General features: G+C 46.4%; 5 protein-coding genes and 1 long non-coding RNA gene across 7 annotated transcripts; all 6 read right to left on the bottom strand.

Moving 5' to 3' along the window:
* Positions 1-16,135: 16,135 nt before the first annotated feature.
* LOC132322259 (uncharacterized) lies at positions 16,136-20,267 on the bottom strand. The gene is made up of 5 exons (XM_059836624.1): positions 19,779-20,267; positions 18,078-18,158; positions 17,310-17,435; positions 16,831-16,978; positions 16,136-16,683 (listed from the first exon to the last, which is right to left on the bottom strand). Exons 3-5 carry the CDS (start codon positions 17,398-17,400, stop codon positions 16,320-16,322), a joined length of 603 nt encoding a protein of 200 aa, XP_059692607.1. The 5' UTR covers positions 17,401-17,435; positions 18,078-18,158; positions 19,779-20,267; the 3' UTR covers positions 16,136-16,319.
* A 1,390-nt stretch (positions 20,268-21,657) lies between these two features.
* On the bottom strand, positions 21,658-25,788 carry LOC132322272 (uncharacterized). The gene is made up of 5 exons (XM_059836634.1): positions 25,301-25,788; positions 23,600-23,680; positions 22,832-22,957; positions 22,353-22,500; positions 21,658-22,205 (listed from the first exon to the last, which is right to left on the bottom strand). The coding sequence occupies exons 3-5, from the start codon at positions 22,920-22,922 to the stop codon at positions 21,842-21,844; spliced, it is 603 nt and encodes a 200-aa protein (XP_059692617.1). The 5' UTR covers positions 22,923-22,957; positions 23,600-23,680; positions 25,301-25,788; the 3' UTR covers positions 21,658-21,841.
* A 1,399-nt stretch (positions 25,789-27,187) lies between these two features.
* LOC132322277 (uncharacterized) lies at positions 27,188-31,318 on the bottom strand. The gene is made up of 5 exons (XM_059836636.1): positions 30,831-31,318; positions 29,130-29,210; positions 28,362-28,487; positions 27,883-28,030; positions 27,188-27,735 (listed from the first exon to the last, which is right to left on the bottom strand). The coding sequence occupies exons 3-5, from the start codon at positions 28,450-28,452 to the stop codon at positions 27,372-27,374; spliced, it is 603 nt and encodes a 200-aa protein (XP_059692619.1). The 5' UTR covers positions 28,453-28,487; positions 29,130-29,210; positions 30,831-31,318; the 3' UTR covers positions 27,188-27,371.
* Positions 31,319-32,715: 1,397 nt separating this feature from the next.
* LOC132322293 (uncharacterized) lies at positions 32,716-87,904 on the bottom strand. Of its 2 annotated transcripts, XM_059836655.1 has the most exons (4): positions 34,658-34,970; positions 33,890-34,015; positions 33,411-33,558; positions 32,716-33,263 (listed from the first exon to the last, which is right to left on the bottom strand). In XM_059836655.1, the coding sequence occupies exons 1-4, from the start codon at positions 34,815-34,817 to the stop codon at positions 32,900-32,902; spliced, it is 798 nt and encodes a 265-aa protein (XP_059692638.1). In that variant the 5' UTR covers positions 34,818-34,970; the 3' UTR covers positions 32,716-32,899. The 2 variants fall into 2 exon arrangements, 1 of the variants encoding a protein (XP_059692638.1); XR_009485078.1 differs by lacking the exons at positions 32,716-33,263; positions 33,411-33,558; positions 34,658-34,970 and adding exons at positions 85,783-85,875; positions 87,500-87,904 and having other exon boundaries at positions 33,567-34,015.
* Positions 87,905-89,385: 1,481 nt separating this feature from the next.
* LOC132322356 (uncharacterized) lies at positions 89,386-91,398 on the bottom strand. Its single transcript, XR_009485106.1, has 3 exons — positions 91,328-91,398; positions 90,560-90,685; positions 89,386-90,228 (listed from the first exon to the last, which is right to left on the bottom strand). It is a non-coding gene; the product is annotated as an uncharacterized LOC132322356 (long non-coding RNA).
* Positions 91,399-94,984: 3,586 nt separating this feature from the next.
* LOC132322341 (uncharacterized) lies at positions 94,985-97,225 on the bottom strand. Its single transcript, XM_059836711.1, has 4 exons — positions 96,927-97,225; positions 96,159-96,284; positions 95,680-95,827; positions 94,985-95,532 (listed from the first exon to the last, which is right to left on the bottom strand). The coding sequence occupies exons 1-4, from the start codon at positions 97,096-97,098 to the stop codon at positions 95,169-95,171; spliced, it is 810 nt and encodes a 269-aa protein (XP_059692694.1). The 5' UTR covers positions 97,099-97,225; the 3' UTR covers positions 94,985-95,168.
* Positions 97,226-141,835: the final 44,610 nt, after the last annotated feature.

The following is a 141,835-nucleotide window of genomic DNA, read 5'->3' as shown; positions in this document are numbered from 1 at the left end:
CTACTCAAGGATACTTAAGTAGGATGTTGTTGAGAGTATCTAGAGACCCAAAGTCCCTATGTAGAGTCAAAGAGAGAGATCACCAGAGAGTGTTTTGGAGATTCTGTGCTACTTTAGCATGTTGTAACACCACTGCTCCTAAGATTTTGGTTTATAATATTTAGTTTTAACTCTTTGAGACTGACTGAAAGTCTTGTGTAAAAAAAGTGCTCAGTTTATACTCCTAGCTTATTCTCTGCCTTTGTCTGGATACTGGCAATATTCTATTCTGCTTGTTGTTATCAATGACACACAGAGATCATAGTGCTGTTCCCTTGGCAAATTGCCCCACAGTCTGGAGAATAACAAGAGATTCCTGTACAGACGGTTTATTTTAAAGTTTAGAAAACCGCTAAATTAGCACACACTGACCAAGCGCTTACAGCGTGACACCCAATCAGCAAGTAACATGTACAGGTGACTGCAGTCACTTAGCCAATGAGTATTGAGCAGCTGTTGTGTGAAACAGTGTATAGAAGCATAAATATGACAAGCTTGCTCAATAAAAGTTGAACAACATGTAGCCGTACTGGTGTGATTGTCGTTACTCAGCTGACTCTCCGCATGACCCTCTTCAGAGGAACAGCAAACAACAGCCTGGAGATGGCACCGAAGACTCCTACAGCAAAGATTAAACCATTCTATCACCAAGTCACAGAACAGACCAAGTGCCGCACCATCCCATAACAAGGCTGCTACTTCAACAACAAATACTAAGCAGAACTCTGAATGCTCCCTTTCCTCTACCTTTCTCCCTTCCTCTGCCCCAAAAGCCCCATCTCCCCCACCTGTACATCCCAGGCCGTTCCTCTCTCCTTTGTCATGAGGGACATTTAGGGAAGTGATGCAAAGCTTCCAGCCACTAGAAAGCTGGACACGTCTCTGTGAAAAACACATGTTAAAGACAAAAGAAACCTGAAAACATCCTCTTTTTCCTTCCAGCCTGAGAACAAGCAACAAGGCTGGCCCGGCCTCTGTCACAGCTGGGCAGGCCAGGCAGGCTGCGCCACTGGGCAGGGCCCCTCTCAGGAAGCCCACCGGGCCCTGTCCCAGCCAGGCCGAGCCCCAGCAGCTGCCAGGCAGGGGGCAGGGAGGCTGCGGGGGCCCTGGCCTGTTGTGGTGTGCTTTTCCTTAATGGTTTGATCCTGTTCCCCCAATGTTGTTGGTTTTACCTAAGTTGTGCCCTCCTACCCAGTTATCTATCATATCCTACGATCTGCTCCTTGTTCAAGAATGTTCCTTGTGTCTCCTCCTACCACTTGTCAATCCTCCCTTGTCCCAACCCTCTGCCTGGAAGTCCCCTTTGGAAATCCCCTAACCTTGCATGCCCCATTGGTCCATGTGACCTGTTCTCCTCCCTTTGTTTTCCTCATTGGTCTGTGAATTGGAAACCCCACCTTGGGTTCCTCCCCAGCTCTCCTGTTCTTGGTCCCCAGCCCTAAACTCCAACCTCATTCTGTCCCTTAAAACCCATTACCCAGCCTGTCTTCTGGGTCCTTGCCTCTAGTCAGCATTTGAGTTAACAAATCCTCAGATTTCCAAGCAAGGCCCGTCTCGTCTGTCATCCACATTGATCTGCAGTAACTAGTTGGGGATTCAAGGGCCCCAGGGGAGTGTCGCCCCTTGTTAATGTGTGCATAATAGTGTGCCATGTGATGCTGGCTGAAGCAGGGCTGGTCCACAGCTGTTAACATCTTGTTGCCAAGTCCCCTCCCCACAGCGTGGCAGTGCAAAAGGATGCATGTGCCTGAGGCCAGAGGCAGCCCTGCAGCCCACGGAGAGTGGCCCTGTGGCTGGAATTGAATGCAGAGAAACCAAAGACCAGCCACACAGCCAATCCTGACACAGCCCCAGTAGCATTTCTCACTGCAAGCACCAGTGACCATCTGCAGGCCCCGGGCGAGATGTTAACTCTTTCAGCGCTTCAGTGAAAGAAAGGAACAAGATGCAAGCATGTAAAGTAGCAACATGAAAGCAGTGAAGTCAGTGAAGAAGAAGTCAAGTCCCAGATGGGAGCAATGAGGAGATGCCTTGATCTTTCAGCTGAAATCCTCTTGCAGAGCTGTGGAGAAAAGACTCTGTTTCCCTGTAACACATGAAAGTCATAGGGAGATAAAGGGGTCAATTTGATTTCGAGCAAAGGCCTCCATGCCAACGTAAGCAGATGTTAAAGTAGCTGTGATCCTATGAGAAGTTTGAACAGAGAAAGAAAGTAGTCCTGTGCCCCTAGGAGAAAAAGAAGACCTCTGTTCCCAAAGATGAAGATGATTTAGAGCTAGATAATGAGAACATTTGCCTTTGAACAGCTCATCTTTCAAACTAAGTTGGCATGGCCCATAAACACAGCTGTGGGAAAAGCTTGTGGAAAATAGGAGGGAAATCATGGTTGCAGATTTCCCTGGGCGGCTGCTATTTGTGAGAGAGCCATAAGAGAACGGGTTCTTTCTTGTGTAGAAATCTCCATAACATTAACAAGAGGGACTTCTCTCCCTAAGTGAACTGAAGAAGGCTACTCTAGAGATGGTAAACTGACTGAAATTTAAGGTTTTGTTTCTTTACATTGCCAGTAGAAAAGAAAAGGTTGTGAGGGGAGGGGAAGTATTCTCAAAGTTTTGTTCTAATTCTTATTACTCTTTAGTTACTGTTGATAATTTTTTCTTTATACCCTTTTAAAGTTTTGAGCCTGCTTTGCCTTTCTCCTAATCCTATCTCACAGCAGGAAGTGAGTGCATTAGTAATTAGCCAGCACTGATCCCCCCACACTCTTTGATGTGTTGGTTGGAAAATCTCAAAATTGGTGGAATCTTAAATTGGCGAACAAAAACCTATTCTTAACAACTTAACATCCGCTGTGCTAAGTGATCTCCTGTTGGATGAGGAGACTATCAGGCATGCCGCACTCCAAAACTGAGCTGCCATTGACTTTCTACTGCTTACCCATGGACAAGCTGTGAAGAGCTTGAAGGGCTGGGCTTTTTCAACTTAAGCACCCACAGCAAAGGCATCCACACTCACATCCAGAGGATCCAAAAGAACTAAAATGTGAAAAGGAACCCAAGTGGTTTGAAGACCTTTTTGGACACTGGGAACTTAAGGGATAGGCTGCCTCCCATCTGAAAAATATTCTTTAGATCCTTTTAGTTGGTTTTTTGTGTGTGCATGTTAGTTGTTTTAAGGCTTTACTCATAAGGTCTCTGGGGAAAGCCTTTTTATTAAATAAAGAAGGGGGAGTTGTGAGGAATGGAAAACCAGCCAGGGAAAGGCTTGCCACACTCCCCTGGAGAGCCAATCCCTAAGCCAAAACCCTTTTGGTTGTGGCAAGTAGAATGATCACCCCCAGAATCCTTTACAATATTATGTTAATCCCTTGTATCTCACTGGCTTGCCCTCTTTGCTCCATCCCCACCCCTTACCCCACTGGCTCTAGTGTTTTGTCCCACCCCTCACTTTCCCTATATAAACCCATTTTCCCTGGATCCTCAGAGTTCTTGTCCCTGGTCTCCTTCTCAGAGTGCCCTGCTCTTAATAAATCACAGAATCACAGAATAATGAGGTTGGAAGAGACCTCTAAGATCATCGAGTCCAACCTATGCCCTAACACCTCAACTAGACTATAGCACCAAGTCCCATGTCCAGTCTTTTTTAAAACACATCCAGAGACCGTGATTTTACCACCTCCCTAGGAAGAGCATTCCAGTACTTTATTATTCTTTTGGTGAAAAACTTTTTCCTAATATCCAACCTAAATCTTCCCTGACGTAGCTTGATACTGTCTCCTCTTGTTCTGTCAGCTCCTGCCTGGTGGAAGAGATGGACGCCCACCTGTCCACAACCTCCCTTCAGGAAGTTGTAGAGAGTAATAAGGTCACCTCTAGGCCTCCTCTTCTCCAGGCTAAACAAACCCAGTTCCCTCAAACATTCCTCACAGGACTTGTGTTCCAAGCTCCTCACCCGCCTTGTTGCCCTCCTCTAGACACACTCAAGCATCTCAACGTCCTTCCCAAACTGAGGGGCCAGAACTGGACACAGCACTCAAGGAGCAGCCTCACCAGCACAGAGTACAGTGCAAGAATGACCTCCCTGCTCCTGCTGGCCACGCAGTTCCTAATGCAAGCCAGGATGCCATTGGCCTTCTTGGTCATCAAGGCACATTGCTGGCTCATATTCAACTGGCTGTCGACCAGCACCCCCAGGTCCCTTTCTGCCTGGGCACTGTCCAGCCACACTGTCCCCAGCTTGTAACGTTGTAGGGGACTTTTGTGGTAAAAATGTAGAACTTGGCACTTAGACTTATTAAACTTCACAAAGGCTAGTTCTCTGTGGAATGCCATACAATCTCCCGTCTCTCCTTTTCCACATGGCCCAGAATAAGCTAAAGCAGAGAATCGCTCACCGGGCTGAGAGAAGGATGTGCCTGTGCCCCTGAGCCATCCCTTTTAGGACACTTCCTCAGGAAGTTTGCAGCACCATTACCGTCTATCCGCTGTGGCAGGCAACACCTACCCCGGCAAAGTCCTTCTGCTTGTCCTGATCTTCTGGATGACAGTAAGCAACACTGGCACCGGATGAGTGGTTAGTAGCACAGCCCAAGAACATCATCTAGGTCACCCTTGCAAAAACTCTTCAGCAAGACAACATTTGCCTGTCCATGGGCAGTGCCAGCAACCCGCTGGCCTCATGCCTGGTAGGGATTCCGTTAAAGGCCAACGAATACCCTTTCACAGGGAAGGAACCAGACCTGGTGGACACCTGGTATGAGTGGACAAAGATTTTGCCCCATGCACCAGAGGAACCCAAGAATTGGAGCTTTTGGGATCCTCTGAGGCTACCTATTGTGTTAGATTCTACTACAGGCCTTCAGGCAAACCATGGCCTGAGTCTGAATATAAAAAATCAATCTACCACAAAGATGTTTCACCTAATAACAAAATGTATAATTCAGTTAATTGGTGCAATTACACAAGCAACACAGTATCTGTGTCCTCCTGTTACCCCAGAGTGCTTCTCCAGGGAGTGTTTCCAATCTGTGGGGACAGGTTGTGGGCAGGAATGCCCTCCCATCTGCAGGGAAGTCCTTGCACCCTTGGCCAGCTTACCATCCTCACCTCAAACTCTACATTAATCTACGACTGGCAAAAGAGAAGTTAATTGGCCTGCCAAAAAACAGAGCTCACTAAATTCGATGAAAATTGTAATAGTGAAATTCTTGACTGGCCTCATAAGACGAGGGTGGTGATGTCCCTTTTTCTACTCTGGGTTGCCACTGCTAAAGCCCTCGGTGAGCTTTCTAACCTGTAGTGTTGGCTTAGTAAGCAGGCTAACCTAACATCTGCAATGCTAAGTGACCTTCTGTCAGATGAGGAATCTATCAGGCAGGCCCTCTCCAAGACTGAGCAGCCTCTTAGAGAGAACTGAATTGATTTCCTGCTGCTGGGCATGGCTACAAGGAGTTCAACAGACTTTGCTGCTTCAACCTCACTTCCCACAGCAAAAGCATCCATACCCACATCCAGAAGATCCAGAACTTTGTAAAAAGAACTCAAAGAAGAACAGGACCCAAAGTGGTTCAAAGACCTTTTCAGACACTGGGGACTCAAGCGATGGGCTGCCTCTCTTTTGAAGAACATCCTTTGGATCCTTTTAGGTTTTTTTTATTTTTCTGTGTATGTTTAATTGCTTTAAAACTATGCTTGGAAGATCTCTGGGGGAAGCCTTTTTATTAAATAAAGAAGGGGTGTGGGAATCCACAAAATCAGATAGTTTTGGGAAAGCTGCAAAAGGCAGGCCTCAGAGACAACAGAACTGTGATTAGAGCTAAGCAGTAGCCATGAGATAGGTCAACAGAAAAATTATTTAAAAAGAAAAGCAAGGACAAATAGAACAATGGTCTGTGTATTAACGCTTGTCTAGGATTACTCCCTAAGTTGTAGAAAAGTTTATATACAAGATGTTAGGAAGTATGAAGCTTAATAATGGAACTCTGTGCATTGTGTTTTAAGGCTTACAAGCAGGCATTGTATTCGAAATAAGCAAACATTGTTTTAACCAAAGGTACGTGTGCTTATAGTGGTTGGACGGAACCACTGTCAATATGCTTTTGCTTTGTGTGACTGGTCAAAAAGCTTATAAAGTAAGTTGTAACATTAAGATCTTGGTCTGCTGCCTGGGATGTGAGCTGATGGCATCTTCCCATTGTCATAACCATGTAATGAGACTGATGCTGAAAAATAAAACAGCTCAAGGCATGTTCCACAGCACTCCTGTCCTGTTTGTGATTTGTATATAAACCCCTGGCCAGCGATAAAGGGGGAGTTGTGGAGGCCAAAGAACTGGCCAGAGAACGACTTGCTGCACACCCCTGGAGAACCAACCCCTAAGGCACTACCCTCTTACTACGGGTAACCAGAAAGAATGCCCCTAGAGGCCTTTGCTGCAGTACGTTGATTTCTCCCACCCTATTGGGGCCTCCCCCTTGCTCCACCCTTGCACCCTTACCCCAGTGGCCTGTGTGTTTTGTCCCGCCCCCTGCCTTTCCTATATAAACACATTTTCCTTGCTTCCCCACAATTTAGTCCCTGGCACCCTTCCCAGAGGGTCCCGTTCTAATAAAGGCTTGGTCTCTGTGGAACACCACAGGGCTCTCATCTCTCATTCCTCTGAGTCACCTTGAAGCTAGACCATTGGAGAAAGCGTGGATGTGCCTGCATGCCCAGGACGTCCTTATCAGGACTCTTCTTAGGGTAAGGTGTGGCACTCTGACCACCACCTCTGCTGCACATTCGGACACTCTCAAGGGTCACCAGCCAGACATTCACAGGCCTAAAGTTCTTTCTCTCTAACAGAATTATACATATAATCCTCACTATTTCTCTCTTTATGACAATAAGGGAGACTGTCACTGCTGCCTCATTAGTTCTCTGCCTGCTCCAGAAATGACAGTGAATGTATATGTCACTGAAAAAGAGAAAGCACTGAACTAAAGAACTGCTGCTGTAGTGACACAAAGCCATAAAATCACAGAAAGTCTGGAGTTGGAAGCTGGTTCAACCTGCTTTTGAAAAGGGGATACTAATAAGCCTGAACAGTACACACTGAAGTATTAGTATTTCACATTGTACTGCAAAAAACCAGTCCCAGCACTTAAGGATCAATAGTATGATAAGAGGTAATTCCATACTATGTCTACAATGCTCCCATCAATTATTGTCACCTGTTTGCCTAAGTGTTTACCTAAAACCAAAATGCAACTTGAAAAGTTTAAAACTGGTATGCCTTCTACTAAATGTAAAAATGGCAGAATGCAGCAATGCTGGGAACATTTGGCAGTTTTTTATTTAAGTACAGTTGCTCTTTCATGACTAGCACAACATGCCACTAGAAGAATTTGCCAAAAGAAGACATTTAACTACTTTATGAATTCTTAACTATTTCATGTTGATTACTAGTGGTTTAAGCCATGAGTTGCATGTGTTCCACCAGACTGAGTATTAGAGCTTTGAATTAGCTGTGAGGAAAACTTACTAACAGCACTGCAAACAAATAAAGACAAAAAGAGTTTTTACTGCTTTTTATTCCCACACAGAGATATCTTACACAGTATGTTCACTCGGATTAGTTTAATATTATTTGCAATTTGATAAGGATATGAATAAGATGAACTAGAAGACAGAAGGGAGAAAATAATTAGTCAGTCCTTCTCATAAGGGAGGAAGAACTAAAGGAATATCCTACCTACAGCAGGATGATTGTTTTGCGTTTCGTTATTCTGCTATTTTGTTCTAACCTTTTAGGCACAGAGGTGCCCTATGACACTATTACCAGTAAAGAAAATGTATGCAGATATCAGACAAGAGGCCTGGTGCATTTCTGCCCTCTCAAGTGGACCCTTCTTGTTTTATGTCTTTGGGTCTGTAAAGAAACTCATGACATGAATGTCAAAAGTCAGTGTACCAGCCATCCACTTTTGTTTAGTATCGTAATTGACGATGTGGACAGAGGGATCAAGTGCACCCTCAGCACATGGATGACACCATGTGCTGGGTGGGAGCACTGATGGAGGGCAGGAAGGCTCTGCAGAGGGATCTGAACAGGCTGCATCAATGGGCTACGGCCAGTGGTAAGAGAGTCCAAAAGGTGAAGTTCCAGCTCCTTGGGTAACAACAACCCTGGGCAGCACCACAGCCTGGAGGCAGAGGGATTGGAAAGATGCCCAGCAGAAAAGGACTTGGCAGTGCTGGTCAACAGCAGCTGAACATGAGTCAGTGTGTGCCCAGATAACCAAGAAGGGCAATGGTACCTGCCCTGGAGTAGCAACAGTCTGGCCAGAAGGACCAAGGCAATGATCATCCATCCCTCTGTGATGTCAGAGTTCAGAAACTTCAAGGTTCCCTTTCCCTTTCTGGAGCCTTCAGAAATTCTGAAATAAAACTAGAAGAATAGCTGATTTTCTGTAAGGAAAAGAATTTCAATTTAAAAAGGGAAAGTAGATATAAATTACAGAAGGAAGTGATATTGTGAAGCAAAGGACCACTGCCTTTGTGAGTGCTTGATACAAAAAGGAAGTATCAAGTAAAAGGAAGGGCAGAAGGCTCTTGTGAACCATAGTGGAGAACGGCTTTATGTTCTGGATGTACTTACAGATAAACCAGTTTCCAGAACTTACCCTGTCATTTTCCAGAACTTAGTCTGTATCCCCTGAGATCCCATTGGTTCACTCAAACTATTCTCCTCCCCTGTTACTTCCTATTGGTCTGGACATTGTATTCCCCACCTTGCACTCCTCCCCAGGTTCCTTGCAATTGGCTGAGGTTTGTACCATCCCCTTGTAAACTCCCCCACATTTAAATTGATGTAAAGCCTGTGTTCAGTGCCTTTTCATCCCTTCTGGGATGTGGTTTTTCTGTTACAAGTTCATTCATAATGGTTCATTCTAGTTACCCCCACATATATTTGGTTTATCCCAGAGTTGTACCTCCCCATTTCCCTGCCCATCTTCCCAGAGACCAACCCCTATTCTGGATTCTTCCCTGCCAGTTAGTATGATCCTGCCCTCCTCCCTTGTCTGTCATTGTAGCTCCGCCTTTATTCCTAGAATCTTCCATGTCAAGCCTGTATCCCATGAGATCCCACTGGTCCGTTCAAGCCATTCTCCTCCCCTGTTGCCCCTCATTGTATTCCCCGCCTTGTTCTCCCGCCAGGTTTCCTGCAATTGGCTAAAGTTTGAGTCCTCCCCTTGTACCCTCCCTCATATATAAGTTGTTGCAAACCTGTGTTCTTGTTATTTGCCTCTGGCTCCTCTCAGGATTAAATCTCTTGGGAACCCATGCAAGTGACCCCTCTCATTCCTTCACCTTGAATCCTAGATGTGGTTTGGAAATAACAGCTGCAGAGAGCAGCCTTGCTGCTTCTGGGTGCCAAGTAGCCCTGCTCACAGCGGTACCCAGACCAGCCTTTGGGAAGATAGGGAGCGTCCACTCTTGGCGCGCACCAGGAAATAGGGCTAGCCAGAGGGCATCTCCTAACGGTCAACTGCATCAGTCCCTGACTCTTTCTGGGAATAAGCTTCCTTGGGAAACTATACAAAAGGACGCTGTTCTTTACCCCGATCCTAGATGCGGATACAGCCAGCGCTGTGGAGAGCAGCCTCGCTGCTGTGGCATTGAGCAGCCCTGCTCTACCAGCACCTGAACTGATACAGGTCAGAGTGGCCAATCTCAGCGCAGTCTGGGAAAAGGATAGCTGGAAATTCACCCAGCACTAGTGTGAAGGAAGGACTGTATCCATTCATCCTCCTTCTACTGTCAGCAATCAGAGAAGATTTGCAAGAACACTGTCCTCAGGAAGAAATCTCCAATACTGTGAAACTCCTGAAACAATGAAAGGATTTTTGAATCAGGCATCAGAGCCTTCCCAGAAGAGGGAAGTCAGACCTCATGGTCTCTCGTAGTTACTTTTTTAAACGATGTAAACATTTTCTGTCTTTTCACACATTGATGAAATGAAGATTTAAGACGATCAAGGCAATCTAAAAGGCACCAGAGGATTTTGATTTTCTAATTACAAAGTGCATCTTCTTACAGAGTGTAGCTTCTCAGGTCTCACTTGAAGACCTGGGTGGGGGCCAGAGATCTGGCAAAAGAAAAACTTGCTGCACTCCCCTGGAGGCCCAACCCCTAAGCTACCAATTTTTTAGTTAGGGCGAGCAAATACAATCACCTGGAGGCCTTTGCATTTCTATGTTAATCCCTTGTTACCCATTGGTCCTTCCCCTTGTGCCCAGCCCCTGAGCCCTTACCCCATTGGTTACCAGTTTTGTCCCACCCCTTGCCTTCCCTATATAAACCCCTGTTTTTCACAAGTTTGTGGACCTGGCTCTCTTTGAAGAGGGCCTGCTCTTAATAGAGGCTACTACTCTGTGGAATGCCATACAAAGCTCCAGTCCCCTTACTCCACATTGCCTGAAGAAGGAAGCCTAAGCTTAACATCACTTGCCCGGCTGGGAGAAGGACGTGCCTGTGCCTCTGAGCTGTCCAATCTCAGGACAGTCTTCAGAAAGGTTGCAGCACTCTTACCACCCCCTTGCCACCGTGACAGATTTGTGCCAGGCAATCCCATCCAGAGCCCAGAGAGAAACAAAAGAGTGCCTGTGTGTGTCTTTTCCCTCTTTTCCAAGGGACCCTATACATTACCCCATCCATGAACCCAGGGCAAAACACATAGGGGTTCCATTATGTGGGTTTTTGGGTCTTAAAATCACAGTGACACAGACTGCACGTATTTACATACAGGAAATTTAATAAACACATAAATATATCTATATAAACCAACTAGGTCACCTAGAACACCTGTAAAAAGCACCATCAGACAAATGGTACCTGCAAGAGGCAGGCAGAGGTGGGGGGGTCTGCATCTGTGATCTTGTGCAGTTGGGCAAGCTTTACACAGGGAGATCTCTGGTGACAGGCAGCAACTGTTGTTGAACTTGCTGACTTGGGCTCTCTTGAACCCTCCTCAGAATTCTACTCATTCTGCTTCGTCTTTAATTTTGCTATAATCTTTGCTGTCCCAAGAAGAGTAACTATTGGATTCTGTTGATGCTTCTTTGTCTCCCTGAATCCTCCTGTAAAAACAGATTTCCGAGAAGACTCATCAGGTATGAGATAAGAGCACAGTTAAAGGACTGCATGGCGGAGGTTTCTGCCGAGCAGTGCCAGGAGCTGCCTTGGCACTCCAGTACAATGAAAACACTTCATTACCCAAACCAGAAATAAATAACTCAAGGGAAAGGCCAACTCACATGTTTCTCTTCAGCACCTGATACATGACTATGTACCCAACCACTACTGCAAGCAGCAGTAGAGTCGAGACTCCAATAGATGCTAGGAGGTACTTCTTGCTGAATTCCCACTGTCCAGGAGTCTCAACTATTTGCCCAGCAGCTGACCCTGACAGGAGAAAAGACAATGCAAGAGACAATGTTTGTACTCTGCACTAGGGATAGTCCCACAGTGTGCTTCAGATGCCCAAGGATTATTGTCTTCAGAGATGAGTTCCTCTGGCTCTGGTGTCTCAGCATCAGGGACCAAGAGGGATCCCACAAAGTTCTCATGGGGAAGAGCCCAGTGTGTGCCAGGGAACAGCACTGCCCCAGTCTTTTCTTCCAAGCTGCAGGCCTGGGCTGTGTGCCGGGCAGCTGCAATTCATCCATGGAGAGCACTGCAGAGATACAGCAGAAATGCTGCTCTTCTTCCAAAACAGCGTCTCCCAAGCACTCACTTCCTGAATGTTTCTCATGCTGAGCAGGTGCTCTGGTATCCATGACTCCTTCTGTTTCTTCATCTGGTCCTGGCGCACTGCTACTTTCTCCCATAGGATACATCTTCTTCTCCACAATCTTGTTTCCGGTCTCTTTAGAAAGAACATGGGACATAAACAGAAGTCACTGTCCATTACCATGAGCAAAATACCATGGCATGGGCACTTTGAGAAGTGGCAGTGAGGAGCCCGCTGTCTCCAAAGACAAAATGAATCCAAAGATGGATTTTCTGTAATAGAACAAGAAATGCAGACCCAAACCACCCAAGACTTAATCAACCAACAGAAGGAATCCCTTCAACTAAAGCATCATGCTTGAGGTGCAGCTTCAACCCATCCCTGACTCATAGGTCTGCCTCCATGCTGTGCTGAGTGTGAGGCAAACACAAATTCAGCACAGGCCTTTTCCCAACATCTGGATGCCAATGTCTGCACACAGCAGCTCTGGCCAGTAATGGTACATCTGCAGCAGCAGCTGGAGATGCCCCTGGCAATCATCTGGAATCATAGCTGTGAGCAGATGCTGTGCTGGACCATCTCTATGGCTCACTCCAGGAGGTGTGAAATGGAGTGTCCCTGCAGCAAGACTCTGACTGAGCGCTTCTGCCTGTCCAGGATACAGCACATCCCTACAGCAACCAAAAGCTCAGATTCCCAGATCCCAGGGTTAACAGAAAGGGATATACTAACCAGATGCATCTTTCACCAATGCTCTTAGAAGCCCCTTTGGAACCACAGGTATCTTCTGATAATCCTTCCCTATGTTAAATTTATAAAAGAACAATTACATATGAAGGTAAATTGCTCATGAATACCACAAAGAAAAGTAGTGTTAATCAATGAAGTCAAATACAGATTGACTACTCACGCTTGAGATACCAGCTTGGAATCAGCATAGAATCGGCTTGAGGAGCTGGAGGAGAACCCTCTCTGGCCTGACCTACAACCAACCACCAAAAGAATACATTATCACATGCACTGCCCTCGTGGTCACACCTCAAGGCCTGCATGGGGAAGGTACTGACAGGGCACACACAGGTGGTTCTGTACTCTCACAGCTGCAGGGGGGTCTGGCTCCCTTGGGACACTGAGCTGCTCTCACATGAAGTGAAAAGCCATGGCGTGCCCACATGACCAATAGGTAGGTCACCCCTGGGGCCAGGCTGGTAGGCTGGATAACCAGAGGTGAGTGATAACCAGAGCGGAGTGATGGATTACCAGTGCTGAGGTTCTGGACATGAACTGCCCCTTCCCACCTCCTTGCCCCTTAGGAACCTCTCTCCATGCTGCACGGTAAAGCAGCTGCAGCCCCTCACACCACCCCTGGTGTGTCTGCCCCACTGCCCACACCGTGGTGGCCTCCTGGCTCAGCCAGCCCTAGTCCTGGCCCCGCTGCTGCCAGCCAGGGCTGTGTGCTGGCCCCTGCCTGCCTACCTGCTCCCTGCCCAGGTGCTGGAGCACTCTGGGCATTCTGGGCTTGCAGGGCCAGGAGAAAGAGGAGCAGGAGGAAGTGGCTCCGGACCATGATCCCCCCTGCTCGCAACGTTCTGCTGCTGCTGCTGCTGCTGCTGCTGCTGCTGCTGCTGCTGCAGTGTTGCCCAGAGCGAGCACTGAACAACACAGTGGGGCTGTGGAACCTCACATCAAACCGAGCTCTGTGACCTCATGACAAAGTGGTGTCTGTGAACTTCCCAATGTACACCCATGTTGCCTATGAATCCCTGGTCCTCCCTTCTCTTGAATTTCCTTATTCTGCAGAGGAATGGAAGGAGCAAAATGGAGAAGGGTTGATGTATTCGGGGAAGCAGCACTTTGAATGGGAATGCAGAGGCACTCACGTCTTATTCTTCAGAAATCCCCTATCTGAAGCCCTGTATTGAATGCAGCTGTAAAAAAACCAAACAAAAATGTCTTTCCATGGTAGTATTTTTGTCTGACAGCATTCTGACAAGAAACCTGCTTTTCCCATTACTTCTGCTACAGTTTCATCACCTCTGATGGCAGCACTGCTTCCATCCTCCACTGTCACACAAACATGGGTGTGCAGTGCTCACACTTCTCCCAAGTGAGCCTGGTGTATTCTATTCCCTTTCCACTTCCAATCCTACTTCAAGCTCTCTTAAGAAGCTCCACTAACTCCTGAGCCAAGATCCTTTTTCCCTTTGAAGCAGACATAGCCCATGTGCCACCATCAGGCCTGGTGTCCTGTAGGGTAACCCACGGTCAAAGCCCCACACTCCTGCTGGGAACACCAGGGTGCCAGATATTCACCTCTAGAACCTTCCTTGTGCCTGGGTCACTGCAAGCGGCAGAAGTGAATACCACATACGCCCCAGATCCCTCAAGCAATCTTCCAGAGGCTCCTGTGACCAATATGACATTCCTTCCCCTCTGTACCTCACACAGCCCAGCTCCAGCTTTCTGCTCCTTGATCCTCTTTGAGCGCTTTGGGGAAGGACTGTCACTTCCCCCATGATCTAAGTCAGCATCTCAGGTCTCCTTGATGTGCTCAGCATTGGACACCCATCCTTCCCAGAACATCCTTCCCTCTCTGCCGAGGCCTTCCTGATTCAGGGCAGCATCCCAAATGAGCTCGTAGAGAAGTTTTTGCATGTCACTCAAGAGCGTGTCCTTGTTCTGGTGCAGGCAAGCCTTTTTAATGTCCATTGCTGGGAAAGTAGGCTGAGGCTGGCACAAACACGTCCTGCACTGGCAGTGCAAGTTTCTCAGCACTCCTGTCACAGCCTCAGCCCTGCTCCCAGCTCTGTGCATTCTACCCCAACAGAAACAGCCGCAACAGGTGTCCTGGTTTGAGAGGAAGTGAATTTTTGCCCTGCTGTGGTCAAACCAATAAGTGCTCAGATTTGAATATTGGCACCTGGCGTGGGCACTGAGGACATGCATACACATCTGAGAACCCAGGTGGGTTAAAAGCAGAGAAGTCTGAGGGCGAAGCTCTCTTGGGTTCCGTCCCTGAAAGAGGTCAGACCTCCCCCGCCTGGCTCTGGGCTGGGGGGCGGGGGAGGGGAAGCCACGAGGCCTGAGTGAGGTAGGCCAAGGCCTTGGACAGAGAAGGGAGGTGAAGACCTCTGCAAGATGGAAGGGTGGAAGAACTCTGAGAGACATCAGGGAGCCCCCCAAAGAGAGAGAAAGAAAGAGAGAGAGAGAGAGAGCGCGAGAGAGAGAGAGAGAGAGAGAGAGCTTGTGCCACTTTGAAATTTGATCTCATGTGCTGGCAGCATGGCCGGCAGGGAAGGAGAAGGGGGGTGATGAGAAGGTGCCTGCTGGCAGGGCAGCGTGGGAGTACTGGACAGGCAGAGCCTCATATTTAAACCCTTTTCTTAGATGATGGAAACCTTACAAATTCTGATCTTCCTGGAGCTGAATGAAGAGAGCGATAGAGATGGAATAGCAGGAAATGGGCAAGTGTGATGCAAGATTGTGTAAGTGAAAGATATCTGAGAGAAGTTGCGAAGAATCTTAGGTGAGAGGAGATGATGGAGTGGCCTTTGGCTAGACTTTTCTTGTATAGCCATGGACAGAACCATTTTTCCTGTGACACAGAGACTGCGTTTCATGGGATGCAATGGCTCGGAGCCAAGAAAGTGCAGTGAGATGTGATGTGAAAGAGTGCGTGAACAGAGATGATGGGTGAGAAGGGTGGTGGTGCCCTCAATCTTTGGTGAAGGAGAAGACCTCTGTTCTTGAGACACTTCAGCCCCAGGGGGTGACAAGTGTCCCAAAAGTAAGAGACTGTGCTCTTTCAGAACGGGGCAAAGCACCCTTAAAAGGAAAACCCTAGGAGCAGCTCTGGTCCCTGCGCAGTGGTGAGAGCACTGAACATAGAAGGAAGAGGGCACAATAACAAATGTTCTCCAGGCGGTGCCACGTGTGACATAGAAATGGTGCAAGAGGGACTCCTCTCTTCTTGATGAACTGAGAACTGATTATCTGAAGAGTGGTGATAGACTGAGAGTTAGTGATCGAGGGTTGGTAACTGAATTGAGAATCCAAGGTATGGTGGTACTGTCATGTATTAGGAATTTGGTGGGAGGAGGAGAAGGAATGTTTTTAGAAAGTTTCCATTCTGAGTTCTTTGTGTGTTTCTTTTTATAAATATAGTTGTAAGTTAATAAAGTTTTTTTTCCCCTTTATTCCTAAGTTGGAGCTTGCTTTGTTCTATTTCCGGTCACATCTCACAGTAGACACCAGAGAGAATGTATTTTAATGGGAGCACTGGCATTGCGCCAGAGTCAAACCATGACAACAGGCAAGAACTTACTACTTTTGGAAATAGATTTATTTTCAAAATCACAAAAACAATCATCATCCGCTAATAGAAAGTATTGCTATCATTATCAATAAAAGAATCAGTATCACTATCACTAAAATAATCACCGTGCTTTAATATCGAGTATTACTGTCATTAAAAGAATCACTATCACTATTTATGATTGTCACTGTCACTAATCTTCATCGTCCAACATAAAGTATTCCTCCTGGTACTGGCAGCAGGGGCACCAGGATGCCGTGGGCTGAGGTGAGTCCAGGGTAATCCAGTAGTCCCGTGAAGTGGCACCATCAGCCAGAGCACAGAAGGGACACGTGGACAGAGGTGATGGGTCTGCGCGCTTGTTCTTGTACAGCTGGGCAAGCTCTGCTGCAAAGATCTCAGGAAACAGAGGGCAGCTGTCCCCGACCCTCTTGGCTTGGGGTCTCTCGCCACTTCCTGATCCTTCTGCTGACTCTGTTTCAACTCTAGGCAGGCCACAGCTTTCCCAGGAAGAGTCCCAGTCTTGTCCTGTTGCCTCTTTGTCTTCCTGGGCCCTACTGCAGAAAAAGATTTCCAAGACTCCTCATAGATACGAATTTGGAGTACAGCTAATACATTGCAATGCAGCAGTTTCCACAGAGCTGCCTGGGCACTCCAGCAGGGAGCAAAAACTTCATTGCCAATGGCAGCAATGAATAACTCACATGTCTCTCTTCAGCAGCTGATACATGACTATGTACCCAACCACTGCTACAAGAAGCAGCACAGACGAGACTGCAATAGACGCTAGGAGGTACTTCTTGCTGAAATCCCACTGTTCAGGAGTCTCGGCTTTTTGCCGAGCAGCTGATTCTGACAGGAGAAAAGACAATGCAAGAGATAATGTTAGTACTCTGCACTAGGGATAGTCCCACAGCACGCTTCAGACGCCCAAGGATTATTATCTTCAGAGATGGGTTCCTCTGGCTCCGGTGTCTCAGCAACAGGGACCAAGAGGGATCCTACAAAGTTCTCATGGGGAAGAGCCCAGTGTGTGCCAGGGAACAGCACTGCCCCAGTCTTTTCTTCCAAGCTACAGGACAGGGCTGTGTGCCGGGCAGCTGCAATTCATCCATGGTGAGCACTGCAGGGATACAGCAGAAATGCTCCTCTTCTTCCAAGACAGCATTGCCCAAGCACTCACCTGAATATTCCTGAGGCTTAGCAACTGTGCTGGTGTCCTGTATTGCTTCTCTTTCTTCATCTGGGCCTGGCACACTGTCATTTTCTTCCATAGGGAAGGTCTCTGGCAAAGTCTCAGAATCTGTCTCTACACAAAAAACATTGGACACTTTAACCAGAAGCCACTGCCCCTTACCACAAGCATGGTACCAAGGCCTGGAAGTAGCAATTAGCAGTGAGGAGCCCGCTGTCCCCAAAGACAAGAGGAATCGACAGCTGGATTTTTTGCAATGCAACAAGAAATGCAGACCCAAACCACCCAAGACTTAATTGACCAAATGACCCACAGAAGGAATACCTTCAGGTCCACCCTCGCACTTGGGGTCCAGCTTCAACCCATCCCTGAGCCTGAGGTTTGGCAGGGGCAGCCAAGACTTCATGGGATAATATTTCTGCCTCCATGCCGCGCTGAATGTGAGGCAAACACAAATTCAGCACAGGCCTTTTCCCAACATCTGGATGCCAATGTCTGCACACAGCAGCTCTGGCCAGTAATGGTACATCTGCAGCAGCAGCTGGAGATGCCCCTGGCAATCATCTGGAATCACAGCTGTGAGCAGACGCTGTGCTGGACCATCTCTATGGCTCACTCCAGGAGGTGTGAAATGGAGTGTCCCTGCAGCAAGACTCTGACTGAGCGCTTCTGGCTGTCCAGGATACAGCACATTCCTACAGCAACCAAAAGCTCAGCTTCCCAGATCCCAGGGTTAACAGAATGGGATAAACTAACCAGATGGGTCTTCATCCAAGGCTGTCAGGAGCTCCTCTGCAACATCAGGGAATCCTTCAGGAACCGCATCATAATTCTTCCCTATGTCAGATTTAGAAAAGGATGTTGTACCTATGAAGGTGTATTTCTCATGAATACCACAGGGAAAAGGAGTGCTCATTCTTGTGAAGGCAGTAGAGACTGACTACTCACGCCTGAGGTACCAGCTCGGAATCAGCATGGTGTCTGACTCTAGCTCAGCAGTTGGAAGAGCATTGTCTGTGTCCACAACTACAATCAACCACCAAAAGAATACATTATCACATGCACTGCCCTCGTGGTCACACCTCAAGGCCTGCATGGGGAAGGTACTGACAGGGCACACACAGGTGGTTCTGTATTCTCACAGCTGCAGGGGGGTCTGGTTCCCTTGGGACACTGAGCTGCTCTCACATGAAGTGAAAAGCCACATGTCCAATGGGTTGATCAGGCCTGGAGCCATGCCGGGAGGCTGGATAACCAGAGGTGAGTGATAACCAGAGCGGAGTGATGGATTACCAGTGCTGAGGTTCTGGACATGAACTGCCCCTTCCCACCTCCTTGCCCCTTAGGAACCTCTCTCCATGCTGCACGGTAAAGCAGCTGCAGCCCCTCACACCACCCCTGGTGTGTCTGCCCCACTGCCCACACCGTGGTGGCCTCCTGGCTCAGCCAGCCCTAGTCCTGGCCCCGCTGCTGCCAGCCAGGGCTGTGTGCTGGCCCCTGCCTGCCTACCTGCTCCCTGCCCAGGTGCTGGAGCACTCTGGGCATTCTGGGCTTGCAGGGCCAGGAGAAAGAGGAGCAGGAGGAAGTGGCTCCGGACCATGATCCCCCCTGCTCGCAACGTTCTGCTGCTGCTGCTGCTGCTGCTGCTGCAGTGTTGCCCAGAGCGAGCACTGAACAACACAGTGGGGCTGTGGAACCTCACATCAAACCGAGCTCTGTGACCTCATGACAAAGTGGTGTCTGTGAACTTCCCAATGTACACCCATGTTGCCTATGAATCCCTGGTCCTCCCTTCTCTTGAATTTCCTTATTCTGCAGAGGAATGGAAGGAGCAAAATGGAGAAGGGTTGATGTATTCGGGGAAGCAGCACTTTGAATGGGAATGCAGAGGCACTCACGTCTTATTCTTCAGAAATCCCCTATCTGAAGCCCTGTATTGAATGCAGCTGTAAAAAAACCAAACAAAAATGTCTTTCCATGGTAGTATTTTTGTCTGACAGCATTCTGACAAGAAACCTGCTTTTCCCATTACTTCTGCTACAGTTTCATCACCTCTGATGGCAGCACTGCTTCCATCCTCCACTGTCACACAAACATGGGTGTGCAGTGCTCACACTTCTCCCAAGTGAGCCTGGTGTATTCTATTCCCTTTCCACTTCCAATCCTACTTCAAGCTCTCTTAAGAAGCTCCACTAACTCCTGAGCCAAGATCCTTTTTCCCTTTGAAGCAGACATAGCCCATGTGCCACCATCAGGCCTGGTGTCCTGTAGGGTAACCCACGGTCAAAGCCCCACACTCCTGCTGGGACCACCAGGGTGCCAGATATTCACCTCTAGAACCTTCCTTGTGCCTGGGTCACTGCAAGCGGCAGAAGTGAATACCACATACGCCCCAGATCCCTCAAGCAATCTTCCAGAGGCTCCTGTGACCAATATGACATTCCTTCCCCTCTGTACCTCACACAGCCCAGCTCCAGCTTTCTGCTCCTTGATCCTCTTTGAGCGCTTTGGGGAAGGACTGTCACTTCCCCCATGATCTAAGTCAGCATCTCAGGTCTCCTTGATGTGCTCAGCATTGGACACCCATCCTTCCCAGAACATCCTTCCCTCTCTGCCGAGGCCTTCCTGATTCAGGGCAGCATCCCAAATGAGCTCGTAGAGAAGTTTTTGCATGTCACTCAACAGCGTGTCCTTGTTCTGGTGCAGGCAAGCCTTTTTAATGTCCATTGCTGGGAAAGTAGGCTGAGGCTGGCACAAACACGTCCTGCACTGGCAGTGCAAGTTTCTCAGCACTCCTGTCACAGCCTCAGCCCTGCTCCCAGCTCTGTGCATTCTACCCCAACAGAAACAGCCGCAACAGGTGTCCTGGTTTGAGAGGAAGTGAATTTTTGCCCTGCTGTGGTCAAACCAATAAGTGCTCAGATTTGAATATTGGCACCTGGCGTGGGCACTGAGGACATGCATACACATCTGAGAACCCAGGTGGGTTAAAAGCAGAGAAGTCTGAGGGCGAAGCTCTCTTGGGTTCCGTCCCTGAAAGAGGTCAGACCTCCCCCGCCTGGCTCTGGGCTGGGGGGCGGGGGAGGGGAAGCCACGAGGCCTGAGTGAGGTAGGCCAAGGCCTTGGACAGAGAAGGGAGGTGAAGACCTCTGCAAGATGGAAGGGTGGAAGAACTCTGAGAGACATCAGGGAGCCCCCCAAAGAGAGAGAAAGAAAGAGAGAGAGAGAGAGAGCGCGAGAGAGAGAGAGAGAGAGCTTGTGCCACTTTGAAATTTGATCTCATGTGCTGGCAGCATGGCCGGCAGGGAAGGAGAAGGGGGGTGATGAGAAGGTGCCTGCTGGCAGGGCAGCGTGGGAGTACTGGACAGGCAGAGCCTCATATTTAAACCCTTTTCTTAGATGATGGAAACCTTACAAATTCTGATCTTCCTGGAGCTGAATGAAGAGAGCGATAGAGATGGAATAGCAGGAAATGGGCAAGTGTGATGCAAGATTGTGTAAGTGAAAGATATCTGAGAGAAGTTGCGAAGAATCTTAGGTGAGAGGAGATGATGGAGTGGCCTTTGGCTAGACTTTTCTTGTATAGCCATGGACAGAACCATTTTTCCTGTGACACAGAGACTGCGTTTCATGGGATGCAATGGCTCGGAGCCAAGAAAGTGCAGTGAGATGTGATGTGAAAGAGTGCGTGAACAGAGATGATGGGTGAGAAGGGTGGTGGTGCCCTCAATCTTTGGTGAAGGAGAAGACCTCTGTTCTTGAGACACTTCAGCCCCAGGGGGTGACAAGTGTCCCAAAAGTAAGAGACTGTGCTCTTTCAGAACGGGGCAAAGCACCCTTAAAAGGAAAACCCTAGGAGCAGCTCTGGTCCCTGCGCAGTGGTGAGAGCACTGAACATAGAAGGAAGAGGGCACAATAACAAATGTTCTCCAGGCGGTGCCACGTGTGACATAGAAATGGTGCAAGAGGGACTCCTCTCTTCTTGATGAACTGAGAACTGATTATCTGAAGAGTGGTGATAGACTGAGAGTTAGTGATCGAGGGTTGGTAACTGAATTGAGAATCCAAGGTATGGTGGTACTGTCATGTATTAGGAATTTGGTGGGAGGAGGAGAAGGAATGTTTTTAGAAAGTTTCCATTCTGAGTTCTTTGTGTGTTTCTTTTTATAAATATAGTTGTAAGTTAATAAAGTTTTTTTTCCCCTTTATTCCTAAGTTGGAGCTTGCTTTGTTCTATTTCCGGTCACATCTCACAGTAGACACCAGAGAGAATGTATTTTAATGGGAGCACTGGCATTGCGCCAGAGTCAAACCATGACAACAGGCAAGAACTTACTACTTTTGGAAATAGATTTATTTTCAAAATCACAAAAACAATCATCATCCGCTAATAGAAAGTATTGCTATCATTATCAATAAAAGAATCAGTATCACTATCACTAAAATAATCACCGTGCTTTAATATCGAGTATTACTGTCATTAAAAGAATCACTATCACTATTTATGATTGTCACTGTCACTAATCTTCATCGTCCAACATAAAGTATTCCTCCTGGTACTGGCAGCAGGGGCACCAGGATGCCGTGGGCTGAGGTGAGTCCAGGGTAATCCAGTAGTCCCGTGAAGTGGCACCATCAGCCAGAGCACAGAAGGGACACGTGGACAGAGGTGATGGGTCTGCGCGCTTGTTCTTGTACAGCTGGGCAAGCTCTGCTGCAAAGATCTCAGGAAACAGAGGGCAGCTGTCCCCGACCCTCTTGGCTTGGGGTCTCTCGCCACTTCCTGATCCTTCTGCTGACTCTGTTTCAACTCTAGGCAGGCCACAGCTTTCCCAGGAAGAGTCCCAGTCTTGTCCTGTTGCCTCTTTGTCTTCCTGGGCCCTACTGCAGAAAAAGATTTCCAAGACTCCTCATAGATACGAATTTGGAGTACAGCTAATACATTGCAATGCAGCAGTTTCCACAGAGCTGCCTGGGCACTCCAGCAGGGAGCAAAAACTTCATTGCCAATGGCAGCAATGAATAACTCACATGTCTCTCTTCAGCAGCTGATACATGACTATGTACCCAACCACTGCTACAAGAAGCAGCACAGACGAGACTGCAATAGACGCTAGGAGGTACTTCTTGCTGAAATCCCACTGTTCAGGAGTCTCGGCTTTTTGCCGAGCAGCTGATTCTGACAGGAGAAAAGACAATGCAAGAGGCAATGTTAGTACTCTGCACTAGGGATAGTCCCACAGCACGCTTCAGACGCCCAAGGATTATTATCTTCAGAGATGGGTTCCTCTGGCTCCGGTGTCTCAGCAACAGGGACCAAGAGGGATCCTACAAAGTTCTCATGGGGAAGAGCCCAGTGTGTGCCAGGGAACAGCACTGCCCCAGTCTTTTCTTCCAAGCTACAGGACAGGGCTGTGTGCCGGGCAGCTGCAATTCATCCATGGTGAGCACTGCAGGGATACAGCAGAAATGCTCCTCTTCTTCCAAGACAGCATTGCCCAAGCACTCACCTGAATATTCCTGAGGCTTAGCAACTGTGCTGGTGTCCTGTATTGCTTCTCTTTCTTCATCTGGGCCTGGCACACTGTCATTTTCTTCCATAGGGAAGGTCTCTGGCAAAGTCTCAGAATCTGTCTCTACACAAAAAACATTGGACACTTTAACCAGAAGCCACTGCCCCTTACCACAAGCATGGTACCAAGGCCTGGAAGTAGCAATTAGCAGTGAGGAGCCCGCTGTCCCCAAAGACAAGAGGAATCGACAGCTGGATTTTTTGCAATGCAACAAGAAATGCAGACCCAAACCACCCAAGACTTAATTGACCAAATGACCCACAGAAGGAATACCTTCAGGTCCACCCTCGCACTTGGGGTCCAGCTTCAACCCATCCCTGAGCCTGAGGTTTGGCAGGGGCAGCCAAGACTTCATGGGATAATATTTCTGCCTCCATGCCGCGCTGAATGTGAGGCAAACACAAATTCAGCACAGGCCTTTTCCCAACATCTGGATGCCAATGTCTGCACACAGCAGCTCTGGCCAGTAATGGTACATCTGCAGCAGCAGCTGGAGATGCCCCTGGCAATCATCTGGAATCACAGCTGTGAGCAGACGCTGTGCTGGACCATCTCTATGGCTCACTCCAGGAGGTGTGAAATGGAGTGTCCCTGCAGCAAGACTCTGACTGAGCGCTTCTGGCTGTCCAGGATACAGCACATTCCTACAGCAACCAAAAGCTCAGCTTCCCAGATCCCAGGGTTAACAGAATGGGATAAACTAACCAGATGGGTCTTCATCCAAGGCTGTCAGGAGCTCCTCTGCAACATCAGGGAATCCTTCAGGAACCGCATCATAATTCTTCCCTATGTCAGATTTAGAAAAGGATGTTGTACCTATGAAGGTGTATTTCTCATGAATACCACAGGGAAAAGGAGTGCTCATTCTTGTGAAGGCAGTAGAGACTGACTACTCACGCCTGAGGTACCAGCTCGGAATCAGCATGGTGTCTGACTCTAGCTCAGCAGTTGGAAGAGCATTGTCTGTGTCCACAACTACAATCAACCACCAAAAGAATACATTATCACATGCACTGCCCTCGTGGTCACACCTCAAGGCCTGCATGGGGAAGGTACTGACAGGGCACACACAGGTGGTTCTGTATTCTCACAGCTGCAGGGGGGTCTGGTTCCCTTGGGACACTGAGCTGCTCTCACATGAAGTGAAAAGCCACATGTCCAATGGGTTGATCAGGCCTGGAGCCATGCCGGGAGGCTGGATAACCAGAGGTGAGTGATAACCAGAGCGGAGTGATGGATTACCAGTGCTGAGGTTCTGGACATGAACTGCCCCTTCCCACCTCCTTGCCCCTTAGGAACCTCTCTCCATGCTGCACGGTAAAGCAGCTGCAGCCCCTCACACCACCCCTGGTGTGTCTGCCCCACTGCCCACACCGTGGTGGCCTCCTGGCTCAGCCAGCCCTAGTCCTGGCCCCGCTGCTGCCAGCCAGGGCTGTGTGCTGGCCCCTGCCTGCCTACCTGCTCCCTGCCCAGGTGCTGGAGCACTCTGGGCATTCTGGGCTTGCAGGGCCAGGAGAAAGAGGAGCAGGAGGAAGTGGCTCCGGACCATGATCCCCCCTGCTCGCAACGTTCTGCTGCTGCTGCTGCTGCTGCTGCTGCAGTGTTGCCCAGAGCGAGCACTGAACAACACAGTGGGGCTGTGGAACCTCACATCAAACCGAGCTCTGTGACCTCATGACAAAGTGGTGTCTGTGAACTTCCCAATGTACACCCATGTTGCCTATGAATCCCTGGTCCTCCCTTCTCTTGAATTTCCTTATTCTGCAGAGGAATGGAAGGAGCAAAATGGAGAAGGGTTGATGTATTCGGGGAAGCAGCACTTTGAATGGGAATGCAGAGGCACTCACGTCTTATTCTTCAGAAATCCCCTATCTGAAGCCCTGTATTGAATGCAGCTGTAAAAAAACCAAACAAAAATGTCTTTCCATGGTAGTATTTTTGTCTGACAGCATTCTGACAAGAAACCTGCTTTTCCCATTACTTCTGCTACAGTTTCATCACCTCTGATGGCAGCACTGCTTCCATCCTCCACTGTCACACAAACATGGGTGTGCAGTGCTCACACTTCTCCCAAGTGAGCCTGGTGTATTCTATTCCCTTTCCACTTCCAATCCTACTTCAAGCTCTCTTAAGAAGCTCCACTAACTCCTGAGCCAAGATCCTTTTTCCCTTTGAAGCAGACATAGCCCATGTGCCACCATCAGGCCTGGTGTCCTGTAGGGTAACCCACGGTCAAAGCCCCACACTCCTGCTGGGACCACCAGGGTGCCAGATATTCACCTCTAGAACCTTCCTTGTGCCTGGGTCACTGCAAGCGGCAGAAGTGAATACCACATACGCCCCAGATCCCTCAAGCAATCTTCCAGAGGCTCCTGTGACCAATATGACATTCCTTCCCCTCTGTACCTCACACAGCCCAGCTCCAGCTTTCTGCTCCTTGATCCTCTTTGAGCGCTTTGGGGAAGGACTGTCACTTCCCCCATGATCTAAGTCAGCATCTCAGGTCTCCTTGATGTGCTCAGCATTGGACACCCATCCTTCCCAGAACATCCTTCCCTCTCTGCCGAGGCCTTCCTGATTCAGGGCAGCATCCCAAATGAGCTCGTAGAGAAGTTTTTGCATGTCACTCAACAGCGTGTCCTTGTTCTGGTGCAGGCAAGCCTTTTTAATGTCCATTGCTGGGAAAGTAGGCTGAGGCTGGCACAAACACGTCCTGCACTGGCAGTGCAAGTTTCTCAGCACTCCTGTCACAGCCTCAGCCCTGCTCCCAGCTCTGTGCATTCTACCCCAACAGAAACAGCCGCAACAGGTGTCCTGGTTTGAGAGGAAGTGAATTTTTGCCCTGCTGTGGTCAAACCAATAAGTGCTCAGATTTGAATATTGGCACCTGGCGTGGGCACTGAGGACATGCATACACATCTGAGAACCCAGGTGGGTTAAAAGCAGAGAAGTCTGAGGGCGAAGCTCTCTTGGGTTCCGTCCCTGAAAGAGGTCAGACCTCCCCCGCCTGGCTCTGGGCTGGGGGGCGGGGGAGGGGAAGCCACGAGGCCTGAGTGAGGTAGGCCAAGGCCTTGGACAGAGAAGGGAGGTGAAGACCTCTGCAAGATGGAAGGGTGGAAGAACTCTGAGAGACATCAGGGAGCCCCCCAAAGAGAGAGAAAGAAAGAGAGAGAGAGAGAGAGCGCGAGAGAGAGAGAGAGAGAGAGAGAGAGCTTGTGCCACTTTGAAATTTGATCTCATGTGCTGGCAGCATGGCCGGCAGGGAAGGAGAAGGGGGGTGATGAGAAGGTGCCTGCTGGCAGGGCAGCGTGGGAGTACTGGACAGGCAGAGCCTCATATTTAAACCCTTTTCTTAGATGATGGAAACCTTACAAATTCTGATCTTCCTGGAGCTGAATGAAGAGAGCGATAGAGATGGAATAGCAGGAAATGGGCAAGTGTGATGCAAGATTGTGTAAGTGAAAGATATCTGAGAGAAGTTGCGAAGAATCTTAGGTGAGAGGAGATGATGGAGTGGCCTTTGGCTAGACTTTTCTTGTATAGCCATGGACAGAACCATTTTTCCTGTGACACAGAGACTGCGTTTCATGGGATGCAATGGCTCGGAGCCAAGAAAGTGCAGTGAGATGTGATGTGAAAGAGTGCGTGAACAGAGATGATGGGTGAGAAGGGTGGTGGTGCCCTCAATCTTTGGTGAAGGAGAAGACCTCTGTTCTTGAGACACTTCAGCCCCAGGGGGTGACAAGTGTCCCAAAAGTAAGAGACTGTGCTCTTTCAGAACGGGGCAAAGCACCCTTAAAAGGAAAACCCTAGGAGCAGCTCTGGTCCCTGCGCAGTGGTGAGAGCACTGAACATAGAAGGAAGAGGGCACAATAACAAATGTTCTCCAGGCGGTGCCACGTGTGACATAGAAATGGTGCAAGAGGGACTCCTCTCTTCTTGATGAACTGAGAACTGATTATCTGAAGAGTGGTGATAGACTGAGAGTTAGTGATCGAGGGTTGGTAACTGAATTGAGAATCCAAGGTATGGTGGTACTGTCATGTATTAGGAATTTGGTGGGAGGAGGAGAAGGAATGTTTTTAGAAAGTTTCCATTCTGAGTTCTTTGTGTGTTTCTTTTTATAAATATAGTTGTAAGTTAATAAAGTTTTTTTTCCCCTTTATTCCTAAGTTGGAGCTTGCTTTGTTCTATTTCCGGTCACATCTCACAGTAGACACCAGAGAGAATGTATTTTAATGGGAGCACTGGCATTGCGCCAGAGTCAAACCATGACAACAGGCAAGAACTTACTACTTTTGGAAATAGATTTATTTTCAAAATCACAAAAACAATCATCATCCGCTAATAGAAAGTATTGCTATCATTATCAATAAAAGAATCAGTATCACTATCACTAAAATAATCACCGTGCTTTAATATCGAGTATTACTGTCATTAAAAGAATCACTATCACTATTTATGATTGTCACTGTCACTAATCTTCATCGTCCAACATAAAGTATTCCTCCTGGTACTGGCAGCAGGGGCACCAGGATGCCGTGGGCTGAGGTGAGTCCAGGGTAATCCAGTAGTCCCGTGAAGTGGCACCATCAGCCAGAGCACAGAAGGGACACGTGGACAGAGGTGATGGGTCTGCGCGCTTGTTCTTGTACAGCTGGGCAAGCTCTGCTGCAAAGATCTCAGGAAACAGAGGGCAGCTGTCCCCGACCCTCTTGGCTTGGGGTCTCTCGCCACTTCCTGATCCTTCTGCTGACTCTGTTTCAACTCTAGGCAGGCCACAGCTTTCCCAGGAAGAGTCCCAGTCTTGTCCTGTTGCCTCTTTGTCTTCCTGGGCCCTACTGCAGAAAAAGATTTCCAAGACTCCTCATAGATACGAATTTGGAGTACAGCTAATACATTGCAATGCAGCAGTTTCCACAGAGCTGCCTGGGCACTCCAGCAGGGAGCAAAAACTTCATTGCCAATGGCAGCAATGAATAACTCACATGTCTCTCTTCAGCAGCTGATACATGACTATGTACCCAACCACTGCTACAAGAAGCAGCACAGACGAGACTGCAATAGACGCTAGGAGGTACTTCTTGCTGAAATCCCACTGTTCAGGAGTCTCGGCTTTTTGCCGAGCAGCTGATTCTGACAGGAGAAAAGACAATGCAAGAGATAATGTTAGTACTCTGCACTAGGGATAGTCCCACAGCACGCTTCAGACGCCCAAGGATTATTATCTTCAGAGATGGGTTCCTCTGGCTCCGGTGTCTCAGCAACAGGGACCAAGAGGGATCCTACAAAGTTCTCATGGGGAAGAGCCCAGTGTGTGCCAGGGAACAGCACTGCCCCAGTCTTTTCTTCCAAGCTACAGGACAGGGCTGTGTGCCGGGCAGCTGCAATTCATCCATGGTGAGCACTGCAGGGATACAGCAGAAATGCTCCTCTTCTTCCAAGACAGCATTGCCCAAGCACTCACCTGAATATTCCTGAGGCTTAGCAACTGTGCTGGTGTCCTGTATTGCTTCTCTTTCTTCATCTGGGCCTGGCACACTGTCATTTTCTTCCATAGGGAAGGTCTCTGGCAAAGTCTCAGAATCTGTCTCTACACAAAAAACATTGGACACTTTAACCAGAAGCCACTGCCCCTTACCACAAGCATGGTACCAAGGCCTGGAAGTAGCAATTAGCAGTGAGGAGCCCGCTGTCCCCAAAGACAAGAGGAATCGACAGCTGGATTTTTTGCAATGCAACAAGAAATGCAGACCCAAACCACCCAAGACTTAATTGACCAAATGACCCACAGAAGGAATACCTTCAGGTCCACCCTCGCACTTGGGGTCCAGCTTCAACCCATCCCTGAGCCTGAGGTTTGGCAGGGGCAGCCAAGACTTCATGGGATAATATTTCTGCCTCCATGCCGCGCTGAATGTGAGGCAAACACAAATTCAGCACAGGCCTTTTCCCAACATCTGGATGCCAATGTCTGCACACAGCAGCTCTGGCCAGTAATGGTACATCTGCAGCAGCAGCTGGAGATGCCCCTGGCAATCATCTGGAATCACAGCTGTGAGCAGACGCTGTGCTGGACCATCTCTATGGCTCACTCCAGGAGGTGTGAAATGGAGTGTCCCTGCAGCAAGACTCTGACTGAGCGCTTCTGGCTGTCCAGGATACAGCACATTCCTACAGCAACCAAAAGCTCAGCTTCCCAGATCCCAGGGTTAACAGAATGGGATAAACTAACCAGATGGGTCTTCATCCAAGGCTGTCAGGAGCTCCTCTGCAACATCAGGGAATCCTTCAGGAACCGCATCATAATTCTTCCCTATGTCAGATTTAGAAAAGGATGTTGTACCTATGAAGGTGTATTTCTCATGAATACCACAGGGAAAAGGAGTGCTCATTCTTGTGAAGGCAGTAGAGACTGACTACTCACGCCTGAGGTACCAGCTCGGAATCAGCATGGTGTCTGACTCTAGCTCAGCAGTTGGAAGAGCATTGTCTGTGTCCACAACTACAATCAACCACCAAAAGAATACATTATCACATGCACTGCCCTCGTGGTCACACCTCAAGGCCTGCATGGGGAAGGTACTGACAGGGCACACACAGGTGGTTCTGTATTCTCACAGCTGCAGGGGGGTCTGGTTCCCTTGGGACACTGAGCTGCTCTCACATGAAGTGAAAAGCCACATGTCCAATGGGTTGATCAGGCCTGGAGCCATGCCGGGAGGCTGGATAACCAGAGGTGAGTGATAACCAGAGCGGAGTGATGGATTACCAGTGCTGAGGTTCTGGACATGAACTGCCCCTTCCCACCTCCTTGCCCCTTAGGAACCTCTCTCCATGCTGCACGGTAAAGCAGCTGCAGCCCCTCACACCACCCCTGGTGTGTCTGCCCCACTGCCCACACCGTGGTGGCCTCCTGGCTCAGCCAGCCCTAGTCCTGGCCCCGCTGCTGCCAGCCAGGGCTGTGTGCTGGCCCCTGCCTGCCTACCTGCTCCCTGCCCAGGTGCTGGAGCACTCTGGGCATTCTGGGCTTGCAGGGCCAGGAGAAAGAGGAGCAGGAGGAAGTGGCTCCGGACCATGATCCCCCCTGCTCGCAACGTTCTGCTGCTGCTGCTGCTGCTGCTGCTGCAGTGTTGCCCAGAGCGAGCACTGAACAACACAGTGGGGCTGTGGAACCTCACATCAAACCGAGCTCTGTGACCTCATGACAAAGTGGTGTCTGTGAACTTCCCAATGTACACCCATGTTGCCTATGAATCCCTGGTCCTCCCTTCTCTTGAATTTCCTTATTCTGCAGAGGAATGGAAGGAGCAAAATGGAGAAGGGTTGATGTATTCGGGGAAGCAGCACTTTGAATGGGAATGCAGAGGCACTCACGTCTTATTCTTCAGAAATCCCCTATCTGAAGCCCTGTACTGAATGCAGCTGTAAAAAAACCAAACAAAAATGTCTTTCCATGGTAGTATTTTTGTCTGACAGCATTCTGACAAGAAACCTGCTTTTCCCATTACTTCTGCTACAGTTTCATCACCTCTGATGGCAGCACTGCTTCCATCCTCCACTGTCACACAAACATGGGTGTGCAGTGCTCACACTTCTCCCAAGTGAGCCTGGTGTATTCTATTCCCTTTCCACTTCCAATCCTACTTCAAGCTCTCTTAAGAAGCTCCACTAACTCCTGAGCCAAGATCCTTTTTCCCTTTGAAGCAGACATAGCCCATGTGCCACCATCAGGCCTGGTGTCCTGTAGGGTAACCCACGGTCAAAGCCCCACACTCCTGCTGGGACCACCAGGGTGCCAGATATTCACCTCTAGAACCTTCCTTGTGCCTGGGTCACTGCAAGCGGCAGAAGTGAATACCACATACGCCCCAGATCCCTCAAGCAATCTTCCAGAGGCTCCTGTGACCAATATGACATTCCTTCCCCTCTGTACCTCACACAGCCCAGCTCCAGCTTTCTGCTCCTTGATCCTCTTTGAGCGCTTTGGGGAAGGACTGTCACTTCCCCCATGATCTAAGTCAGCATCTCAGGTCTCCTTGATGTGCTCAGCATTGGACACCCATCCTTCCCAGAACATCCTTCCCTCTCTGCCGAGGCCTTCCTGATTCAGGGCAGCATCCCAAATGAGCTCGTAGAGAAGTTTTTGCATGTCACTCAACAGCGTGTCCTTGTTCTGGTGCAGGCAAGCCTTTTTAATGTCCATTGCTGGGAAAGTAGGCTGAGGCTGGCACAAACACGTCCTGCACTGGCAGTGCAAGTTTCTCAGCACTCCTGTCACAGCCTCAGCCCTGCTCCCAGCTCTGTGCATTCTACCCCAACAGAAACAGCCGCAACAGGTGTCCTGGTTTGAGAGGAAGTGAATTTTTGCCCTGCTGTGGTCAAACCAATAAGTGCTCAGATTTGAATATTGGCACCTGGCGTGGGCACTGAGGACATGCATACACATCTGAGAACCCAGGTGGGTTAAAAGCAGAGAAGTCTGAGGGCGAAGCTCTCTTGGGTTCCGTCCCTGAAAGAGGTCAGACCTCCCCCGCCTGGCTCTGGGCTGGGGGGCGGGGGAGGGGAAGCCACGAGGCCTGAGTGAGGTAGGCCAAGGCCTTGGACAGAGAAGGGAGGTGAAGACCTCTGCAAGATGGAAGGGTGGAAGAACTCTGAGAGACATCAGGGAGCCCCCCAAAGAGAGAGAAAGAAAGAGAGAGAGAGAGAGAGAGCGCGAGAGAGAGAGAGAGAGAGAGAGCTTGTGCCACTTTGAAATTTGATCTCATGTGCTGGCAGCATGGCCGGCAGGGAAGGAGAAGGGGGGTGATGAGAAGGTGCCTGCTGGCAGGGCAGCGTGGGAGTACTGGACAGGCAGAGCCTCATATTTAAACCCTTTTCTTAGATGATGGAAACCTTACAAATTCTGATCTTCCTGGAGCTGAATGAAGAGAGCGATAGAGATGGAATAGCAGGAAATGGGCAAGTGTGATGCAAGATTGTGTAAGTGAAAGATATCTGAGAGAAGTTGCGAAGAATCTTAGGTGAGAGGAGATGATGGAGTGGCCTTTGGCTAGACTTTTCTTGTATAGCCATGGACAGAACCATTTTTCCTGTGACACAGAGACTGCGTTTCATGGGATGCAATGGCTCGGAGCCAAGAAAGTGCAGTGAGATGTGATGTGAAAGAGTGCGTGAACAGAGATGATGGGTGAGAAGGGTGGTGGTGCCCTCAATCTTTGGTGAAGGAGAAGACCTCTGTTCTTGAGACACTTCAGCCCCAGGGGGTGACAAGTGTCCCAAAAGTAAGAGACTGTGCTCTTTCAGAACGGGGCAAAGCACCCTTAAAAGGAAAACCCTAGGAGCAGCTCTGGTCCCTGCGCAGTGGTGAGAGCACTGAACATAGAAGGAAGAGGGCACAATAACAAATGTTCTCCAGGCGGTGCCACGTGTGACATAGAAATGGTGCAAGAGGGACTCCTCTCTTCTTGATGAACTGAGAACTGATTATCTGAAGAGTGGTGATAGACTGAGAGTTAGTGATCGAGGGTTGGTAACTGAATTGAGAATCCAAGGTATGGTGGTACTGTCATGTATTAGGAATTTGGTGGGAGGAGGAGAAGGAATGTTTTTAGAAAGTTTCCATTCTGAGTTCTTTGTGTGTTTCTTTTTATAAATATAGTTGTAAGTTAATAAAGTTTTTTTTCCCCTTTATTCCTAAGTTGGAGCTTGCTTTGTTCTATTTCCGGTCACATCTCACAGTAGACACCAGAGAGAATGTATTTTAATGGGAGCACTGGCATTGCGCCAGAGTCAAACCATGACAACAGGCAAGAACTTACTACTTTTGGAAATAGATTTATTTTCAAAATCACAAAAACAATCATCATCCGCTAATAGAAAGTATTGCTATCATTATCAATAAAAGAATCAGTATCACTATCACTAAAATAATCACCGTGCTTTAATATCGAGTATTACTGTCATTAAAAGAATCACTATCACTATTTATGATTGTCACTGTCACTAATCTTCATCGTCCAACATAAAGTATTCCTCCTGGTACTGGCAGCAGGGGCACCAGGATGCCGTGGGCTGAGGTGAGTCCAGGGTAATCCAGTAGTCCCGTGAAGTGGCACCATCAGCCAGAGCACAGAAGGGACACGTGGACAGAGGTGATGGGTCTGCGCGCTTGTTCTTGTACAGCTGGGCAAGCTCTGCTGCAAAGATCTCAGGAAACAGAGGGCAGCTGTCCCCGACCCTCTTGGCTTGGGGTCTCTCGCCACTTCCTGATCCTTCTGCTGACTCTGTTTCAACTCTAGGCAGGCCACAGCTTTCCCAGGAAGAGTCCCAGTCTTGTCCTGTTGCCTCTTTGTCTTCCTGGGCCCTACTGCAGAAAAAGATTTCCAAGACTCCTCATAGATACGAATTTGGAGTACAGCTAATACATTGCAATGCAGCAGTTTCCACAGAGCTGCCTGGGCACTCCAGCAGGGAGCAAAAACTTCATTGCCAATGGCAGCAATGAATAACTCACATGTCTCTCTTCAGCAGCTGATACATGACTATGTACCCAACCACTGCTACAAGAAGCAGCACAGACGAGACTGCAATAGACGCTAGGAGGTACTTCTTGCTGAAATCCCACTGTTCAGGAGTCTCGGCTTTTTGCCGAGCAGCTGATTCTGACAGGAGAAAAGACAATGCAAGAGATAATGTTAGTACTCTGCACTAGGGATAGTCCCACAGCACGCTTCAGACGCCCAAGGATTATTATCTTCAGAGATGGGTTCCTCTGGCTCCGGTGTCTCAGCAACAGGGACCAAGAGGGATCCTACAAAGTTCTCATGGGGAAGAGCCCAGTGTGTGCCAGGGAACAGCACTGCCCCAGTCTTTTCTTCCAAGCTACAGGACAGGGCTGTGTGCCGGGCAGCTGCAATTCATCCATGGTGAGCACTGCAGGGATACAGCAGAAATGCTCCTCTTCTTCCAAGACAGCATTGCCCAAGCACTCACCTGAATATTCCTGAGGCTTAGCAACTGTGCTGGTGTCCTGTATTGCTTCTCTTTCTTCATCTGGGCCTGGCACACTGTCATTTTCTTCCATAGGGAAGGTCTCTGGCAAAGTCTCAGAATCTGTCTCTACACAAAAAACATTGGACACTTTAACCAGAAGCCACTGCCCCTTACCACAAGCATGGTACCAAGGCCTGGAAGTAGCAATTAGCAGTGAGGAGCCCGCTGTCCCCAAAGACAAGAGGAATCGACAGCTGGATTTTTTGCAATGCAACAAGAAATGCAGACCCAAACCACCCAAGACTTAATTGACCAAATGACCCACAGAAGGAATACCTTCAGGTCCACCCTCGCACTTGGGGTCCAGCTTCAACCCATCCCTGAGCCTGAGGTTTGGCAGGGGCAGCCAAGACTTCATGGGATATTATTTCTGCCTCCATGCCGCGCTGAATGTGAGGCAAACACAAATTCAGCACAGGCCTTTTCCCAACATCTGGATGCCAATGTCTGCACACAGCAGCTCTGGCCAGTAATGGTACATCTGCAGCAGCAGCTGGAGATGCCCCTGGCAATCATCTGGAATCACAGCTGTGAGCAGACGCTGTGCTGGACCATCTCTATGGCTCACTCCAGGAGGTGTGAAATGGAGTGTCCCTGCAGCAAGACTCTGACTGAGCGCTTCTGGCTGTCCAGGATACAGCACATTCCTACAGCAACCAAAAGCTCAGCTTCCCAGATCCCAGGGTTAACAGAATGGGATAAACTAACCAGATGGGTCTTCATCCAAGGTTGTCAGGAGCTCCTCTGCAACATCAGGGAATCCTTCAGGAACCGCATCATAATTCTTCCCTATGTCAGATTTAGAAAAGGATGTTGTACCTATGAAGGTGTATTTCTCATGAATACCACAGGGAAAAGGAGTGCTCATTCTTGTGAAGGCAGTAGAGACTGACTACTCACGCCTGAGGTACCAGCTCGGAATCAGCATGGTGTCTGACTCTAGCTCAGCAGTTGGAAGAGCATTGTCTGTGTCCACAACTACAACCAACCACCAAAAGAATACATTATCACATGCACTGCCCTCGTGGTCACACCTCAAGGCCTGCATGGGGAAGATACTAACAGGGCACACACAGGTGGTTCTGTATTCTCACAGCTGCAGGGAGGTCTGGCTGCCCTTGGGACACTGAGCTGGCAGCTCTCACATGAAGTGAAAAGCCATGGTCTGCCCACATGTCCAATGGGTTGATCAGGCCTGGAGCCATGCCGGGAGGCTGGATAACCAGAGGTGAGTGATAACCAGAGCAGAGTGATGGATTACCAGTGCTGAGGTTCTGGACATGAACTGCCCCTTCCCAACTCCTTGCCCCTTAGGAACCTCTCTCCATGCTGCACCGTCAAGCAGCTGCAGCCCCTCACACCACTCCTTGTGTGTCTGCCCCACTGCCCACACCGTGGTGGCCTCCTGGCTCAGCCAGCCCTAGTCCTGGCCCCGCTGCTGCCAGCCAGGGCTGTGTGCTGGCCCCTGCCTGCCTACCTGCTCCCTGCCCAGGTGCTGGAGCACTCTGGGCATTCTGGGCTTGCAGGGCCAGGAGAAAGAGGAGCAGGAGGAAGTGGCTCCGGACCATGATCCCCCCTGCTCGCAACGTTCTGCTGCTGCTGCTGCTGCTGCTGCTGCTGCTGCTGCTGCTGCAGTGTTGCCCAGAGCGAGCACTGAACAACACAGTGGGGCTGTGGAACCTCACATCAAACCGAGCTCTGTGACCTCATGACAAAGTGGTGTCTGTGAACTTCCCAATGTACACCCATGTTGCCTATGAATCCCTGGTCCTCCCTTCTCTTGGATTTCCTTATTCTGCAGAGGAATGGAAGGAGCAAAATGGAGAAGGGTTGATGTATTCGGGGAAGCAGCACTTTGAATGGGAATGCAGAGGCACTCACGTCTTATTCTTCAGAAATCCCCTATCTGAAGCCCTGTACTGAATGCAGCTGTAAAAAAACCAAACAAAAATGTCTTTCAATGGTAGTATTTTTGTCTGACAGCATTCTGACAAGAAACCTGCTTTTCCCATTTCTTCTGCTACAGTTTCATCACCTCTGATGGCAGCACTGCTTCCATCCTCCACTGTCACACAAACATGGGTGTGCAGTGCTCACACTTCTCCCAAGTGAGCCTGGTGTATTCTACTCCCTTTCCACTTCCAATCCTACTTCAAGCTCTCTTAAGAAGCTCCACTAACTCCTGAGCCAAGATCCTTTTTCCCTTTGAAGCAGACATAGCCCATGTGCCACCATCAGGCCTGGTGTCCTGTAGGGTAACCCATGGTCAAAGCCCCACACTCTTGCTGGGACTACCAGGGTGCCAGATATTCACCTCTAGAACCTTCCTTGTGCCTGGGTCACTGCAAGTGGCAGAAGTGAATACCACATACACCCCAGATCCCTCAAGCAATCATCCAGAGGCCCAGAACTCCGTCATGCTTGTCCTCTGACTCCATGTGGTACTGCCACAGAACACACAAAAATGTGTCAGTTGCTGCAGATAACAGTTAACAGGCATGGCCTTTTAGCTGACCAGCTCTTCTGGGAAGGAAATATTCTTGACTTCTGTGTGCCAGGCGCCCTACACTCATAATGTCTTGGAAAGCCTTTGGTATTATACCAAAGGCGCCTTTACAGTGCGCCCTTGGTATAATTGCCCCAATTAAGCCCCAGGGGTTTAGAGCTGCAAGCACAGAGGCACTGCCAGATTTCCACCTTGGGGTGTCTCTCCGAGGTTCATAAGCAGTCTTCAGCTGACAAGCTGCAAAAACTCGCCCAATGCCATCCTCTGGAAGCAATCACAGATCACTGTCCACCTTGAAGGCTGCAGCACATAATGAGCAGAGGGCCAAACCAGGCTGGACGGTGTCTTGGGTAACGTCTCCTAGCCAGAACCCAGGCTCACTGCCCAGCTGCCTGGGCATTGGGTCTGAAGGCCATCTCGGGCCTGGTACAGATGGATAATGAGATGGTTGTCTCTCGTAATTAAAAGATAACTATTGTGTGAATATTAAGAAAAGCTTTAGTGATGTATAGTGATGTTATTGTAGTTTAGATGCCCTCTGTTCTCCCCATAGTTCCCTTTGCGCCCCTGTATTGAGACCATCAGACAGCTGGGGTTGTCTAGGACAGATAAAAAGGAGGCATGCACACCTGTCCCTTACTTGGGGCAGCTGGGAATGGAAAAGCTCGTTGCCTAGGGGGTGCGGCCTGGTAACACGTGACCTCCAATCAAGTTACAAGCAAGCAGTCTCCATCGAGAAATGGCAAAGAACAGCTGGCTGACAGACTCTGGGAGGGGCCAGGGCTGCCTGATGCAATTCCCAGGGGTATAAAAAACTTGAACATCCATCTTGAAGAGGAACTGGTCACGTGGTATCCACGAGGGCACTACCCAGTTCTGTAACCTTTGCCCTATGGAGTCCTCTGTTGTATTTTTGATAAGATTTAATAATCCTTTTTAAATTTTCAAAGTGAGCAGCCTTTTCTCACAGGCCCTCCATTCTTGCCCGGAGGAGGCACGATGAACACTGCCCTTTGTTCCTTAACTGGCTAAACACCCAGTCTCTCCCTAAACACCCTCCGCGGCATTGTGCTGCTCGGCGGCTCGTCACCAGCTGAGGGACCAGTGTCCCCAGACCACCTGTGGTGCTGCTGAAGCCGCCTGCCGCGTGTGGCCCGGGAGGGAGGCAGCGCTGCCCGCAGCCCGCGGCCTCCTTGCCCCCGCTGCCGCCATTTCTCACGGGGCCGTGAGGGGCGAGCACGGGGCTGTGGGGCTGTGCCGGCCCCGCTTCCCGGGCCGCGGCTCCAGCTGCTCCCGCTGGCTCGGAGCGGCCCCGCTCCGGCCCCGGGGCCGAGGCGTCTCTCCCGGGCCCGATTCGCCGCTGTCGTGCCGCTGCAGCAGAGCTCCCCGACGTGTCCCGGCTGCTGAGAACGGCTGCCGGGGCAGTTCGCCTGGGACTCTGAGCCGAGCGTGGCACAGGGAGCGGAACCCGAGAAATAGAGACAGAAGAGACAGGAACAGCAAGCAGAACGAAGAGACAACGAGAGCAAGAGAGGGCCAGGGAACGGGAGCAGAGCTGCGGGAAGGGGCAGCAGGCAAAGAGGAAGAGACGCAGAATGAGCAGGAGGGAGCAGGAGAGAGCGAAGTCTGAGCTGGGGCAGGATGGACGTTATGGAAGCTTTGGAGGGACAGCAAGATAGAGAGGGAGTGGGAGAGAACAGGGATCTGGCGAGCAACCAATGGACCGGAAACTGGACAGAGCCGCACACTAGGAAAAGCCCAGGGGCAGATTTTGCTGCAGCCCGTTGAATCCAGAGGTGTTTTCGTGCTGCAGTGGCTTGTCAGCTCCCTCGAAGCAGACGAGGCATTTCAGAAATGGTACTGTGGGGCACAATAGTGCATATGTCCCACAGCTCTCAGTTCACATGTGCATCTGCAGGACTGCAAGTGTGGATGTCCATATGACACAGGTTTGTGAGGCTTGGTTTGAGGCTTGAGGGAGAGCTCTCTTCTGAAAAGAGCCTTGGGCTGCCCTCTCATAAGGTGGGGTATTTCAGAGGCTGCTGAGAGAGGCCCATGAGAGACGGCTCAGAGGTGGAGCTGGAGCTGCTGTGGAAAGGAGAGGGACGAGGGTGAGGAGCTCAGTGGTTCCTCCCCACCACTCCAAAGGGAATAGCATTGTCTTGGGACAGTCTTTACTACCGGAGCCAGAAGTATAAGAAACCCTCTGAGAACAGTGAAAGCGTCATGACAGCAGCGAATCAGGCCCGTGTCAGGCGCCTCAGCAGTAAAAGATTTTAAAGGAGAGCCCTTGACAAATTTAGAAATAGGCCCTGAGAGAGAAGAATTTGAGTTTGTAGTAGATACAGGAGGTCATAGGTATGTTTGTTTTTAAGATGCTGGAAGTGAGTAAACTTAGTGGAACAACATGTAAAGTAAGGGGGCAAACAACTGTCCATTCAGAATACCTGTAATTAAACAAGTAATAGTGAGGGGAGATTCTAGACAAGGATGTGTTGACTTACTATTTATGCTTAAGTTGAAGTGTAACCTTCTCAGCTGAGATTTACAAATAAAGCTGGGGATAGGGGCAGTTCCGAAGGAAGGAAGATGGTAGCATGGACAGCTCCTAGTATGGACAGAAGGGGGCGGTCGGGGCGTATTGGATATGCCACCAATAGAGATAAAAATGAAACCCAGAACTCCAGCCATCTGAGTCCGTCAATATCCCATCTCAGCTGAAGGAAAACAAGTTTTAACTCCCATAATAAAATAATTGGATTCAAGATGGGGTACTAGGGCTGTGTATGTCACCCTATAATACACCAACCTTACCAGTCAAGAAGCCAGGCGGTACATACTGATTAGTGTAGGATCTAAAAGAAGTCAATAAGCAAACTAGCTAGATATCCAGTAGTGTCCAACCTTCTAAATAAAGTACCACCAGAACATTCGTGGTTTAGTGTGATAGATCTCAAAGATGTGTTCTGGGTGGTCCCATTAGCAGAGGAGAGTTGGGGGTGGTTCGCCTTTGAATGGTATGATGAGAACATAGGGAGAAAACAGCAATATCAATGGACTCAATTGCCCCAAGATTTCACCGAATCACCAGATTTGTTTGGACAGGCACTGGAAGGGTTATTAGCGTAATTTGAACCAAAACAGAATACCCGTATTTTACAATAAGTTGATGATTTATTAATTTCAGGGGAGCAAAAAGAACCAGTTTGGGAAACTACCATAGAACTTTTAAATTTTCTAGGAAAAAAGGGGTTAAAAGTGTCAAAAAGAAAGCTCCAGTTCGTGGAGCAGGAAGTGAAATATTTAGGACATTTAACTGAGAAAGGTTATAAGACATTAGCAATGAGTAGAATTGAATAAATCCTATCCCTGCCCTCCCCAAAGACGAAACAGGATGTAAGAAGATTCTTGAGTTTGGTCAGGTACTGCAAATCCTGGATTGACAGTCGTGCTTAGTTAGTAAAATTTTTATATGATAAATTAGCTGAGACAAGGACTTTTGAATGGACTGAAGAAGATGAGAAGAAATCAATAGACCTAAAGGAAAGATTAATAGAGGCTACAGTTTTCAGTTTGCCTAATTTAGAAAGACCCTTTGAACTGTTTGTAAATGTAGATGAAAGAATTGCTTACTGCATATTAGCACAAAAGTGGTGCGGAGAGAGGAAGCCAATTGCCTACATATCAAAATTACTAGATCCTGTAGTGAGAGGCTGGCCCACCTGCCCAGTCAGTGGCCACTACTGTGACTCTGATTGAAGAAAGCTATAAATTGACTTTTGGAGGCAAGATTAAAGTACATACCCCCCCAGTATAAAATTGATATTAAGCAAAAAGGTCAGTCAGTGGATTACAGACAGTCGATTACTCAAATATGAAGTAGTGTTAATGAATGTGTTAATAACTAATATTGATGACATAGAACTTACAACAACAAAATCCCCATAGAATCGCACGCCATTTTTATATGGGAAGTCAGAAGGCAACCTTGAACATTATTGCGAAGAATTAATTGATCTACAGATTAGGGCAAGAGAAGATCTACAAGAACTATCTTTTTTAGAAGGAGAAGTGCAGTTTGTTAATAGCTCTTCTTGAGTTGTAGAAGGAAAAAGGATGTCGGGCTGTGCAGTCATAGATGGAAAAACTATGAAAATAATGGAAAAAGGAAAATTACCAACTAAATGGTAGGCCTGGTGCTGTGAATTATATGCACTATTAAGAGGTTTAATCTGGCTAAGATAAAACAAGGGAACTATCTATACTCATCCCAGTATGCTTCTGGAATAGTGCACACTTTCGGTAAAATCTGTGAGGAAAGGAGGTTTATAAATTCGAAAGGTAAAATGTCAATTCATGAAGAAATAATAAAGGAGGTATTAAAAGAGCGGAAAGACCCATTAGAAGTCACAGTAGTACATGCTGAAGGACATCAAAGGGGGGGACATCAATGGAAATACAAGAAAATAACTTAGTGATCAGACAGCCAAAGAGGCAGCTTTTGGAAAGGATGAGCGGATATTTAAAGAAGAAAACCTAAGAGAACTAGATGAAGAAGAAATTCCAATATTCACAGAATAAGAGCAAGAATAATTGCGAAAACAAGGGGGTGTCAGGGATGTATTTGGAAAATGGATAATGCCTGATGGGAGGCAAGTATTAAGTAAGAATTTGTCTCAGAAGATCATAGAAATTCTGCATGCCCCTAATGCATTGGGGAACGTAAACACTGTGTGATCATTTCTTAAGAACATTTGTGTGTATTGGATTATTCGGAATAACAAAGGCCATAACAAAATATTGCATGACTTGTCAGAAAATAAATAATAAAATAATGAGGAATGTACCCATAGGAGGAAGAGAATTAGCTGAAAGACCTTTTCAAAGCATACAGATCGAGTTCACCAAATTTCCGCCAGTACAGATATTCAAATACTTATCAGTTATCACTGAAGATTTTACCCTTAGGATAGAGGGTTTTCCAACAGAGAAAGCAACTGCAGAAACGGTTAGCAAAATACTACTACAGTAAATCATACTGTGATATGGCATAGTAAACGTAATAGATTCAAATAGAGGGCCTCATTTTACTGCTGGGATCTTAAAAAATGTAATTGAAACACCCACTATGATTTGGAAGTTGCATACTCTTGGAGGCCCCAAAGTTCAGGAAGAGTAGAGCAAGCTAACCAAACCCTGAAAATTATACTTACCAAGCTAGTAGATGAAACAAAAATGAACTGGGTAAAATGCCTCCCATTAGCCCTGATGAGAGTAAGAACAAAACCAGGGTCTGATATGGGTAGCTCCCCTTAGGAATTGATGTTTGGACTCCCATTTTTAACCATCCCAAATCTCATGGGGACATACAAAAAAGGAGAAAAGGGAGTGAAAATACCTAAAAACAATTATGAAAACATTAGAGGAGTTAAGAAGAAATTGGTATCTTCCCCAAAGCAGTCCTATTGATTTTAAAATCTACAAATACCTGACGGGAGATTGGGTATTAATTAAATCATGGAAAGAAGAGCCATTGACCCACTGATAGGAAGGCCTGTACCAAGTTTTGTTAAATACTGAAGCAGCCATAAGAACACAAGAAAAAGGGTGGACCCATGTCACCAGGGTCAGAGGTCCAGTTTCCGCTCCCACAGAACAGACTACAGTAAATCCTACCATCATTAAGGCAGCTACAACAAAGACCAAGAATAAGAAAGGCAGCACCTCTCGTTTTTATAAACTGTTGTTCTAACATTTTTATTTATTAACTTGTTATTTAATATCTCATCTAAATCCACTGTTTATAATCTAGTTGTTAGTGTTAAAGCTGTTTATTGATAAAAGTTATTCAAGTATTCATTTGTAATATTTATTAAGAGTGTTACTATTTAGATATTTAGTGAAGTTAGTAAAATACCTATTTAATTTTTAGTTAGTAAAGTTAAAACATTTATGGAACTAATTGCAGTTTCTGGTATTTTTCATTATAGAAGCAGTGACCTGGAGTCTCCATAAGCCAGAGCATTCTCCCACCATAATAGCAATCTGACCTAGTAACGGAAAGAATAACAAGTTAGCACAGGGAAAGAAGTGAGTGAAATGTGGATATCTGTTGATGTGTTTTTCTTTAGGTTTTCTTAGCTTACCTACTGTCTTATTAGTGAGTTTGTAATCCCTTTGTACTATGACATCTTTATTCTGTTGGTCTTCTCTGGACCTATCCTCCGCCCACCTTTTAGAGTGGTGTTAACTCTTCATCTGTATCCAGTGTGCTAAAATTAGACCTGTACCCTGATTGTTATTCAGTTCTATTAAATGTCAATCCTTCTGTCACTTGGCCACTCCCTGTGGATTCCCTATTGGCTCCCATGCATCTATCTCCTCCCTAATCTCTTCCCCTCCCAAGTTGTCAGTCCTCCCTATCGCTGTCCTTTTCTCCAGAACCTTCTCTGCCAATCTATTAGTTCTCAATGTCCCCTTTGTTTCTCTGTATTATTCCCCTCCCCTGTATTCCTTGATAGGTTTGTCGATTATTAGTCCTGCCTCAGACTTGTCCCTAGCCATGCCCTCATTGGTTAGTGGCCCTAAACCACTCCTCCTGAGTTGTGATATAAAATCCTCTCTATGCCCCCTAGTCTGGGTCTTGGGGTCCTGGGCTCTGGGAGCCTGAAGTGTTGTCATCCACTTAATAAATCATCCCAGTTCTACCCCAAGATCTGTGTCACTGTTCTCTGTTCCTGTGCCAGACCACCGATATGTGGGATCTGCAGGGATCGCAGGGCATATGTCACACCCCTGTTGTTGTGCAGCTGGGACACTATAAAATCACGCACCACGACAGCTGGTGCCTGGGGGAATCCACAAAATCAGAGGGTTTTGGGAAAGCTGCAAAAGGCAGACCTCGGAGACAGCAGAACTGTGATTAGAGCTAAGCAGTAGCCATGAGATAGGTCAGCAGAAAAATTATTTAAAAAGTCGAAAACCAAGGACAAGTAGAACAATGGTCTGTGTATTAACGCTTGTCTAGGATAACTTCCTAAGCTGCAGAAAAGTTTATCTAGTAAGATATTAGGAAGTTTGAAGTTTAATAACGGAGCTAGCAGAACTGTGATTAGAGCTAAGCAGTAGCCTTGAGATAGGTCAGCAGAAAAATTATTTAAAAAGTAGAAAACCAAGGACAAGTAGAACAATGGTCTGTGTATTAACGCTTGTCTAGGATAACTTCCTAAGCTGCAGAAAAGTTTATCTAGTAAGATATTAGGAAGTTTGAAGTTTAATAATGGAGCTCTGTGCATTGTGTTTTAAGGCTTACAAGCAGGCAGGCATTGTATTCGAAATAAGCAAGCATTGTTTTAACTAAAGGTACATGTGCTTATAGTAGTTGGATGGAATCACTGTCAATATGCTTCTGCTTTGCATGATTGGTCAAAAAAGTTATAAAGTAAGTTGCAGCATTAAGTTCTTTGCTGCTTGGGATGTGAGCTGCTGGCATCTTCCCATTGTCATAACCATGTAATGAGACTGATGCTGGAAAATAAAACAGCTCAAGGCACGTTCCACAGCAGTCCCGTCCCGTTTGTGGTTTGTACATAGCCCCCGGCCGGCAATAGTGCCCAACATGAGGCCCTCCCTTCTTTGTCTTTTAAAGCAAATGGGCAAATTTGTGGGGGCACCCACCTCTCAGAAGAGGAAGAAGGGAAAAGAACATCAGTGACATTTCAGGCTCTGCCCTGGACTCTAAGAGGAGCCAAGCGGTGACTTTAAGGCTCTGTGACTCTCTCATCCTTGCCATTGTGTTCTCCGCAGGGGTGGGCTTACCCAAAGGGCAAAGAGAGAAAGAAAGCTTGTCAGACAGCTCAATTGACTGAGCTATGGTCCTGCTGTGAGGATTGCTGCAGGGCAAGGTGCTCACACTGGGTTGAGCAGGGACTGACAGGGACTGTCAGTGGCCATGCCCAAGGCTCCGGGCATAGGCCTTGAAGCACCGGGAACACCCAGGTCCCTGGCAGTGATAAGCCAAGGAAGAGAAAGTCCCCAGTCTATCGCAATTTCACCAAGGAAGTTTGCTCCTAACCTGGCTGTGGAGAACAACTTCATAGTCAGCGTATCCTAACAAGAAGAGAGGAACTGGCACACAAAACCATTCCAAGGGGATCTTCAAGGAGAGTGGCCAGAAAGAGCCAGAAACCCGCACTCTGAGGGTAAGTGAGCCAAAGCAGGGTTGATCCCCAGTGGGAGGGATTGGTCTGTAAGAGCTGGTGGCCAAGCTTGCGGAGACCACAGGGTATCCTCCACTTATCAAGAAAGCGTCTTTTCTATTCTGTCTCTTTTCCAAATCAGGGCGCTCCCCCAAAAGGCTGGGGCATCCCCTGAGGGCAGAGGGAGTAGTAAAGACAGGAATGGGGCAGAAGTTTTCCACCGAACAGCTGCAGGTTCATGAGTATAGGAGAAATTTTAGTACTCTTAAAGAGGTGTTTGACATCTGCACATATCATCGAAATCCAGTTTTCTCAGGCCTCTCTCCTGGAGGCTCCCCTGTGGCTTCTGTGAAGCTCCCCAAACCCTCTGTCCCTCAGGCTTTCCAAAATCCTTTGCTGTCCTCCCTTGGAGATGGCGTTGGCCACGCCATCCCAAGTGCCCTGTCGGATACTGTTCAATCCTTGACAGGGAGCTGCAGTGTACCAGGCCCCCCTTTCCAAGATGGCCATGGTGATGGCTGTGTGACTTGGAGCCCACTTTCCTGCCATGGCCCTTCTTTTCTGATCCCAAATTTACCGTCAGCCTCACCCCTTCCACAGAGATCACTATCCATATTATGGATAGGAGGCCAGTCCCCTTTTGTGGGAGTTGGTGCTGGGAACAGCACTCCTGGGATGTCATGGGAAGATTCCTATGTGTAACTCATGGTGAGAAGGTGACTCATTTCCCCATGATCCCTCACTCCCACAAATAAATGAGCATGTGTCAGTCATCCCCACTTTCTGGAAAGTTCTGTACCCTCAGCTTTGTTATTGGCCTCCTCAGTTCTTGTCACTCCCCACTCTTCCCCTATCCTACCTTCCCACAAGCTGGATTGTATCCTGACCCCTCCTAACCCTCCCCAGTTTTTATGCATTGTATCCACCCCCACTGGGGGGGCTCTTGCCGCAGCTCTCAGGCTTCCCTGTCAGCTGCTAGTGAGCAGCTTCTAGTTCACTGTCCCTGACTCCCTCTCCAGCAGCTGTTACCCTGCTTTCTTCACACTTCCTCCTGCTATTACCTGGACTTTCCTGCCCTTCTTCATGGCATCCAAAGCCTCAGATTCTCCTGCAGTAAACTCTGGTGAACTGTCATACAGCAAGCGCTCCTGTCTCTCATTGGTGAGAACACATTACTACATCTGGGCACAGGCAGGAGGTTGGCTGAGGGAATTGGCTGCAGCATCCAGGGAAACCCATTTGGATTTGTGGACACCCCATCAGGACTGGCTCGGCGCAGCCCGCAGCTGGTGCCCGAAGAGGGACCCTGGACAACTGGACAGTTGACATCCCTTCAAACGTCTCCTGTTGACAGAGGACTCCCTGAATCACTTTCTTTGGGATTTAAAATGTCGTTTGGGAGCCAGCTCAAAGAGGACCAGCAACTTCATTGTAGAAGGAGCGGTTTCCTCCTTGCCTGCCATCATCCCCCAGCACCCCAACGGAGGACTGCAGCTCCAAGAGGAAGCCTTTGGGGATCCTGGGGAGTGGCAGAGTCTCACCTCCCTTGCAAAGCTTTCTTCTTTATTGCCCATGCCTTCAGAGTGAGTCTGTCTGTGCTGAGAAAAAGGCACCTTGCGTTGGGCTTGTCCTTTTGCTTTGTATTTTTCGGCTTCGTGAGGCAAAGAGAGGGGGTTGGTACAGCAGGATGGGAAACCGTCTGTCTCTAGCCAAGTGGGAGATTCACCTCCAAGTTAAAGCTACCTTCATCCTGGGAAACATTTCTTTTAAAAGAGGGGATCTTAAGGATTTTATTGGTTTTCTGTTAGAACATTTTCCTGGGGTTACCCAGGAAGATGTTTTCACTGTTTTGTTTTGGGGAAGAGTGGGAAAGTATATATACAAAATTCAAGTGAAGGGAAACTATAAAGTGGGGAGATTCAATTGTTTTTTATTCCATTTTAAGTTAGTAAAAGAAAAAGGGAGAGTTGGTGTCACCGACATGTTTTATGAAAAATCCTTTCCTTAGGATTTTTCCCTCCTGAGAAGCTGAGAGGCCTCAGGAACAAACTGTAAACAATTCTTATCTGCTGCTGTGGAATGCCACAGGGGAATCTGTGATTGGTCTCATCTAGTTGTTTGGAATTAAGGGCCAATCATAGTTCACCTGCCCAGACTGTCTCGGTCAGGGACAAACCTTTGTTATTCATTCCTTTTCTATTCTTAGCTTAGCCTTCTGATGAAATCCTTTCTCTCTATTCTTTTAGTATATTTTTAATATATTTTTCTATCATAAAATAATAAATCAAGCTTTCTGAAACATGGAGTCAACTTTCTTGTCTCTTCCCTCATCCTGGGACGCTTGTGGACAATACTACAAGTTGGGAACCCCAGTTTACCTTTCCCGTGCTCCCCCCCATTCCTATTCCCTCTTCCCCTATGGCTGGGACAGGTTCCAGAACCTGCCCACAAGCACAGCGTTGCCGCCTGCTCCCTGCTGCCTCCTGCCCCACTCAGTCCCTTCCTCGAACCGGGACTGGCCACCCCAACTCTAGTCTTACCCATTCCCTCTCCCCAAAAACCCCAGACCTGGGTTCAAATTCCTGTTCATGTAACCGTAGTTGTAAGGAAAGGAAAAATAGTACCTGCTGTGTGACTGAAATGAAAGAACTTGATGCCAGACTGGACAACACATCTTACATTGATGGGGACAATGTACAAAATGGCAGTGTCAAACAAAATGGCGTTCCTCCTTCTTCCCCAATTCCCTTGGTTTCCCGCCTCTATGATGTGCTCTGCCCCTGCATCCAGTCCCTCCCTCTACCATGCACCGAAAGTACCAGTGTCGGGACCCTCCCCCTCCATTCCTCTGACCCCTCTCAAAGATGGGCCTCCTGCGGGTGGGACTGGCCTCCAGGAAAGTCATGCCTCCAGGGGTGGGTCAGGCCTGTTATCCTTCCCTCTCCTATCCCCTCCAGTTCCCACCCTGCTGGAACCAGAAGTGGAGCTGACCAGAAGCAGGCCATCTTGGCCCAAAGGGACCCAAGTCACCAGTTCCCACTGGTCAGCCAGAGGCTTTGTACCCTTGCTAACCCTGCCACCTCCTCTGATGAGGAGAACGACAGCAGTGCTCCCAGCCCCAACTATAGGCCGGGGAGGAGCTGGGTGCAAATCAGGGAGGAAGCGTTGAAGGAAGGGGATCTCGATTTGATACAAGGGACAGACTGCTTTACTGCCCCAGTGCTTGTGGTTGAAAAAGGAAGTGGGAACAGATTTCATACACCAAGGTCAAAGAACTGAGGAAAGCCACAAAAGACTATGGCCATGCATCCCCCTCCTTTAAAAGCATTTAGACTTAACATTTGCAGGTCATGCACTGATCCCACATGATCTAAGATACATAACGACTGCTTTGCTCTCACCAACGATGCTTTGGGAGTTGCAATGGAAAAAATTACTGCAGCAATTTGTTAAAAAACATAAACTAAAAGGTATCCTCGGTGACGGGGCAATTGAAGTGCTAGCCGGAGAAGGAGAGTTCACAAGGCCTGAAGACCAGGCCTCAATAGCACCTGACTTACTCGATGATATTAAAGCCATGGTGAAGGCAGTGCTCACCAAAATCCCAGATGGCACGACTCCTCTGCAGAATTTCTTTTCTATCCATCAAGGTACAGACGAGTCATTTATAAAGTTTATTGATAGATTGCGAGAGGCGATTGACCCCTAAATCGTAAGGTGGGGGCAAAAGAAGAACTGCTGTGAAACTGACAGTTTCTAATTCTAATACAGAGACCCAAAAAAACTCTGAGGTCACTTCCACCTGATCCAGAACCCACTGTTCTGCAAATGGTAGAAGCCTGTACGAAGGCTTCATATCTCTAATCCACTCTAGCGATGGCTGTGAGTAAAGGGGTGGGAGAAGCCCTACTGAGTGCCCAAACAGCGAGATGTTTCCACTGTGGTGAAGTAGGACATTTTCAAATAAATTGTCTGCATCTTCCATTTAAAGGTACTAACTGTACACCTTCTCTGAAGACACCCAGAAATAACAGGCCTCCTTACCGTCCGGGGTACCCGGACGGTACATTTCCTCGACTTGGAACCATGAAGAAGGACTGCAGTTCTTTCGATGTACCTGCAATTTGAATTAGGAATCCCGTCAAATTTTATACAGCTCCATTCATAGTATGTTGCCCAAAGAAGATTTGGTAAGAATTTCAGCAGGTTTTTTGAGTCCTCCCCATCATGACTGGCCCACCATCGTTCTTCTCCTCGCTGATCTGCACCACACTCCCTATGAACTTAACATCTTTCCAGAAGTTGTAGAGGTCAAGCCAGGAAATGAGGTGATGTGGTGGTGTGTGTTTTTTTTTAAAAAATAATTTTGTTGGTTCTGTTGTAAAAGATAGTTATTTTCTGTTTAGTTCAAGAAATGGTTCGATCCTCAGTTCCCCCTGTGTAATCCCCTCAAAATGGTTTCTCCCCAAGTTGTTTAGCACCTGTTTTTCCTGCCAGTGGCTTGGCCCTCAAAGTGATTGATCTTTTGTTCCTCCCCTCATGCCCTTATAAGTTCCTCTCTGCCCTTATGGTTCTGCCCATTCCCCCTGCCTGTCATTGTAACCACCCCTCTTTATTTCAAGAATTTTCTGTGTCAGTCATCCCTAACCTGATACATGATTTGCCTCCGGGGCTTCTTCCCTCCCCTGTGTAATCCTCAAAAGTTCAACTGTGTTTCACACTCCTCCCCTGACCTTTGCTTATTGGTTGCTTTATGTCTCTTCCCATCACGCCTACTCCTGTCATAAGTACCTCCCCAGACCCCTTTTCTTTGTCAGTTTTCCCTGGTCCCATCTGGGAGTAAAGTTTCCTTGGCACCCATACAAGTGTCCCCTCTTTCCTTCCTTTGCTTCGGAATTTCACAGCACACTTTTGTCTGTGTCCCCCGTGCCACTGACAGCACCACTACCCAGGAGTTTTTGGAAGAGAGCCTGGGAGTGGCCATTCTTGTGGCCCCCTCTAGTCACAAAGGGAACAGCTAGCTGGTACCTCTCCACTCCAGTGAGCTACAAGGTAACTGTCTCTGTCTGTTGCTACCATATTCTATATGAAGGATCACCTTTTGCGCAAATGTATATATTAACTGGACCTGACTATTTATAAAATGCCACAGACTTTCACGTGTCTCTTTATCAACAATTGGGTTGAGAAAGACCAATTTTTTCAGCAGTAATTTTGTAGCAGGGCACATCTGTGGAGATGAACATGACAGCCGACACTAGCACAGATGTGACCATTGTTCCAAGTACCAAATGGCCTATCACCTGGGAGTTGTTGCCCTCTTGTGGCATGATCTGTGGGATCAGTGGAGCTGTCAACTCCATGAGGAGCAAGCATGTGATAAGTGTGGAAGCACCTGAAGGTCAGATCGCAACTGTAAGACTGTTTGTGGTGAGTGCTAACATCGCTCTGCTAGGGCAAGATGTCTTAGCTCTGTGGCGTGTCCGTTTGGACATTCCAAAACCCCACTGGGATTTTTAGCCTGGGCCACTGCAGAGCGACCACCCCACCCCTCAAGTGGAAAACACATACTCTGGTGCAGGTGAACCAGTGGCCCCTTCCATCTGAAAAATTAAAAGAAATGAACTTGTAGAAGAGCACGTGACCCTGGGACATTTAATACCACCAATGAGTCCGTGGAACACCCCCATTTTTGTTATTAAAAAAACGGGGAAAGATAAGTGGCACCTGCTCCAGGATTTACGAAAAGAAAATGAAATTATTGATGATATGGGGCCTCTACAACCAGGTCTTCCAGCTCCTTCCATGCTTCCCTGTGATTGGCAGCTCGCAATCCTGGACATCAAGGACTGTTTATTTACAATCCCGCTGCATCCTGCAGATGCTCCCAGATTAGTGTTTTCTGTGCCAACCACTAATCATGCAGAACCTTACAAAAGATACCAATGGACAACATTACCGCAGGGAATGAAAAATAGCTCTGTGTTGTGTCAATTGTACGTCACATGTGTCCTGCCACCCGTTCGGAAGCTGTTTCCAGAAGCCATCATTTTCCATTATATCAACAATGTCCTCATCTGTGCCTCAACTACACCTTATTGGAACACAGTACTCACAAAGACAATTTCTGCGATTGAGAGCGCGGGCTTTCAAATTGCGCAAGACAAGATACAGCATACCCATCCATGGATGTACCTTGGTTTTCTTATAACTGAGAGGACAATAACCCTGCAAAGCCTGACCATCAAAGATAATCCAAAAACATTACGTGACATCCAGCAGATCTGCGGGATCATCACCTGGGTTTGACCATTGCTTGGGCTCATGACACAAGAGTTGTCACCGCTGTTCAATCTCCTGTGCCATGATGAAGACCTTGCTGCAGAATGCTCGCTGACACCAGAAGCCTGCGACGCTTTGGAAAAGGTCACAGCAGCTTTAAAAACCAGGCAGGCACACCGCAGAGAGCTGTCTCTTCTGCTGAACCTTGGAATTTTTGGTAAGTCCCCTCACTTTCATTCCCTGATTTTCCAGTGGGACACGCAGTTGAAAGAAACCCTTAATGTCATTGAATGGGTCTTTCTTCTCCACCAGCCACATAAACCATCATGACTCCACAAAAATTAATTTCAAAACTAATCATCAGAGGGTTGCCACCGCCTGCGGACCCTCGCCGGGTGTGACCCAACGTGCATTTACCTACCTTATGATTTAGAACAGTTAGGAACCTTATTACCAACAAATGAAAATTTACAAACTTCTCTCAATAGCTACCCTGGCCAGCTTTTAATTCATTACCCTAAACACAGATTATTTAGAGATTCCTTACATTTGGCCCCAAAATTTCTCAAAAGTCATGTTCCCATCAAAAATGCCATCACAGTGTTCACTGATGGCTCAGGCAAGTCCCATAAATCAGTGCTCACTTGGAGAAACTTGGACAGTCAGCAGTGTGAGTCTGATGTCCAAATCGTTGAAGGTTCTCCCCAGATTGCCGAGCTATCAGCAGTCGTGAGGGTGTTCCGCAAATTTCATCAACTCTTTAATCTGGTGACTGATTCCGCTTATGTAGCTGGGATAGTAGAGCAGGCGGAACACACCCTGTTCAGGCAAGTGCACACCAAAAAACTTTTCAGCTTGCTCTCAGAACTAATTTGGCTCATCTCCCACCGAGAGCAACCTTACAATGTATTGCATATCAAGTCACACACCAACCTACCAGGATTTATTACCGAAGGTAACTGCAGAGCAGACTGTTTAGCAATGATGGTAACCTCCCACCATTCCACCCCAACCATACCAGACATCTTTTGCCAGGTGAAATTGAGCCATGCTTTTTACCATCAAAATGCTCCTGCTTTGGCTCAACAGTTTAAGCTCTCCAAAGACCAAGCAAGAGCAATTGTTACGACCTGCCCAAACTGCAAAGCCCTAGCCCTCTGATCCACTGTGTCTGGAGTCAACCCCAGGGAGTTGGGAGTGCTAGAGCCATGGCAGACAGATATAACGCATTATGCCCCCTTTGGGAAGCTCAAGTACATACACATGTCCATTGACACCTCTTTTGGAGCGCTGTTTGCCTCCCTTCATGCTGGAGAGAAATCAAAAGATATTACAAAACACTTAGATATGGCACTCGCCACTCTTTGTGTGCCAAAAACAATTAAAACAGACAACAGCCCAGGATTTACCTCCCAACACTTTGCCAAATTGATGTAACAGTGGGGCATTTGACACAATACAGGTATCTCACACAACCCAACAGCAGTCAATCATTGAAAGGGCACACAAAGATTTAAAAAGAATGATCGAGCAACAAAGAGATGCAGATTTGCCCATGTCCCCAGCAGAAAGACTATGCAAAGCTCTCCTTGTGTTAAGCTTTATTAATTGCTCCAGTAAGGAGCCATATCCCCCCATTCTGCGCCACTTTCACAACTCCACAAATGCACAATTAAAAGAGAGACCCCCTGTGCACATCAGGGATCCTGAATCTAAAATTATAAAAGGACCATACCCTTTGATAATGTTGGGGAGAGGGTATGGTTGTGTTTCCACAGAATCCGGCCCAAAGTGGATTCCTGGAAAATTCAGCAAACTGTGTCTGGAAGCAACCTCTCTCAATCTTCTACCAGCAGAACAAAATTCTAGACCCTCAGAGCATCCATCTGAAGAAGCTGTTGCCTGGCGACGCTGCAAGAAAAAAACTACCTTACCAAACATCGTTGCCAGAATTCTAATCACAAGACGGTATTTTCCCCCATCCAACTGTAACTTATATCCTCTTGTACCCTCCCTATACTGTATCCCAAACCCCACAGGAGATAAACCCCTACCTTTCTTAACCCTAATTTCACATGACCTACCCTCCCAATTTATATAAAGCTTTAAAGTGAGGGAAAGCAAGGGGAGAAAAGGAAGTGTTAAGAGACAAAAGAAAAAGGGAAAGCATAGGAAAAAAGGGGAGGAAATGATTATCCTTATATTTATTGCTCTTTCTATTATCTTTATAACAGTACCCCCAATCGCCGGCACAGCAAAACCCACTGGGACTCCCTACGGCAATGCAGTCAACATTGCCATCACTTTTATTCTAATACAAGTAATGACTGGATGGATTGTCCAGCACCTGCGAGAAAATGTTTGAGTCACTCCAGTGAAGTCACTGAAACAACAAAGTTTTGGCATGGCCATGGGGACTGTCGAAGATCCTTGGTCAACTTGCCTGGTGGGAATCCCTCTGTCTCCCAATGACTATCCGTACAGAGGGAGGAAGCCCAACTCTGTGGACTCCTGGGACAACTGGATGAGGATCTTGCTACATGCACCACAGGAGCCTCAAGAATTAGGTATACTGGGCTCCTTTCAAGCCACTTATTGCATCAACTTCCAATGCGGAGCTCAACAACTAATTAGACATGATTTTTAAGTATATAAAACAAGACATGTCACCCAGTGATAAAAGATACAATGTAGCTACTTGGTGCAGGTACACCAGTCAAACTATCCAAATTCCATTCAGTTCCCAGAGTGCTCCCCAGGGGAGTGTTTCTTGTTGGTGGAGACAGAGTGTGGGCAGGTTTGATAATAAATAGTAGACTCAAAAATAAGTTGTTATGTTAGTTAATTAAACATGAGTTTTGTTATGGGCTTAGTTCTATTAGCTTCGGGAAAAGAGGGTGTTTGTTGTAAGTGGGGAGGAGGTCCAGGATTTGGTGGGGGCAAATGGGCAGACCAGGGCAAAGGGTGATTGGACAAAGACACCGACCAATCATTCAATGCCCTGAGGAAACGACTGGCCCAGAATGAACCCCGTTAAGGGCCAATTGGAGCCCCGAAATTCCACCAATTGGTGCAAGGATCCAAATCCCACCAATCCTGGGCCAAGGGGTGTTACAAAAAGAGGGGTTTTCAGTTGGGCGGGGTTCTTTCTGTTCTACAGGCAGGGGGATGAGCTCGTAAGGGAGAGAACCCAGCATGTTCCTTACATGTTGTTATTTTGAGCTTTTGTGAGGGGGTTCAAGCTTATCTTGGATCCTGTGTTCCTTCTGGTTTATTTTTTTTAAATAAACGAGAGCCTTTTTCATCTCTCTCCAAAATCTGGCCTCGTTCATTCATAATGGCTTTTGGGAACTTGTCCAGGATAAGGCCACACCCTGAAACGGTCCAGGGTAGCCCAAGACCTGGGACACGTCCAGCCATTTTTTTTTTTGGCTGCCAGAGCTTGGACTGTGTTGGACCGTTAAAGGTAACATGCCTATTCCCGAGGCCAGAAGGAACACAGCAGCTCAAAAAGGTAAGCCCTCCAAGAGGGAGTGGGGCTCGCGTTACCCCTGAGTAATGCAAGTGAGGTTTAAGGCATAGAGGGTGCAAAGTGTGTGAGTGTGAATGAGACGGGGGCTGTAAATACAGACCTCTAAAGCGCCTGCAGACCTCCCAATACCGCGGTTTCGGACTCCTGCAGGAGGCCGGCTGGGAATGGAGGGAAGCGCGTGTGGTTGTTGAGAGAGTGTACCTCTATGGACCTCCAGGAGTAGGGGAGATAAGGAGTACCCTACCTATAGCTGCCCTTACCCGCGCAGGCTTTCGTTCCACCGGTGATTGGAGGCTCCAAGGGGTGGTTTGAGCCCATGGCCTGAGTTGTTCCCCTTGAACTAGGACCTCAGTTGAAGGGGGTTATAGATTTATAGAGGGGGGCACACCCAATACCCTGAACCAGAATCCCAGTTGAAGGGGGTCATAGGGGTATTCGGGGGGGTTAGTGAGGCGGACTTGCCCAGTGAGGGGTAGAGCTCCGACCACTAGCTCAGACCACTTGGAGGGTTGTTCCCCAGAGATAGACCGGGGGAGTCTAGTCCCTGAGGAACTAGGACCTTGGGGGCGGGAGAAAATACTCTCACACGGAGACCACTGGGTAGGGTGGCCACCTTGTAGGGGAGTGCCCCTTTTTCGAGGCCGGGGAAGGGGAGGGTGCCCAACCCAAGGGGAAGTAGGGTCCCTCCAAACTAGGACCCCAGTGGAAGGGGGTCATAGGTGGGAAGTAGGCTCACCCTGAGCTAGGACCCCAGCTGAAGGGGGTCGTAGGGGTAGTGAAAACTCTTTGCAGGAGTGGTGACCCACAGGGGGGAGGTGGGCCGCCGGCTGTGGAATGGCCCTTCCAGTCACTAGGATTGGAGAGGAGGTTAGAACCAGCCCAGGTTAGGGTGGATTTTTCTTTTTGTTGTTAAAATCGGAATATCTAGGGAACGAGGTTTAGGTGTGAGGGAGAACGAGAAGTCCCCTGACCGCTCCTTAGAGATTTTGAGTAGCAGCTATTTTGAATTTTTGTTGTTTTGAGTGACAGGCCGAGTGGCGGCCATTTTAAGTTTTTGTGAAGTAATAATTTTAAATAGTGAAACGAGGAGTGACATATTGTTATTATTATTTATAATCAAAAATACTGTAGTTTTAGGAATTGCCATCTTTAGTTAAAACTTCTAATTGTTAATTCTCCTACCCTCAATGCTCCTTTTTAAAAAAACACTATTTTATTTATTTATTTATTTATTTCTATTTCGTTTTAACATTACGGTAAATTCCACCATTTTTTTATTTATTACTTTATTTCCGCCATTTTTACCTTGTTTCCCACAATCACCGTATTTATATTATTTCTCTAAGAATCTGCCATCTTTATTCCGATTCCAATGATTTCATTTCCCGCGCTCTGTCATACTTAATGTCTTTACAGTGAGCCCTTTAATTTTTGGTTTCTTATAATATTTCTTTAAGACAAGTTATATATTATTTTGTTAAAAATTCAATCTCGATCTTGTTTTGTAATTTAACTCCATACCGACTTTTATTCATTAATATTATTTAGGCAATTCCACTCCTACAACAGTATTAGTTAGATCTGAAGAAAGCAAATTAGTTTTCAAATACCTGAAAATATGGGACAGTGTCCTGGAAAGAATACTAGTAAGAAAGAGAAGGAAAAGGAAATTTTCAAAAGGATACCTAACAGCCCATTAGGAAAAATGTTAGATAATTGGGATGCTAAACAGGAAATAAAGAACTTGGATAGAATAAAAATTAAAAGATATTGTACTGAGATATTGCCCAAAGAGAATATAGCAGAGGGACCTGTTATTGGCCTTGGTACGGAATGGAAGAAAGATGGTTTTGTGTAGCCTTAAACAGATATGCTAACACCAGAGTAGAACCTTGTGAACAATAAATCAAATATGCTAGATGTTGGATAGAGAAAGAAAAACAGGAAGAGGAAATAAAAGTATATAAAGTTTCTAAAGAAAAAGAAAAAGAGGTAAATGAGTTACCAGAAAGAAAGTGGGATCCATTAGAACACCTTCCTCCTCCTCCTCCTTCTGATCCTATAGACTATCTTCCATTGCCTCCTCCTCTGATTCCTTCCACAAACGATTAACCTCCTCCTCCTCCTCCAGAATTGTACCCTACAATACCCACACTGGAGGAGGGTATAGGACAAACTGTAACATCAGTTTCTACAAGGGTGACAAAATCCCCTCAACCCTTAGATTCGAGTCATCATATTGTTGATACCCCTTCCTCTGTGTCATATCCCCTCCCAATAATATCCGAATCTATGCAATTGCGTTCAAGTTCTCCTTCCGTTTTACAAAGTGCCTCTAGTTCTGAGGCGTCAGCTACCAGTAATACTTCAAGTATCCCTACCCCAATTATGGCTCCTAAAACTTTTCAAAATCCCCCTTGTTGTGTTGGGTTGTTCTGTTCCCCTCTCAGTTTGCATGTTGGATTGTTCTGTTTCCCCCCCTTAGTTGCAATGGTTCAAGCCTGGTTCACTCTGCCCTCCTCCCCACTGCCTGTCATCCCTGCTCCTCCCCAGCCCCATGTATCCTTTCTTTGATCCCTCCCTGGTGGCCTGTCACTTGGCACTCCCTCCCTTCCCTCTAGAAACTTCTAGCTGGAGCGTCGAGTGATTGGATCAGGGACCAGGACCCCTCCCTCGATGTATTCCCGTTGGTCTGTCCCTAATGTCAATCCCTGCATCCCACTCGCCTCTGGTTTCCCATTCATCCAGAGGTGGTTTCCTCCCCTGTTTCCCCTGCCCCCTTAAAAGCTGCTGCATTTCTGGGATCGGGGCTTCAACTGGGGAATTTTATTAGAGCCATTAAAGCCTGATTGTACCCTCGGCTGGAGTCAGCTCTCTTTTTTCTGTTGGCTGTTGCTGTGAGCCCTGTCTGATGCAGGGAGCTGCCTTCACCATAGCGCGGAGCTGTATCCCTAGGCGCTGTCTCGGGTGAGACCCGAGAGAGAGAGAGTCCCCCTGCTGCAGGCAGTGTGCTAGTCGTTTGCCGGGTGAAAGGGGAAGGACAAGCCTTCCCCCGACAGCTTGCTGCTTCACACCCTCTTCTTTTCCCTCCATATTTCAACCCTTATCTCAAAATACCTCTTCCCCTGTTTTCAGCCCCAGAACAATAGAAAATGCTCCTTTTTATGTATCCCCTATACTTCAATATCCTAAAAATCAAATACAGGAGGAACATCTAATACCAAATGGCCAAGGAGAAAAGACAGTTTGCTGCTGCAAAAATAAAGAGGAAAATAAATTAAAGGAACCAAATGAACAAGTACAGGGTCACTCTTATAAACCAGGTACCAGGCAAAGAAAATACAAGACGACCTTGAAAACCGAAATGTTGTTCCCTCTATTAGAGGTACCTATGGGGGAGTTGGGCAGAGGAGGCATTGGATCTGTAAATGCACCATTAACAGCATCAGAAGTTAGGAATTTTAAAAATGAGATTAAACCCTTATTGGAAGATCCAATAGGTATCTCACAACAGCTAGATCAATTCTTAGGACCCAATATATATAGGTGGGAAGAATTAAACTCAATCCTAGAAATACTATTTTCCTCAGAGTCAATACAAATGATTAGAGCAGCAGGAATGAAGATTTGGGAAAGAGAAAATCGAGGGGGGCCTAGGGGAGAGGACAAAATGCTGCTTAATACGCCTAACTGGAATCCAAATCAGGAGGAAGGGCAAGTATGAGACAGTATAGAATTTTGATAATAAGAGGGATACAAGAGGCAGCACCCAGGACCAACAATGCAAAATTAGCTTTTGATAGCCAGCAAGAATGGGAAGAGTCACTTAGCGCTTGGCTAGAAAGATTAAAAAGGAACTTTCAATTATATTCAAGTGTGGACCCGGACAGTCTGGAAGGACAAGTACTAGTTAAAATACAGTTTGTAACAAAAGCATGGGTAGACATCAGGAGGAAGTTAGAAAAATTGGATGACTGGCAAAAGAAAGGAATGAATGAATTATTAAGAGAGGCACAAAAAGTATATTTGAGGAGGGATGAAGAAAAGACAAGGACAAAGGCAAAAATCATGGTGGCAGTAGCCAGAGAAAGTGCAGGACTTGGAGGTAATGAACCAGCTGGAGAAGGAAAAGACAGGCATATTGGGCCTAGAGGAGGTGAATTTAGAGGACCAGTAATCAGAAAAGGTGAACATAATAAAGAAGGGAGACTACCGTGGGTGGAGATTATATGTTTTTACTGTGCAGAGAAGGGACACATAGGAAATTTCTGTAAGAAGAACAGATGAAGCTATATCACGAGAACAAGACACCCTAGGAAGGAGATTAAAAGGGGATGATTAGGGGTGTTGGGGGCTCTATGCTCTGAGGGACGAAATAGGCCATCAAAAAGAGCCCCTGGTAAATTTGGAAATTGGCCCTCAGAGTGAAGAAATCAAATTTTTAGTAGATACTGTAGCGGACAGATCAAGTATTGCAAAAATTCCTAAAGGATGTAAACTGAGTAATCGGACATGCAAAGTGAGAGGTGTTGAAAATAATCCCTTTGAAGTACCCATTACTGAGGATGTAATAATAAAGGGAAGTTTCAGGGAAGGCTGTACCGACTTATTATATATGCCAGAATTAGATTCTAATCTTCTAGGTAGGGACTTGCAAGTGCAACTAAAAGTAGGAGTGGTACCTGAAAGATGACACATGGTGGCAGAAATGATGGGTTTGAGAGAGGAGGATGAAAAAGGAATCTATCCAAAGGTGTGGGCAGAGGAAGGAGGACATGGATTGCTGGACATTATGCCCATAGAAATTAAAATGAAACCAGACCTTCCTCCAATAAGAGTAAAACAATATCCAAATTCAGTAGAAGGAAAACAGGGACTAACACCAGTAATTAAAAATCTGATAAAAGAAGGGATATTAGTGCATGTCTCCACACAACACCCCTGTGGCATTGTGTCTTTAAAGATTTATTATTGGTTGCGTTAGTTGTTTTGTGTTAAGAAAAATGGTTTGGTCCTTGGTTCCCCCCATGTTCTCCCCTCACAATGGTTTGTCCCAGGTTGTTTGTCACTTTCCTTTCCTGCCACTTGCCTGCCCTTCAAGCCCAGTGATCCTTCCCTCCTCCCTCCCTGCCCTTATAAGTCCTCTCCCCTCCCAGAGGTGCCACCTACTCCCCTTGTCATTTACTGTAACCGCCCCTCTTTTGTTCGAGATTTTTCGATGTCAGTCAGTCATCCTTACTGTGCTGTACGATTTGCCTCTGGGGCTTTTCCCCTCCTATGTATGATCCCCATTGGCTCTGATATGTTGTTCACTCCTCCCCTGCTCTTTTCTTATTGGCTACCCTGAGTCTCCTCCTTCCACGCCCACTCCCTTTATCAGTTCCTCCCTGAGCCTTTCTCTCTTGGCACTTGCCATTGGACCCATTGAGGAATGAAGCCTCCGTGGCAGCCACGCAAGTGTCCTCTCTTTACTTCCTTTGCCTCAGACTCCTCGTGGTCTCATCCTCGCCTGTGCCACCCACGCCACAGACGGCACCACCACCTGGGATCCTCTAAGGGAATCTGGGGGTGGCAAATCTTGTGGCTACCTCCGGCCAAGCTTAGGGAGCAGCTAGCCAGGACTGATTTGCTCCCGTGGCCGCAGGGAAAGGCCACATACCCCAATTTTACCAATTAAGAAACCAGATGGTACATATCGTTTAGTTCAAGATCTACAGGAAATAAATAAGCAGACAGTTACACGATACCCAGTAGTTGCTAATCCATACAATTTATTAAGTAAAGTACCATCGGGGCATGCATGGTTTAGCGTTATAGACCTAAAGGATGCTTTTTGGTCATGCCCATTGCAAAAAGAAAGTCGAAAATGGTTTGTGTTTGAGTGGGAAGATGAGGAGACTAGGAGAAAGCAACAACTACAATGGACAAGGTTACCACAAGGATTTATAGAGTCACCAAATTTATTTGGACAAACCCTAGAAGAGATAATGAGACAATTTAAACCCGAAGGTCGTTCCCAAGTTTTGCAATATGTAGATGATTTGTTAATCTCAGGAGAACAAAAAGAGGAAGTACAGAAAACAATAGCTGACTTATTCTTAAACTTCCTGGGGAAAAGGGGGTTAAAAGTATCAAAAAGAAAGTTACAATTTGTTGAATCTGAAGTAAATATTTAGGACACATAATTGGCAGAGGATATAAGAAATTGGACACTGATCGAATTCAAGGGATACTATAATTATCAGCACCAAAACCAAAAACGGACGTAAGAAAATTCCTTGGATTAATTGGATATTGCAAATTATGGATAGATGGTCACAAAAGACTGGTTAAATTCTTGTATAATAAATTGGTCGAAGATGAGCCTATCAATTGGACTAAAGATGATGACAGAAAACTAGAAGAATTAAAAGAGAAATTGGCTAATGCTCCAGTACTAAGTTTACCGGACTTAAACAGACTGTTTGAATTGTTTGTGAATGTTGAAGACGGGATAGCCTATGGAGTCATAGTGCAGGATTGGTGTGGAGTGCGAAAACCCACTGCCTATATTTCAAAATTACTTGATCCAGTTGTCACAGGTTGGCCTACCTGTCTCCAAGTGGTAGCACCAACTGTAGTTCTTGTCAAAGAAGGTTACAAGTTAACCTTAGGTAATAAGATTAAAGTACATACACCCCATGACTTGAGAAGTATATTAAGCAGAAGAGTGTGGCAGTGGATCTCAAATAGTAGACTTTTAAAGTATGAGCTGATTTTAAACAACAGTGAAAATATAGAACTGTCTACTACAAGAACACAAAACCCTGCACAGTTTTTACACAGAGAACCAAACGAGGAACTAGAACATTACTGCCTTGAAACTATAGATTTGCAATTAAAAGTCAGAGAAGGCTTACTAGAACCACCTTTACCAGAAGGTGATGTACTCTTTATAGACAGTTCATCTTGAGTGATTGATGGGAAACGAGCATCAGGGTATGCTGTAATAGACAGTCACACAATGACAGTTATAGAAAAAGGAAAGCTTCCCATAAATTGGTCTGCACAGTGTTGTGAGATCTATGCGTGATTAAAAGGACTAGAGTGGCTGAATGGAAAGAGCGGTACTATCTATACAGACTAAATATGCTTATGGGGTAGTGCACACTTTTGGGAAAATCTGGATAGAGAGAGGATTTGTTAATTCAAAAGGAAAAACCTTGATTCATGAAGGACTTGTAAGAGCGGTGTTAGAAGCTTTAAGAGGACCCAAGGAAATTGCAATTGTGCATGTAAAAAGACATCAAAAAGGTGATACTAAAGAAATAAAAGGAAATAATTTGGCCAACATTACTGAAAAAAAAGCTGCTTTGGAAAATTCAGAAAAGATCTTTAGGTTGAATGAAATAGGAGACCAGAATGGGGAGGATAAAGAAGAGATTCCTATATGTAATGAAAAAGAGCAAGAGGAGCTACAAAAATATGGTGCAACCCAAAATGAAAAAGGAAAATGGGAAATGCCAGATGGTAGACAAGTACTAAACAAGACATTAACTAGAAAAATATTACATGCCTCAACTCATTGGGGGACCCAAGCTTTGCATGACCATTTCATGAGAACTTATGTCTGTATTGGGGTATGGGAGATTGCAAAAACAATAACTAGAGACTGTATGATATGCCAAAGAATAAACAGGAGAGTTATGAGGAGACCACCTCAAGGGGGAAGAGAGTTATCAAAAAGACCATTCCAATGTATACAAATAGATTTTACGGAACTACTACACGTACAGAGATATAAGTATTTATTAGTAATAATAGACCATTTGACCCACTGGGTAGAAGCATACCCAACAGTGAGAGAGACTGCAGAGACTGTAAGCAAGATTCTACTGGAACAAATCACACCCCAGTATGGAATAATAAATAACATCGATTCAGATAGAGGCCCCCATTTTACACCCAAAATAATACAACAACTAGTAAATGCCTTAAACATCACCTGGAAATTTCATACGCCCTGGAGACCCCAAAGCTCTAGAAGGGTGGAAAGAATGAACCAAACCCTGAAAGTGACTCTTAAAAAATTAACTGAGGAAACAAAAATGAATTGGCTGAAATGTCTCCCTCTGGCACTAATGAGAATAAGAACTAGACCAAGAGCAGACATAGGGGTTTCACCATATGAAATGATGTTTGGCTAACCAGCATGTTCCTTACACGTTGTTATTTTGAGCTTTTTGTGAGGGGGTTCAAGCTTATCTTAGACCCTCCGTTCCTTCTGGTTTATTTTTTTTAAATAAACGAGACCCTTTTTCATCTCTTTCCGAAATCTGGCCTCGTTCATTCATAACAAGTTTTATAATGGTTGGTCTCTTCAGTGATAAAATTTAATTAAGAGTTTACTATTTAAAAGATTGTCAATATAATTTAAAGGTTACTAAGAATTTTCTAGAGTTTTTTTAGGTGATGTGTTTTTTACAAAGAATGAGTTATTGATTATGTGGAATTCCTACCATGGTTCTGATCAAATCATTAAGAATTTTAATTACTAGTCATAATTTAAGTTTCAAAGAGTTATGTACCTCCTTAGTGTTTAGAACCAAGATATCAAGGACTTTAAAAAGTCCATTTTAATCGTCAATAATCAACTCTCCGTATTCTAAACCCATTTTCTTGTACTGTTTCTGAATGAAACTGTCTTTTACATTCTAAATAATTTTGAAATAATTTATCTGTCAAGTTATATGTTGAAGAAGAAAGAGCTGCACAATCACCCAATGTCCGTCCTTTTGTGCTCAGTTGTTGCCATTTATAGAACTGGACTTTCTGAAAAAACAATCCTCTAGTTTGAGTTCTCGAATGAAAGAGATTAGCGGGCAAGTCCCAAGTGAAATGAGAATAACCATAAGTTTCAGCAGAACCAAGTAGTGTTTACCAGCCAAGTAATGTGACTGGTGTTTCGTTAATTTACATACTTGTAGTAGTCTGCTTTTTTACAGTTTTTTTACAGTTCTTCTGTAATAAATACTCCTTGTTATAAGTTTGTAATGGTTCATTCCATGTATCCCATTTGGCTTCTCTGATGGTTCAGTCCTGAGTTGTGTGCCCCAAGATTTTCCCGCCAGGTGTATGTCAGTCTCCTTGTACCTCCCTTGTTCCCTTCTCTTACCCTTGTCTGTCAAAGGTAGTATACCCTTTTTACTCTGGTATGTTCCCTGTCCTTCATCCCTTCCTCGAAGCAAGATTGGATTGTAAGGTTTGCCCCTTCCCCTTGTTGGCTTCCATTGGATTGCTCTTACCCTGCACCCCCGCCCTAATGCCTTCCTATAGGTGAAAAGTTGTGTCCTCCCTTTCTTCCCTCCCTTCCTTAAAAGCAGTTCTGTTGCCCTCCATTATTGTCACTTGTCCCCAACTCCCCTGGGGAAATAAAGTTCCTTGGAACTCAAACAAGTGATCACTACCTATTCCTTTACCTTGGTTCTTCATACTGTGCTACTGCTGTGCCACCTACGCCACAGCCAACGGGCCCCTTGTACGCACCGCCACCCGGGAAAGTCTCCACAGCGATCCAGGGGTGGGCCCTCTCCTGCATCGGTCTTGGGGAGTGAGCAGCCAGGGAACATCTCCCTGTGCCCGCAGCAACACCGTGTCACATCCTACTGTAAAATAATTTACAACTGTTTTAACAAAAAGAAATTTTAGTTTGTTGAAAACCACAGTAACCAGGAGCCAGTTCATTCTCAATCAATTTAGTGCCAGAACTCTTAATCTCAGAATCATAAATTTAAGCCCTGACTACAAAAAGTTCAGGAACTGTTTAATCCAAAGCAGATTTGATTGCTTTAAATATAGTTCCTGGATACTATAAATGTTGAGTTCCTTAAAGCTTGTCTCTTCTAAAGTTTCCTTGTTTAAATTGAAAGAGTAGTTGTTTGATTATTAATAACTTTATACTACTTCACATCACATTCTTAAAGGTAATTTCTGTAAATTAATTATTTTATTGTCGGCTCGGTAATTAGCCAAATGGATAAAGGTGCGAAAAAGAGAAAGCGACAGATGAAAAGTCAAATTAGCAAAACCATTTCACCATTCAGTGACAGTGCTTATGAAATAATTGATGTCCAGAAGTACTTCATGTTACAATTAGTTCTCTTTGGTTATTTGTCAGACCCCAGAAATCCCTCTGCATTTCATTGTGAATTTGTTAATTTTTTTACTAGAAAGATATCAGATTAAGTTGCATTCCGTGTAAGAAAAGAACATTTCTCCCCTAATGCATTATAGCAATAATTAGTTACTCCTTTTTCTAATAATTTCTAAACTTCCTCTGTCAGTTTAGTAACTTCTTATATGTTATGAAAGTACTGTCTGTAAATCTGATTGTCCTTATCTGTTATACGAGTTATGTTTTGTTATGCCTACAACCGTCATCAGTTTATTTGAACTCCAGAACCTTCCCCTCTCTTTTCTAAAAGGAAAGGGGGAGATGTTGGGGAGTGTTTTTCTTTAGGTTTTCTTAGCTTGCCTACTGTCTTATTAGTGAGTTTGTAATCCCTTTGTACTATGACATCTTTATTCTGTTGGTCTTCTCTGGACCTATCCTCCCTCCATCTTTTAGAGTGGTGTTAAGTCTTCATCTGTATCCAGTGTGCTAAAATTAGACCTGTACCCTGATTGTTATTCAGTTCTATTAAATGTCAGTCCTTCTGTGACTTGGCCACTCCCTGTGGATTCCTGACTTGTGATATAAAATACACCCTAGTCTGGGTCTTGGAGTCCTGGGCTCTGGGAGCCTGAAGTGTAATAATAAATCATCCCAGTTCTACCCCAAAATCTGCATTGCTGTTCTCTGTTCCTGTGCCAGACGACTGATAAGTGGGATCTGCAGGGCTTGCAGGGCGTATGTTACATCCCTGTTGTTGCACAGCTGGGACACTATAAAATCACACACTGTCACAGAAACCAGTAAGAACACAAGCACAGGGGGCAAGCCTAGCTCAGGTAACAATACTCTTACCATCTTGAGAAGACCATGAAAATCAAGAGAGTAAACTGTACTGGACCGCCATGGGTGTTGATAGCAACAATGGCTATGAGCCTCCAGGGGAGCCCACCAAACCCCTGTGATAAGTGTTACCATACTATCTATGCAGCAAGCGCGCAAAGTGCAGTTCTCAGAATCCACACTAATCCTAACCCTGGGTGTGTTGACTTGTCACACTTAAAAACCTGTGTGGAAGATGGGAAAACTTACTGGCTACTTGAAAATATAGAGACCCATAAACAAAAACTAGTGGGGGAATGCCCTAAAAAGATGGTTGTGCACTGACAAAAAAGCAGGAAAAAAGATCATTAAAGGATTGAACTTAATAAAGGAAAAAGAAATAAAAGGAGTAATTAAACCAGGGGTAGAGATAAAATTAACAAAGGAAAGAATTTGTTTTTAGATCTAGTAGAAAGAATAAGCCATGAGTTCAACATGTCAAATTGTTGGACACATGGAGATACCAGGACAGCAGAAATACGGCCCTGGGAGGGTATTGCACTCAGGCCTCAAGAAACTCTAAAATTAATAAAAGATCTAGATGGAGACTGAAGACCAGACAGACAAAATGAAGAAGAGGTTTGGAACTTAAAGTCTGAGGTAATTGGGGAAGACTGTATATGGAGAAAGGGACTGAATTTTCTTTCTTATGTAGGTGAACTGTCTTGTAAGAGGTATCTAACCACCAATGATACCCATGAGTGGTGAATTCCCCAGAGTAAACATCTGTATTGGGCTTGAGAGCAAAAACAAGGCTGTGTATATATATATAGAGAGAACAACTGTACAAGTGTATAATTGTAAGAAAAAAAAGGGCAAGGAGACCTGCTCCTTTTGGATGCCTTTATTACGTGATCAGCTCTGGGGGGGTGGGCCAAGGGGTCGCGCACACCACCACTGCTCCCTTTGGCGATGCAGAGGAGGAGAGAGAGACAGTTTTGCTTCGCAGCAGAACTGGGGCTTCCGTCCTCACGGGCGTGCCTAGGAAGACAACTCTGGCTCGCTGTCTAGGGTCCTCATTCTGGTCCAGTTCCAGCAAAGTCACGGTGACACCCAAAAACTTGCTGGCAGAGTAGGAGAACCCTCCGCCGACATGGCTCATAGCTTGGCTTGTTGAATTCTTCCTTGGTTTTATGGCCCTTTGGTTTGAGTTCTTAGAATGTCTCTTCATTTGCATATTTCCCAGGAATGTTATCAGGTGCCATCTTAGGGAGCAGGGGAAGCGCTGCCCGACTAGGGGCAACAAAGACATCAGTAAGGTAGGGGATTAAAAGTTTAACATGCAACAACTATTAACATTCTTAACTGTTCAACGTTTCTAATTGCATCAACCTACAAACGTATTCTTAACAGTTACAGTTTTAACTCAACATTTAACACCTCTGAACTTGTTCATAACAACTCCCCCCTCTATTTATTTGATCGGGCTGATGCCCGCATCAATTTACAGTTTCTGACTCCTGGAAATAAAATTTTCTAAGCCTTTGGTATTTATTATATATTTCTCTGGCATTTTCATGTTTCTGCTCCTGACTTTCCATTAGCATTATTTTTGCTTGTTTCTGATTATTGAATTCAGGAGGTTGAATACTCGCTTGGACCGCAGAGGTCAGTATTCGGACTAAACAGGGGAACAGACAGGGTAAAAACAACAATCCAGCTATTGAACAAACAGTTATAAACGCAGCCTTTTTCCACCATGTTCCTTTGAAAGACCAAAACTCATCCCACCAATTACTGTTTATTAAAGGTGTCCACTCTTGATTCCCTACATAGGCCAGTTTACGGATTTCCTTAGAAATGTTTTTGATTACTTCACCTTTATCATCTATCTCCAAGCAGCACTCAGAAGAGTTGAATTTTCCACATATTCCTCCCTCATCTGCCAACAGGTAATCTACAGCCAATCTGATTTGATAAATTACTGTTCTTGTTTGGGTCAATTGGTCACTTATATGTTCAAATACGAGTACTGTTTGATTAGAAACTTTCTCAAGTATTGCTTGGAGCCTGATTATTCTATTTAACATATAGATAGGGGTACGGTAGCCCCAAGATCCATCTTGAGCCCATGTGGCCGGCCCATAAGTTTGGATAATTTCCTCGGGGGTCCACACTCTGCTTTTCCATGCTTGTGTACCCCCCATGTCAATTACATTCCTTTTCTTTCTATTATCTTTCCTCAAATCATCATAAATTGGAACTCCTAAGTGTGCTCCTGATTTCTTGGGTAGTAGGAAAAAGGCTGGTTTGATGACCCCTATAGTACAACTCCCTGTCCAGTCTTCAGGTAACTTTGTATATGCTGTATCTCCACAGATCCAAAACAAATACTTTGGGGCTTGCCAGAACCCATCACTGATTTCATCTGGGCATTCCCAAAATTTTGACAATTCTTCGATCCCCCAGAAAGGGTTCATTCTTTTTGCAGGACATTTATACAGCTTATATCCTTCATGATATATACATCCTTTATCTATTTGTCTCAAAGTCCAGTATGTATTGGGCTCTTTTGGGACCCATTTGGTATCTGAATTCTTTATTATTAAATATCTTTTACATACCACTTTTCCTACTGAGGTATTATATCTCTTCCCTGTTCTAAATATACATTCTTCACCTATTATTTCTGACTTCAGATCCCATTTTTCCCGCCCCCTGGATGTTAATGACTCATATTCTAATTTTGTTTGTTTCCACCTTAAAATTTCTAATGGACTCAGACTAATTCCCTCCCATGGCCATATTTCAGTCATTTGGGTACTTCCGCAAACCCAGCATTCTGTCAAGTTTAATTCTTTGCTTATTTTCTCTGCTAAATCTATAAATAAATTCTTTCCCTCAGGGGTGTTCGATTCATAACTCTCTCTGTTCAGCTGTTTTTCTTTTACCAGGTCTTTTAATCCTTCCTGTTCAAAGCAAAACCAGGATTCTCCTACTGGGCACTCCCCAAGCAAGCGCTGCCTATAAGAGGCTGTATTCTTAGTAGTCCAATAAACTTTCCCATCTTCTCGACAGGTAATTAACTGGGAGTGATTAAAACAGCTTGGGTTTATATTGGTGTGGACTCTGAATAGGGACTTCAGTTCTTGCCCATCGTAGATGGGGTGATAACATTTAGTGCAAGGGTCCTGGTCTTTGCTGAGAGCGCTACTCACCAGTAGCATCAGCACCAGTTTTCCCAAGAGTCCGGTAGGGGCTCTTTCTCTCATACTTGCTCCCTCCGGTCTTGCCTCTTGGACTGATGGTCTTCCTCAGATTTGATCAAGTCCCTCCACACTGGCTGTTTCACTCCTTACTTGCTAATTTTTACTGCTCCTTGGGGAAAGCTCAGTAGGAGAATTTAATTTTTTTCTAGAGGGGTTGATTTTAACTTTTTGATTTCTAAAAACACCTTTCAACATTTGCCATTTTACAACAAACCATTTAACTTTTACAGGAACTTGTAACAACAACAACTCTCTGACTCTGCTTTCAGTCCTCATCAATCTTTGGGTTTTTTTCTAAGTATTATCTTTAGGTCCTTTGGATCCTGGATCACTGTCCACTCCTGCGAGTTGGTGGATGAGGTTCCTTCTATCAGTTCTGCAGATGGTGCAAGGGAGTTAGGTCTGTCACTGGGAGGAGTTACCAGTCCTTTGACTCTAGTAATATGTGTCCAACCTTTTTCTCGAGTCCGTATCGCCGTGTGTGTGGTCAGCAACACCTGAAAGGGACCTTCGAATTTAGGTGTTAGAGGTGTATTATTCCATGATTTAATCAGTACCCAATCCCCAGGGTGGATATTGTGCACATTTGTATCATATGGAGAGGTCTGAGCTATATATCCTTGTTTTCTAAGGCCCTCTAATGTTCTTCCAATAACTTTTAAATATTTTTGGGTAGCTTCTTCTCCATCTGAATAATCTCCAGCACTGTAGGGGGATAGTAAGAAGGGGAGCCCGAACATCATCTCATAAGGGGAGACCCCTATATCCGCTCGGGGTCTTGTTCTAATACGTAACAGCGCCATAGGTAGGCACTTCAGCCAATTTAATTTAGTCTCAGATATTAATTTTGTCAACACATTCTGAAGTGTTTTATTCATCCTTTCAACTCTCCCTGAGCTCTGGGGATGCCACGGAGTATGCAATCTCCATTTTATTCCCAAGGCTTCGATTACTTGCTGTAAGGCCTGAGCAGCGAAATGAGGTCCTCTATCAGAATCAATAATATTCACTAAACCATACCGGGGAATGATTTCTTCCAGGATTTTCTTTGCAACCACTTCCGCAGTCTCCTTTCTGGTGGGAAAAGCTTCTACCCAATGAGTGAGGTGGTCTACTATTACTAATAGATGTTTGTATCCCTGTACTGGAGGCATTTCCGTGAAGTCAATTTGTATGTTTTGGAATGGTCTTAAAGCTAATTCTCTTCCTCCAGGTTCTATTTTTCTCATTACTTTTTGGTTTATCTTTTGACAGATTACGCATCCTTTAGTTATTGTTTTAGCCAAATTGTACACTCCAATGCATATGTTTTCTCTTAGGAAGTGATCGCATAGTCCCTGGGTTCCCCAAGGTGTTAGTTCGTGTATTTCTGTTAATATCTTTCGGGCTAGTGCTTGGTTCAGAAACCTCCTCCCATCTTGGGTTAACCATTCACCCAGCTCCCCTTGATATAATTTAAGTTCCTTCATCGCCTTTTGTTCTTTATCACTGAACACTGGCCTAACTTCTTCTTCCTTTTGTCCAGCTTTCCTTTCTAACTTGAAGATCTTAATTGGTTCCCCTGATTCCAAGGCTGCCTCCTTGGCCATTTGGTCAGCAAGTTTATTCCCTTTTATCTCAAGGGAATCCCCCTTCTGGTGTCCTTTTATATGCACTATCGCTATTTCTGTTGGCTTTTGTAAAGATTTTAGTACTAACTTTATTAACTCCGTGTGTACTAAATTCTTCCCTTTAGAATTTAAATACCCACGCTCCTCCCAGATTTTGCCAAACGTGTGGGCTATACCAAATGCATATTGCGAATCTGTGTAAATAGTGCCATAGTCTTTCTCTAACAAATCTAGTCCCCTCTTTAGTGCATATACCTCACAGCACTGGGCTGACCAATTCGAAGATAATTTCCCTTTTTCTATGACTTCCATGTATTTCCCATCTATTATCGCATACCCAGAAGCTCTTTTCCCAGCAATCACTCTAGAAGACCCGTCTGTAAACAACACTCTCCCATAGGGTAAGGGTACATCTCCAAGGTCTTCCCTAACCTTTGTTTGCATGTGTATTAATTCAAGACAGTTGTGTTCTATATTGTCCTTTGGTTCTCCAGAAAGGAATTGGGCGGGATTAAGACACTTAGAAGTAGCAAATTCTAGATTATTTGTATCTATTAGAATAATTTCATATTTTAAAATCCTAGGATCAGTGAGCCATTGCTGGGCTTTTTGGCTAAGAACTGTCCTAATATCATGTGGTGTGTGTACTCTAATCTTTCCGTGGAATGTTAATTTCTGGGCTTCCTCTATTAAAACTGCTGCGGCTGCAATTGCTTGCAGACATGTTGGCCACCCACGTGCTACAGGATCTAGTAATTTTGAGAGAAATGCTACAGGTTTCCGAGAGCCTCCCCATTCTTGGGTAAGTACCCCATAGGCGATTCCTTCTTCCGCACTTACAAACAGATCAAATTCTTTCCCAAGATCTGGCAAACTCAATACGGGGGCTGAAGATAATTTATTTTTTAGATCTTGCAATTGCTGGTCATCATCTATTGTCCATTTGATTGGTTCCTGGTCTACTAGGTTATTGTACAAAAATTTCACACTCTGGGTGTAATTGTCTATCCACAATTTGCAGTACCCAAATAATCCTAGGAGTTTTCTTACGTCCCTCTTAGTTTTAGGGGCCGGGATAGAAAGAATTCCTGTGATCCTTTCAGAACTTAATTTTTTATAACCTCTTCCAATCACGTGTCCCAGATAGGTGACTTCAGATTCTACAAATTGCAGTTTATCCCTTGATACTTTAAGCCCCTTTTCCCCTAGGAAATTTAAGAGTTGTATACTGACAGTTTTGACTTCACTTTCCTGTTCTTCTGATATAAGCAAATCATCAACGTATTGCAGTATTTTTATTCCTTCTTTAGGATGAAATTGATCTAATAATTCTTCTAACGCCTGCCCGAAGAGATTAGGGGACTCAGTAAATCCTTGAGGTAAGCGTGTCCACCTTAACTGCATTTTCCGTTTTTTATCCGGATGTTCCCACTCAAATGCAAACCAATCTCGGCAATCTTCTGCCAAGGGACAGGACCAAAAGGCATCTTTTAGGCCTATGGTAGTAAACCAAGCATGCTGTCTTGGGATCTGACTTAGCAATGTATATGGATTGGATACCACAGGATGTCTCGCAACAGTCTTTTTATTTACTTCTCTCAAGTCTTGGACCAATCTGTATTTTCCTTCAGCCTTTCTAATAGCCAAGATGGGGGTATTATGAGGGGACATACAGGGTTCTAGAATGCCTTCCCTTAATAAATGTTCAATCACAGGTGCCAAACCCTTCCTTCCCTCTGGTGATATAGGATATTGTTTCACCCGTATGGGAGGAGCGTCTCTGCGCATCTCTACCTTGATCGGTGGGATGTTCAAATATCCATATTTTCCTTCTTCTGCCCATACCTCAGGGTGAATCCCTTCTAAATCCCTTTCTGTTAACCTCATAAGTCTGACCATCATTTTTCCATCCTCTGGTACAATCCCTACTCCCAACAGGACTTGCAAATCTCTCCCCAGCAGATTGGTTTCTAGTCTAGGCAGATAGATAATATCTACTGTACACTGCTTTGAATTTCCTTTTATTTCCATGTTCTCTACCACTGGAGCTCTAAACGGCTTCCCATCTACTCCCAATATATCACAAGTTTTATTTCCAATGTTCACCCCCACCGGTAATCTATTAATGCTGGATCTATCTGCTCCTGTATCTACAAGGAATTCAAAGTCTTCATCCTGGGGACCCACACAGAAATTTACTAGGGGCTCTTCTTGGTGTCTCATTGGATCCCCTAACGTAAAGAGCCCCTGACACCCCTAATCTTCGCCCCTCAAGGCACGTTCCAAGGCTTCCTGTTCTTGTGCGATCACCTCATCTCTACGCAGTTTCCTGCACTCTCTTCTGAAGTGTCCAACTTGCCCACAATAATAACACACCCTTTCATTAGGTACTCCTTCTATCCTTCTTGATTTTTCCCCTTCCTTTCTAAATCCTGGTTTTTCCCAATATCGTCCTACTGAGGGTGTTGGTTTTCTTTGACCTGTTTCAGGTGATCCGTGGGCTGATAGATCTTTATCAGCCCCTGCACTTTCTCGAGCTACAGCTACCATTATTCTGGCTTTCGCCTTTGCCTTTTCTTCTTCTCTCCGAAGGTAAACTCTCAGAGCCTCTTTTAATAACTCATTTATACTTTTCTCCTGCCAATCTTCGATTTTTTCTAACTTCCTCCTAATGTCGGGCCAAGACTTCATAACAAATTGTACTTTTAAAAGTACTTGTCCCTCTGGACTATCGGGATCTATATTAGAATGTAGCTGAAAATTCCTTCTCAATCTATTGAGCCAACTTGCTGGAGCCTCATCCTTTTCTTGGGTACCTTCAAAGGCTAATTTGGTGTTACTACTGCGAGGGACTGATTCTTTTATACCTTTTATTATCAGAGACCGGTAGTCTCTCATATTCCTTCGGCCTTCTTCGTGATTCGGATGCCATCCCGGGTCTACTAGAGGCATCTTAAGGTCTCCAGGTGGCCCGGTTCTATTCTCCCTTTCCCAAATCTTAATACCTGCTGTCCTGATCATTCTGACCTCTTCAGGGCAAAATAAGATATTCAGTATGGAATCCAATTCTCCCCAGGTGTAAATGTTAGGACCAAGGAACTGGTCCACCTGGTTTGAGATGCCTACTAGATCTTCGACTAAATTTCCTAACTCCTTTTTAAAACTCCGAACCTCAGAAGCCGTGAGTGGTGCGTTTACAAAACCTACCCCTCCCAACATCCCGGCCATTGGGACTTCTCTGAGGGGCATCATCTTTTCGGGTTTTGATGCCTTTGACCTAGTGTTACACCAGGGGCCATCAATATTATTGCCAATTTGGGAAGTCACCTGGAATGCAGAATCTTGCTGGTCACTAGAAGAAGGAGATGAACTCAGATTCCAATTAAGAGGTGGTAAGGGGATAGACACAGGTGAGGGAAAGGAAGGTGGGTCTATGGTACTGGAATCAGGAATTACCTTTGGGGATAATGATGAGAGGGTTGGAGAGGGAAGTGTACACGTAGCGGTACTGGGCGGTGATGGAAGGGTAACTACAGGGGTTGGTGAAGGTCCGAGTTTAGAGTTAGGGGTGTTGGAAGGAGGCGAAGTTAAAAACGCTGTTGAGGAAGGGAGAGTGGTTGGAAGAGAGGTTACTGGGGCACACGGCAAGGGGGTTGGGGTTGAGGAAGAAACTGGAGTAATCGGCGGGAGAATAGGTACAGGATTAGAGTCTTGCGTAGGGGCATTAGGAGGAGGTGGTAGTGGGATTGGGGAGGAAGGAACCAAAGGTAAAACCGGGAATTCTGGAAGAGGAACATGAGGCATTGCCGGGTAAATGGGAGGGAAAGGAGGAGGAGGTAAGTAATCAAGGGGGTCCCACTTTTTACTAACTTCTTCTCTACTTTCATTCTTTTCTTTCTCTTTCTCCTTTAATTTACAGATCTTTACACTTCTTTCACTCACAGCCCCTGCCTGCCAACAGGCAGCGTACATTAACTGTTCTACATCAGGATTCTCTCGAGTTCGTAAATAATGATTTAATTGTGAACATATCCATGGGTCATAGGTCCCATACCAAGGCCACTTCCCTTGTAATTTGAACTTTGGCCAAATTTCCGTACAGTAATGAATCATTTTAACTTGGTCAAGGGTCTTAGTGGCTTCTTGAGAATCCCAGTGGTCTAATAGCTGTCCAAGTGGACTGTCTAAGGGAATACTTCTTACCTTCTTTTTCCCTTTGAGGGGGTTTCCTGTCTTACTTACACACTGACCCATCCTTAAATGAGAAAACTAGAACCCTAAATGTGCCCCTACCCGAATGAAAATCTACAGACGGGCAACACAAACCTGTAAGTAATTTAAGTGCTTCTTAGTTTTTTCAACTAAATGAGTAACTCCAACTCAAGCCTTTTCCCCCCTTGTAAGCTAACTTAAAACCCTCTCTCACACTCCTACTCTCATACTAAAGGGTAACTATCAGGATAGGGTTCACTCTCTCTCTCTCTCTCTTACCCGGGTAAAACTCTTTACACTCACACTTTTTGGTTCCAAGCTGTGCCTTGGACCTTTTCCTGACTCTACCTTGGGGCCTATCCTAGTGATTAGACCCCCTACATGTACCCCCACGCCTTGCCTCTGCTTTAGAGACTCTTGAGCACTCTTTTTCGACGCAAGCCAGGGTCCCTAGTATTAGAATCCCCTCCTTGGGCACCAGGACCTTCCCTTGTCTAGTCACCCACCAGGCAGGACCACGAGTCCGAAACCGCGGGCTAGACCGTCCTGCTCTAATACTGTATCCACCTTCCTCACTTTTTTGAACGGAGGTAGGAAAGTTCAAGGAGACTCCGTGGGGTTACCCGGGGGTATCCCTTCCCAGGAACTGGGATCAACCCAAGCGGGGCCCGACCCCTTTACCGTCCGCCGGTCCGGCTTGGCTATCCCTCCCCAGTGGAATAGCCTAGGTGAAAGGGATGTGTGCAGGAATGTGTGATGCCTGTCCTTGCCTTAACCTAAAGACTCCCCACCCCAGTGCTCTTGGGCCGTGGGTTTACGATCTCCTCCTCGAGATCGCGGCAGCGCACCACCTGCAGTACGTCTGACCCGGTCCTGGGAAGTGAGGACCCTCGTGGGCGCTTGGTACCGGTAGTGCCTGGGGGCACCCTATCCTGCGTGTGACTCACCCAATGTCTAGGTACTCCACACGCCCGGACCTACCTAGACCGCAATGGTCTTATCAAGGGAGACCTAACCCTGGCACGTGCCACTCACACCTGGCTATCCCCTGCACGCCCAGAGTGGGGGGCTCTCTATCCCCAGGAGACGACTCAGTCAGCTGTTTCTCTCGCTTCCCCCTGTTCCCGGCCGGCCCCCTCGCGGGAGTCCGGAACCGCGGTACTAAGGGGTCCTCACTCACTTCGAGGGTCCGAGCTGCCGGCCCTCGTCTCATTCACACATCATTCGCTCGCCTCCTACGCCCGCCACCCACCGGGGTTACTTACTCCTCCGGCGCTCCTCGTCGTCGCTGTTCCCAGGCTGATCTCCTTAGTCCAGGTAGCCAGCTGTCCTGGAGGTCCAGGGCGGGCGGCCGTCCCGTTCCTGGCGTCCTCTTCAGGTGTGGCTCTCCCGGACGAGCCCCCAAAATTGTAAGAAAAAAAAGGGCAAGGAGACCTGCTCCTTTTGGATGCCTTTATTACGTGATCAGCTCTGGGGGGGTGGGCCGAGGGGTCGCGCACACCACCACTGCTCCCTTTGGCGATGCAGAGGAGGAGAGAGAGACAGTTTTGCTTCGCAGCAGAACTGGGGCTTCCGTCCTCACGGGCGTGCCTAGGAAGACAACTCTGGCTCGCTGTCTAGGGTCCTCATTCTGGTCCAGTTCCAGCAAAGTCACGGTGACACCCAAAAACTTGCTGGCAGAGTAGGAGAACCCTCCGCCGACATGGCTCATAGCTTGGCTTGTTGAATTCTTCCTTGGTTTTATGGCCCTTTGGTTTGAGTTCTTAGAATGTCTCTTCATTTGCATATTTCCCAGGAATGTTATCGGGTGCCATCTTAGGGAGCAGGGGAAGCGCTGCCCGACTAGGGGCAACAAAGACATCAGTAAGGTAGGGGATTAAAAGTTTAACATGCAACAACTATTAACATTCTTAACTGTTCAACGTTTCTAATTGCATCAACCTACAAACGTATTCTTAACAGTTACAGTTTCAACTCAACATTTAACACCTCTGAACTTGTTCATAACATAATGAACCAAATCCCTACCAAGATGAGCCCCAGCTGTCTAAATTTTGGAACAAAAATGAAATTAGAAATACAAAATCACCAAAATTCTGGAAAGCCCTGAGAGGATTGTAGTGGATCTGTGGAAAGAGGGCTTATGTTATGGTACCAAAAGACTGGGAGGAGAGTTGTACATTAGGCATGATAAAACCATCATTCTTTTTACTCCCTTTACTTTACAAGAAGTGACAGTCAGTATTTAGGGATTCCCCTTTATGATGAATTAAAACATAGAAAAAGAGACCTAATTAGAGGAACACAGAAATGGGGGGATGAAGAGTGTTGTGTCGTGTTGGACTGTTCTGTTTCCCCCTCAATTTGTAATGGTTCAGGCTTGGTTCACTCCACCCTCCTCCACACTGCCCGTCATCCCTGCTCTTCCTGAACCCATGTATCCTTCTTTTGATCCCTCCCTGGTGCCCTGTCCGTCACTTGGCGCTCCCTCACTTCCTTCTAGAAACTTTTAGCTGGAGCATCGAGTGATTGGCTCAGGAGCCAGGGCCCCTCTCTCAATGTATCCCCATTGGTCTGCTCCTAATGTCAAATCCAGAGGGGTATTCCACTCCCCTCTGGTTTTCCATTCACCCAAAGGCTGACTGTTTCCCTTGCTCCATATAAGCTGATGCATCCCTGTAATTTTGTCTTCAGCTGTGGAATTCCTCAGGATTTATTAAACCTGACTGCACCCTCGACTGGAGTCCACTCTCTTATTTTGTCTGGAGTCCACTCTCTTATTTCTGTTGGCTGTTGCCACAAGCCTCATCCGCCACAGGGAGCTGTCTCCACGTGGAGCAGTCTCCTTAGGTGCTGTCCAGGGTAGTGCAACCCAGGATAGCGCCCCCACTGCAAGCGGTGCTGGACGCTTGCCGGGTGAAAGGGAAGGACAAGCCTTCACCACAAACTTAGCCATAGCTTGCCGCTTCAGAAGAGTAGCCCCCAGAGAGAATTATTGAAACCTATGGCCCTGCCACTGGGGCACAGGAATGCTCATGGGGATATAGAACCCCCATTTGCATGCTAAGATTACAATCTTGTTGTATTGCACTAGTTTATTATGTTGCCGTTTTTTGCACTGGGTGTTTGGTACATGGTCTGTCCCATTTCCCCGTTCCCCCCAAAAGCCCAATGGCAGTTGTTATGAGTTGATTGTAATAATGTTGGGAAAAGAATGGGGAGTTGTTTGTTGTGGGGGAAGGGAAAGTGTCCAGGACTTGGTGAGGGGAGAAGGTGGACAACTCGAAGAGTGAAGGGGCCGGAGCACCAACCAATCACTCGACACCCTGGGGAAATGATTGGTCCAGAGTGAATATCGGTAAGGACCAATCAAAGCGCCCGAATTCCACCAATCGGTGAGCGGATCCAAACCTTACCAATCCTGGACCGGGGACTGTTAGAAAAAGGGGAGTTTTCTAGTCTTGGGGTTCTTCTTCTTCTTTTTGTGTTCGTGTTTGTTAGTGAAAGAACCCAGCGTGCGCTTGACATGCTGTTTTGGATTTTGAGCTGTTGTGTGAGGATCTGGGCTTATCCTGGATTCTCTGTTCTCTCTGACTTGTTTTTAAATAAACGAGAGCCTTTTTCAACCGTTTTCTGAAATTTGGCCTCGTTCATTTCCATGACAGCAATGGTTTGTCCCAGGTTTACTCCTCTCCTCACCCCTTCCTCACTTGTATCTCATTGGCTGTGGCCCCCTTCCTCTGCCCCCCTTCCCCTCAGCTTAAAATCCCCCCAGGAGGAGATCCCCACCCTCTTTTCCACCTGGGAAGTGGAAAAGTCACCTGGACCATCTGGTGTCTCCTATCTAGGAAATAAAATAGGACATTGCTCCTGAGAGAAGAGTGCCCTTCGTCTTTTGCCTTTGTCCTATGTAAGATTGTAAGGGCTGATGTCCATAGCTAGCCGGATCGGACCCAAACTACCTGCCAGGCACAATTTTACACAAGCTCTTCTAGAAGTGATTTCTAATGAGACAGACTTAGTCTTAGATTTGTTATCAGCACAAGATCGCCAAATATGGACCACCATATACCAGAACTGGCTAGCCCTAGATTACCTGCTGGCTGAAGAAGGAGGGTTATGTGGAAAGTTCAGTTCATCTGAATGCTGCATAAAAATTGATGATCATAGGGAATTAATTAAAAATATTACCAGCAGAATTAGAAAACTCACACATGTACCAGTACAATGGCGAACCCCATTGATAAAAGCCAGTAGGTGGGATAATATCTGGAATAGAAAATGGTGGAAAAATATACTATTAATAGTGGGAGGGGCACTCATAGTTTTGATTTTCCTTCGTTGATTAATACCTTGTCTAATAAGAATGATAAATAATATTGTCCAGACTTCTCTTGCAAGGCTGAATGATGAGAAAATTATGATGATGAAAGAAAGCCAAAGAGAAGAGGAAACAGGGAATGCAAGAGATGTATGAAAAATACCAGTTAAGGAAATTTTACAAAAATTATGAAAGTCCAATTTAATAAGTTAAGGTTGATGTGGGCAAAAGCCCGATCAAAGAATTAGAGAGGGGATTGTTATAAGTAAAATAAAATTTAATTTTTTAGAGACTGAATGGTTAATTAAATTGTAAAATATGTATATAAGGTTGACTATTTTATTAATGCAAGTAACAGATTATAACGGGTTGTAAAAGAAACCAGCTGTTGAGTATGTATGGAGGGAGAGTGTAACAGAGGAGGAGATAGGGTGTCAGTCTTTGTGAAATTACTGAGAAATTTCCAGAAACATTACATCATGAAAGACAGACATAATTTGAACCAGGACTGAAAGAGAGACCAGACAATGAGGGGCGAGAACGTCAAAACTATTGGTCCAGGACGACCCAAGTGATAAATCAATCAGAGACTGAAAAACAGACCAGTCACAGCATGGATCCTGAGCAACCCAATCAGTTCACTGAAAAGACTTTTAAAAGGCCTGAGGTGGCGACAACCCTGGAAACGCACCCACTATTGCAGCTCCTTTGTTCTAAATTCTTGATACAGTCTCAGGCTTATACAGAGACTTAGCTTCCAGTTGTTTGTTCTGTAATAAACAGACTTACCTTTTTTTCATGCAATAAGCCTCATTTTTGTTCTTTAAAAATTTATTCTTTTTAAAGTCTGTCCACGACACCACAGCTCTCACTTCACATGTGCATCTGCAGGACAGCAAGTGTGGATGTCCATATGACACGAGTTTGTGAGGCTTGGTTCGAGGCTTGAGGGAGAGCTCTCTTCTGAAAAGAGCCTTGGGCTGCCCTCTCAGGAGGTGGGGTATCTCAGAGGCTGCTGAGAGAGGCCCATGAGAGACAGCTCAGAGGTGGAGCTGGAGCTACTGTGGAGAGGGACGAGGACGAGGGTGAGGAGCTCAGTGGTTCCTCCCCACCACTTCAAAGGGAATAGCATTGTCTTGGAACAGTCTTTACTGCCTGAGCCAGAAGTATAAGAAACCTGTGGGAGGAGACCCTAGGGACAATGGGGTGGAGATGCCTTGGGAGGGCACTCCCCCATAGGTGTCCGTCAACTATGGCTTCCTCCCAAAGATCCAGAAAGTTCTGTGGTTCCCCCTTCCCCATTGGCCTGTATGTTGGTGCCACCCTCTTCCCCTCATTTCATTTGTACATCCCCAATCACTCCAATCCTGCTCCTCCCCTGGTCCCCTATCCCATTGGTTCCTTGTACCCTAGTCCCTCCTACCCGTTACAATGTATAAACCCTGTTCCCGCCCAGCTCCTTGCTCTTTTGCCACATGCTTCCCTTCAGCTTGGTTGTTTCCCTGCTTCTCTCCTGCCTACCCTGCCTGCGATCCTTCACTGCTCCTTCAATAAACCCAGTTGGACAATCAGCAGAGTGTGCAGAGTCCTCCTTCTTCAACTGATTGGACCTCTTTAAACCATCCGGGATAGTGTACGCGTGAGGACAATCGAGGAGACAGCTCTCCTGGGAGTTGGACCACCTGCCCAGGATCCCCTCAAGTGGGAGAAGCTGCTGTGGAGGGTCTTCCCTCTCTCCTCTTCCCCTCCACGAGCGACGCGCAATCCCGCAGAAACCCCTGATGGTATAATTGTCCCTGAAGCACCAGTTAAGCCCCGGGGTTTAGAGCTGCAAGCACAGAGGCACTGCCTGTTTTCCACCCCGGGGTGTCTCTCCAAGGCTCATAGGCAGTCTTCAGCTGACAAGCTGCATAAACTCGGTCAATGCCATCCTCTGGAAGCAAGAACAGATCACTGTCCACCTTGAAGGCTGCAGCACAATAGTGAGCCATACCAGGCTGAAGGGTGTCTTGGTGACACCTCCTAGCCAGAACCCAGGCACGCTGCCCAGCTGCCTGATGTTGGGTCTGAGTGCCACCTCGGGCCCTCCATTCGTGCCCGAGGGGAGGCACGGTGAACACTGCCCTTTGTTCCTTAACTGGCTAAACACCCAGTCTCTCCCTAAACACCCTCCGCGGCATTGTGCTGCTCGGCGGCTCGTCACCAGCTGAGGGACCAGTGTCCCCAGACCACCTGTGGTGCTGCTGAAGCCGCCTGCCGCGTGTGGCCCGGGAGGGAGGCAGCGCTGCCCGCAGCCCGCGGCCTCCTTGCCCCCGCTGCCGCCATTTCTCACGGGGCCGTGAGGGGCGAGCACGGGGCTGTGGGGCTGTGCCGGCCCCGCTTCCCGGGCCGCGGCTCCAGCTGCTCCCGCTGGCTCCGAGGAACCGCTGCAGCAGGAAAAAACGTTTGCATTTATTGGGGTGCAGCAAAATCTGCCCCTGGGTTTCTCCTTATGTGCAGCTCTGTCCAGTTTCCTGTCCGTTCGTTGCTCGCCAGATCCCTGTTCTCTCCCACTCCCTCTCTATCTTGCTGTCCCTCCAAAGCTTCAATAACGTCCATCCTGCCCCAGCTCAGACTTCGCTCTCTCCTGCTCCCTCCTGCTCATTCTGCGTCTCTTCCTCTTTGCCTGCTGCCCCTTCCCGCAGCTCTGCTCCCGTTCCCTGGCCCTCTTTTGCTCTCGTTGTCTCTTCGTTCTGCTTGCTGTCCCTGTCTCTTCTGTCTCTATTTCTCGGGTTCCGCTCCCTGTGCCACGCTCGGCTCAGAGTCCCAGGCGAACTGCCCCGGCAGCCGTTCTCAGCAGCCGGGACACGGCGGGGAGCTCTGCTGCAGCGGCACGACAGCGGCGAATCGGGCCCGGGAGAGACGCCTCGGCCCCGGGGCCGGAGCGGGGCCGCTCCGAGCCAGCGGGAACAGCTGGAGCCGCGGCCCGGGAAGCGGGGCCGGCACAGCCCCACAGCCCCGTGCTCGGCCCTCACGGCTCCATTGGGAAAGAACGGGGACACAGCGAGAAACCAAGGGACGGGTAGGTGGAGAGAGCAACACACAAGGAGAAACCCTGGGTTTTTGTTGCAGCCCGTTGAATCCAGAGGTATTTTCCTACTGCAGCCTAGGAGGTATTACTTGCTCAGGTTATGATGCCCAGGAGTCTCGGATTTTTGCCCAGCAGCTGACTGACCCTGGCAGGAGAAAAGACAATGCAAGAGGCAATGTTTGTACACTGCAAGAGGGATAATCCCACAGTGTGCTTCAGATGCCCAAGGATTATTGTCTTCAGAGATGGGTTCCTCTGGCTCTGGTGTCTCAGCAACAAGGGACCAAGAGGCATGTCAGCTCTCCCAGAAGCAGACGAGGCATTTCAGAAATCGTACTGCAGGGCATGACTATGCATGTCCCACAGCTCTCAGTTCACATGTGCATCTGCAGGACAGCAAGTGTGGATGTCCACATGACACGAGTTTGTGAGGCTTGGTTCGAGGCTTGAGGGAGAGCTCTCTTCTGAAAAGAGCCTTGGGCTGCCCTCTCAGGAGGGAGAGTATCTCAGAGGCTGCTGAGAGGCCCATGAGAGACAGCCCAGAGGTGGAGCTGGAGCTGCTGTGGAGAGGAGAGGGACGAGGGTGAGGAGCTCAGTGGTTCCTCCTCACCACTTCAAAGGGAATAGCATTGTCTTGGAACAGTCTTTACTGCCTGAGCCAGAAGTATAAGAAACCCTCCAAAACCCCACAGGGTCCAGAGATGCCTTCGAGCATCTCTCTGGCAATTGCTGCTGACAATATCCTCCCCATGCACTGCAGGCAACAGTCAGCCTCAGAGAGCTCTGCCACGTTTCTTGGACAACAGCTTTGCTGCACTCACACCTCCAGCTTTGGCTCTAGATGCTCGAGCTGGAGTGGGCATGGGGAAAAGCCGGCAGGACCACAGTGAATCTGAGTCATGAGCCCAGGACAGCAGTTCCCTGCTGTGCTGGTTTCTTGCAGTTCCTCACTTTCTCCATCTTAGATGGGCACTCTGTCACTTCTTTCCTCCTGGAAAGCCTCCTTCTTCACAATCCTACATTCCAGTCTTAATCTCCCTGAAGCAAAACTTAAGTCCCAAAACAGCAATTAAGGAGCCACACACAACCTGCAACTGCCGCACTAGCTCAAGCAAAACACCACAGCACGCTTCCTGTGTTTTGTTCCACCTTTGACTTTTTCCCATAGTGAGTGAGAAAAGACTGTCATTTTTATTATAATTATTGTCTCTGTTATTAAATTAATTTTTAGTGATGTGACCAATATCACATTCCTTCCCCTCTGTACCTCACACAGCCCAGCTCCAGCTTTCTGCTCCTTGCTCCCCTTTGAGCGCTTTGGGGAGGGACTGCTACATCCCCCATGACCTAAGTCAGCATCTCAGGTCTCCCTGATGTGCTCAGCACTGGACAGCCATCCTTCCCAGAACATCCTTCCCTCTCTGCCGAGGCCTTCCTGATTCAGGGCAGCATCCCAAATGAGCCTTGCAGAGAATTTTCTGCATGTCACTCCTCAACAGCGTGTCCTTATTCTGGTGCAGGAAAGCCTTTTTAATGTCCATTGCTGGGAAGGCAGGCTGAGGCTGGCACAAACAGGTCCTGTACTGGCACTGCAAGTTTGTCAGAGCTGCTTTCACAGCCCCAGCCATGCTCCCAGCTCTGTGCATTCTGCCCTGTGACCACGCGGCAGATATCGCCAAGGAAGCTGCCTTCCCAAGAGCGTCTCCCTGGATGAAGGGGGAATAGCCCAAATGAGCACCAGACGCTCACATAGGCAGATGACAGCAGCAAAGCCAAAGAAAACAGGAGAGGCCTTCTGTTTGGGGTTCCAACCGCTGTTTATTACAGAGAGGCTGAAGCCCCAAGCAGAGGAGGGTCAAGGGTATATAACTGACTAGGGACAGGCAGGGTAAAGCAACTGGGAAACAATGAGTAAAAGGATAAGGGGCGGTATGGAGGCAGAGTGAGTGGATAACAACCAATGGGGAGGTACAGGAAGCATACATGAACGAACTAGGAAGTAGGAAACAGTGAACAATTTGGAAGTGGGGAAGGGACTGCGAGTGGTGTCACAACAGCAATTAGCATAGAGAACAAAGAACTATGGGAAAAGATTTTGAGTTGTCACTACAGCTTAAAGTGTTGGATCATCCCAGAGTATTTCTGGCCCTCCTTCCTCCGCATGAGATACTACATACCCCAACAGAAACAGCCGCAACAGGCAAGAACTTACTGCTTTTAGAAATCTATATATTTGTATATTACCACTGAAATACGTATATTTTCTAGTAACAAAAAATATTCCAGTTGGTACTGGCAACATTTACATCAGGACGGTGTAGGCTCAGGTGATTCCAGCTCTCCTATTAAGAGGCACTCAGCCTTGACAACGATGGGTTGAGGTGAGATGTCTTCCCCTAGGTACTTGTACAGCTGGGTGAACTCTGCTGCAGGGGTTAGAGAACAGTCCTCACAGATATTGATTAAGAGCAGAGTCAAAGGATGAATTGCACTGTAGCAGTTTCCACAGAGCACTGCTAGGAGCTGCCTTGGCACTCCAGCATGGTGTCAATACTTTATTGCCCTCAGAAGAAATAAGTAACTCAAAGGAAAGCCAGCTCACTTGTATCTGCTCAGGTGATTTGACATGACTGTGGCACCAATCTGTATGCCAAGCAGCAGCACAACCAAGGCTGCAGCAGTCCCTAGAATATAGTTCTCACTCAGCTCACAGGGTCCAGCAGTCTCAGCCTTTTGCCCAGGAGATGATCCTGGCAGGAGAAAAGACAATGCAAGAGGCAATGTTAGTACTCTGCACTAGGGATAATCCCACAGCACGCTTCAGACGCCCAAGGATTATTGTCTTCAGAGAAGGGTTCCTCTGGCTCTGGTGTCTCAGCATCAGGGACCAAGAGGGATCCTGTAAAGTTCTCATGGAGAAGAGCCCAGTGTGTGCCAGGGAGCAGCACTGCCCCAGACTTTTCCTCCAAGCTGCAGGAAAAGGCTGTGTGCTGGGCAGCTGCAATTCATCCATGGAGAGCACTGCAGGGACACAGCAGAAATGCTCCTATCTCCTTAAGCAAATATCACCCAAGCTCTCAATTCCTGAGTGTCCCTGAGGCTGAGCAGGTATGCCAGTGTCCTGTATTGCCTCTAGTTCTTTATCTGAGCCTGGCACACTGTCATTTTCTTCCATAGGGAAGGTCTCTGACAAAGTCTCAGTATCTGTCTCTACACAAAAAACATTGGACACTTTAACCAGAAGCCACTGCCCCTTACCACAAGCATGGTACCAAGGCCTGAGCATTCTGGCGAGTGGCAGTGAGGAGCCTGCTGTCCCCAAAGACAGTGGCTGTCTAAGGAGCAAGACATTCAACAGCAGGATTTTCTGCAATGCAACAAGAAATGCAGACCCAAACCACCCAAGACTTAATTGACCAAATGACCCACCTTCAGGTTCACCCTCACACTTGGGGTCCAGCTTCAAGCCATCCCTGAGCCTGAGGTTTGGCAGGGGCAGCCAAGACTTCATGGGATATTATTTCTGCCTCCATGCTGTGCTGAGTGTGAGGCAAACACAAATTCAGCACAGGCCTTTTCCCAACATCTGGATGCCAATGTCTGCACACAGCAGCTCTGGCCAGTAATGGTACATCTGCAGCAGCAGCTGGAGATGCCCCTGGCAATCATCTGGAATCACAGCTGTGAGCAGACGCTGTGCTGGACCATCTCTATGGCTCACTCCAGGAGGTGTGAAATGGAGTGTCCCTGCAGCAAGACTCTGACTGAGCGCTTCTGGCTGTCCAGGATACAGCACATCCCTACAGCAACCAAAAGCTCGGCTTCCCAGATCCCAGGGTTAACAGAATGGGATAAACTAACCAGATGGGACTTCATCCAAGGCTGTCAGGAGCTCCTCTGCAACATCAGGGAATCCTTCAGGAAATCCTTCAGGAACCGCATCATAATTCTTCCCTATGTTAGATTTAGAAAAGTATGTTATACCTATGAAGGTGTATTTGTCATGAATACCACAGGGAAAAGGAGTGGTCATTCTTGTGAAGGCAGTAGAGATTGACTACTCACGCCTGAGGTACCAGCTCGGAATCAGCATGGTGTCTGACTCTAGCTCAGGGGTTGAAAGAGCATTGTCTGTGTCCACAACTACAACCAAACACCAAAAGAAGTTACCATCACATGCACTGCACTCATGGTCACACCTCAAGGCCTGCATGGGGAGGGTACCGACAGGGCACACACAGGTGGTTCTGTATTCTCACAGCTGCAGGGGGGTCTGGCTCCCTTGGGACACTGAGGTGCTCTCACATGAAGTGAAAAGCCATGGCGTGCCCACATGACCAATAGGTAGGTCACCCCTGGGGCCAGGCTGGTAGGCTGGATAACCAGAGGTGAGTGATAACCAGAACGGAGTGATGGATTACCAGTGCTGAGGTTCTGGACATGAACTGCCCCTTCCCACCTCCTTGCCCCTTAGGAACCTCTCTCCATGCTGCACCGTAAAGCAGCTGCAGCCCCTCACACCACTCCTGGTGTGTCTGCCCCACTACCCACACCGTGGTGGCCTCCTGGCTCAGCCAGCCCTAGTCCTGGCCCCGCTGCTGCCAGCCAGGGCTGTGTGCTGGCCCCTGCCTGCCTACCTGCTCCCTGCCCAGGTGTTGGAGCACTCTGGGCATTCTGGGCTTGCAGGGCCAGGAGAAAGAGGAGCAGGAGGAAGTGGCTCCAGACCATGATCCCCCTGCTCGCAACGTTCTGCTGCTGCTGCTGCTGCTGCAGTGTTGCCCAGAGCGAGCACTGAACAACACAGTGGGGCTGTGGAACCTCACATCAAACCGAGCTCTGTGACCTCATGACAAAGTGGTGTCTGTGAACTTCCCAATGTACACCCATGTTGCCTATGAATCCCTGGTCCTCCCTTCTCTTGAATTTCCTTATTCTGCAGCGGAATGGAAGGAGCAAAATGGAGAAGGGTTGATGTATTCGGGGAAGGAGCACTTTGAATGGGAATGCAGAGGCACTCACGTCTTATTCCTCAAAAATCCCATATCAGAAACCCTGTATTGAATGCAGCTGTAAAAAAACCAAACAAAAATGTCTTTCCATGGTAGTATTTTTGTCTGACAGCATTCTGGCAAGAAACCTGCTTTTCCCATTACTTCTGCTACAGTTTCATCACCTCTGATGGCAGCACTGCTTCCATCCTCCACTGTCACACAAACATGGGTGTGCAGTGCTCACACTTCTCCCAAGTGAGCCTGGTGTATTCTATTCCCTTTCCACTTCCAATCCTACTTCAAGCTCTCTTAAGAAGCTCCACTAACTCCTGAGCCAAGATCCTTTTTCCCTTTGAGGCAGACATAGCCCATGTGCCACCATCAGGCCTGGTGTCCTGTAGGGTAACCCACAGTCAAAGCCCCACACTCCTGCTGGGAACACCAGGGTGCCAGATATTCACCTCTAGAACCTTCCTTGTGCCTGGGTCACTGCAAGTGGCAGAAGTGAATACCACATACGCCCCAGATCCCTCAAGCAATCATCCAGAGGCTCCTGTGACCAATATGACATTCCTTCCCCTCTGTACCTCACACAGCCCAGCTCCAGCTTTCTGCTCCTTGATCCTCTTTGAGCGCTTTGGGGAAGGACTGTCACTTCCCCCATGATCTAAGTCAGCATCTCAGGTCTCCTTGATGTGCTCAGCATTGGACACCCATCCTTCCCAGAACATCCTTCCCTCTCTGCCGAGGCCTTCCTGATTCTGGGCAGCATCCCAAATGAGCTCGTAGAGAAGTTTTTGCATGTCACTCAACAGCGTGTCCTTGTTCTGGTGCAGGCAAGCCTTTTTAATGTCCATTGCTGGGAAAGTAGGCTGAGGCTGGCACAAACACGTCCTGCACTGGCAGTGCAAGTTTCTCAGCACTCCTGTCACAGCCTCAGCCCTGCTCCCAGCTCTGTGCATTCTACCCCAACAGAAACAGCCGCAACAGGTGTCCTGATTTGAGAGGAAGTGAATTTTTGCCCTGCTGTGGTCAAACCAATAAGTGCTCAGATTTGAATATTGGCACCTGGCGTGGGCACTGAGGACATGGATACGCATCTGAGAACCCAGGTGGGTTAAAAGCAGAGAAGTCTGAGGGCGAAGCTCTCTTGGGTTCCGTCCCTGAAAGAGGTCAGACCTCCCCCGCCTGGCTCTGGGCTGGGGGGCGGGGGAGGGGAAGCCACGAGGCCTGAGTGAGGTAGGCCAAGGCCTTGGACAGAGAAGGGAGGTGAAGACCTCTGCAAGATGGAAGGGTGGAAGAACTCTGAGAGACATCAGGGAGCCCCCCAAAGAGAGAGAAAGAAAGAGAGAGAGAGAGAGCGCGCGAGAGAGAGAGAGAGAGAGAGAGAGCTTGTGCCACTTTGAAATTTGATCTCATGTGCTGGCAGCATGGCCGGCAGGGAAGGAGAAGGGGGGTGATGAGAAGGTGCCTGCTGGCAGGGCAGCGTGGGAGTACTGGACAGGCAGAGCCTCATATTTAAACCCTTTTCTTAGATGATGGAAACCTTACAAATTCTGATCTTCCTGGAGCTGAATGAAGAGAGCGATAGAGATGGAATAGCAGGAAATGGGCAAGTGTGATGCAAGATTGTGTAAGTGAAAGATATCTGAGAGAAGTTGCGAAGAATCTTAGGTGAGAGGAGATGATGGAGTGGCCTTTGGCTAGACTTTTCTTGTATAGCCATGGACAGAACCATTTTTCCTGTGACACAGAGACTGCGTTTCATGGGATGCAATGGCTCAGAGCCAAGAAAGTGCAGTGAGATGTGATGTGAAAGAGTGCGTGAACAGAGATGATGGGTGAGAAGGGTGGTGGTGCCCTCAATCTTTGGTGAAGGAGAAGACCTCTGTTCTTGAGACACTTCAGCCCCAGGGGGTGACAAGTGTCCCAAAAGTAAGAGACTGTGCTCTTTCAGAACGGGGCAAAGCACCCTTAAAAGGAAAACCCTAGAAGCAGCTCTGGTCCCTGCGCAGTGGTGAGAGCACTGAACATAGAAGGAAGAGGGCACAATAACAAATGTTCTCCAGGCGGTGCCACGTGTGACATAGAAATGGTGCAAGAGGGACTCCTCTCTTCTTGATGAACTGAGAACTGATTATCTGAAGAGTGGTGATAGACTGAGAGTTAGTGATCGAGGGTTGGTAACTGAATTGAGAATCCAAGGTATGGTGGTACTGTCATGTATTAGGAATTTGGTGGGAGGAGGAGAAGGAATGTTTTTAGAAAGTTTCCATTCTGAGTTCTTTGTGTGTTTCTTTTTATAAATATAGTTGTAAGTTAATAAAGTTTTTTTTCCCCCTTTATTCCTAAGTTGGAGCTTGCTTTGTTCTATTTCCGGTCACATCTCACAGTAGACACCAGAGAGAATGTATTTTAATGGGAGCACTGGCATTGCGCCAGAGTCAAACCATGACAACAGGCAAGAACTTACTACTTTTGGAAATAGATTTATTTTCAAAATCACAAAAACAATCATCATCCGCTAATAGAAAGTATTGCTATCATTATCACTAAAACTATCAGTATCACTATCACTAAAATAATCACCATGCTTTAACATCAAGTATTACTGTCACTAACAGAATCACTATCACTATTTATGACTATCACTATCACTAATCTTCATCCTCCAACATAAAGTATTCCTCCTGGTACTGGTAGCAGGGGCACCAGGATGCCGTGGGCTGAGGTGAGTCCAGGGTAATCCAGTAGTCCCGTGAAGTGGCACCATCAGCCAGAGCACAGAAGGGACACGTGGACAGAGGTGATGGGTCTGCGCGCTTGTTCTTGTACAGCTGGGCAAGCTCTGCTGCAAAGATCTCAGGAAACAGAGGGCAGCTGTCCCCGACCCTCTTGGCTTGGGGTCTCTCGCCACTTCCTGATCCTTCTCCTGATTCTGTTTCAACTCTAAGCAGGCCACAGCTTTCCCAGGAAGAGTCCCAGTCTTGTCCTGTTGCCTCTTTGTCTTCCTGGGCCCTACTGCAGAAAAAGATTTCCAAGACTCCTCATAGATACGAATTTGGAGTACAGCTAATACATTGCAATGCAGCAGTTTCCACAGAGCTGCCTGGGCACTCCAGCAGGGAGCAAAAACTTCATTGCCAATGGCAGCAATGAATAACTCACATGTCTCTCTTCAGCAGCTGATACATGACTATGTACCCAACCACTGCTACAAGCAGCAGCACAGACGAGACTGCAATAGACGCTAGGAGGTACTTCTTGCTGAATTCCCACTGTTCAGGAGTCTCGGCTTTTTGCCGAGCAGCTGATTCTGACAGGAGAAAAGACAATGCAAGAGATAATGTTAGTACTCTGCACTAGGGATAGTCCCACAGCACGCTTCAGATGCCCAAGGATTATTATCTTCAGAGATGGGTTCCTCTGGCTCCGGTGTCACAGCAACAGGGACCAAGAGGGATCCCACAAAGTTCTCATGGGGAAGAGCCCAGTGTGTGCCAGGGAGCAGCACTGCCCCAGTTTTTTCTTCCAAGCTGCAGGACAGGGCTGTGTGCTGGGCAGCTGCAATTCATCCATGGAGAGCACTGCAGGGACACAGCAGAAATGCTCCTCTTCTTCCAAGACAGCATTGCCCAAGCACTCACCTGAATATTCCTGAGGCTTAGCAACTGTGCTGGTGTCCTGTATTGCTTCTCTTTCTTCATCTGGGCCTGGCACACTGTCATTTTCTTCCATAGGGAAGGTCTCTGGCAAAGTCTCAGAATCTGTCTCTACAGAAAAAACATAGGACACTTTAACCAGAAGCCACTGCCCCTTACCACAAGCAGGGTACCAAGGCCTGGAAGTAGCAATTAGCAGTGAGGAGCCCGCTGTCCCCAAAGACAAGAGGAATCGACAGCTGGATTTTTTGCAATGCAACAAGAAATGCAGACCCAAACCACCCAAGACTTAATTGACCAAATGACCCACAGAAGGAATACCTTCAGGTCCACCCTCACACTTGGGGTCCAGCTTCAACCCATCCCTGAGCCTGAGGTTTGGCAGGGGCAGCCAAGACTTCATGGGATATTACTTCTGCCTCCATGCCGTGCTGAGTGTGAGGCAAACACAATTTCAGCACAGGCCTTTTCCCAACATCTGGATGCCAATGTCTGCACACAGCAGCTCTGGCCAGTAATGGTACATCTGCAGCAGCAGCTGGAGATGCCCCTGGCAATCATCTGGAATCACAGCTGTGAGCAGACGCTGTGCTGGACCATCTCTATGGCTCACTCCAGGAGGTGTGAAATGGAGTGTCCCTGCAGCAAGACTCTGACTGAGCGCTTCTGGCTGTCCAGGATACAGCACATCCCTACAGCAACCAAAAGCTCGGCTTCCCAGATCCCAGGGTTAACAGAATGGGATAAACTAACCAGATGGGACTTCATCCAAGGCTGTCAGGAGCTCCTCTGCAACATTAGGGAATCCTTCAGGGAATCCTTCAAGAAACCGCATCATAATTCTTCCCTATGTTAGATTTAGAAAAGGATGTTATACCTATGAAGGTGTATTTGTCATGAATACCACAGGGAAAAGGAGTGCTCATTCTTGTGAAGGCAGTAGAGACTGATTACTCACGCCTAAGGTACCAGCTCGGAATCAGCATGGTGTCTGACTCTAGCTCAGGGGTTGAAAGAGCATTGTCTGTGTCCACAATTACAACCAAACACCAAAAGAAGTTACCATCACATGCACTGCCCTCATGGTCACACCTCAAGGCCTGGATAGGGAAGGTACTGACAGGGCACACACAGGTGGTTCTGTATTCTCACAGCTGCAGGGAGGTCTGGCTGCCCTTGGGACACTGAGCTGGCAGCTCTCACATGAAGTGAAAAGCCATGGTCTGCCCACATGTCCAATGGGTTGATCAGGCCTGGAGCCATGCCGGGAGGCTGGATAACCAGAGGTGAGTGATAACCAGAGCAGAGTGATGGATTACCAGTGCTGAGGTTCTGGACATGAACTGCCCCTTCCCACCTCCTTGCCCCTTAGGAACCTCTCTCCATGCTGCACCGTCAAGCAGCTGCAGCCCCTCACACCACTCCTGGTGTGTCTGCCCCACTGCCCACACCGTGGTGGCCTCCTGGCTCAGCCAGCCCTAGTCCTGGCCCCGCTGCTGCCAGCCAGGGCTGTGTGCTGCCCCCTGCCAGCCTACCTGCTCCCTGCCCAGGTGCTGGAGCACTCTGGGCATTCTGGGCTTGCAGGGCCAGGAGAAAGAGGAGCAGGAGGAAGTGGCTCCAGACCATGATCCCCCCCTGCTCGCAACGTTCTGCTGCTGCTGCTGCTGCTGCTGCTGCTGCTGCTGCTGCTGCTGCTGCTGCTGCTGCTGCTGCTGCTGCTGCTGCTGCTGCAGTGTTGCCCAGAGCGAGCACTGAACAACACAGTGGGGCTGTGGAACCTCACATCAAACCGAGCCCTGTGACCTCATGACAAAGTGGTGTCTGTGAACTTCCCAATGTACACCCATATTGCCTATGAATCCCTGGTCCTCCCCTCTCTTGAATTTCCTTATTCTGCAGAGGAATGGAAGGAGCAAAATGGAGAAGAGTTGATGTATTCGGGGAAGCAGCACTTTGAATGGGAATGCAGAGGCACTCACGTCTTATTCCTCAAAAATCCCATATCAGAAACCCTGTATTGAATGCAGCTGTAAAAAAACCAAACAAAAATGTCTTTCCATGGTAGTATTTTTGTCTGACAGCATTCTGGCAAGAAACCTGCTTTTCCCATTACTTCTGCTACAGTTTCATCACCTCTGATGGCAGCACTGCTTCCATCCTCCACTGTCACACAAACATGGGTGTGCAGTGCTCACACTTCTCCCAAGTGAGCCTGGTGTATTCTATTCCCTTTCCACTTCCAATCCTACTTCAAGCTCTCTTAAGAAGCTCCACTAACTCCTGAGCCAAGATCCTTTTTCCCTTTGAGGCAGACATAGCCCATGTGCCACCGTCAGGCCTGGTGTCCTGTAGGGTAACCCACAGTCAAAGCCCCACACTCCTGCTGGGAACACCAGGGTGCCAGATATTCACCTCTAGAACCTTCCTTGTGCCTGGGTCACTGCAAGTGGCAGAAGTGAATACCACATACGCCCCAGATCCCTCAAGCAATCATCCAGAGGCTCCTGTGACCAATATGACATTCCTTCCCCTCTGTACCTCACACAGCCCAGCTCCAGCTTTCTGCTCCTTGATCCTCTTTGAGCACTTTGGGGAAGGACTGTCACTTCCTCCATGATCTAAGTCAGCATCTCAGGTCTCCTTGATGTGCTCAGCATTGGACACCCATCCTTCCCAGAACATCCTTCCCTCTCTGCCGAGGCCTTCCTGATTCTGGGCAGCATCCCAAATGAGCTCGTAGAGAAGTTTTTGCATGTCACTCAAGAGCGTGTCCTTGTTCTGGTGCAGGCAAGCCTTTTTAATGTCCATTGCTGGGAAAGTAGGCTGAGGCTGGCACAAACACGTCCTGCACTGGCAGTGCAAGTTTCTCAGCACTCCTGTCACAGCCTCAGCCCTGCTCCCAGCTCTGTGCATTCTACCCCAACAGAAACAGCCGCAACAGGTGTCCTGGTTTGAGAGGAAGTGAATTTTTGCCCTGCTGTGGTCAAACCAATAAGTGCTCAGATTTGAATATTGGCACCTGGCGTGGGCACTGAGGACATGGATACGCATCTGAGAACCCAGGTGGGTTAAAAGCAGAGAAGTCTGAGGGCGAAGCTCTCTTGGGTTCCGTCCCTGAAAGAGGTCAGACCTCCCCCGCCTGGCTCTGGGCTGGGGGGCGGGGGAGGGGAAGCCACGAGGCCTGAGTGAGGTAGGCCAAGGCCTTGGACAGAGAAGGGAGATGAAGACCTCTGCAAGATGGAAGGGTGGAAGAACTCTGAGAGACATCAGGGAGCCCCCCAAAGAGAGAGAGTGAGAGAGAGAGAGGGAGAGAGAGAGAGAGAGAGAGCTTGTGCCACTTTGAAATTTGATCTCATGTGCTGGCAGCATGGCCGGCAGGGAAGGAGAAGGGGGGTGATGAGAAGGTGCCTGCTGGCAGGGCAGCGTGGGAGTACTGGACAGGCAGAGCCTCATATTTAAACCCTTTTCTTAGATGATGGAAACCTTACAAATTCTGATCTTCCTGGAGCTGAATGAAGAGAGAGATAGAGATGGAATAGCAGGAAATGGGCAAGTGTGATGCAAGATGGTGTAAGTGAAAGATATCTGAGAGAAGTTGCGAAGAATCTTAGGTGAGAGGAGATGATGGAGTGGCCTTTGGCTAGACTTTTCTTGTATAGCCATGGACAGAACCATTTTTCCTGTGACACAGAGACTGCGTTTCATGGGATGCAATGGCTCGGAGCCAAGAAAGTGCAGTGAGATGTGATGTGAAAGAGTGCGTGAACAGAGATGATGGGTGAGAAGGGTGGTGGTGCCCTCAATCTTTGGTGAAGGAGAAGACCTCTGTTCTTGAGACACTTCAGCCCCAGGGGGTGACAAGTGTCCCAAAAGTAAGAGACTGTGCTCTTTCAGAACGGGGCAAAGCACCCTTAAAAGGAAAACCCTAGAAGCAGCTCTGGTCCCTGCGCAGTGGTGAGAGCACTGAACATAGAAGGAAGAGGGCACAATAGCAAATGTTCTCCAGGCGGTGCCACGTGTGACATAGAAATGGTGCAAGAGGGACTCCTCTCTTCTTGATGAACTGAGAACTGATTATCTGAAGAGTGGTGATAGACTGAGAGTTAGTGATCGAGGGTTGGTAACTGAATTGAGAATCCAAGGTATGGTGGTACTGTCATGTATTAGGAATTTGGTGGGAGGAGGAGAAGGAATGTTTTTAGAAAGTTTCCATTCTGAGTTCTTTGTGTGTTTCTTTTTATAAATATAGTTGTAAGTTAATAAAGTTTTTTTTTCTCCTTTATTCCTAAGTTGGAGCTTGCTTTGTTCTATTTCCGGTCACATCTCACAGTAGACACCAGAGAGAATGTATTTTAATGGGAGCACTGGCATTGCGCCAGAGTCAAACCATGACAACAGGCAAGAACTTACTACTTTTGGAAATAGATTTATTTTCAAAATCACAAAAACAATCATCATCCGCTAATAGAAAGTATTGCTATCATTATCACTAAAACTATCAGTATCACTATCACTAAAATAATCACCATGCTTTAACATCAAGTATTACTGTCACTAAAAGAATCACTATCACTATTTATGACTATCACTATCACTAATCTTCATCCTCCAACATAAAGTATTCCTCCTGGTACTGGTAGCAGGGGCACCAGGATGCCGTGGGCTGAGGTGAGTCCAGGGTAATCCAGTAGTCCCGTGAAGTGGCACCATCAGCCAGAGCACAGAAGGGACACGTGGACAGAGGTGATGGGTCTGCGCACTTGTTCTTGTACAGCTGGGCAAGCTCTGCTGCAAAGATCTCAGGAAACAGAGGGCAGCTGTCCCCGACCCTCTTGGCTTGGGGTCTCTCGCCACTTCCTGATCCTTCTCCTGATTCTGTTTCAACTCTAGGCAGGCCACAGCTTTCCCAGGAAGAGTCCCAGTCTTGTCCTGTTGCCTCTTTGTCTTCCTGGGCCCTACTGCAGAAAAAGATTTCCAAGACTCCTCATAGATACGAATTTGGAGTACAGCTAATACATTGCAATGCAGCAGTTTCCACAGAGCTGCCTGGGCACTCCAGCAGGGAGCAAAAACTTCATTGCCAATGGCAGCAATGAATAACTCACATGTCTCTCTTCAGCAGCTGATACATGACTATGTACCCAACCACTGCTACAAGCAGCAGCACAGACGAGACTGCAATAGACGCTAGGAGGTACTTCTTGCTGAATTCCCACTGTTCAGGAGTCTCGGCTTTTTGCCGAGCAGCTGATTCTGACAGGAGAAAAGACAATGCAAGAGATAATGTTAGTACTCTGCACTAGGGATAGTCCCACAGCACACTTCAGATGCCCAAGGATTATTATCTTCAGAGATGGGTTCCTCTGGCTCCGGTGTCACAGCAACAGGGACCAAGAGGGATCCCACAAAGTTCTCATGGGGAAGAGCCCAGTGTGTGCCAGGGAGCAGCACTGCCCCAGTTTTTTCTTCCAAGCTGCAGGACAGGGCTGTGTGCTGGGCAGCTGCAATTCATCCATGGAGAGCACTGCAGGGACACAGCAGAAATGCTCCTCTTCTTCCAAGACAGCATTGCCCAAGCACTCACCTGAATACTCCTGAGGCTTAGCAACTGTGCTGGTGTCCTGTATTGCTTCTCTTTCTTCATCTGGGCCTGGCACACTGTCATTTTCTTCCATAGGGAAGGTCTCTGGCAAAGTCTCAGAATCTGTCTCTACAGAAAAAACATAGGACACTTTAACCAGAAGCCACTGCCCCTTACCACAAGCAGGGTACCAAGGCCTGGAAGTAGCAATTAGCAGTGAGGAGCCCGCTGTCCCCAAAGACAAGAGGAATCGACAGCTGGATTTTTTGCAATGCAACAAGAAATGCAGACCCAAACCACCCAAGACTTAATTGACCAAATGACCCACAGAAGGAATACCTTCAGGTCCACCCTCGCACTTGGGGTCCAGCTTCAACCCATCCCTGAGCCTGAGGTTTGGCAGGGGCAGCCAAGACTTCATGGGATATTATTTCTGCCTCCATGCCGTGCTGAGTGTGAGGCAAACACAATTTCAGCACAGGCCTTTTCCCAACATCTGGATGCCAATGTCTGCACACAGCAGCTCTGGCCAGTAATGGTACATCTGCAGCAGCAGCTGGAGATGCCCCTGGCAATCATCTGGAATCACAGCTGTGAGCAGACGCTGTGCTGGACCATCTCTATGGCTCACTCCAGGAGGTGTGAAATGGAGTGTCCCTGCAGCAAGACTCTGACTGAGCGCTTCTGGCTGTCCAGGATACAGCACATCCCTACAGCAACCAAAAGCTCGGCTTCCCAGATCCCAGGGTTAACAGAATGGGATAAACTAACCAGATGGGTCTTCATCCAAGGCTGTCAGGAGCTCCTCTGCAACATTAGGGAATCCTTCAGGGAATCCTTCAGGAACCGCATCATAATTCTTCCCTATGTCAGATTTAGAAAAGTATGTTATACCTATGAAGGTGTATTTGTCATGAATACCACAGGGAAAAGGAGTGCTCATTCTTGTGAAGGCAGTAGAGACTGATTACTCACGCCTAAGGTACCAGCTCGGAATCAGCATGGTGTCTGACTCTAGCTCAGGGGTTGAAAGAGCATTGTCTGTGTCCACAATTACAACCAAACACCAAAAGAAGTTACCATCACATGCACTGCCCTCATGGTCACACCTCAAGGCCTGGATAGGGAAGGTACTGACAGGGCACACACAGGTGGTTCTGTATTCTCACAGCTGCAGGGGGGTCTGGCTGCCCTTGGGACACTGAGCTGACAGCTCTCACATGAAGTGAAAAGCCATGGTCTGCCCACATGTCCAATGGGTTGATCAGGCCTGGAGCCATGCCGGGAGGCTGGATAATCAGAGCTGAGTGATAACCAGAGCGGAGTGATGGATTACCAGTGCTGAGGTTCTGGACATGAACTGCCCCTTCCCACCTCCTTGCCCCTTAGGAACCTCTCTCCATGCTGCACCGTCAAGCAGCTGCAGCCCCTCACACCACTCCTGGTGTGTCTGCCCCACTGCCCACACCGTGGTGGCCTCCTGGCTCAGCCAGCCCTAGTCCTGGCCCCGCTGCTGCCAGCCAGGGCTGTGTGCTGGCCCCTGCCTGCCTACCTGCTCCCTGCCCAGGTGCTGGAGCACTCTGGGCATTCTGGGCTTGCAGGGCCAGGAGAAAGAGGAGCAGGAGGAAGTGGCTCCGGACCATGATCCCCCCTGCTCGCAACGTTCTGCTGCTGCTGCTGCTGCTGCTGCTGCTGCAGTGTTGCCCAGAGCGAGCACTGAACAACACAGTGGGGCTGTGGAACCTCACATCAAACCGAGCCCTGTGACCTCATGACAAAGTGGTGTCTGTGAACTTCCCAATGTACACCCATGTTGCCTATGTATCCCTGGTCCTCCCCTCTCTTGAATTTCCTTATTCTGCAGAGGAATGGAAGGAGCAAAATGGAGAAGGGTTGATGTATTCGGGGAAGCAGCACTTTGAATGGGAATGCAGAGGCACTCACGTCTTATTCCTCAAAAATCCCATATCAGAAACCCTGTATTGAATGCAGCTGTAAAAAAACCAAACAAAAATGTCTTTCCATGGTAGTATTTTTGTCTGACAGCATTCTGGCAAGAAACCTGCTTTTCCCATTACTTCTGCTACAGTTTCATCACCTCTGATGGCAGCACTACTTCCATCCTCCACTGTCACACAAACATGGGTGTGCAGTGCTCACACTTCTCCCAAGTGAGCCTGGTGTATTCTATTCCCTTTCCACTTCCAATCCTACTTCAAGCTCTCTTAAGAAGCTCCACTAACTCCTGAGCCAAGATCCTTTTTCCCTTTGAGGTAGACATAGCCCATGTGCCACCATCAGGCCTGGTGTCCTGTAGGGTAACCCACAGTCAAAGCCCCACACTCCTGCTGGGAACACCAGGGTGCCAGATATTCACCTCTAGAACCTTCCTTGTGCCTGGGTCACTGCAAGTGGCAGAAGTGAATACCACATACGCCCCAGATCCCTCAAGCAATCATCTAGAGGCCATGAACTCCCTCGTGCTTGTCCTCTGACTCCATGTGGTACTGCCACAGAACACACAAAAATGTGTCAGTTGCTGCAGATAACAGTTAACAGGCATGGCCTTTTAGCTGACCAGCTCTTCTGGGTAGGAAATATTCTTCACTTCTGTGTGCCAGGCACCCTACACTCATAATGTCTTGGAAAGCCTTACAATGCGCCTTTGGTATAATTGCCCCAATTAAGCCCCAGGGGTTTAGAGCTGCAAGCACAGAGGCACTGCCAGATTTCCACCCCTGGGGTGTCTCTCCGAGGTTCATAAGCAGTCTTCAGCTGACAAGCTGCAAAAACTCGCCCAATGCCATCCTCTGAAGCAATCACAGATCACTGTCCACCTTGAAGGCTGCAGCACATAATGAGCAGAGGGCCAAACCAGGCTGGACGGTGTCTTGGGTGACGTCTCCTAGCCAGAACCCAGGCTCACTGCCCAGCTGCCTGGGCATTGGGTCTGAAGGCCATCTCGGGCCTGGTACAGATGGATTATGAGATGATTGTCTCTCGTAATTAAAAGATAACTATTGTGTGAATATTAAGAAAAGCTTTAGTGATGTATAGTGATGTTATTGTAGTTTAGATGCCCTCTGTTCTCCCCATAGTTCCCTTTGCGCCCCTGTATTGAGACCATCAGACAGCTGGGGTTGTCTAGGACAGATAAAAAGGAGGCATGCACACCTGTCCCTTACTTGGGGCAGCTGGGAATGGAAAAGCTTGCTGCCTAGGGGGTGCGGCCTGGTAACACGTGACCTCCAATCAAGTTACAAGCAAGCAGTCTCCATCGAGAAATGGCAAAGAACAGCTGGCTGACAGACTCTGGGAGGGGCCAGGGCTGCCTGATGCAATTCCCAGGGGTATAAAAAACTGAACATCCGTCTTGAAGAGGAACTGGTCACGTGGTATCCACGAGGGCATTACCCAGTTCTGTAACCTTTGCCCTATGGAGTCCTCTGTTGTATTTTTGTTAAGATTTAATAATCCTTTTTAAATTTTCAAAGTGAGCAGCCTTTTCTCACAGGCCCTCCATTCGTGCCCGGAGGAGGCACGATGAACACTGCCCTTTGTTCCTTAACTGGCTAAACACCCAGTCTCTCCCTAAACACCCTCCGCGGCATTGTGCTGCTCGGCGGCTCGTCACCAGCTAAGGGACCAGTGTCCCCAGACCACCTGTGGTGCTGCTGAAGCCGCCTGCCGCGTGTGGCCCGGGAGGGAGGCAGCGCTGCCCGCAGCCCGCGGCCTCCTTGCCCCCGCTGCCGCCATTTCTCACGGGGCCGTGAGGGCCGAGCACGGGGCTGTGGGGCTGTGCCGGCCCCGCTTCCCGGGCCGCGGCTCCAGCTGCTCCCGCTGGCTCGGAGCGGCCCCGCTCCGGCCCCGGGGCCGAGGCGTCTCTCCCGGGCCCGATTCGCTGCTGTCGTGCCGCTGCAGCAGAGCTCCCCGACGTGTCCCGGCTGCTGAGAACGGCTGCCGGGGCAGTTCGCCTGGGACTCTGAGCCGAGCGTGGCACAGGGAACGGAACCCGAGAAATAGAGACAGAAGAGACAGGGACAGCAAGCAGAACGAAGAGACAACGAGAGCAAAAGAGGGCCAGGGAACGGGAGCAGAGCTGCGGGAAGGGGCAGCAGGCAAAGAGGAAGAGACGCAGAATGAGCAGGAGGGAGCAGGAGAGAGCGAAGTCTGAGCTGGGGCAGGATGGACGTTATTGAAGCTTTGGAGGGACAGCAAGATAGAGAGGGAGTGGGAGAGAACAGGGATCTGGCGAGCAACCAATGGACCGGAAACTGGACAGAGCCGCGCACTAGGAAAAGCCCAGGGGCAGATTTTGCTGCAGCCCGTGTAATCCAGAGGTGTTTTCGTGCTGCAGTGGCTTGTCAGCTCCCTCGAAGCAGACGAGGCATTTCAGAAATGGTACTGTGGGGCACAATAGTGCATATGTCCCACAGCTCTCAGTTCACATGTGCATCTGCAGGACTGCAAGTGTGGATGTCCATATGACACAGGTTTGTGAGGCTTGGTTTGAGGCTTGAGGGAGAGCTCTCTTCTGAAAAGAGCCTTGGGCTGCCCTCTCATAAGGTGGGGTATTTCAGAGGCTGCTGAGAGAGGCCCATGAGAGACAGCTCAGAGGTGGAGCTGGAGCTGCTGTGGAAAGGAGAGGGATGAGGGTGAGGAGCTCAGTGGTTCCTCCCCACCACTCCAAAGGGAATAGCATTGTCTTGGGACAGTCTTTATTACCGGAGCCAGAAGTATAAGAAACCCTCTGAGAACAGTGAAAGCGTCATGACAGCAGCGAATCAGGCCCGTGTCAGGCGCCTCAGCAGTAAAAGATTTTAAAGGAGAGCCCTTGACAAATTTAGAAATAGGCCCTGAGAGAGAAGAATTTGAGTTTGTAGTAGATACAGGAGGTCATAGGTATGTTTGTTTTTAAGATGCTGGAAGTGAGTAAACTTAGTGGAACAACATGTAAAGTAAGGGGGCAAACAACTGTCCATTCAGAATACCTGTAATTAAACAAGTAATAGTGAGGGGAGATTCTAGACAAGGATGTGTTGACTTACTATTTATGCCTAAGTTGAAGTGTAACCTTCTCAGCTGAGATTTACAAATAAAGCTGGGGATAGGGGCAGTTCTGAAGGAAGGAAGATGGTAGCATGGACAGCTCCTAGTATGGACAGAAGGGGGCGGTCGGGGCGTATTGGATATGCCACCAATAGAGATAAAAATGAAACCCAGAACTCCAGCCATCTGAGTCCGTCAATATCCCATCTCAGCTGAAGGAAAACAAGTTTTAACTCCCATAATAAAATAATTGGATTCAAGATGGGGTACTAGGGCTGTGTATGTCACCCTATAATACACCAACCTTACCAGTCAAGAAGCCAGGCGGTACATACTGATTAGTGTAGGATCTAAAAGAAGTCAATAAGCAAACTAGCTAGATATCCAGTAGTGTCCAACCTTCTAAATAAAGTACCACCAGAACATTCGTGGTTTAGTGTGATAGATCTCAAAGATGTGTTCTGGGTGGTCCCATTAGCAGAGGAGAGTTGGGGGTGGTTCGCCTTTGAATGGTATGATGAGAACATAGGGAGAAAACAGCAATATCAATGGACTCAATTGCCCCAAGATTTCACCGAATCACCAGATTTGTTTGGACAGGCACTGGAAGGGTTATTAGAGTAATTTGAACCAAAACAGAATACCCGTATTTTACAATAAGTTGATGATTTATTAATTTCAGGGGAGCAAAAAGAACCAGTTTGGGAAACTACCATAGAACTTTTAAATTTTCTAGGAAAAAAGGGGTTAAAAGTGTCAAAAAGAAAGCTCCAGTTCGTGGAGCAGGAAGTGAAATATTTAGGACATTTAACTGAGAAAGGTTGTAAGACATTAGCAATGAGTAGAATTGAATAAATCCTATCCCTGCCCTCCCCAAAGACGAAACAGGATGTAAGAAGATTCTTGAGTTTGGTCAGGTACTGCAAATCCTGGATTGACGGTCGTGCTTAGTTAGTAAAATTTTTATATGATAAATTAGCTGAGACAAGGACTTTTGAATGGACTGAAGAAGATGGGAAGAAATCAATAGACCTAAAGGAAAGATTGATAGAGGCAACAGTTTTCAGTTTGCCTAATTTAGAAAGACCCTTTGAACTGTTTGTAAATGTAGATGAAAGAATTGCTTACTGCATATTAGCACAAAAGTGGTGCGGAGAGAGGAAGCCAATTGCCTACATATCAAAATTACTAGATCCTGTAGTGAGAGGCTGGCCCACCTGCCCAGTCAGTGGCCACTACTGTGACTCTGATTGAAGAAAGCTATAAATTGACTTTTGGAGGCAAGATTAAAGTACATACCCCCCCAATCTAAAATTGATATTAAGCAAAAAGGTCTGTCAATGGATTACAGACAGTCGATTACTCAAATATGAAGTAGTGTTAATGAATGTGTTAATAACTAATATTGATGACATAGAACTTACAACAACAAAATCCCCATAGAATCGCACGCCATTTTTATATGGGAAGTCAGAAGGCAACCTTGAACATTATTGCGAAGAATTAATTGATCTACAGACTAGGGCAAGAGAAGATCTACAAGAACTACCTTTTTTAGAAGGAGAAGTGCAGTTTGTTAATAGCTCTTCTTGAGTTGTAGAAGGAAAAAGGATGTCGGGCTGTGCAGTCATAGATGGAAAAACTATGAAAATAATGGAAAAAGGAAAATTACAAACTAAATGGTAGGCCTGATGCTGTGAATTATATGCACTATTAAGAGGTTTAATCTGGCTAAGATACAACAAGGGAACTATCTATACTCATCCCAGTATGCTTCTGGAATAGTGCACACTTTCGGTAAAATCTGTGAGGAAAGGAGGTTTATATATTCGAAAGGTAAAATGTCAATTCATGAAGAAGTAATAAAGGAGGTATTAAAAGAGCGGAAAGACCCATTAGAAGTCACAGTAGTACATGCTGAAGGACATCAAAGGGGGGGACATCAATGGAAATACAAGAAAATAACTTAGTGATCAGACAGCCAGAGAGGCAGCTTTTGCAAAGGACGAGCGGATATTTAAAGAAGAAAACCTAAGTGAACTAGATGAAGAAGAAATTCCAATATTCACAGAATAAGAGCAAGAATAATTGCGAAAACAAGGGGGTGTCAGGGATGTATTTGGAAAATGGATAATGCCTGATGGGAGGCAAGTATTAAGTAAGAATTTGTCTCAGAAGATCGTAGAAATTCTGCATGCCCCTAATGCATTGGGGAACGTAAGAACTGTGTGATCATTTCTTAAGAACATTTGTGTGTATTGGATTATTCAGAATAACAAAGGCCATAACAAAATATTGCATGACTTGTCAGAAAATAAATAATAAAATAATGAGGAATGTACCCATAGGAGGAAGAGAATTAGCTGAAAGACCTTTTCAAAGCATACAGATCGAGTTCACCAAATTTCTGCCAGTACAGATATTCAAATACTTATCAGTTATCACTGAAGATTTTACCCTTAGGATAGAGGGCTTTCCAACAGTGAAAGCAACTGCAGAAACGGTTAGCAAAATACTACTACAGTAAATCATACTGTGATATGGCATAGTAAACGTAATAGATTCAAATAGAGGGCCTCATTTTACTGCTGGGATCTTAAAAAATGTAATTGAAACACCCAGTATGATTTGGAAGTTGCATACTCTTGGAGGCCCCAAAGTTCAGGAAGAGTAGAGCAAGCTAACCAAACCCTGAAAATTATACTTACCAAGCTAGTAGATGAAACAAAAATGAACTGGGTAAAATGCCTCCCATTAGCCCGGATGAGAGTAAGAACAAAACCAGGGTCTGATATGGGTAGCTCCCCTTAGGAATTGATGTTTGGACTCCCATTTTTAACCATCCCAAATCTCATGGGGACATACGAAGAAGGAGAAAAGGGAGTGAAAATACCTAAAAACAATTACAAAAACATTAGAGGAGTTAAGATGAAATTGATATCTTCCCCAAAGCAGTCCTATTGATTTTAAAATCTACAAATACCTGACGGGAGATTGGGTATTAATTAAATCATGGAAAGAAGAGCCATTGACTCCCTGATAGGAAGGCCTGTACCAAGTTTTGTTAAATACTGAAGCAGCCATAAGAACACAAGAAAAAGGGTGGACCCATGTCACCAGGGTCAGAGGTCCAGCTTCCGCTCCCACAGAACAGACTACAGTAAATCCTACCATCATTAAAGCAGCTACAAGAAAGACCAAGAATAAGAAAGGCAGCACCTCTCATTTTTATAAACTGTTGTTCTAACATTTTTATTTATTAACTTGTTATTTAATATCTCATCTAAATCCACTGTTTATAATCTAGTTGTTAGTGTTAAAGCTATTTATTGATAAAAGTTATTCAAGTATTCATTTGTAATATTTATTAAGAGTGTTACTATTTAGATATTTAGTGAAGTTAGTAAAATACCTATTTAATTTTTAGTTAGTAAAGTTAAAACATTTATGGAACTAATTGCAGTTTCTGGTATTTTTCATTATAGAAGCAGTGACCTGGAGTCTCCATAAGCCAGAGCATTCTCCCACCATAATAGCAATCTGACCTAGTAACGGAAAGAATAACAAGTTAGCACAGGGAAAGAAGTGAGTGAAATGTGGATATCTGTTGAGGTGTTTTTCTTTAGGTTTTCTTAGCTTACCTACTGTCTTATTAGTGAGTTTGTAATCCCTTTGTACTATGACATCTTTATTCTGTTGGTCTTCTCTGGACCTATCCTCCGCCCACCTTTTAGAGTGGTGTTAACTCTTCATCTGTATCCAGTGTGCTAAAATTAGACCTGTACCCTGATTGTTATTCAGTTCTATTAAATGTCAATCCTTCTGTCACTTGGCCACTCCCTGTGGATTCCCTATTGGCTCCCATGCATCTATCTCCTCCCTAATCTCTTCCCCTCCCAAGTTGTCAGTCCTCCCTATCGCTGTCCTTTTCTCCAGAACCTTCTCTGCCAATCTATTAGTTCTCAATGCCCCCTTTGTTTCTCTGTATTATTCCCCTCCCCTGTATTCCTTGATAGGTTTGTAGATTATTAGTCCTGCCTCAGACTTGTCCCTAGCCATGCCCTCATTGGTTAGTGGCCCTAAACCACTCCTCCTGAGTTGTGATATAAAATCCTCTCTATGCCCCCTAGTCTGGGTCTTGGGGTCCTGGGCTCTGGGAGCCTGAAGTGTTGTCATCCACTTAATAAATCATCCCAGTTCTACCCCAAGATCTGTGTCACTGTGCTCTGTTCCTGTGCCAGACCACCGATATGTGGGATCTGCAGGGATCGCAGGGCATATGTCACACCCCTGTTGTTGTGCAGCTGGGACACTATAAAATCACGCACCACGACAGCTGGTGCCTGGGGGAATCCACAAAATCAGAGGGTTTTGGGAAAGCTGCAAAAGGCAGACCTCGGAGACAGCAGAACTGTGATTAGAGCTAAGCAGTAGCCATGAGATAGGTCAGCAGAAAAATTATTTAAAAAGTCGAAAACCAAGGACAAGTAGAACAATGGTCTGTGTATTAACGCTTGTCTAGGATAACTTCCTAAGCTGCAGAAAAGTTTATCTAGTAAGATATTAGGAAGTTTGAAGTTTAATAACGGAGCTAGCAGAACTGTGATTAGAGCTAAGCAGTAGCCTTGAGATAGGTCAGCAGAAAAATTATTTAAAAAGTAGAAAACCAAGGACAAGTAGAACAATGGTCTGTGTATTAACGCTTGTCTAGGATAACTTCCTAAGCTGCAGAAAAGTTTATCTAGTAAGATATTAGGAAGTTTGAAGTTTAATAATGGAGCTCTGTGCATTGTGTTTTAAGGCTTACAAGCAAGCAGGCATTGTATTCGAAATAAGCAAGCATTGTTTTAACTAAAGGTACATGTGCTTATAGTAGTTGGATGGAATCACTGTCAATATGCTTCTGCTTTGCATGATTGGTCAAAAAAGTTATAAAGTAAGTTGCAGCATTAAGTTCTTTGCTGCTTGGGATGTGAGCTGCTGGCATCTTCCCATTGTCATAACCATGTAATGAGACTGATGCTGGAAAATAAAACAGTTCAAGGCACGTTCCACAGCAGTCCCGTCCCGTTTGTGGTTTGTACATAGCCCCCGGCCGGCAATAGTGCCCAACATGAGGCCCTCCCTTCTTTGTCTTTTAAAGCAAATGGGCAAATTTGTGGGGGCACCCACCTCTCAGAAGAGGAAGAAGGGAAAAGAACATCAGTGACATTTCAGGCTCTGCCCTGGACTCTAAGAGGAGCCAAGCGGTGACTTTAAGGCTCTGTGACTCTCTCATCCTTGCCATTGTGTTCTCCGCAGGGGTGGGCTTACCCAAAGGGCAAAGAGAGAAAGAAAGCTTGTCAGACAGCTCAGTTGACTGAGCTATGGTCCTGCTGTGAGGATTGCTGCAGGGCAAGGTGCTCACACTGGGTTGAGCAGGGACTGACAGGGACTGTCAGTGGCCATGCCCAAGGCTCCGGGCATAGGCCTTGAAGCACCGGGAACACCCAGGTCCCTGGCAGTGATAAGCCAAGGAAGAGAAAGTCCCCAGTCTATCGCAATTTCACCAAGGAAGTTTGCTCCTAACCTGGCTGTGGAGAACAACTTCATAGTCAGCGTATCCTAACAAGAAGAGAGGAACTGGCACACAAAACCATTCCAAGGGGATCTTCAAGGAGAGTGGCCAGAAAGAGCCAGAAACCCGCACTCTGAGGGTAAGTGAGCCAAAGCAGGGTTGATCCCCAGTGGGAGGGATTGGTCTCTAAGAGCTGGTGGCCAAGCTCGCGGAGACCACAGGGTATCCTCCACTTATCAAGAAAGCGTCTTTTCTATTCTGTCTCTTTTCCAAATCAGGGCGCTCCCCCAAAAGGCTGGGGCATCCCCTGAGGGCAGAGGGAGTAGAAAAGACAGGAATGGGGCAGAAGTTTTCCACCGAACAGCTGCAGGTTCATGAGTATAGGAGAAATTTTAGTACTCTTAAAAAGGTGTTTGACATCTGCACATATCATCGAAATCCAGTTTTCTCAGGCCTCTCTCCTGGAGGCTCCCCTGTGGCTTCTGTGAAGCTCCCCAAACCCTCTGTCCCTCAGGCTTTCCAAAATCCTTTGCTGTCCTCCCTTGGAGATGGCATTGGCCACGCCATCCCAAGTGCCCTGTCGGATACTGTTCAATCCTTGACAGGGAGCTGCAGTGTACCAGGCCCCCCTTTCCAAGATGGCCATGGTGATGGCTGTGTGACTTGGAGCCCACTTTCCTGCCATGGCCCTTCTTTTCTGATCCCAAATTTACCGTCAGCCTCACCCCTTCCACAGAGATCACTATCCATATTATGGATAGGAGGCCAGTCCCCTTTTGTGGGAGTTGGTGCTGGGAACAGCACTCCTGGGACGTCATGGGAAGATTCCTATGTGTAACTCATGGTGAGAAGGTGACTCATTTCCCCATGATCCCTCACTCCCACAAATAAATGAGCATGTGTCAGTCATCCCCACTTTCTGGAAAGTTCTGTACCCTCAGCTTTGTTATTGGCCTCCTCAGTTCTTGTCACTCCCCACTCTTCCCCTATCCTACCTTCCCACAAGCTGGATTGTATCCTGACCCCTCCTAACCCTCCCCAGTTTTTATGCATTGTATCCACCCCCACTGGGGGGGCTCTTGCCGCAGCTCTCAGGCTTCCCTGTCAGCTGCTAGTGAGCAGCTTCTAGTTCACTGTCCCTGACTCCCTCTCCAGCAGCTGTTACCCTGCTTTCTTCACACTTCCTCCTGCTATTACCTGGACTTTCCTGCCCTTCTTCATGGCATCCAAAGCCTCAGATTCTCCTGCAGTAAACTCTGGTGAACTGTCATACAGCGAGCGCTTCTGTCTCTCATTGGTGAGAACACATTACTACATCTGGGCACAGGCAGGAGGTTGGCTGAGGGAATTGGCTGCAGCATCCAGGGAAACCCATTTGGATTTGTGGACACCCCATCAGGACTGGCTCAGCGCAGCCCGCAGCTGGTGCCCGAAGAGGGACCCTGGACAACTGGACAGTTGATATCCCTTCAAACGTCTCCTGTTGACAGAGGACTCCCTGAATCACTTTCTTTGGGATTTAAAATGTCGTTTGGGAGCCAGCTCAAAGAGGACCAGCAACTTCATTGTAGAAGGAGCGGTTTCCTCCTTGCCTGCCATCATCCCCCAGCACCCCAACGGAGGACTGCAGCTCCAAGAGGAAGCCTTTGGGGATCCTGGGGAGTGGCAGAGTCTCACCTCCCTTGCAAAGCTTTCTTCTTTATTGCCCATGCCTTCAGAGTGAGTCTGTCTGTGCTGAGAAAAAGGCACCTTGCGTTGGGCTTGTCCTTTTGCTTTGTATTTTTCGGCTTCGTGAGGCAAAGAGAGGGGGTTGGTACAGCAGGATGGGAAACCGTCTGTCTCTAGCCAAGTGGGAGATTCACCTCCAAGTTAAAGCTACCTTCATCCTGGGAAACATTTCTTTTAAAAGAGGGGATCTTAAGGATTTTATTGGTTTTCTGTTGGAACATTTTCCTGGGGTTACCCAGGAAGATGTTTTCACTGTTTTGTTTTGGGGAAGAGTGGGAAAGTATATATACAAAATTCAAGTGAAGGGAAACTATAAAGTGGGGAGATTCAATTGTTTTTTATTCCATTTTAAGTTAGTAAAAGAAAAAGGGAGAGTTGGTGTCACCGACATGTTTTATGAAAAATCCTTTCCTTAGGATTTTTCCCTCCTGAGAAGCTGAGAGGCCTCAGGAACAAACTGTAAACAATTCTTATCTGCTGCTGTGGAATGCCACAGGGGAATCTGTGATTGGTCTCATCTAGTTGTTTGGAATTAAGGGCCAATCATAGTTCACCTGCCCAGACTGTCTCGGTCAGGGACAAACCTTTGTTATTCATTCCTTTTCTATTCTTAGCTTAGCCTTCTGATGAAATCCTTTCTCTCTATTCTTTTAGTATATTTTTAATATATTTTTCTATCATAAAATAATAAATCAAGCTTTTTGAAACATGGAGTCAACTTTCTTGTCTCTTCCCTCATCCTGGGACCCTTGTGGACAATACTACAAGTTGGGAACCCCAGTTTACCTTTCCCGTGCTCCCCCCCATTCCTATTCCCTCTTCCCCTATGGCTGGGACAGGTTCCAGAACCTGCCCACAAGCACAGCGTTGCCGCCTGCTCCCTGCTGCCTCCTGCCCCACTCAGTCCCTTCCTCGAACCGGGACTGGCCACCCCAACTCGAGTCTTACCCATTCCCTCTCCTCAAAAACCCCAGACCTGGGTTCAAATTCCTGTTCATGTAACCGTAGTTGTAAGGAAAGGAAAAATAGTACCTGCTGTGTGACTGAAATGAAAGAACTTGATGCCAGACTGGACAACACATCTTACATTGATGGGGACAATGTACAAAATGGCAGTGTCAAACAAAATGGCGTTCCTCCTTCTTCCCCAATTCCCTTGGTTTCCCGCCTCTATGATGTGCTCTGCCCCTGCATCCAGTCCCTCCCTCTACCATGCACCGAAAGTACCAGTGTCGGGACCCTCCCCCTCCATTCCTCTGACCCCTCTCAAAGATGGGCCTCCTGCGGGTGGGACTGGCCTCCAGGAAAGTCATGCCTCCAGGGGTGGGTCAGGCCTGTTATCCTTCCCTCTCCTATCCCCTCCAGTTCCCACCCTGCTGGAACCAGAAGTGGAGCTGACCAGAAGCAGGCCATCTTGGCCCAAAGGGACCCAAGTCACCAGTTCCCACTGGTCAGCCAGAGGCTTTGTACCCTTGCTAACCCTGCCACCTCCTCTGATGAGGAGAACGACAACAGTGCTCCCAGCCCCAACTATAGGCCGGGGAGGAGCTGGGTGCAAATCAGGGAGGAAGCGTTGAAGGAAGGGGATCTCGATTTGATACAAGGGACAGACTGCTTTACTGCCCCAGTGCTTGTGGTTGAAAAAGGAAGTGGGAACAGATTTCATACACCGAGGTCAAAGAACTGAGGAAAGCCACAAAAGACTATGGCCATGCATCCCCCTCCTTTAAAAGCATTTAGACTTAACATTTGCAGGTCATGCACTGATCCCACATGACCTAAGATACATAACGACTGCTTTGCTCTCACCAACGATGCTTTGGGAGTTGCAATGGAAAAAATTACTGCAGCAACTTGTTAAAAAACATAAACTAAAAGGTATCCTCGGTGACGGGGCAATTGAAGTGCTAGCCGGAGAAGGAGAGTTCACAAGGCCTGAAGACCCGGCCTCAATAGCACCTGACTTACTCGATGATGTTAAAGCCATGGTGAAGGCAGTGCTCACCAAAATCCCAGATGGCACGACTCCTCTGCAGAATTTCTTTTCTATCCATCAAGGTACAGACAAGTCATTTATAAAGTTTATTGATAGATTGCGAGAGGCGATTGACCCCTAAATCGTAAGGTGGGGGCAAAAGAAGAACTGCTGTGAAACTGACAGTTTCTAATTCTAATACAGAGACCCAAAAAAACTCTGAGGTCACTTCCACCTGATCCAGAACCCACTGTTCTGCAAATGGTAGAAGCCTGTACGAAGGCTTCATATCTCTAATCCACTCTAGCGATGGCTGTGAGTAAAGGGGTGGGAGAAGCCCTACTGAGTGCCCAAACAGCGAGATGTTTCCACTGTGGTGAAGTAGGACATTTTCAAATAAATTGTCTGCATCTTCCATTTAAAGGTACTAACTGTACACCTTCTCTGAAGACACCCAGAAATAACAGGCCTCCTTACCGTCCGGGGTACCCGGACGGTACATTTCCTCGACTTGGAACCATGAAGAAGGACTGCAGTTCTTTCGATGTACCTGCAATTTGAATTAGGAATCCCGTCAAATTTTATACAGCTCCATTCATAGTATGTTGCCCAAAGAAGATTTGGTAAGAATTTCAGCAGGTTTTTTGAGTCCTCCCCATCATGACTGGCCCACCATCGTTCTTCTCCTCGCTGATCTGTACCACACTCCCTATGAACTTAACATCTTTCCAGAAGTTGTAGAGGTCAAGCCAGGAAATGAGGTGATGTGGTGGTGTGTGTTTTTTTTTTAAAAATAATTTTGTTGGTTCTGTTGTAAAAGATAGTTATTTTCTGTTTAGTTCAAGAAATGGTTCGATCCTCAGTTCCCCCTGTGTAATCCCCTCAAAATGGTTTCTCCCCAAGTTGTTTAGCACCTGTTTTTCCTGCCAGTGGCTTGGCCCTCAAAGTGATTGATCTTTTGTTCCTCCCCTTTTGCCCTTATAAGTTCCTCTCTGCCCTTATGGTTCTGCCCATTCCCCCTGCCTGTCATTGTAACCACCCCTCTTTATTTCAAGAATTTTCTGTGTCAGTCATCCCTAACCTGATACATGATTTGCCTCCGGGGCTTCTTCCCTCCCCTGTGTAATCCTCAAAAGTTCAACTGTGTTTCACACTCCTCCCCTGACCTTTGCTTATTGGTTGCTTTATGTCTCTTCCCATCACGCCTACTCCTGTCATAAGTACCTCCCCAGACCCCTTTTCTTTGTCAGTTTTCCCTGGTCCCATCTGGGAGTAAAGTTTCCTTGGCACCCATACAAGTGTCCCCTCTTTCCTTCCTTTGCTTCGGAATTTCACAGCACACTTTTGTCTGTGTCCCCCGTGCCACTGACAGCACCACTACCCAGGAGTTTTTGGAAGAGAGCCTGGGAGTGGCCATTCTTGTGGCCCCCTCTAGTCACAAAGGGAACAGCTAGCTGGTACCTCTCCACTCCGGTGAGCTACAAGGTAACTGTCTCTGTCTGTTGCTACCATATTCTATATGAAGGATCACCTTTTGCGCAAATGTATATATTAACTGGACCTGACTATTTATAAAATGCCACAGACTTTCACATGTCTCTTTATCAACAACTGGGTTGAGAAAGACCAATTTTTTCAGCAGTAATTTTGTAGCAGGGCACGTCTGTGGAGATGAACATGACAGCCGACACTAGCACAGATGTGACCATTGTTCCAAGTACCAAATGGCCTAGCACCTGGGAGTTGTTGCCCTCTTGTGGCATGATCTGTGGGATCAGTGGAGCTGTCAACTCCATGAGGAGCAAGCATGTGATAAGTGTGGAAGGACCTGAAGGTCAGATCGCAACCGTAAGACCGTTTGTGGTGAGTGCTAACATCGCTCTGCTAGGGCAAGATGTCTTAGCTCTGTGGCGTGTCCGTTTGGACATTCCAAAACCCCACTGGGATTTTTAGCCTGGGCCACTGCAGAGCGACCACCCCACCCCTCAAGTGGAAAACACATACTCTGGTGCAGGTGGACCAGTGGCCCCTTCCATCTGAAAAATTAAAAGAAATGAACTTGTAGAAGAGCAGGTGACCCTGGGACATTTAATACCACCAATGAGTCCGTGGAACACCCCCATTTTTGTTATTAAAAAAACGGGCAAAGATAAGTGGCACCTGCTCCAGGATTTACGAAAAGAAAATGAAATTATTGATGATATGGGGCCTCTACAACCAGGTCTTCCAGCTCCTTCCATGCTTCCCTGTGATTGGCAGCTCGCAATCCTGGACATCAAGGACTGTTTATTTACAATCCCGCTGCATCCTGCAGATGCTCCCAGATTAGTGTTTTCTGTGCCAACCACTAATCACGCAGAACCTTACAAAAGATACCAATGGACAACATTACCGCAGCGAATGAAAAATAGCTCTGTGTTGTGTCAGTTGTACGTCACATGTGTCCTGCCACCCGTTCGGAAGCTGTTTCCAGAAGCCATCATTTTCCATTATATCAACAATGTCCTCATCTGTGCCCCAACTACACCTTATTGGAACACAGTACTCACAAAGACAATTTCTGCGATTGAGAGCGCGGGCTTTCAAATTGCGCAAGACAAGATACAGCATACCCATCCATGGATGTACCTTGGTTTTCTTATAACTGAGAGGACAATAACCCTGCAAAGCCTGACCATCAAAGATAATCCAAAAACATTACGTGACATCCAGCAGATCTGCGGGATCATTACCTGGGTTCGACCATTGCTTGGGCTCATGACACAAGAGTTGTCACCGCTGTTCAATCTTCTGTGCCATGATGAAGACCTTGCTGCAGAATGCTCGCTGACACCAGAAGCCTGCGACGCTTTGGAAAAGGTCACTGCAGCTTTAAAAACCAGGCAGGCACACCGCAGAGAGCTGTCTCTTCTGCTGAACCTTGGAATTTTTGGTAAGTCCCCTCACTTTCATTCCCTGATTTTCCAGTGGGACACGCAGTTGAAAGAAACCCTTAATGTCATTGAATGGGTCTTTCTTCTCCACCAGCCACATAAACCATCATGACTCCACAAAAATTAATTTCAAAACTAATCATCAGAGGGTTGCCACCGCCTGCGGACCCTCGCCGGGTGTGACCCAACGTGCATTTACCTACCTTATGATTTAGAACAGTTAGGAACCTTATTACCAACAAATGAAAATTAACAAATTTCTCTCAATAGCTCCCCTGGCCAGCTTTTAATTCATTACCCTAAACACAGATTATTTAGAGATTCCTTACATTTGGCCCCAAAATTTCTCAAAAGTCATGTTCCCATCAAAAATGCCATCACAGTGTTCACTGATGGCTCAGGCAAGTCCCATAAATCAGTGCTCACTTGGAGAAACTTAGACAGTCAGCAGTGTGAGTCTGATGTCCAAATCGTTGAAGGTTCTCCCCAGATTGCCGAGCTATCAGCAGTCGTGAGGGCGTTCCGCAAATTTCATCAACTCTTTAATCTGGTGACTGATTCCGCTTATGTAGCTGGGATAGTAGAGCAGGCGGAACACGCCCTGTTCAGGCAAGTGCACACCAAAAAACTTTTCAGCTTGCTCTCAGAACTAATTTGGCTCATCTCCCACCGAGAGCAACCTTACAATGTATTGCATATCAAGTCACACACCAACCTACCAGGATTTATTACCGAAGGTAACTGCAGAGCAGACTGCTTAGCAATGATGGTAACCTCCCACCATTCCACCCCAACCATACCAGACATCTTTTGCCAAGTGAAATTGAGCCATGCTTTTTACCATCAAAATGCTCCTGCTTTGGCTCAACAGTTTAAGCTCTCCAAAGACCAAGCAAGAGCAATTGTTACGACCTGCCCAAACTGCCAAGCCCTAGCCCTCTGATCCACTGTGTCTGGAGTCAACCCCAGGGAGTTGGGAGTGCTAGAGCCATGGCAGACAGATATAACGCATTATGCCCCCTTTGGGAAGCTCAAGTACATACACGTGTCCATTGACACCTCTTTTGGAGCGCTGTTTGCCTCCCTTCATGCTGGAGAGAAATCAAAAGATATTACAAAACACTTAGATATGGCACTCACCACTCTTTGTGTGCCAAAAACAATTAAAACAGACAACGGCCCAGGATTTACCTCCCAACACTTTGCCAAATTGATGTAACAGTGGGGCATTTGACACAATACAGGTATCTCACACAACCCAACAGCAGTCAATCATTGAAAGGGCACACAAAGATTTAAAAAGAATGATCGAGCAACAAAGAGATGCAGATTTGCCCATGTCCCCAGCAGAAAGACTATGCAAAGCTCTCCTTGTGTTAAACTTTATTAATTGCTCCAGTAAGGAGCCATATCCCCCCATTCTGCGCCACTTTCACAACTCCACAAATGCACACTTAAAAGAGAGACCCCCTGTGCACATCAGGGATCCTGAATCTAAAATTATAAAAGGACCATACCCTTTGATAATGTTGGGGAGAGGGTATGGTTGTGTTTCCACAGAATCCGGCCCAAAGTGGATTCCTGGAAAATTCATCAAACTGTGTCTGGAAGCAACCTCACTGGATCTTCTACCAGCAGAACAAAATTCTAGACCCTCAGAGCATCCATCTGAAGAAGCTGTTGCCTGGCGACGCTGCAAGAAAAAAACTACCTTACCGAACATCGTTGCCAGAATTCTAATCACAAGACGGTATTTTCCCCCATCCAACTGTAACTTATACCCTCTTGTACCCTCCCTATACTGTATCCCAAACCCCACAGGAGATAAACCCCTACCTTTCCTAACCCTAATCTCACATGACCTACCCTCCCAATTTATATAAAGCTTTAAAGTGAGGGAAAGCAAGGGGAGAAAAGGAAGTGTTAAGAGACAAAAGAAAAAGGGAAAGCATAGGAAAAAAGGGGAGGAAATGATTATCCTTATATTTATTGCTCTTTCTATTATCTTTATAACAGTACCCCCAATCGCCGGCACAGCAAAACCCACTGGGACTCCCTACGGCAATGCAGTCAACATTGCCATCACTTTTATTCTAATACAAGTAATGACTGGATGGATTGTCCAGCACCTGCGAGAAAATGTTTGAGTCACTCCAGTGAAGTCACTGAAACAACAAAGTTTTGGCATGGCCATGGGGACTGTCGAAGATCCTTGGTCAACTTGCCTGGTGGGAATCCCTCTGTCTCCCAATGACTATCCGTACAGAGGGAGGAAGCCCAACTCTGTGGACTCCTGGGACAACTGGATGAGGATCTTGCTACATGCACCACAGGAGCCTCAAGAATTAGGTATACTGGGCTCCTTTCAGGCCACTTATTGCATCAACTTCCAATGCAGAGCTCAACAACTAATTAGACATGATTTTTAAGTATATAAAACAAGACATGTCACCCAGTGATAAAAGATACAATGTAGCTACTTGGTGCAGGTACACCAGTCAAACTGTATCCAAATTCCATTCAGTTCCCAGAGTGCTCCCCAGGGGAGTGTTTCTTGTTGGTGGAGACAGAGTGTGGGCAGGTTTGATAATAAATAGTAGACTCAAAAATAAGTTGTTATGTTAGTTAATTAAACATGAGTTTTGTTATGGGCTTAGTTCTATTAGCTTCGGGAAAAGAGGGTGTTTGTTGTAAGTGGGGAGGAGGTCCAGGATTTGGTGGGGGCAAATGGGCAGACCAGGGCAAAGGGTGATTGGACAAAGACACCGACCAATCATTCAATGCCCTGAGGAAACGACTGGCCCAGAATGAACCCCGTTAAGGGCCAATTGGAGCCCCGAAATTCCACCAATTGGTGCAAGGATCCAAATCCCACCAATCCTGGGCCAAGGGGTGTTACAAAAAGAGGGGTGTTCAGTTGGGCGGGGTTCTTTCTGTTCTGCAGGCAGGGGGATGAGCTCGTAAGGGAGAGAACCCAGCATGTTCCTTACATGTTGTTATTTTGAGCTTTTGTGAGGGGGTTCAAGCTTATCTTGGATCCTGTGTTCCTTCTGGTTTATTTTTTTTAAATAAACGAGAGCCTTTTTCATCTCTCTCCAAAATCTGGCCTCGTTCATTCATAATGGCTTTTGGGAACTTGTCCAGGATAAGGCCACACCCTGAAACGGTCCAGGGTAGCCCAAGACCTGGGGGACACGTCCAGCCATTTTTTTTTTGGCTGCCAGAGCTTGGACTGTGTTGGACCGTTAAAGGTAACATGCCTATTCCCGAGGCCAGAAGGAACACAGCAGCTCAAAAAGGTAAGCCCTCCAAGAGGGAGTGGGGCTCACGTTACCCCTGAGTAACGCAAGTGAGGTTTAAGGCATAGAGGGTGCAAAGTGTGTGAGTGTGAATGAGACGGGGGCTGTAAATACAGACCTCTAAAGCGCCTGCAGACCTCCCAATACCGCGGTTTCGGACTCCTGCAGGAGGCCGGCTGGGAATGGAGGGAAGCGCGTGTGGTTGTTGAGAGAGTGTACCTCTATGGACCTCCAGGAGTAGGGGAGATAAGGAGTACCCTACCTATAGCTGCCCTTACCCGCGCAGGCTTTCGTTCCTCCAGTGATTGGAGGCTCCAAGGGGTGGTTTGAGCCCATGGCCTGAGTTGTTCCCCTTGAACTAGGACCTCAGTTGAAGGGGGTTATAGATTTATAGAGGGGGGCACACCCAATACCCTGAACCAGAATCCCAGTTGAAGGGGGTCATAGGGGTATTCGGGGGGGTTAGTGAGGCGGACTTGCCCAGTGAGGGGTAGAGCTCCAACCACTAGCTCAGACCACTTGGAGGGTTGTTCCCCAGAGATAGACCGGGGGAGTCTAGTCCCTGAGGAACTAGGACCTTGGGGGCGGGAGAAAATACTCTCACACAGAGACCACTGGGTAGGGTGGCCACCTTGTAGGGGAGTGCCCCTTTTTCGAGGCCGGGGAAGGGGAGGGTGCCCAACCCAAGGGGAAGTAGGGTCCCTCCAAACTAGGACCCCAGTGGAAGGGGGTCATAGGAGGGAAGTAGGCTCACCCTGAGCTAGGACCCCAGCTGAAGGGGGTCGTAGGGGTAGCTGAAAACTCTTTGCAGGAGTGGTGACCCACAGGGGGGAGGTGGGCCGCCGGCTGTGGAATGGCCCTTCCAGTCACTAGGATTGGAGAGGAGGTTAGAACCAGCCCAGGTTAGGGTGGATTTTTCTTTTTGTTGGTAAAATCGGAATATCTAGGGAACGAGGTTTAGGTGTGAGGGAGAACGAGAAGTCCCCTGACCGCTCCTTAGAGATTTTGAGTAGCAGCTATTTTGAATTTTTGTTGTTTTGAGTGACAGGCCGAGTGGCGGCCATTTTAAGTTTTTGTGAAGTAATAATTTTAAATAGTGAAACGAGGAGTGACATATTGTTATTATTATTTATAATCAAAAATACTGTAGTTTTAGGAATTGCCATCTTTAGTTAAAACTTCTAATTGTTAATTCTCCTACCCTCAATGCTCCTTTTTAAAAAAACACTATTTTATTTATTTATTTATTTATTTCTATTTCGTTTTAACATTACGGTAAATTCCACCATTTTTTTATTTATTACTTTATTTCCGCCATTTTTACCTTGTTTCCCACAATCACCGTATTTATATTATTTCTCTAAGAATCTGCCATCTTTATTCCGATTCCAATGATTTCATTTCCCGCGCTCTGTCATACTTAATGTCTTTATAGTGAGCCCTTTAATTTTTGGTTTCTTATAATATTTCTTTAAGACAAGTTATATATTATTTTGTTAAAAATTCAATCTCGATCTTGTTTTGTAATTTAACTCCATACCGACTTTTATTCATTAATATTATTTAGGCAATTCCACTCCTACAACAGTATTAGTTGGATCTGAAGAAAGCAAATTAGTTTTCAAATACCTGAAAATATGGGACAGTGTCCTGGAAAGAATACTAGTAAGAAAGAGAAGGAAAAGGAAATTTTCAAAAGGATACCTAACAGCCCATTAGGAAAAATGTTAGATAATTGGGATGCTAAACAGGAAATAAAGAACTTGGATAGAATAAAAATTAAAAGATATTGTACTGAGATATTGCCCAAAGAGAATATAGCAGAGGGACCTGTTATTGGCCTTGGTACGGAATGGAAGAAAGATGGTTTTGTGTAGCCTTAAACAGATATGCTAACACCAGAGTAGAACCTTGTGAACAATAAATCAAATATGCTAGATGTTGGATAGAGAAAGAAAAACAGGAAGAGGAAATAAAAGTATATAAAGTTTCTAAAGAAAAAGAAAAAGAGGTAAATGAGTTACCAGAAAGAAAGTGGGATCCATTAGAACACCTTCCTCCTCCTCCTCCTTCTGATCCTATAGACTATCTTCCATTGCCTCCTCCTCTGATTCCTTCCACAAACGATTAACCTCCTCCTCCTCCTCCAGAATTGTACCCTACAATACCCACACTGGAGGAGGGTATAGGACAAACTGTAACATCAGTTTCTACAAGGGTGACAAAATCCCCTCAACCCTTAGATTCGAGTCATCATATTGTTGATACCCCTTCCTCTGTGTCATATCCCCTCCCAATAATATCCGAATCTATGCAATTGCGTTCAAGTTCTCCTTCCGTTTTACAAAGTGCCTCTAGTTCTGAGGCGTCAGCTACCAGTAATACTTCAAGTATCCCTACCCCAATTATGGCTCCTAAAACTTTTCAAAATCCCCCTTGTTGTGTTGGGTTGTTCTGTTCCCCTCTCAGTTTGCATGTTGGATTGTTCTGTTTCCCCCCCTTAGTTGCAATGGTTCAAGCCTGGTTCACTCTGCCCTCCTCCCCACTGCCTGTCATCCCTGCTCCTCCCCAGCCCCATGTATCCTTTCTTTGATCCCTCCCTGGTGGCCTGTCACTTGGCACTCCCTCCCTTCCCTCTAGAAACTTCTAGCTGGAGCGTCGAGTGATTGGATCAGGGACCAGGACCCCTCCCTCGATGTATTCCCGTTGGTCTGTCCCTAATGTCAATCCCTGCATCCCACTCGCCTCTGGTTTCCCATTCATCCAGAGGTGGTTTCCTCCCCTGTTTCCCCTGCCCCCTTAAAAGCTGCTGCATTTCTGGGATCGGGGCTTCAACTGGGGAATTTTATTAGAGCCATTAAAGCCTGATTGTACCCTCGGCTGGAGTCAGCTCTCTTTTTTCTGTTGGCTGTTGCTGTGAGCCCTGTCTGATGCAGGGAGCTGCCTTCACCATAGCGCGGAGCTGTATCCCTAGGCGCTGTCTCGGGTGAGACCTGAGAGAGAGAGAGTCCCCCTGCTGCAGGCAGTGTGCTAGTCGTTTGCCGGGCGAAAGGGGAAGGACAAGCCTTCCCCCGAAAGCTTGCTGCTTCACACCCTCTTTTTTTTCCCTCCATATTTCAACCCTTATCTCAAAATACCTCTTCCCCTGTTTTCAGCCCAGAACAATAGAAAATGCTCCTTTTTATGTATCCCCTATACTTCAATATCCTAAAAATCAAATACAGGAGGAACATCTAATACCAAAGGGCCAAGGAGAAAAGACAGTTTGCTGCTGCAAAAATAAAGAGGAAAATAAATTAAAGGAACCAAATGAACAAGTACAGGGTCACTCTTATAACACCAGGTACCAGGCAAAGAAAATACAAGATGACCTTGAAAACCGAAATGTTGTTCCCTCTATTAGAGGGACCTATGGGGGAGTTGGGCAGAGGAGGCATTGGATCTGTAAATGCACCATTAATAGCATCAGAAGTTAGGAATTTTAAAAATGAGATTAAACCCTTATTGGAAGATCCAATAGGTATCTCACAACAGCTAGATCAATTCTTAGGACCCAATATATATAGGTGGGAAGAATTAAACTCAATCCTAGAAATACTATTTTCCTCAGAGTCAATACAAATGATTAGAGCAGCAGGAATGAAGATTTGGAAAGAGAAAATCGAGGGGGGCCTAGGGGAGAAGACAAAATGCTGCTTAATACGCCTAACTGGAATCCAAATCAGGAGGAAGGGCAAGTATGAGACAGTATAGAATTTTGATAATAAGAGGGATACAAGAGGCAGCACCCAGGACCAACAATGCAAAATTAGCTTTTGATAGCCAGCAAGAATGGGAAGAGTCACTTAGCGCTTGGCTAGAAAGATTAAAAAGGAACTTTCAATTATATTCAAGTGTGGACCCGGACAGTCTGGAAGGACAAGCACTAGTTAAAATACAGTTTGTAACAAAAGCATGGGTAGACATCAGGAGGAAGTTAGAAAAATTGGATGACTGGCAAAAGAAAGGAATGAATGAATTATTAAGAGAGGCACAAAAAGTATATTTGAGGAGGGATGAAGAAAAGACAAGGACAAAGGCAAAAATCATGGTGGCAGTAGCCAGAGAAAGTGCAGGACTTGGAGGTAATGAACCAGCTGGAGAAGGAAAAGACAGGCATATTGGGCCTAGAGGAGGTGAATTTAGAGGACCAGTAATCAGAAAAGGTGAACATAATAAAGAAGGGAGACTACCGTGGGTGGAGATAATATGTTTTTACTGTGGAGAGACGGGACACATAGGAAATTTCTGTAAGAAGAATAGATGAAGCTATATCACGAGAACAAGACACCCTAGGAAGGAGATTAAAAGGGGATGATTAGGGGTGTTGGGGGCTCTATGCTCTGAGGGACGAAATAGGCCATCAAAAAGAGCCCCTGGTAAATTTGGAAATTGGCCCTCAGAGCGAAGAAATCAAATTTTTAGTAAATACTGGAGCGGACAGATCAAGTATTGCAAAAATTCCTAAAGGATGTAAACTGAGTAATCGGACATGCAAAGTGAGAGGTGTTGAAAATAATCCCTTTGAAGTACCCATTACTGAGGATGTAATAATAAAGGGAAGTTTCAGGGAAGGCTGTATCAACTTATTATATATGCCAGAATTAGATTCTAATCTTCTAGGTAGGGACTTGCAAGTGCAACTAAAAGTAGGAGTGGTACCTGAAGGATGACACATGGTGGCAGAAATGATGGGTTTGAGAGAGGAGGATGAAAAAGGAATCTATCCAAAGGTGTGGGCAGAGGAAGGAGGACATGGATTGCTGGACATTATGCCCATAGAAATTAAAATGAAACCAGACCTTCCTCCAATAAGAGTAAAACAATATCCAAATTCAGTAGAAGGAAAACAGGGACTAACACCAGTAATTAAAAATCTGATAAAAGAAGGGATATTAGTGCATGTCTCCACACAACACCCCTGTGGCATTGTGTCTTTAAATATTTATTATTGGTTGCGTTAGTTGTTTTGTGTTAAGAAAAATGGTTTGGTCCTTGGTTCCCCCCATGTTCTCCCCTCACAATGGTTTGTCCCAGGTTGTTTGTCACTTTCCTTTCCTGCCACTTGCCTGCCCTTCAAGCCCAGTGATCCTTCCCTCCTCCCTCCCTGCCCTAATAAGTCCTCTCCCCTCCCAGAGGTGCCACCTACTCCCCTTGTCATTTACTGTAACCACCCCTCTTTTGTTTGAGATTTTTCGATGTCAGTCAGTCATCCTTACTGTGCTGTATGATTTGCCCCCGGGGCTTTTCCCCTCCTATGTATGATCCCCATTGGCTCTGATATGTTGTTCACTCCTCCCCTGCTCTTTTCTTATTGGCTACCCTGAGTCTCCTCCTTCCACGCCCACTCCCTTTATCAGTTCCTCCCTGAGCCTTTCTTCTTTGGCACTTGCCACTGGACCCATTGAGGAATAAAGCTTTCTTGACAGCCACGCAAGTGTCCTCTCTTTACTTCCTTTGCCTCAGACTCCTCGTGGTCTCATCCTCGCCTGTGCCACCCACGCCACAGACGGCACCACCACCTGGGATCCTCTAAGGGAATCTGGGGGTGGCAAGTCTTGTGGCTACCTCCGGCCAAGCTTAGGGAGCAGCTAGCCGGGACTGATTTGCTCCCGTGGCCGCAGGGAAAGGCCACATACCCCAATTTTACCAATTAAGAAACCAGATGGTACATATCGTTTAGTTCAAGATCTACAGGAAATAAATAAGCAGACAGTTACACGATACCCAGTAGTTGCTAATCCATACAATTTATTAAGTAAAGTACCATCGGGGCATGCATGGTTTAGCGTTCTAGACCTAAAGGATGCTTTTTGGTCATGCCCATTGGAAAAAGAAAGTCGAAAATGGTTTGTGTTTGAGTGGGAAGATGAGGAGACTAGGAGAAAGCAACAACTACAATGGACAAGGTTACCACAAGGATTTATAGAGTCACCAAATTTATTTGGACAAACCCTAGAAGAGATAATGAGACAATTTAAACCCGAAGGTCGTTCCCAAGTTTTGCAATATGTAGATGATTTGTTAATCTCAGGAGAACAAAAAGAGGAAGTACAGAAAACAATAGCTGACTTATTCTTAAACTTCCTGGGGAAAAAGGGGTTAAAAGTATCAAAAAGAAAGTTACAATTTGTTGAATCTGAAGTAAATATTTAGGACACATAATTGGCAGAGGATATAAGAAATTGGACACTGATCGAATTCAAGGGATACTATAATTATCAGCACCAAAACCAAAAACGGACGTAAGAAAATTCCTTGGATTAATTGGATATTGCAAATTATGGATAGATGGTCACAAAAGACTGGTTAAATTCTTGTATAATAAATTGGTCGAAGATGAGCCTATCAATTGGACTAAAGATGATGACAGAAAACTAGAAGAATTAAAAGAGAAATTGGCTAATGCTCCAGTACTAAGTTTACCGGACTTAAACAGACTGTTTGAATTGTTTGTGAATGTTGAAGACGGGATAGCCTATGGAGTCATAGTGCAGGATTGGTGTGGAGTGCGAAAACCCACTGCCTATATTTCAAAATTACTTGATCCAGTTGTCACAGGTTGGCCTACCTGTCTCCAAGTGGTAGCACCAACTGTAGTTCTTGTCAAAGAAGGTTACAAGTTAACCTTAGGTAGTAAGATTAAAGTACATACACCCCATGACTTGAGAAGTTAATATTAAGCAGAAGAGCGTGGCAGTGGATCTCAAATAGTAGACTTTTAAAGTATGAGCTGATTTTAAACAACAGTGAAAATATAGAACTGTCTACTACAAGAACACAAAACCCTGCACAGTTTTTACACAGAGAACCAAACGAGGAACTAGAACATTACTGCCTTGAAACTATAGATTTGCAATTAAAAGTCAGAGAAGGCTTACTAGAACCACCTTTACCAGAAGGTGATGTACTCTTTATAGACAGTTCATCTTGAGTGATTGATGGGAAACGAGCATCAGGGTATGCTGTAATAGACAGTCACACAATGACAGTTATAGAAAAAGGAAAGCTTCACATAAATTGGTCTGCACAGTGTTGTGAGATCTATGCGTGATTAAAAGGACTAGAGTGGCTCAATGGAAAGAGCGGTACTATCTATACAGACTAAATATGCTTATGGGGTAGTGCACACTTTTGGGAAAATCTGGATAGAGAGAGGATTTGTTAATTCAAAAGGAAAAACCTTGATTCATGAAGGACTTGTAAGAGCGGTGTTAGAAGCTTTAAGAGGACCCAAGGAAATTGCAATTGTGCATGTAAAAAGACATCAAAAAGGTGATACTAAAGAAATAAAAGGAAATAATTTGGCCAACATTACTGAAAAAAAAGCTGCTTTGGAAAATTCAGAAAAGATCTTTAAGTTGAATGAAATAGGAGACCAGAATGGGGAGAATAAAGAAAAGGAAGAGATTCCTATATGTAATGAAAAAGAGCAAGAGGAACTACAAAAATATGGTGCAACCCAAAATGAAAAAGGAAAATGGGAAATGCCAGATGGTAGACAAGTACTAAACAAGACATTAACTAGAAAAATATTACATGCCTTAACTCATTGGGGGACCCAAGCTTTGCATGACCATTTCATGAGAACTTATGTCTGTATTGGGGTATGGGAGATTGCAAAAACAATAACTAGAGACTGTATGATATGCCAAAGAATAAACAGGAAAGTTATGAGGAGACCACCTCAAGGGGGAAGAGAGTTATCAAAAAGACCATTCCAATGTATACAAATAGATTTTACAGAACTACTACACGTACAGAGATAAAAGTATTTATTAGTAATAATAGACCATTTGACCCACTGGGTAGAAGCATACCCAACAGTGAGAGAGACTGCAGAGACTGTAAGCAAGATTCTACTGGAACAAATCATACCCCAGTATGGAATAATAAATAACATTGATTCAGATAGAGGCCCCCATTTTACACCCAAAATAATACAACAACTAGTAAATGCCTTAAACATCACCTGGAAATTTCATACGCCCTGGAGACCCCAAAGCTCTAGAAGGGTGGAAAGAATGAACCAAACCCTGAAAGTCACTCTTAAAAAATTAACTGAGGAAACAAAAATGAATTGGCTGAAATGTCTCCCTCTGGCACTAATGAGAATAAGAACTAGACCAAGAGCAGACATAGGGGTTTCACCATATGAAATGATGTTTGGCTAACCAGCATGTTCCTTACACGTTGTTATTTTGAGCTTTTTGTGAGGGGGTTCAAGCTTATCTTAGACCCTCCGTTCCTTCTGGTTTATTTTTTTTAAATAAACGAGACCCTTTTTCATCTCTTTCCGAAATCTGGCCTCGTTCATTCATAACAAGTTTTATAATGGTTGGTCTCTTCAGTGATAAAATTTAATTAAGAGTTTACTATTTAAAAGATTGTCAATATAATTTAAAGGTTACTAAGAATTTTCTAGAGTTTTTTTAGGTGATGTGTTTTTTACAAAGAATGAGTTATTGATTACGTGGAATTCCTACCATGGTTCTGATCAAATCATTAAGAATTTTAATTACTAGTCATAATTTAAGTTTCAAAGAGTTATGTACCTCCTTAGTGTTTAGAACCAAGATATCAAGGACTTTAAAAAGTCCATTTTAATCGTCAATAATCAACTCTCCGTATTCTAAACCCATTTTCTTGTACTGTTTCTGAATGAAACTGTCTTTTACATTCTAAATAATTTTGAAATAATTTATCTGTCAAGTTATATGTTGAAGAAGAAAGAGCTGCACAATCACCCAATGTCCGTCCTTTTGTGCTCAGTTGTTGCCATTTATAGAACTGGACTTTCTGAAAAAACAATCCTCTAGTTTGAGTTCTCGAATGAAAGAGATTAGCGGGCAAGTCCCAAGTGAAATGAGAATAACCATAAGTTTCAGCAGAACCAAGTAGTGTTTACCAGCCAAGTAGTGTGACTGGTGTTTCGTTAATTTACATACTTGTAGTAGTCTGGTTTTTTACAGTTTTTTTACAGTTCTTCTGTAATAAATACTCCTTGTTATAAGTTTGTAATGGTTCATTCCATGTATCCCATTTGGCTTCTCTGATGGTTCAGTCCTGAGTTGTGTGCCCCAAGATTTTCCCGCCAGGTGTATGTCAGTCTCCTTGTACCTCCCTTGTTCCCTTCTCTTACCCTTGTCTGTCAAAGGTAGTATACCCTTTTTACTCTGGTATGTTCCCTGTCCTTCATCCCTTCCTCGAAGCAAGATTGGATTGTAAGGTTTGCCCCTTCCCCTTGTTGGCTTCCATTGGATTGCTCTTACCCTGCACCCCCGCCCTAATGCCTTCCTATAGGTGAAAAGTTGTGTCCTCCCTTTCTTCCCTCCCTTCCTTAAAAGCAGTTCTGTTGCCCTCCATTATTGTCACTTGTCCCCAACTCCCCTGGGGAAATAAAGTTCCTTGGAACTCAAACAAGTGATCACTCCCTATTCCTTTACCTTGGTTCTTCATACTGTGCTACTGCTGTGCCACCTACGCCACAGCCAACGGGCCCCTTGTACGCACCGCCACCCGGGAAAGTCTCCACAGCGATCCAGGGGTGGGCCCTCTCCTGCATCGGTCTTGGGGAGTGAGCAGCCAGGGAACATCTCCCTGTGCCCGCAGCAACACCGTGTCACATCCTACTGTAAAATAATTTACAACTGTTTTAACAAAAAGAAATTTTAGTTTGTTGAAAACCACAGTAACCAGGAGCCAGTTCATTCTCAATCAATTTAGTGCCAGAACTCTTAATCTCAGAATCATAAATTTAAGCCCTGACTACAAAAAGTTCAGGAACTGTTTAATCCAAAGCAGATTTGATTGCTTTAAATATAGTTCCTGGATACTATAAATGTTGAGTTCCTTAAAGCTTGTCTCTTCTAAAGTTTCCTTGTTTAAATTGAAAGAGTAGTTGTTTGATTATTAATAACTTTATACTACTTCACATCACATTCTTAAAGGTAATTTCTGTAAATTAATTATTTTATTGTCCGCTCGGTAATTAGCCAAATGGATAAAGGTGCGAAAAAGAGAAAGCGACAGATGAAAAGTCAAATTAGCAAAACCATTTCACCATTCAGTGACAGTGCTTACGAAATAATTGATGTCCAGAAGTACTTCATGTTACAATTAGTTCTCTTTGGTTATTTGTCAGACCCCAGAAATCCCTCTGCATTTCATTGTGAATTTGTTAATTTTTTACTAGAAAGATATCAGATTAAGTTGCATTCCGTGTAAGAAAAGAACATTTCTCCCCTAATGCATTATAGCAATAATTAGTTACTCCTTTTTCTAATAATTTCTAAACTTCCTCTGTCAGTTTAGTAACTTGTTATATGTTATGAAAGTACTGTCTGTAAATCTGATTGTCCTTATCTGTTATACGAGTTATGTTTTGTTATGCCTACAACCGTCATCAGTTTATTTGAACTCCAGAACCTTCCCCTCTCTTTTCTAAAAGGAAAGGGGGAGATGTTGGGGAGTGTTTTTCTTTAGGTTTTCTTAGCTTGCCTACTGTCTTATTAGTGAGTTTGTAATCCCTTTGTACTATGACATCTTTATTCTGTTGGTCTTCTCTGGACCTATCCTCCCTCCATCTTTTAGAGTGGTGTTAAGTCTTCATCTGTATCCAGTGTGCTAAAATTAGACCTGTACCCTGATTGTTATTCAGTTCTATTAAATGTCAGTCCTTCTGTGACTTGGCCACTCCCTGTGGATTCCTGACTTGTGATATAAAATACACCCTAGTCTGGGTCTTGGAGTCCTGGGCTCTGGGAGCCTGAAGTGTAATAATAAATCATCCCAGTTCTACCCCAAAATCTGCATTGCTGTTCTCTGTTCCTGTGCCAGACGACTGATAAGTGGGATCTGCAGGGCTTGCGGGGCGTATGTTACATCCCTGTTGTTGCACAGCTGGGACACTATAAAATCACACACTGTGACAGAAACCAGTAAGAACACAAGCACAGGGGGCAAGCCTAGCTCAGGTAACAATACTCTTACCATCTTGAGAAGACCATGAAAATCAAGAGAGTAAACTGTACTGGACCGCCATGGGTGTTGATAGCAACAATGGCTATGAGCCTCCAGGGGAGCCCACCAAACCCCTGTGATAAGTGTTACCATACTATCTATGCAGCAAGTGCGCAAAGTGCAGTTCTCAGAATCCACACTAATCCTAACCCTGGGTGTGTTGACGTGTCACACTTAAAAACCTGTGTGGAAGATGGGAAAACTTACTGGCTACTTGAAAATATAGAGACCCATAAACAAAAACTAGTGGGGGAATGCCCTAAAAAGATGGTTGTGCACTGACAAAAAAGCAGGGAAAAAGATCATTAAAGGATTGAACTTAATAAAGGAAAAAGAAATAAAAGGAGTAATTAAACCAGGGGTAGAGATAAAATTAACAAAGGAAAGAATTTGGTTTTAGATCTAGTAGAAAGAATAAGCCATGAGTTCAACATGTCAAATTGTTGGACACATGGAGATACCAGGACAGCAGAAATACGGCCCTGGGAGGGTATTGCACTCAGGCCTCAAGAAACTCTAAAATTAATAAAAGATCTAGATGGAGACTAAAGACCAGACAGACAAAATGAAGAAGAGGTTTGGAACTTAAAGTCTGAGGTAATTGGGGAAGAGTGTATATGGAGAAAGGGACTGAATTTTCTTTCTTATGTAGGTGAACTGTCTTGTAAGAGGTATCTAACCACCAATGATACCCATGAGTGGTGAATTCCCCAGAGTAAACATCTGTATTGGGCTTGAGAGCAAAAACAAGGCTGTATATATATACAGAGAGAACAACCGTACAAGTGTATAATTGTAAGAAAAAAAAGGGCAAGGAGACCTGCTCTTTTTGGATGCCTTTATTACGTGATCAGCTCTGGGGGGGTGGGCCGAGGGGTCGCGCACACCACCACTGCTCCCTTTGGCGATGCAGAGGAGGAGAGAGAGAGACAGTTTTGCTTCGCAGCAGAACTGGGGCTTCCGTCCTCACGGGCGTGCCTAGGAAGACAACTCTGGCTCGCTGTCTAGGGTCCTCATTCTGGTCCAGTTCCAGCAAAGTCACGGTGACACCCAAAAACTTGCTGGCAGAGTAGGAGAACCCTCCGCCGACATGGCTCATAGCTTGGCTTGTTGAATTCTTCCTTGGTTTTATGGCCCTTTGGTTTGAGTTCTTAGAATGTCTCTTCATTTGCATATTTCCCAGGAATGTTATCGGGTGCCATCTTAGGGAGCAGGGGAAGCGCTGCCCGACTAGGGGCAACAAAGACATCAGTAAGGTAGGGGATTAAAAGTTTAACATGCAACAACTATTAACATTCTTAACTGTTCAACGTTTCTAATTGCATCAACCTACAAACGTATTCTTAACAGTTACAGTTTCAACTCAACATTTAACACCTCTGAACTTGTTCATAACAACTCCCCCCTCTATTTATTTGATCGGGCTGATGCCCGCATCAATTTACAGTTTCTGACTCCTGGAAATAAAATTTTCTAAGCCTTTGGTATTTATTATATATTTCTCTGGCATTTTCATGTTTCTGCTCCTGACTTTCCATTAGCATTATTTTTGCTTGTTTCTGATTATTGAATTCAGGAGGTTGAATACTCGCTTGGACCGCAGAGGTCAGTATTCGGACTAAACAGGGGAACAGACAGGGTAAAAACAACAATCCAGCTATTGAACAAACAGTTATAAACGCAGCCTTTTTCCACCATGTTCCTTTGAAAGACCAAAACTCATCCCACCAATTACTGTTTATTAAAGGTGTCCACTCTTGATTCCCTACATAGGCCAGTTTACAGATTTCCTTAGAAATGTTTTTGATTACTTCACCTTTATCATCTATCTCCAAGCAGCACTCAGAAGAGTTGAATTTTCCACATATTCCTCCCTCATCTGCCAACAGGTAATCTACAGCCAATCTGATTTGATAAATTACTGTTCTTGTTTGGGTCAATTGGTCACTTATATGTTCAAATACGAGTGCTGTTTGGTTAGAAACTTTCTCAAGTATTGCTTGGAGCCTGATTATTCTATTTAACATATAGATAGGGGTACGGTAGCCCCAAGATCCATCTTGAGCCCATGTGGCCGGCCCATAAGTTTGGATAATTTCCTCGGGGGTCCACACTCTGCTTTTCCATGCTTGTGTACCCCCCCATGTCAATTACATTCCTTTTCTTTCTATTATCTTTCCTCAAATCATCATAAATTGGAACTCCTAAGTGTGCTCCTGATTTCTTGGGTAGTAGGAAAAAGGCTGGTTTGATGACCCCTATAGTACAACTCCCTGTCCAGTCTTCAGGTAACTTTGTATATGCTGTATCTCCACAGATCCAAAACAAATACTTTGGGGCTTGCCAGAACCCATCACTGATTTCATCTGGGCATTCCCAAAATTTTGACAATTCTTCAATCCCCCAGAAAGGGTTCATTCTTTTTGCAGGACATTTATACAGCTTATATCCTTCATGATATATACATCCTTTATCTATTTGTCTCAAAGTCCAGTATGTATTGGGCTCTTTTGGGACCCATTTGGTATCTGAATTCTTTATTATTAAATATCTTTTACATACCACTTTTCCTACCGGGGTATTATATCTCTTCCCTGTTCTAAATATACATTCTTCACCTATTATTTTTGACTTCAGATCCCATTTTTCCCACCCCCTGGATGTTAATGACTCATATTCTAATTTTGTTTGTTTCCACCTTAAAATTTCTAATGGACTCAGACTAATTCCCTCCCATGGCCATATTTCAGTCATTTGGGTACTTCCGCAAACCCAGCATTCTGTCAAGTTTAATTCTTTGCTTATTTTCTCTGCTAAATCTATAAATAAATTCTTTCCCTCAGGGGTGTTCGATTCATAACTCTCTCTGTTCAGCTGTTTTTCTTTTACCAGGTCTTTTAATCCTTCCTGTTCAAAGCAAAACCAGGATTCTCCTACTGGGCACTCCCCAAGCAAGCGCTGCCTATAAGAGGCTGTATTCTTAGTAGTGCAATAAACTTTCCCATCTTCTCGACAGGTAATTAACTGGGAGTGATTAAAACAGCTTGGGTTTATATTGGTGTGGACTCTGAATAGGGACTTCAGTTCTTGCCCATCGTAGATGGGGTGATAACATTTAGTGCAAGGGTCCTGGTCTTTGCTGAGAGCGCTACTCACCAGTAGCATCAGCACCAGTTTTCCCAAGAGTCCGGTAGGGGCTCTTTCTCTCATACTTGCTCCCTCCGGTCTTGCCTCTTGGACTGATGGTCTTCCTCAGATTTGATCAAGTCCCTCCACACTGGCTGTTTCACTCCTTACTTGCTAATTTTTACTGCTCCTTGGGGAAAGCTCAGTAGGAGAATTTAATTTTTTTCTAGAGGGGTTGATTTTAACTTTTTGATTTCTAAAAACACCTTTCAACATTTGCCATTTTACAACAAACCATTTAACTTTTACAGTAACTTATAACAACAACAACTCTCTGACTCTGCTTTCAGTCCTCATCAATCTTCGGTTTTTTTTCTAAGTATTATCTTTAGGTCCTTTGGATCTTGGATCACTGTCCACTCCTGCGAGTTGGTGGATGAGGTTCCTTCTATCAGTTCTGCAGATGGTGCAAGGGAGTTAGGTCTGTCACTGGGAGGAGTTACCGGTCCTTTGACTCTAGTAATATGTGTCCAACCTTTTTCTCGAGTCCGTATCGCCGTGTGTGTGGTCAGCAACACCTGAAAGGGACCTTCGAATTTAGGTGTTAGAGGTGTATTATTCCATGATTTAATCAGTACCCAATCCCCAGGGTGGATATTGTGCACATTTGTATCATATGGAGAGGTCTGAGCTATATATCCTTGTTTTCTAAGGCCCTCTAATGTTCTTCCAATAACTTTTAAATATTTTTGGGTAGCTTCTTCTCCATCTGAATAATATCCAGCACTGTAGGGGGATAGTAAGAAGGGGAGCCCGAACATCATCTCATAAGGGGAGACCCCTATATCCGCTCGGGGTCTTGTTCTAATACGTAACAGCGCCACAGGTAGGCACTTCAGCCAATTTAATTTAGTCTCAGATATTAATTTTGTCAACACATTCTTAAGTGTTTTATTCATCCTTTCAACTCTCCCTGAGCTCTGGGGATGCCACGGAGTATGCAATCTCCATTTTATTCCCAAGGCTTCGATTACTTGCTGTAAGGCCTGAGCAGCGAAATGAGGTCCTCTATCAGAATCAATAATATTCACTAAACCATACCGGGGAATGATTTCTTCCAGGATTTTCTTTGCAACCACTTCCGCAGTCTCCTTTCTGGTGGGAAAAGCTTCTACCCAATGAGTGAGGTGGTCTACTATTACTAATAGATGTTTGTATCCCTGTACTGGAGGCATTTCCGTGAAGTCAATTTGTATGTTTTGGAATGGTCTTAAAGCTAATTCTCTTCCTCCAGGTTCTATTTTTCTCATTACTTTTTGGTTTATCTTTTGACAGATTACGCATCCTTTAGTTATTGTTTTAGCCAAATTGTACACTCCAATGCATATGTTTTCTCTTAGGAAGTGATCGCATAGTCCCTGGGTTCCCCAAGGTGTTAGTTCGTGTATTTCTGTTAATATCTTTCGGGCTAGTGCTTGGTTCAGAAACCTCCTCCCATCTTGGGTTAACCATTCACCCAGCTCCCCTTGATATAATTTAAGTTCCTTCATCGCCTTTTGTTCTTTTTCACTGAACACTGGCCTAACTTCTTCTTCCTTTTGTCCAGCTTTCCTTTCTAACTTGAAGATCTTAATTGGTTCCCCTGATTCCAAGGCTGCCTCCTTGGCCATTTGGTCAGCAAGTTTATTCCCTTTTATCTCAAGGGAATCCCCCTTCTGGTGTCCTTTTATATGCACTATCGCTATTTCTGTTGGCTTTTGTAAAGATTTTAGTACTAACTTTATTAACTCCGTGTGTACTAAATTCTTCCCTTTAGAATTTAAATACCCACGCTCCTCCCAGATTTTGCCAAACGTGTGGGCTATACCAAATGCATATTGCGAATCTGTGTAAATAGTGCCATAGTCTTTCTCTAACAAATCTAGTCCCCTCTTTAGTGCATATACCTCACAGCACTGGGCTGACCAATTCGAAGATAATTTCCCTTTTTCTATGACTTCCATGTATTTCCCATCTATTATCGCATACCCAGAAGCTCTTTTCCCAGCAATCACTCTAGAAGACCCGTCTGTAAACAACACTCTCCCATAGGGTAAGGGTACATCTCCAAGGTCTTCCCTAACCTTTGTTTGCATGTGTTTTAATTCAAGACAGTTGTGTTCTATATTGTCCTTTGGTTCTCCAGAAAGGAATTGGGCGGGATTAAGACACTTAGAAGTAGCAAATTCTAGATTATTTGTATCTATTAGAATAATTTCATATTTTAAAATCCTAGGATCAGTGAGCCATTGCTGGGCTTTTTGGCTAAGAACTGTCCTAATATCATGTGGTGTGTGTACTCTAATCTTTCCGTGGAATGTTAATTTCTGGGCTTCCTCTATTAAAACTGCTGCGGCTGCAATTGCTTGCAGACATGTTGGCCACCCACGTGCTACAGGATCTAGTAATTTTGAGAGAAATGCTACAGGTTTCCGAGAGCCTCCCCATTCTTGGGTAAGTACCCCATAGGCGATTCCTTCTTCCGCACTTACAAACAGATCAAATTCTTTCCCAAGATCTGGCAAACTCAATACGGGGGCTGAAGATAATTTATTTTTTAGATCTTGCAATTGCTGGTCATCATCTATTGTCCATTTGATTGGTTCCTGGTCTACTAGGTTATTGTACAAAAATTTCACACTCTGGGTGTAATTGTCTATCCACAATTTGCAGTACCCAAATAATCCTAGGAGTTTTCTTACGTCCCTCTTAGTTTTAGGGGCCGGGATAGAAAGAATTCCTGTGATCCTTTCAGAACTTAATTTTTTATAACCTCTTCCAATCACGTGTCCCAGATAGGTGACTTCAGATTCTACAAATTGCAGTTTATCCCTTGATACTTTAAGCCCCTTTTCCCCTAGGAAATTTAAGAGTTGTATACTGACAGTTTTGACTTCACTTTCCTGTTCTTCTGATATAAGCAAATCATCAACGTATTGCAGTATTTTTATTCCTTCTTTAGGATGAAATTGATCTAATAATTCTTCTAACGCCTGCCCGAAGAGATTAGGGGACTCAGTAAATCCTTGAGGTAAGCGTGTCCACCTTAACTGCATTTTCCGTTTTTTATCCGGATGTTCCCACTCAAATGCAAACCAATCTCGGCAATCTTCTGCCAAGGGACAGGACCAAAAGGCATCTTTTAGGCCTATGGTAGTAAACCAAGCATGCTGTCTTGGGATCTGACTTAGCAATGTATATGGATTGGATACCACAGGATGTCTCGCAACAGTCTTTTTATTTACTTCTCTCAAGTCTTGGACCAATCTGTATTTTCCTTCAGCCTTTCTAATAGCCAAGATGGGGGTATTATGAGGGGACATACAGGGTTCTAGAATGCCTTCCCTTAATAAATGTTCAATCACAGGTGCCAAACCCTTCCTTCCCTCTGGTGATATAGGATATTGTTTCACCCGTATGGGAGGAGCGTCTCTGCGCATCTCTACCTTGATCGGTGGGATGTTCAAATATCCATATTTTCCTTCTTCTGCCCATACCTCAGGGTGAATCCCTTCTAAATCCCTTTCTGTTAACCTCATAAGTCTGACCATCATTTTTCCATCCTCTGGTACAATCCCTACTCCCAACAGGACTTGCAAATCTCTCCCCAGCAGATTGGTTTCTAGTCTAGGCAGATAGATAATATCTACTGTACACTGCTTTGAATTTCCTTTTATTTCCATGTTCTCTACCACTGGAGCTCTAAACGGCTTCCCATCTACTCCCAATATATCACAAGTTTTATTTCCAATGTTCACCCCCACCGGTAATCTATTAATGCTGGATCTATCTGCTCCTGTATCTACAAGGAATTCAAAGTCTTCATCCTGGGGACCCACACAGAAATTTACTAGGGGCTCTTCTTGGTGTCTCATTGGATCCCCTAACGTAAAGAGCCCCTGACACCCCTAATCTTCGCCCCTCAAGGCACGTTCCAAGGCTTCCTGTTCTTGTGCGATCACCTCATCTCTACGCAGTTTCCTGCACTCTCTTCTGAAGTGTCCAACTTGCCCACAATAATAACACACCCTTTCATTAGGTACTCCTTCTATCCTTCTTGATTTTTCCCCTTCCTTTCTAAATCCTGGTTTTTCCCAATATCGTCCTACTGAGGGTGTTGGTTTTCTTTGACCTGTTTCAGGTGATCCGTGGGCTGATAGATCTTTATCAGCCCCTGCACTTTCTCGAGCTACAGCTACCATTATTCTGGCTTTCGCCTTTGCCTTTTCTTCTTCTCTCCGAAGGTAAACTCTCAGAGCCTCTTTTAATAACTCATTTATACTTTTCTCCTGCCAATCTTCGATTTTTTCTAACTTCCTCCTAATGTCGGGCCAAGACTTCGTAACAAATTGTACTTTTAAAAGTACTTGTCCCTCTGGACTATCGGGATCTATATTAGAATGTAGCTGAAAATTCCTTCTCAATCTATTGAGCCAACTTGCTGGAGCCTCATCCTTTTCTTGGGTACCTTCAAAGGCTAATTTGGTGTTACTACTGCGAGGGACTGATTCTTTTATACCTTTTATTATCAGAGACCGGTAGTCTCTCATATTCCTTCGGCCTTCTTCGTGATTCGGATGCCATCCCGGGTCTACTAGAGGCATCTTAAGGTCTCCAGGCGGCCCGGTTCTATTCTCCCTTTCCCAAATCTTAATACCTGCTGTCCTGATCATTCTGACCTCTTCAGGGCAAAATAAGATATTCAGTATGGAATCCAATTCTCCCCAGGTGTAAATGTTAGGACCAAGGAACTGGTCCACCTGGTTTGAGATGCCTACTAGATCTTCGACTAAATTTCCTAACTCCTTTTTAAAACTCCGAACCTCAGAAGCCGTGAGTGGTGCGTTTACGAAACCTACCCCTCCCAACATCCCGGCCATTGGGACTTCTCTGAGGGGCATCATCTTTTCGGGTTTTGATGCCTTTGACCTAGTGTTACACCAGGGGCCATCAATATTATTGCCAATTTGGGAAGTCACCTGGAATGCAGAATCTTGCTGGTCACTAGAAGAAGGAGATGAACTCAGATTCCAATTAAGAGGTGGTAAGGGGATAGACACAGGTGAGGGAAAGGAAGGTGGGTCTATGGTACTGGAATCAGGAATTACCTTTGGGGATAATGATGAGAGGGTTGGAGAGGGAAGTGTACACGTAGCGGTACTGGGCGGTGATGGAAGGGTAACTACAGGGGTTGGTGAAGGTCCGAGTTTAGAGTTAGGGGTGTTGGAAGGAGGCGAAGTTAAAAACGCTGTTGAGGAAGGGAGAGTGGTTGGAAGAGAGGTTACTGGGGCACACGGCAAGGGGGTTGGGGTTGAGGAAGAAACTGGAGTAATCGGCGGGAGAATAGGTACAGGATTAGAGTCTTGCGTAGGGGCATTAGGAGGAGGTGGTAGTGGGATTGGGGAGGAAGGAACCAAAGGTAAAACCGGGAATTCTGGAAGAGGAACATGAGGCATTGCCGGGTAAATGGGAGGGAAAGGAGGAGGAGGTAAGTAATCAAGGGGGTCCCACTTTTTACTAACTTCTTCTCTACTTTCATTCTTTTCTTTCTCTTTCTCCTTTAATTTACAGATCTTTACACTTCTTTCACTCACAGCCCCTGCCTGCCAACAGGCAGCGTACATTAACTGTTCTACATCAGGATTCTCTCGAGTTCGTAAATAATGATTTAATTGTGAACATATCCATGGGTCATAGGTCCCATACCAAGGCCACTTCCCTTGTAATTTGAACTTTGGCCAAATTTCCGTACAGTAATGAATCATTTTAACTTGGTCAAGGGTCTTAGTGGCTTCTTGAGAATCCCAGTGGTCTAATAGCTGTCCAAGTGGACTGTCTAAGGGAATACTTCTTACCTTCTTTTTCCCTTTGAGGGGGTTTCCTGTCTTACTTACACACTGACCCATCCTTAAATGAGAAAACTAGAACCCTAAATGTGCCCCTACCCGAATGAAAATCTACAGACGGGCAACACAAACCTGTAAGTAATTTAAGTGCTTCTTAGTTTTTTCAACTAAATGAGTAACTCCAACTCAAGCCTTTTCCCCCCTTGTAAGCTAACTTAAAACCCTCTCTCACACTCCTACTCTCATACTAAAGGGTAACTATCAGGATAGGGTTCACTCTCTCTCTCTCTCTCTTACCCGGGTAAAACTCTTTACACTCACACTTTTTGGTTCCAAGCTGTGCCTTGGACCTTTTCCTGACTCTACCTTGGGGCCTATCCTAGTGATTAGACCCCCTACATGTACCCCCACGCCTTGCCTCTGCTTTAGAGACTCTTGAGCACTCTTTTTCGACGCAAGCCAGGGTCCCTAGTATTAGAATCCCCTCCTTGGGCACCAGGACCTTCCCTTGTCTAGTCACCCACCAGGCAGGACCACGAGTCCGAAACCGCGGGCTAGACCGTCCTGCTCTAATACTGTATCCACCTTCCTCACTTTTTTGAACGGAGGTAGGAAAGTTCAAGGAGACTCCGTGGGGTTACCCGGGGGTATCCCTTCCCAGGAACTGGGATCAACCCAAGCGGGGCCCGACCCCTTTACCGTCCGCCGGTCCGGCTTGGCTATCCCTCCCCAGTGGAATAGCCTAGGTGAAAGGGATGTGTGCAGGAATGTGTGATGCCTGTCCTTGCCTTAACCTAAAGACTCCCCACCCCAGTGCTCTTGGGCCGTGGGTTTACGATCTCCTCCTCGAGATCGCGGCAGCGCACCACCTGCAGTACGTCTGACCCGGTCCTGGGAAGTGAGGACCCTCGTGGGCGCTTGGTACCGGTAGTGCCTGGGGGCACCCTATCCTGCGTGTGACTCACCCAATGTCTAGGTACTCCACACGCCCGGACCTACCTAGACCGCAATGGTCTTATCAAGGGAGACCTAACCCTGGCACGTGCCACTCACACCTGGCTATCCCCTGCACGCCCAGAGTGGGGGGCTCTCTATCCCCAGGAGACGACTCAGTCAGCTGTTTCTCTCGCTTCCCCCTGTTCCCGGCCGGCCCCCTCGCGGGAGTCCGGAACCGCGGTACTAAGGGGTCCTCACTCACTTCGAGGGTCCGAGCTGCCGGCCCTCGTCTCATTCACACATCATTCGCTCGCCTCCTACGCCCGCCACCGGGGTTACTTACTCCTCCGGCGCTCCTCGTCGTCGCTTTTCCCAGGCTGATCTCCTTAGTCCAGGTAGCCAGCTGTCCTGGAGGTCCAGGGCGGGCGGCCGTCCCGTTCCTGGCGTCCTCTTCAGGTGTGGCTCTCCCGGACGAGCCCCCAAAATTGTAAGAAAAAAAAGGGCAAGGAGACCTGCTCCTTTTGGATGCCTTTATTACGTGATCAGCTCTGGGGGGGTGGGCCGAGGGGTCGCGCACACCACCACTGCTCCCTTTGGCGATGCAGAGGAGGAGAGAGAGACAGTTTTGCTTCGCAGCAGAACTGGGGCTTCCGTCCTCATGGGCGTGCCTAGGAAGACAACTCTGGCTCGCTGTCTAGGGTCCTCATTCTGGTCCAGTTCCAGCAAAGTCACGGTGACACCCAAAAACTTGCTGGCAGAGTAGGAGAACCCTCCGCCGACATGGCTCATAGCTTGGCTTGTTGAATTCTTCCTTGGTTTTATGGCCCTTTGGTTTGAGTTCTTAGAATGTCTCTTCATTTGCATATTTCCCAGGAATGTTATCGGGTGCCATCTTAGGGAGCAGGGGAAGCGCTGCCCGACTAGGGGCAACAAAGACATCAGTAAGGTAGGGGATTAAAAGTTTAACATGCAACAACTATTAACATTCTTAACTGTTCAACGTTTCTAATTGCATCAACCTACAAACGTATTCTTAACAGTTACAGTTTCAACTCAACATTTAACACCTCTGAACTTGTTCATAACATAATGAACCAAATCCCTACCAAGATGAGCCCCAGCTGTCTAAATTTTGGAACAAAAATGAAATTAGAAATACAAAATCACCAAAATTCTGGAAAGCCCTGAGAGGATTGTAGTGGATCTGTGGAAAGAGGGCTTATGTTATGGTACCAAAAGACTGGGAGGAGAGTTGTACATTAGGCATGATAAAACCATCATTCTTTTTACTCCCTTTACTTTACAAGAAGTGACAGTCAGTATTTAGGGATTCCCCTTTATGATGAATTAAAACATAGAAAAAGAGACCTAATTAGAGGAACACAGAAATGGGGGGATGAAGAGTGTTGTGTCGTGTTGGACTGTTCTGTTTCCCCCTCAATTTGTAATGGTTCAGGCTTGGTTCACTCCACCCTCCTCCACACTGCCCGTCATCCCTGCTCTTCCTGAACCCATGTATCCTTCTTTTGATCCCTCCCTGGTGCCCTGTCCGTCACTTGGCGCTCCCTCACTTCCTTCTAGAAACTTTTAGCTGGAGCATCGAGTGATTGGCTCAGGAGCCAGGGCCCCTCTCTCAATGTATCCCCATTGGTCTGCTCCTAATGTCAAATCCAGAGGGGTATTCCACTCCCCTCTGGTTTTCCATTCACCCAAAGGCTGACTGTTTCCCTTGCTCCATATAAGCTGATGCATCCCTGTAATTTTGTCTTCAGCTGTGGAATTCCTCAGGATTTATTAAACCTGACTGCACCCTCGACTGGAGTCCACTCTCTTATTTTGTCTGGAGTCCACTCTCTTATTTCTGTTGGCTGTTGCCACAAGCCTCATCCGCCACAGGGAGCTGTCTCCACGTGGAGCAGTCTCCTTAGGTGCTGTCCAGGGTAGTGCAACCCAGGATAGCGCCCCCACTGCAAGCGGTGCTGGACGCTTGCCGGGTGAAAGGGAAGGACAAGCCTTCACCACAAACTTAGCCATAGCTTGCCGCTTCAGAAGAGTAGCCCCCAGAGAGAATTATTGAAACCTATGGCCCTGCCACTGGGGCACAGGAATGCTCATGGGGATATAGAACCCCCATTTGCATGCTAAGATTGCAATCTTGTTGTATTGCACTAGTTTATTATGTTGCCGTTTTTTGCACTGGGTGTTTGGTACATGGTCTGTCCCATTTCCCCGTTCCCCCCAAAAGCCCAATGGCAGTTGTTATGAGTTGATTGTAATAATGTTGGGAAAAGAATGGGGAGTTGTTTGTTGTGGAGGAAGGGAAAGTGTCCAGGACTTGGTGAGGGGAGAAGGTGGACAACTCGAAGAGTGAAGGGGCCTGAGCACCAACCAATCACTCGACACCCTGGGGAAATGATTGGTCCAGAGTGAATATCGGTAAGGACCAATCAAAGCGCCCGAATTCCACCAATCGGTGAGCGGATCCAAACCTTACCAATCCTGGACCGGGGACTGTTAGAAAAAGGGGAGTTTTCTAGTCTTGGGGTTCTTCTTCTTCTTTTTGTGTTCGTGTTTGTTAGTGAAAGAACCCAGCGTGCGCTTGACATGCTGTTTTGGATTTTGAGCTGTTGTGTGAGGATCTGGGCTTATCCTGGATTCTCTGTTCTCTCTGACTTGTTTTTAAATAAACGAGAGCCTTTTTCAACCGTTTTCTGAAATTTGGCCTCGTTCATTTCCATGACAGCAATGGTTTGTCCCAGGTTTACTCCTCTCCTCACCCCTTCCTCACTTGTATCTCATTGGCTGTGGCCCCCTTCCTCTGCCCCCCTTCCCCTCAGCTTAAAATCCCCCCAGGAGGAGATCCCCACCCTCTTTTCCACCTGGGAAGTGGAAAAGTCACCTGGACCATCTGGTGTCTCCTATCTAGGAAATAAAATAGGACATTGCTCCTGAGAGAAGAGTGCCCTTCGTCTTTTGCCTTTGTCCTATGTAAGATTGTAAGGGCTGAGGTCCATAGCTAGCCCGATCGGACCCAAACTACCTGCCAGGCACAATTTTACACAAGCTCTTCTAGAAGTGATTTCTAATGAGACAGACTTAGTCTTAGATTTGTTATCAGCACAAGATCGCCAAATATGGACCACCATATACCAGAACTGGCTAGCCCTAGATTACCTGCTGGCTGAAGAAGGAGGGTTATGTGGAAAGTTCAGTTCATCTGAATGCTGCATAAAAATTGATGATCATAGGGAATTAATTAAAAATATTACCAGCAGAATTAGAAAACTCACACATGTACCAGTACAATGGCGAACCCCATTGATAAAAGCCAGTAGGTGGGATAATATCTGGAATAGAAAATGGTGGAAAAATATACTATTAATAGTGGGAGGGGCACTCATAGTTTTGATTTTCCTTCGTTGATTAATACCTTGTCTAATAAGAATGATAAATAATATTGTCCAGACTTCTCTTGCAAGGCTGAATGATGAGAAAATTATGATGATGAAAGAAAGCCAAAGAGAAGAGGAAACAGGGAATGCAAGAGATGTATGAAAAATACCAGTTAAGGAAATTTTACAAAAATTATGAAAGTCCAATTTAATAAGTTAAGGTTGATGTGGGCAAAAGCCCGATCAAAGAATTAGAGAGGGGATTGTTATAAGTAAAATAAAATTTAATTTTTTAGAGACTGAATGGTTAATTAAATTGTAAAATATGTATATAAGGTTGACTATTTTATTAATGCAAGTAACAGATTATAACGGGTTGTAAAAGAAACCAGCTGTTGAGTATGTATGGAGGGAGAGTGTAACAGAGGAGGAGATAGGGTGTCAGTCTTTGTGAAATTACTGAGAAATTTCCAGAAACATTACATCATGAAAGACAGACATAATTTGAACCAGGACTGAAAGAGAGACCAGACAATGAGGGGCGAGAACGTCAAAACTATTGGTCCAGGACGACCCAAGTGATAAATCAATCAGAGACTGAAAAACAGACCAGTCACAGCATGGATCCTGAGCAACCCAATCAGTTCACTGAAAAGACTTTTAAAAGGCCTGAGGTGGCGACAACCCTGGAAACGCACCCACTATTGCAGCTCCTTTGTTCTAAATTCTTGATACAGTC

This window comes from Haemorhous mexicanus, chromosome Z, assembly GCF_027477595.1.
Source record: "Haemorhous mexicanus isolate bHaeMex1 chromosome Z, bHaeMex1.pri, whole genome shotgun sequence".
In the NCBI taxonomy this organism is placed as follows: domain Eukaryota; kingdom Metazoa; phylum Chordata; class Aves; order Passeriformes; family Fringillidae; genus Haemorhous; species Haemorhous mexicanus.
Note: the sequence above shows the minus strand (reverse complement) of the source record. Positions and strands in the feature narration are given on the sequence as shown.

Excerpts from the sequence above, each read along its gene's own strand:
- LOC132322272 (XM_059836634.1), bottom strand. The coding sequence starts at position 22,922 with ATGGAAGAAAATGACAGTGTGCCAGGCCCAGATGAAGAAAGAGAAGCA. Across the intron at positions 22,501-22,831 it reads TAAGCCTCAGGAATATTCAG|AATCAGCTGCTCGGCAAAAA; the intron begins GTGAGTGCTTGG and ends TTCTCCTGTCAG. Across the intron at positions 22,206-22,352 it reads CAGCTGCTGAAGAGAGACAT|TAGGGCCCAGGAAGACAAAG; the intron begins GTGAGTTATTCA and ends CTTTTTCTGCAG.
- LOC132322293 (XM_059836655.1), bottom strand. The coding sequence starts at position 34,817 with ATGAGCACTCCTTTTCCCTGTGGTATTCATGAGAAATACACCTTCATA. Across the intron at positions 33,559-33,889 it reads TAAGCCTCAGGAATATTCAG|AATCAGCTGCTCGGCAAAAA; the intron begins GTGAGTGCTTGG and ends TTCTCCTGTCAG. Across the intron at positions 33,264-33,410 it reads CAGCTGCTGAAGAGAGACAT|TAGGGCCCAGGAAGACAAAG; the intron begins GTGAGTTATTCA and ends CTTTTTCTGCAG.
- LOC132322341 (XM_059836711.1), bottom strand. The coding sequence starts at position 97,098 with ATGAGCACTCCTTTTCCCTGTGGTATTCATGACAAATACACCTTCATA. Across the intron at positions 96,285-96,926 it reads CTTGGATGAAGACCCATCTG|AGACAGATTCTGAGACTTTG; the intron begins GTTAGTTTATCC and ends TTTTTTCTGTAG. Across the intron at positions 95,533-95,679 it reads CAGCTGCTGAAGAGAGACAT|TAGGGCCCAGGAAGACAAAG; the intron begins GTGAGTTATTCA and ends CTTTTTCTGCAG.
- LOC132322277 (XM_059836636.1), bottom strand. The coding sequence starts at position 28,452 with ATGGAAGAAAATGACAGTGTGCCAGGCCCAGATGAAGAAAGAGAAGCA. Across the intron at positions 28,031-28,361 it reads TAAGCCTCAGGAATATTCAG|AATCAGCTGCTCGGCAAAAA; the intron begins GTGAGTGCTTGG and ends TTCTCCTGTCAG. Across the intron at positions 27,736-27,882 it reads CAGCTGCTGAAGAGAGACAT|TAGGGCCCAGGAAGACAAAG; the intron begins GTGAGTTATTCA and ends CTTTTTCTGCAG.
- LOC132322259 (XM_059836624.1), bottom strand. The coding sequence starts at position 17,400 with ATGGAAGAAAATGACAGTGTGCCAGGCCCAGATGAAGAAAGAGAAGCA. Across the intron at positions 16,979-17,309 it reads TAAGCCTCAGGAATATTCAG|AATCAGCTGCTCGGCAAAAA; the intron begins GTGAGTGCTTGG and ends TTCTCCTGTCAG. Across the intron at positions 16,684-16,830 it reads CAGCTGCTGAAGAGAGACAT|TAGGGCCCAGGAAGACAAAG; the intron begins GTGAGTTATTCA and ends CTTTTTCTGCAG.